Raw genomic sequence first — 124,763 nt, forward strand, 5'->3', positions numbered from 1 at the left:
GCCTCCCCAATCTCCCTGCCCCTGGACTCTCTCCACAGCTCACGCCGCCTTCTCGCACACCTTTCATTTGAAACATTCATTTATCTCCTGTCTGTCTCCCCCGCCAGGACGTCTGGGCTGCGTCTGCTCACAAGTGTCCCCACCGCCCCGTGCACACCGCCCGGCCGGCCACTCACTTTGCAGGGCTCCCGCAAGGCGAAAATGTTCCGAAGGCAAAAAGTGTCCTTCAAGGTGCTAAAATGTAAGGCTTTTCTCTGTCTTCCGGCGTCTCTCTCTGTCTCCACCTGCCGTGGTTTTTTTTTCCATTTGCTATGCCATGTCACTTCAATAAGGAAAAATCGGACATCGGAACCACCAGCAGGAACGTTACCATTTCTGTTGTGCGATGCAGATTTTACTCTTTTTTTTTTAATTTTTTTTAACGTTTATTTATTTTTGAGACAGAGAGAGACAGAGCATGAACGGGGGAGGGGCAGAGAGAGAGGGAGACACAGAATCCGAAACAGGCTCCGGGCTCTGAGCCGTCAGCCCAGAGCCCGACGCGGGGCTCGAACTCACGGACCGCGAGATCGTGACCTGAGCCGAAGTCGATGCTTAACCGACGGAGCCCCCCAGGCGCCCCGCGATGCCGATTTTCAATGCAAAGAAACAGAAGAGTGTGTCATTCGTCCGTACGGAGTCACCGAATTTGCACCCATTATAGCTTGTGGCTGGTGCGCCCCTCCCTGTGCTGTTCCTACCAGAACGGGCGAGACGCTGTGCAAAACCAACTGAGCTGTTTTCATTTCACTGTGGACAGCGTGGACGTGTGAACATTCCGCCAACACTGTAGAAGCGGGCAGGTGCGTGTGGAGAAGCAGGGAGTAGAGGGCGGGCAACCTGGGCCTCTGTCCCGCTCCCGTGTCCCAACGGGCTCTGCTGACGAACACAAGTTCCAAGATCAAATTAGCCAAGAATTTCAAGATGGTGACGGCAGAGTCCTGGGCAACTGCACAGGTCGCAGGCTGGAGAGCCCCGGTACACAGCAGGCGCTCAATAAATGCTCGCTCCGTGAGTGAGTCATCTGAGGAAGTTGGAGATCAGCAAGTCCCAGGGGATCAAAGTGCTATGACGGTGTCCTAGGCCCAAGGTAGGAGCAGGGCTGAGGGGCGTTTAGGGGCAGGCAGTCCTCTGTGGTGGCTGAACAGTGGCCCCAAAGACATTCATCCCCGATCCCAGGACCTGTGAAATGTCCCCTCGTGCAGCAGAGGGGAGCTTGTCAAGGCCCCTGAGGCGGGGGTGACTCTGGGTGCCCGGGGGGCCCGGCGTCCTCACGAGAGGGAGGCAGAGAGCCGGGCGGCCCCCGGGCTGCTGGCCCTGAGGACGAGGAGGGGACTTCGGAGCCCAGAGCCGTCAGAGAACCAACGTGTGTGGCTTAAGCAGCTAAGCCAGAGGACAGTCCCGCACCCGAAACCTGCACGGCCTGGAGGAGAGGAGCCTGTCTCGTCCTCCCGAACCACGGGCTCCTGCACACCGATCCTTCGGATAACGCACTAGCTGCTACGCCCAGGCCTGGCGCGAGCCCTCTGCTCAGATGGGGAAACTGAGGCGAAAGACAAGCAGGGCTTGGTGGAGGTCCGCGTGACGGTGCGGCCGAGCGGAGGACCCACCTCGCCAAGCCTCGGGGGCACACACGCATTTTCTCAGGGGGCTATTCTTTCCCGGGGGCCCTGACGGGGTCAGCCGGCATGGAAAGTCTGGTGGCTCCTCTAAAAGGCAGGTATAGTCGCCACGCGAGCCAGTGGTTCGGCTCCCGGGCATCGGTGCCCAAGGATCGAACACAGGGACGCGGGCAGAATGCTGTGCTCGCTTGTTCACAGCCCCACCGGCCGGGGGGTGGGGGGGGGCCGTGTCCAGCCTCGGACAGATGGACAAACACGGCGTGTTCTGGGATCGGGTCAAGGGGACACAAACGCACTGAAAAGCACCGGATTGTTCGCTTTCGTGGTCAGCTTTGCATCCCGCCCACGTCGCCTCACTTTTTGCATGCAGCCGCCGGGGGGGATGTGGCCGCCAGGGCGGAGGGCGTTCTCAGGGCCGGTCACCCGTGGGAGAGCCGAGTGGGGCCGGGCGGAAGGCAGGGGGTGCTCCGTCTCCTCCTTCCAGAGCCTTCTCCCTAACAGGGGCTCCTGCGTCTCAGCCCCACCCGGTGCCCAGAGGCGCCCTTGCTTCTGCGGACGCCGGGTGACTGGGGACATGTGAGGACTTAGGGGAGCCAGCATTTGAACAAGGGTAAGCACCTGCTCCAGAGGCCTGGGTGAGCAGGCCTGGGGGGGCGGGGGGGCTTCCCGGTCCAGACGTCAAGGCAGCCCCACTGCTCCAGGACCGGCCAGCACACCTGGGGGGCCCCTGGGCTGAGTCCGTTTCTCACGGGAGGGGAGGCAGATGTCCCACTCTGGAGGGGCCGCCTGTGTCCAGCCCCAGCCTCGGGCCTGGGGGAGGAGAGGATTCAGGTCCCACGGCCTAGACAGTGGGTGAGGCGGGGCCGGAGCGCCCCAAGTTTGCGCCGATGGAGGTGAACGCGGGATTCACGGGCCTGGCGGCAAAGGGGATGAGCCCTCGTCATCAGGGAGGGACGAGAGGCACTCAGGACAGGCCGGGAGGGGCCCTGACTCAGGACGATGAGGGGCACTGAGGAGGGGTGTGGGTGGCAGGGCAGGGGGGGACCCCTGGGGGACAGGCAGGAGGCGGGAGACGCGGACTGGGGGGGACGATGTCACGTAGGGGAAGAGACGTAGGGGCGTCTCCTGCCCATGCCCACCCAGACTTCTGCCCAGACGTCTGAGGCGGTGGCGGGGTGTGGGGGTGGGGGGTGCTGTTTCTGAGAAGGAAGGAATCCCTCAGGGTCTCGGGCTTTCTGAGAACTGTTTCCACCTCTTCTCAGAACTGCCTCCCCCAGGTCTGTCTCCAGGCCCCGGCCTGACATATACCAAACCCCCAAGGGCTCTGGGGAGGGGGTGAGTCCCCTGCCCCTCGGGGGTGCAAGCAGCATGGCGGGGGGAGGGGCGCCCGGCTGCGGGAGAAGCTGTGCTCAGAATGGGCGAGGGAATGTTCCCGGCTCAGGGAGACGCGTGCCAGTCTGCCGTGGCCGTCTCACAGTGGGGGAAACTGAGGCTCAAAAGCGGGAGACCACTGCAGGCCATTCACGTGGGTTTGGAGAGGCTCGGATGCCATCGAGGGGAGGGGCAGCGCTGCTCCCCGACCCCCAGGCAAAGCCGGCATTTCTCCCAGCCCCTGCCAGGTGCTGTTATTGCTGTCGTTGTTTGCCTGGTACTCAACCGGACCCAGATGGGGAAACTGAGGCCCGGAGAGGGAGACCGTGCTCTCAGGAGGATTCGCACCCTGCCCGCACAGCCGCCATCAGTGACTTCTTTTCCCGGCTGGTCTGTATGAAGGCCCACTGCACAGGTGAGTAAACCGAGGCCAGCCCGGGTGGGGAGCCAGCCCCCGCCACCCCGGGCGGCATGTTTGATGCGGGGCCGGAACACTTTGCTTTGAGGCCTGGCTGAGCTGCCCGCCGCCCTCAGACCCCATGCAGCTGAGAGGCTGGGCCTGAAGTATGTTTATGAAAAATAATTCCCAACAGCCGGGAACCACCGCGATCGGGGCTCAGGCGGTCGTGACAGGCAGGGCAGGGACAGACCACCTGTGCCTCCCGCTCCGGCCGCTTCTCCCTACCTCGTGGTGCCCCTTGTTTTCCGCCTGGATCTCCTCCTTCCTTCCCTCCCACCCCTGGCAGCCTCCCAAAGGCACCAGGAGAGCTTTTTCCAAAGGAAAACTATGTGCTTGCCTCTTCCACACCCGTGGGGGCCCCCGTGTTCCCTCCCTTCTCGGTAAAGCCCAGTCCCTGCCCCGACCCCTTACCTTTCCACCTGATCTTTGAAAGCTGTTTCAGTTTATGTGTTTATTTTCAGAGAGACAGAGAGAGCGAGCAGGGGAGCGGCAGAGGTCGAGAGAGAGAGAGAATCCCAAGCAGGCTCTGAGCTGTCAGCACAGAGCCTGTGTGGGGCTCAAACTCACGAACCGTGAGATCATGACCTGAGCCGAGATCAACAGTCAGACGCTTAACCGACCGAGCCGCCCAGGCGCCCCTCTGCCCAGTCTCTGGAGCTCTCCCAGTCCCCAGCCCCACCAAACAAGCCTCTTTGCTGTGCCTGCCTCAGGACCTTTGCACATGTCTTCCTGTCACTTAGCCAGCTCCTTCTCCTCCTTGAAAGCCCTCTCCTTGGTGGGGGGGGGGGGTTCTCCCTGCCTCCCAAGCAGAGCCTCCAAAGCCCCCTTTGGGGTCCTCTGCCCAGCCCTGCTCCCCTCCCTCGGGCCCCATTTTGGCCCCACGAGCCCAGAGGCAGTCTGTGTCCAGTTCTATCTGCCACTGGCCTCTGGGTAGAGGTGTCCCTGTGGGGGAGTATTTGCTACTTAAGCCCTGGCCCTCAAAGAGGGGAGACCTTGTCTGATGGTCGCCTTGGCCCAGGCCATGCCCCCACACAGACCACGCCCCCGATCCTGTGAGCTGACATCAGCACCCTGTTTAGTCACGCTCCCCCAAGGCCACTGTGGACCCTCCTTTCCTCTCGGTTCCGGAATCCTTCCAAGTTTCAGGCCTTTCTGGGGCCTCTGCGTACCTTCCCCACTCTTCGTCCCTTCCTGGTGGCATCGCTTTGCCCTTGGCCACGCCTCCCCGTCAGCCCTTCTTCCTCCAGGTCTCAGCCCATGTCCCCACCTCCAAGAAGCCCTCCCTGAACCCTCCGCTTTTCTAATCAGACATTCATTGGGTTGTCTCTACCACAGAAAGAGGTCACTCCCATGTGGTCACTGCCTTGCTCCCAGCACCCAGCCCAGGGGTCAGCGCCCAGGGGGTATTCTTGGTATATCTGTGTAGACACGCCCGAATGCCAGGTCTCGGTCCCACTCACAGTGCTCGTGGAGACCCCTGCCCGGCCCCCTGGGGATCTGCTAGATGAGGTTTGTCCAGAGGGATGGCCCATGAGCTGCCCGCACCCGGGACCCCACCCCCCGCCCAACCTTTTCCAGCCTACTGACTCATAAAGACTTGGGGGACCTCTTCCCTGAGAGAGTTTGGGGCGCAGGACCTTCTGGAGGATTCCCGGCCTCTCCCGGCCTCCTCCTCCTCCAGATACAGCAGGCGCATAATCTATGCCACAGCTGTCCAGCCGCCAAATCCCAGCCCTCGGAGACAGAGGTGCCTCAGGACGTGGCTGACCTAGGTTCTGGGCTAGGCTCAAAGCCCAGGCTCTCGTGACCGCTCCCATCAGGGAAAGGACAAAGAAGCCGCGGAGGCTCGCCCCATTTCACAGATGTGGAAACTGAGGCTCAGAGAGGGGCTGCGGCGCAGCCAGATCTCGGGCCCCCAGGCCTGCTTGGAGAAGATAACGTTGTGAGCCGTTATCAGGCGGAGCGACCTGACCGGGTTCCTGGTCATCAGCTGCCCATCGATCGGGCGCTCCGGCCTCCGTGGCCGGCCACGCTTAATTTATGTGGGACCCGAGAACACTAATGAAGTCTGCTTAAGAGGAGGTTAGCTTCAACGCCCTGGGCCCGCCTCCCGCAGCACCGCAGGGCTCGCTACCCGGCGGGCATCAGGGAGACCCCGGCCCGGCCCGGGACCGAACCGCCACCGTCCTCTGGCCGCCGCCCCCGACTCCCACCAGCTTCGACAACCCCCAGCTGCGAGGCGCGGGAGGCCCTCGCTCGGTGCACAGACTGAGGCCCACAACGCCGGTTCCGGCCTCGGCGTGACGTCACATCTGAGAGGGGGACAAAGGCTGGTACACAGCAGGTGGTCGGCCAGTGGAGTTATAAATCTGGAGGCCAAATTAGGGGCTCGAGACGTTCTGCTCGAGACGTTCTGTGGCTCCCCTGTGCCCTCCCCAAGGAGCGTGGAGCCTTACCAGGCCCTGGAACACCGGCCCGAGCCCCGCCTGCTCCTGCCACAGCGGGATCTCTGGGGGCGCCTCTCCGTACCTCCGGGCCTTTGCACGTGCTGACCCCGCCGCCAGGAACTCCCTGCCCTCTTCTTAGCAAACGCCCCCTCTGTCTTCCCTCAGGCTCCTCCTCCCTGCGGCCCTCCCCGCCCAGGCCAGACCCTCAGCCCTTCTCTGACTCTCCCCCCCTCACCCCACCCTGACCCCACAGGGCTGGGAATGCCCATGTGCATCTCTGCCTCTGCCCTGCCTGGAGTCAGCAGCTGGGGCTCCACACGGGCCCGTGGCCAGAGCGATGCCCCTGGGTGTATAGGTGGGCGATTGAACAACCAGCATAAGCCTCACAACAACCCCATAGGGGGGTATTATTATTGCTGCTTCGCTGTTATCAGTGCCTGCCAGGTAAGCCTGCTAACTTTTGGGCCTCAGTTTCCTCATCTGTACAACAGGCACTGCAGTGGGAGGCTGGACCAGAGCCTCGATGAGAGGCTGCAGCCGGGTGGGCAGAGAGAGCTGCTGGTCGGCCTCCCCGGACCCCTCGCACGTGCCCTTTGAGGGGGTGAGCTGAGGCTCCCCAGAGTCAAGACTCCTGGTCCCAGGGCAGGGCCCCAGATCGGCCTGCAGGGCCGGGGGACAGGTGGAGGGAACTGTGTGCGCTGAAGCCCCAGGATCTGACACTGTGGGCAGTGGGAGCCCTGGCAGGTTGTAGAGCAGGAGAGGGCCCTGGTAGATGAAAGTGTTAGCAATGGCCTGCGTGGGGAAAGACGAAGATCATGAATCCCAACTCGGTGTCTGAATCCGGGCCTCGACATTGGCTAGCCGTGTAACCTGTCATCCACCTACCCGCCCATGCCTCAGTGTCCCCTTCTGTGCAAAGGGGACGATGATGGTCCGGTGATTGTGTTGGTGGCTGCGGGTACCAAGAGGAAGGTTTCAGTCGTCCTTGTACGACGGTGGCCGCAGCCACAGTCACCCGTCGTAGCCACAGCCTCGGGCCCGCCGGCCGATCAAGTCCTCAAGCCTCGCGAAGGAAAGCGAGTGCTGCCCCCTCCCCTGGTGCCAGAGGGGCCCCAGATCCCTCAGGAGAGAAGTGTCCTCCCCCCTCCAGAGTCCGTGTTTACCTCCAGGGGAGAATAAAGAAACAAACTCCAAAGTTCATAGTACCCTGAGCTCCCGAAATCCTGAAATTCCCAAATCCTCCTACCTGGGGATTCTGACATCCGGGAATCCCGGGGACCCGGAATCTGGGCCTCTTTGCGTCCTGCTTCCCACCCTCACTTCTGTGTTTGCCAGTAAGTGTCTGATTTCTACATGCATTTCATAATTTTTTTTATGTTTATTTACTTTGGGAGAGAGCGAGAGAGATCGCGAGCAGGGGAGGGGCAGAGAGAGAGACAGAGACAGAGAGAGAGAGAGAGAGAGAGAGAGAGAGAGAATCCTAAGCAGGCTCCACACTGCCCGCCACGGGGTTCGACGTCACGAGAGATCACGATCTGAGCTGAGATCAAGAGTCGGACGCTTCACCCGCTTCGCCACCAGACGCCCCTACGTGTATTTGTTACGCGGCAGAATCCGAGGAAGGACGCGGAACCCCTCACGATGCGTATCTCCTGTTCGGGGACCTCAGACACTGCAGTCATGGCGTCTCGGTGCGGGGTCCCCGCAGGCCGACCCCAAGACCAGGCTCGCTCGGTGAGGCGGGTTGTCCTCAAAGTGAGGGGCTGTGAGGGACCCACCGCACAGTGGTCACTGCCACGGGCAAAGGACTGGCGCTCAGCCGTCAGGTCACGGGGGCCCTCCCGGCCGGTGCCTCCAGAAGCAGACTCGGAAGGGCCCCTCCCCCGGGTGTGCCAGGAACCGTTAGCAGTGCGGTGAAATTACCGGGGCCCCCCAAGTGCCTGCTGCGGGGGAGGGGGCGTTTGCTGAGTGTCACCCACACGCTGGGACGGTGTCCTTTCCCTCCCCGAGGCGAGGCTGGTGGGGAAAGCAGATGACAAAGAGGTTTTCAACAAATAACTCGCCAAGACAAGTGGTGATAGAGACGTGATGGGGGCCCCTGGGACGCAGGGTGGGGGTCAGGGAGGTCAGCAGAGGCAGAGGCCTTCCGGTTTCTCCGCCTGGGGAGACACAGGCAGCTCTTGAGCAGAGGAAGGATGTGATGGCTTTTGTTCTGAAATGTCCCCCTGGACACATCCCCCAGCAGGCGGGGCGGGGGCACTGGGCACAGCAGGGGTTAAGAAAAAGCATTTTAGGTGGTGGCCCCCCGAGCTGGGATCCGCCTTCAGGGCAGCAGGGCGGGGGTCCGCGGCCCATCCTCACGGGCTGCCCAGGCGCCTCGAGGACGCTCATCTTCTGGTCTGGCCTCCGTCTCCCTTTTGGCCCAGGAGGGTGTCGGCATAACCCTGACCTCCTCCTGGGACGTTTCACCCTCAGCTGGCTCCCCGCGCCCAGCTTGGGGTGGGGGGTGGCCTGGAGACCCCCAGACCCGGGTCTGAGCCCCCTCCCTGCAGCCAAGGCCCGCCACCCACCGGCCTCCCCTCTCGGGCAACATCTTCATTACGGAGCCGAGTTGTTTAAATAAATGAATTAATATTGACGAAACATCAGTGACCTAATAAATGATTAGTTAAGGCGCACATACATCATGCCGCGGGGATGCCGGGAGCCCTTAATTACTGCTTCGGAGGGGCCAGCAGGGCCATGGCCACTGGCCGGAACCCCTTCCCGGCCGCCCGGCTTCCCCCCTGGAGCTCAGGGTCTGGGTGGGAAGGCAGACCCCGCCTATCTCTCCCTGTCTCTCTATCTCTGCCCTAGCTCAGGCTCTGCCTGGCCCCTGCCTCCCCCCTGCCCCCACTGTCGCTTCCCCCCCAGCACCCAGAGGGCCTGGTCAAAGCATGGTTCCTTCCTCATCCCCCCTCCCTGCGGCTCCCCAGTGCTCCCCAGACAAAGACCTAAGCCCTCACCACAGCCCAGCAGACCCCAGAGGCCCAAGCCTCAGCGCTGCCTCCTTCCTTCCACATTCTGCCTCCTGCCCCGGACCTTGGCCCCTGCTATTCCCTTTGCCAAGAACTCTGTCTCCCCTCTGGCGTAGACAAAGCCTTGTCTGTGCCTCAGTTTCCCTAGCAGGACGTGAGGGGGAGAACAGCCTGGAGGATTTGGCAGAAGGGAGAGGAGACGCCAGACACTGTGAGGCTCACCTGTGCCCCTAGGGAGGCCCCTCATGGGACACAAACTCTGCAGCAGGCCTGATGGCATCAGGCGCCCCCCCAAAGGAGGCCCTTGGTGGAGGCACCTGGTGAGACCCTTGTGGGGGAAGGGGGGAGGGGCACCTGGAGAGGTGGGGGGGGAGGGGGTACTTGGAGAGGCCCTAGGGGGAGGGGGAGGGGCACCTGGAGAGGCCTAGGGGGGGAGGGGGGACAACTGGAGAAGCCCTTGGGGGGGAAGGGGGTACCTGGAGAGGCCCTGGGGGGGAGGGGGCACCTGGAGAGGTCCTGGGGGGGAGGGGCACCTGGAGAGGCCCTTGTGGGGGGCACCTGGAGAGGCCCTGGGGGGGAGGGGGCACCTGGAGAGGCCCTGGGTGGGGAGGGGCACCTGGAGAGGCCCTTGTGGGGGGAGGGGCACCTGGAGAGGCGGGGGGGGGGGGGAGGGGGGAGGGGGAGGGGTACTTGGAGAGGCCCTAGGGGGGAGGGGGAGGGGCACCTGGAGAGGCCCTTGGGGGGGGGCACCTGGAGAGGTCCTTGGGGGGGAGGGGGCACCTGGAGAGGCGGGGGGTGGGGGGGGAGGGAGGGGGCACCTAGAGAGGCCCAGGGGGAGGGGGCACCTGGAGAGGCCCTTGGTGGGGAGGGGGCACCTGGAGAGGCGGGGGGGGGGGGAGGGAGGGGGCACCTGGAGAGGCCCTTGGGCGGGAGGGGGCACCTGGAGAGGCGGGGGGGGGGGTGGTGGTGGGGGGAGAGGGAGGGGGCACCTGGAGAGGCCCAGGGGGAGGGGGCACCTGGAGAGGCCCTGGGGGGGGCACCTGGAGAGGCGGGGGGGGGGGGTGGGGGGAGAGGGAGGGGGCACCTGGAGAGGCCCAGGGGGAGGGGGCACCTGGAGAGGCCCTTGTGGGGGGCACCTGGAGAGGCCCTGGGGGGGAGGGGGCACCTGGAGAGGCCCTGGGGGGGGCACCTGGAGAGGCCCTTGGGGGGGAGGGGGCACCTGGAGAGGCCCCGGCTAATGGCTCCTGAGTGGGACTTGGGAGGGGCCGAGGTGGAGCTGAGAAGTGGGAGAGGCAGGGCCCTCCGCTGTGGCAGCACAAAAGAGGGGCAGAGGGCAGAGAGAGAGGAAGACAGCCTGACGGAGGGGGAGCCCCACCCGGGCCGGTGCGGAGGCAGGGGGCGCTCTGAGCCGGCATGGCTGGGCCCCCTCCCCCCTCCTCTGGTCCTCCCCCAAGGCCTGGGAGCCCTGGGCAGGGCCTTGCTCTGCATCTATTAAGCTCCTGCTGTGTGTAGGACCTTTCTGGCTGTCAGGTCTGGAACCCCCTGTAGCAGGGCAGGAGCCTGCTCCCCTCCCTGGACCTCCCGCTGCTGAGACTCCTCCTCCCTGCCCCCTCCCCCAGTGGTCAGGCCCCTTCAGGGTCTGGTAGGAGGCTCACGGTGAAGTGAGCCAGGTAGGAGGCTCCCGGTTGTACTGTGTGGTTGTGGCCCAAGCCTGGCTAATCGTCACCATCTGCCTGCAAGTTCCTCCTGGCTTTTCCTTGAAGCTCTGGGAGGCCCTCAGGCCCCTCCGTGACTCTGTGCCTCAGTTTCCCCACATTCAGAGCCTTCAAAACCCATGATCACGCCTCTTTCCTCAGAGGCAGCCCGACAATCAGACACAGCTGGCTCAGGCTTGGAATTTCATCTCCTGGGTTCCAGGAACAAGTGTGTCCACCTTCCTGAGTCTCTGTCCCCCATCTGTAGACCAGGGACCTCGGGGCCATTGCGGGGACGCAGTGGGTCACTGGGGCATACGGCCCACTCAGTACATGCTGGGAACGACTGACCTACAGAGGTTTTTAGGCAGATGAGGCTGGGATCGTGATCAAAAGCCAAAGCTAAACAGCTGCGATTTAAACCACTGTTACCGTTATTGCTAAGTACGGTTGTGGAGTCGATCAGCAAACGTTCGCCGTGGGAGCATTTGGAACTGGGCCTGTGAGAGCCTGGCAGGGGTGAGTGTGGGCGGAGGCCGGGGCTTACAGCTCACGGCGGGTCCCCCCGCCAGCGTCTGCGCCTCTGGTGAGTGGAGCTTTCTCCTGATGCTTGGACACCTGGTGCAGTGGCCGCCCCCAGCCCCACACCCAGAAGACGGTCAGTTCCTCTCCACTCATCCCCTTCCCATTCGCAGCCTCTTCAGTCCACACTGGGGGTCGATGTGCCTTCAGTCCTGCCCGCCCCCGGGGGGCCAGCCCCCTCCCGGAGTGCAGGTGCAGAAAGGGGTAGGGACGGTGGTCCGGCTGGCCCCCCAAAACGTCGCTCTCCACATGACCTCACCAGAGAAGTCCCCCGGGGAGCGAGCAGGGGCATGCGTGTTCTGGCTCAGCTTCTCTGGCCCGGCCTCAGTTTCCCCGTCTCTATAATGGAATCATAGCCCCCCCCCCAAAAAAAAAAAATTGCGGAGCGCAGAGGCTCCACGGGACCGCAGGGAACATTCCTGAGCCGTATTACTGTTTAATGATAATAATGGAGCGGATTACGTGTTTCTATGTAGCGACTCTTGGTTTCGTGCGCCCCGCACACACCTGGCATACAGGAGGCACTCCATAAGTGCGGCGGGGTACGCGAGGGCCCCCCCCCCCCCCCGGGCTACAGGGGACCCCTCTCGCGCCTCGGCGGCCGAACTCGCAGACCCGGCACCGCCTAGCCACGCCCCCTCCCGGGGGAGCACGGGCACCGGGCCCCCCGCGCCCTGCGGGGAGCCGTTTACAAGAAGCCTCGCGCTTCCCCCTCGCGGCCCCCGCCAGGCTGCCGTTCCCAGCCGGATAATCTAATCGCGTTTCCAAGGCTGCGATCGATAACCCCGAGGCGGCGCCAAAACGAGGCTCTTAAAGGGCCAGCAGCCCCGCCCCGTTGGCGGGGAGGGGCCAGCGTCCCGCGGAGCCTGCGGCGGGGGGGGGGGGGGGGGGGGGGGGAGCCTCTGGGGAAAGACCGTCTCCCCGCGTCCGCGAAGCGCGCGGCGGCCCCCACCTCCAGACTGTGTGGCCCGGAGCCAGCAGCCTGACCTCTCCGGCTGGGGGGGCGGGGGGGGGGGGGAGGCTCCTCTGGAAAGGGGGACCCCAGAAGGCCCACCCGCTGCAAACCTCCTCCACATCTGCACCCCCTCCCCCTTGTCCGGATGGGGAAACTGCGGTTCAGAAAGGGGAGCTAGCAGATGAGGTATCTTCTGCACGCCGGTGCCCCCTCTCCCACCAGCGTCTCCACTCAGCCCCCCAAGGTCCCCAGAGGGCCCCCTTGGCCCTGCCTCCCCTCCCCTTTCAAGCCCAGGCTACCTGTCCCAGGATCTATACAAACATACTTAGCAATCGATGTCCCTGCAGGGCCCAGCCGATCGACCTGAGGTGGGGGGCCCTGTGGCCCCCACATGGCCCAGCTGCCCCGCTGAGCTGTCCCCACGGCTGTGGAGAACCCGGGAGAAAGCCACGTCCTCCTGGCGTGTTTGGGGGACCTTCCCCTGCCCGCCCGCCTGTCTGCCTCCCCGCTTCTGAAAGGGAGAAGCTTAAAGGCCCCTAACAGCTTCCTGCCTTGCGAGAACAGTGAGCCTCTCACCACTGGAAAGGTGGACTCTTCCAGAGGCCATGATGGAGGACTGTTCCAGAAGCAGTAACGATGGAATATGCTAGAAGCAGTAATGGTGGACTGCTCAGAGGCAGTGATGGCAGAACCTTCTGGGACAGTGAGGGCAGCCGGCTCAGGGGGTGGGATGTGAACCTGCTTGCCCCGCGTGCTGTGTCCGCAGCCCCGGTTTCCAGCCTCCGCCCTGACCGGTTCCTGGCGGGGTGGTCTTGTTACCAGCTGTAAACTGGGGTGAGGACTGGGCCTTGCTCTCGCCTGGCGGGGGGCCATGCCCCACACACCCCGAGGGCTCCGAGGAACCGGCCTGGACCCCGCATAGAGGCTGTAAGCCAGAGAGCCCCTGCCTTGGGGAAACGGACGCCCTGGGAGGGTCATAACTTCAGGGCCTGCCCAGGGCTCGCTTGACCTCTGACCCTGCTGACCCCACCGCCACTCTGCCTGAGTGACCCCTGTGCTAACCCCACGGCGTTCCCCCCACCCAGACACCCACGCCTGACCCCACTTCCTCGTCACCTTCCGGGTCCAGGGTTGGGGCCTCCGGGGTGAGAGGAGATTGATCGAATGGCTGACCCTGTGGCCACCGTTGCCAAGGAGATGGCCCACGGGGGGCTGGAGGGGTGGCCAGGGCCAGGGGGTGACAGAGGGACAGAGCGAGGGAGGAGAGGAAGAGAAGGGACAGAGGGAGCGAGGGAAGGAGAGACAGACAGAGGGAAGGACAGAGAGAGGGAGGGACAGGCTTCACATCAGAGCCTCTTAAGCGTTAACAGCCACGAGGGTGGGGTCTGGGAACCAGCATTCACCCATCCTTGGAAGTCACCTTTAATGAACCATTGTCTGCAGACGTGGCCTGGGAGCCCAGTTACAGCAGCCACCACCCCACCACGGAGCTCACCCAGCAGGTCTGTGAGCCGGGGGGAAGCCGATGCCCTGCCCGCCTAGCGTTCACACCCGGGGGGGGGGGGGGGGGGGCAGGGAACGCGTCCTAGGTGAAGGGTCAATACCACAGGACCCTGCAGTATGAATAGGAGTTCGTGGGGTAGAGAGGGAATGGTAAGGAGGGAGGAGGCCCCTCCCACGCCAGAGGAGTGGAGAGGCAGGTGGGCTATGAGAGAGGGGTTCCCCCCCGGGTTCCCCCCCCCCCCCCCCCCGGCTCAGCAGGCCGTCCGGAACTGGTCCTCTTCCGCTGGGTTGCTGGAGCTGGGCATAGATTCCCCCTAATCATGCCTCTGGGGGCCTCGGAGCGGTTTATTGGGTGCCCAGCGGGCGCAGACACCAGAGGTGCCTTGAGAGCACCGCTCGACACGGGAGGACAGGCGGGTCAGTCGACAAAGGAAAGAAAGGCGGTGGGGCAGAGGATCAAGTGCCGGCCAGCGCTAACCAGAGGGGACGCCGAGCTGGGACACGCACCTACGTGAACGTGCATAAAATGCCAGAACCTGCGGACAGACACGTTTGCCGGCACGCGCGCATGCGTGGATGCGCTGGGCCGCACACGAAGCCGCGCACCTGTGACTGTGCCCTGAGGGCAGGTAAGCGGATGAGCCGCGAACGAACACAAGCGGGCCTCGCACGTGCGGACACGCAAATGTGCACGCACGTGCACGGGAGCGCCAGGGCGCGCGTCCTCGGTCACTCACGCGGAGCACGGGCACGCGCGGGGGGGGGGGGCGGGGCCTGGCTGCCGCGGGCGGCGGGCGCCCCCTGGTGGGCTTGGGCCGCGGTGCGGGCCGTGCTGCGCGTCCCGCCGGGCTGCGCGCGCGCCTGGCGGTCAGGTGAGGACGGGGCCGCAGGGTCGGCCCCCGTTTCCTTCCTCGCCGTCGAAGCCCCTCTGTCGCGCCCGTGGGAGTCCAGCCCTCGAGGTAGTCTCTCCGTCTCCCCCGGGGCTTCCCAGGGGTCCCCGAGAGCCGTGTGGGCTCCGCGGAAGACCCGCGGCCTCCCACTAGGTGGCAGCACGAGCCCAAGGGCGCACCTCAGGCCTTAGCCCTCCTCCCGGAGCCCCTCCGCGGCCCAGCAGCCTTGCGGCCACTGGGAGGACCCCGTGTGACCCAGAGCACAGGCCTGGCCGGTCAAGTTTCCCGGCTTCACGGTGGGGACGTGTAGGTGACTGGACTGGACCCATGCGTGGTGGCACGAGGGCCTCTCCGGAGAGACGATGTTGGAAAAGGAAAAGCACGGCAGGTGACGGAACAGCATGTGCAAAGGCCCAGAGGTGGGCAACCAGTGGGAGCTGAAAGGCACCCCCGGGGCTGAGCTGAGAGCCCGCCAGGGCCAGATGTAGGGTGCAGCTCTCTGCTGGAGCTGCAGAGAGGCCTTGGATGCTAGCGCCGTCAGAGGCTGCGGCAGAATCCAAAGGTTTAAGACAGATTCTGACCCTAAGCTTTCCCAGTACGGGGTGCTTAGGACGCAGCCACCCGCGGAAAATTTCAGAATCCCGTTCCCCTGGCTGCTGCCGAGGCTGATGCCCGATTTCAAGAGCAGAAGACACCGTGACTCCTGAAGGGTGGGGTCCTTGTGACTCCAGGGCAGCGGTGTCACTGACCAGCAGGGAGCCTATCCCTGGGAGCCCACAGCCCGCAGGCTGAGTGAGGGACCTGTCCTCACCCCCTGCACAGTTCCAGAGTTTCTGCACCTTTAAAATACTGCGGCAAAATTAGCTGCTCTGCCGTCGTTAATATGCAAAAATGCAAATCAGAGAGTGATTAAGCCGCAGGCCCCAGGATATTTCTGCAGTGATGGATTCTGTTGTCAGGGAGGTTTGGAGGTTCGGCGGGATGGCTGTGCCGGCAGGGTTGGGGAGATGTAGATGTGGATCATGGATCGTCCTGGTGGGGGGCTGCCCAGCTCTCTGCTTCTCCCCAGTGCTCTCTGCCGCAGGCCCTGCCCACCGCCTTCCCTGTGGCCTGGCGGGGGGGGGGGGGGGCGGGGGGGGCCCTTAACTGGGGAGCAAGTACACAGGGTCAGCAAGTCAGCTCACCGTGTGGCCTGGAGTCAGGGACCCAGAGGCCTGGCTGAGGATGGCCCTGGGCCTCAGGGCCTTTGCACTAGCCGTGAGCCCACCAAGACCACTGCCAGCCTCCACAGCCCCTCCCTGAGACCCTCTCTGGCCACTTGTTCTGACCCCCAGGACAGCTTTGGATGCCTCGTCATCGTCTCTCCCCTAGGCTGGCTGCGAGCCCTGAGGGGCCAGGGCCTTCAGCCTGCGGTCCCCTCCCCCCGCCTCCCCGCCAGCACCCACGTCCAGCACATCCAGTCCCAGGTGCCACAAACATTCTACAGATGGTGAACTGAGCCTCACAATGGGGAGACTTGCTCAGGGTCCCCCAGCCCATGAGGAGTGTCTCCCAGGCTCCCCATGTGGGGAAGACTAGGGACCATGATGGGGAGTCCAGAGGCAGGGACGGGTCCTGTCCACTCACAAAGGCAGGTGGAGGTGAAGGGCCCAGCCTTCAGCCCTGATGGCTGGGGGTGAGGGGACAAGGGTAGGAAAGGGGAGATAGACAGAGATGGAGAGATAGAGGCAGGCAGAGAGAGAGAGGCAGGAGAGGGAGAGAGACAGGGACAGAGACACCCAGAGACAAAGACACAGAAAGAGAGTCACAGAGACAGAGAGACAGAGACCGCCCCAGCACCAGGCCCCTCCCAGCCGAGGACAGAGCTGGCCCAGGGCCAGCCGCCAGCTGCTGCCTCCCCTCCTTCCCTCCCCACTCCCTCCTGCACATGGCAGCCTTCAGGCCACTCCGGTGGGCCCCACCAGCTGTCCCGGGACCCCACCACCCCCCCAGCCAGGCACCACTCTCTATCTGACCTCAGGCCGTCCCTCTGAGCCCCAGGTCCCCCACCTGTGAAATGAGGGCCACCGCGTCCTCCCCATGCATTGAGTGCCTGCTGTCTGCCAGGCCCAGGCCGGGCCCGGGGCCCGTCCCAATGGAACTGGAGGTGGGGGGCGCTGAACGAGCAAATCAGAGAGTTGTGGGTATCGCCACATGCAAGGAGACGAGGCAGTAACCCCGCATAACAGGCTGGAGGCTGAGGGAGGCGGGTGCTCTTGGCAGGGGACCAGCTGTGCAAAGGCCCTGAGGTGGGAATGAGACGCGAGGCCCCAGGAGCCGCGGTGAGAAGCGCTGGAGGGAGACCAGGCCTAGGGCACATAGTAGGTGCCTGGCCTCTACTCGCTTCCCTCCCTGGATCCTTCTCTCCCCTCCGGGCCGCCCAGGCCCCAGCACGGGCTGGGCTGTGTGCTCGGCTCTGGGCCCCGGGTGTTGCTCGCACAGCCGGACCACAGGCCAGGGGGATTAGGAGCTGGTGGGTGAGTTTCTTGCTCTTCATGACCACTTTGCAGACCTCGTAAACATGAGGCACAGAGAGGTCATGGGCCAGCCTGGCACCTGGAGTTCTGTCCTGCCCCGGGGCCGGCTGGGGGTGGGAGGAAATGGACACGGGCGGGGGAGGGAAGACCAGGCCCTGAGAACCCAAGAGCTGGGGACCTACGGGGCTCAGAGGCGGGGACTCGACGCCTCTCCGCCCTCGGTACAAACGGGGAAACTGAGACCAGTGGCCTTCACAGGAGAGGATCCATGACCCCACATGACCCAGTTCCTCCTGGGCAGTGCTAGGGGCTGTCCCTGCCCTGAGTGAAGGGGCTGCCCCTCTATGCTCCCCCAGCACCTGCCGGGGACCGGGAGGCTCCCCCTCGACCTCGGTGTGTGGTGCACAGACGAATCCCCTCTAACTGGCAAGAACCCGGGGTTCTGTGGGGGCGTGGCCTCGCTGGACTCTGCAACGCCCGCCCCCTGTGCTCTGCTCCTTCTGGGATCCCTCGGGGGGGGGGGGGGGCAGGGGGGACCCTCCCTGGAGCACCAGGGTTTTCCCCCAGAGGACCCCAGGGCAGCCGGAGGCCCGTCCCCTTCAATTTTTTTTTTTTTTTTCAACGTTTTTTATTTTTGGGACAGAGAGAGACAGAGCATGAACGGGGGAGGGGCAGAGAGAGAGGGAGACACAGAATCGGAAACAGGCTCCAGGCTCCGAGCCATCAGCCCAGAGCCTGACGCGGGGCTCGAACTCCCGGACCGCGAGATCGTGACCTGGCTGAAGTCGGACGCTTAACCGACTGCGCCACCCAGGCGCCCCTAGGCCCGTCCCCTTCAGGGAGCACCCAGAGGGCACTGTCACTGAGGGGGTTGGGGACACCCCCGGCAGAAACCCACCCCCATCCCGTGGCTCTGCAGGACTTGAGCCGCGAGGCAGAAAACTGAGCTTTCCTTTCATTTAAAAAATACCAACACACACATACCCAGAAAATAATGTCCAACTTCTCAGCTAATTCCACTTCTTAAATATAAATATAAAGTAAGAACTGAAAGTCCCCCCCCCTACGCCCAGAGTAACCGCTGAGCCCTGGGGCATTTCCTCCTGCACTTTTTCGATACATGCTTTTTTCCTTTACAAAATCTCTACCCCCAAAATGGTGCCGTGGGTCTCAAACTTGCATTTCATCCGAGCCGTCCACCTGAGACCTCTTGCTTGCTCAGGATATGCGTGCAGACCCCATGGGCCGTAAGGCAAGGGCGACATTCCCGGTAACGTTGTGGTCTCCTCCTGTGTCCTCTCTTCCTGGTCGTTTCCAAGTGTTTCCAAGCGTTCGCCGTCACAAACCACAATTCTAATGCACATCCCTGCTTGTGTTCTCATTGTTACCAGATTTATCAGCGTTAGGACTGAAATTGGAGGGGGAGTTCAAAGGGATGTAGAGTTTCTTTTTTTTTTTTTAATTTTTTCTTTTAATGTTTATTTATTTCTGAGACAGAGAGAGAGCATGAGTCAGGGAGGGGCAGAAAGAGAGGGAGACACAGAATCAGAAGCAGGCTCCGGGCTCTGAGCCGTCGGCACAGAGCCTGACGCAGGGCTCGAACCCACGGACCGTGAGATCGTGACCTGGGCCGAAGTCGGACGCTCAACCGACTGAGCCACCCAGGCGCCCTTAGAGTTTCTTTATTGAAATACGCAGCCCCCACACTTGGCTTCATCACTAGTGGACGTGACCAATCGTCTACCACTTTGCCAGTTGTAAAGACAGTAGGCGTTTTCTTGTTTGAGTATCTGTTTGCATTTCTTTCAACATGAGTGACTTTAAGCTTCTTTTTTGCTGTCCCTTAATTGCCATTTGTATTTCTTCTTGCCTGAACTATTGTTCATTTCTTTGCCTGGCTTTCTGTATGGTTGTTTTGTGGTTTTTTTTTTTTTATTGATTTGTAGGAACTCTTTGTATAGGAAGGCTATGAATCCCTCTGTTACAGTGTTACAAATGTTTTTCTCCCCAGCTGTCTCACCGCATCTAACCTCAGCTGCGTGTCTGTTTGATTCAGAAGCATGTAGTTTTTATAGAGCCAGATTTGAAGATTTTTCTTTTTACAGATCTTGGCTCTGTACCTTTCCCACCCCTCAAGAGGGCAAGGAGGTGGGACGGGTACACGAGGCCTGCCAGTTTGGAGACTCTTCCAATCCTAGGAGTACAGAGAGTTCAGGTGAGTCCAAGCACCTGTCGCCCACAGATCCCGCCTCACACACTCCCTGCTGGCCATTTGAAAACTCCTGTCTACACGAGGGCAAGTAGGAGCCAGGCCTGGGCCCAGATGCCTGGGAACCCACAGAGGGGTGGTCATCACCTCCAAGAGGAAGAACCAGGGCCTGCCTCCCTCCCTGGGCCTCTTGGGACCTATTTGTGCAACCTTTTACATTTTCTTTGCAAACATGCAGTCAGGCCAATGTCAAGCCCCGGCCAGGAGGGAGCGCGTGTGGTTTAATTCAGCTTTGGGGGGGCCTCAGTGTCCTCTTCTGCACGATGGGGCCAATCACAGCCCCCCGCTCTTTGGGTACAGGAGATGCTGGGCATAACAAACTAGGGCACGGTGCCAGATACAAAGCCAGCACCCTGGTGACTCCACTGGCCTGCCCCTCCCGTAGAACAGGAGTAGACACCCACCTGGGACCCTCCCTTGGGCAGTCCTGGGCACTGAACCCTTCATGTGGCTTTGGTCAAATGAGCACATCCCTCTGTGCCTCGGTTTCCCCACCTGCAAAGAGGGTGTTCTAGTGGCCACCACTGCCAGGGCCGAAGTGAGATGCAGTGTGGTGTGCACAGGGAAAGGGAGGTGTGAGTAGCTATTAGGGCCTGGAGGTGACCTCCCCGAGCCCTGATTTTCGGAAGGGGAAACCAAGGCCTGGGGAGGGCAGCCTCTGGCAGAGCCAGAATCTGAACCCAGATCTGCTGGCAAGCTGGGCCCAGTGGCTTCTGCTCCTCCCCTCCCCTGGACACCGTCGCCCAGGCCCCAAACCTGGCCTTAAGAACCAGGAGCCCCCCACACCACGCTGCCTCTGTCTTCACGGCCGCCCTCCAGACCCACGAGCACCCATTGTGCGCCATACCTCATGGAGTAAGAAAGCCTCGCGCCCCGCCCTTGGGGGACCCTAATCCAGTGATCACTGGATTCAGTGATTACTCCACAGAGGAGTAACCGTAACCGGGAACTGCAAAAACTCCTCCGAGAGGAGTGGGGCCTGGTTTGCTCTGGGAGGCTTCCTGGAGGCGGCGGCACCCAGGCTGAGAGCTGAAGGACGAGGAAGAGCTAGCCGGGCACAATGAGAGGAGCAGACGGCCAGGACGAGCTGTTTGGGGAGCCGCATGGGGGCTGGTGAGGCTGTGAGGTGGGGGGGTGGGCTGAGCCAGGTAAGGGAAGAGTCCATGTGGGGCCCCGGCTCCAGACAGGGTGGCCAGTACGGGGCGGGGGGGTGCTAACCGCCAAGGGCTCCCCGTGGCCCTCAGCACACACCCAGGAAGCAGCATGCAGTCCCCACACCAGCTCCAGAATTACCCAGCAGCGCCTTCTTCCTGGTCACCCTCAGCAGCCTGGGCCTTTGAGGGCCAGCTCCCCCGTGTGAGCCCCGAGAGAGACCACGCTGCCCTCCTGGCTTCTTCCCAGAAGCGCCGGGTGAAACCCAAGCTCCTTGGAGTGGTGCGGTGCTGGCAGCAGGGAATGCCCTCCCCGCATTTCTGGAAGACGCCAGGAAGCACGTGGAACAGCTTGGCGGGGCAGGGGAACCCGGTGTGTGAGCCTTGCCAGCCTCGGGCTGGGGCCTGAGCCTCAGTTTCCCCAGCTGAGCCATGGGCTTGTGTGCGTCGCCTCATCTGTGAAGCTCAGGGGACCTGGAGAACGCCAGGAGAAGAAGCTTGCCCTTCGCGTGCCGGGGAGAGACAGGAGGGCCCCCTCTCTGCCAGGGGCAGGGGTGAGTGGGGCCGCCCCGTGGGTGGGTGCGTGGGCAGGTGGCGGGAATCCGGCCGGCTCCCTGTCCCCTGCCCACGCCCTGGTCCCCGGGAACTAGGACAAACAATGCCCATGGGGGCCGCCGAGGAGGCACCCCGTGTTTACACAGGCCACCCCGGAATGTGGCAGGACAGGCCCTGGGGGCCCCTGAGTCAGGAGCCGTAGGCACCAGGCCAGGAGGGGGGAAGGGCCGCCCTCGGCAGGTAGCAAGGCTCTCGGAGGTGGCTGGGGCCCAGGGGAAAGAGGCTCGGTGTGGTTGGGTCTGGTCCGCAGCGGGGGCCCCACCAGGGCTCGGGGTTCAGTCCGGGGCTGGGGCTCAGCCCTGATGCATTCACCCGCTCACCTGCTGCCCCTGGTGCACAGCCCTCCGGCCGGGCGCTGGCTCCATCCCATGGGGCCTGGGCACGGACGGCACGTGAACTTCCCATGCCCCAGTCATTCCTGCCACCAGCGCCGAGATGTCCCTGCTCGGAGGGTGGCCCCGCACCCAGCGCCGATGGGTGGCTGTGTCCTCACCCCCACGCCGTCAAGAGCCCCCCCCCCCCCGTCTGCTGCTCATTACCCCCACAGGCCAGCCCTTCTCTCCCCCTGATGTCTGTCTCCACCCCTCCCCTCTTGAACCGCCCGCCACAGGGCAGCCATAGGGACCACATCTCTCTTCTGCTCAAATCCCTGCCATGGCTCTCTAGTGCCCTCACCGTTAAGGCCCGACCCCTCTCTGGCCTTGGCTCCTTTGCTTTCCATTTCTCTGGGCTTAGGTCCTGTGGGCCTCGAGGGCTCCTCACAGACATGACACACGGCCCCATCTCCCAGCCTCTGCCCCTACAGTTCCCCCACTGACTCTTCTCATCCTTCTGGTCACACCCAAGTGTCACTGCCCCGGGGACACACCCCAGGGAGGTCAGGGGCCTGTGGGGCACATAAAGAACCCCTTCTGGATATTTACCGATACCTGGCGATGGGAGGCATGAGGCTGGGGGGCTGGCCGCTCTCAGCCGGTTCCCAGCTCCCCTGGCCCCCTGGCTCCCCAAGAGGGGCTGGGCAGGTCACTGGGTCCCCTCCCTTCCTTGACCTTACAGCTTCCAGAGCCAGATTAGTTGTGCCTGGGGAGGGGCTAGAGCTATATCCCCGCCCCCCCCCCCTTTACATCCAGCATAGCCAGCAGCTCCTTCCTCCTGCCTACCTCCAGGGAGGTATATCCAGGGAGACCCCCAGCCCCAGGCCCAACCATCAGGCCCTATGGAAGCCAACCTCCCTCCCAAAGCCAGGGAGAATGCACGAAGGAAGGAAGGAAGGAACCCTGACCCAGGTCCCCGGGGGAGGGGCGTCAGGGCGAGCATGTGGACGTGCCCGGGTCAGGACCCTCTGTAGGGGCCTGAATGGACGAAGAAGCCCCCAGCCTCTGTGGCCGTCATCACCCCTGTGTGAGTGTGCGCTGGGGATGGTGACTGGGCCGGGGGTCTGGCTTAAGTGACAGTGCCCCTCCATCCTGCCAGGGCTTCTGAACAGCAGGGAGGAGTGGTGGCAGGGGGTGGGGGTGGGGTCTGCTCACACCCCAGGAGAAGGTACCCACTTTGGAGACAAATGAAAACACATGTCGGGAGGATGCCCCCAAAGTCCTAAAGTCAATTACATTCTCTGTGGACAACCGTGGCTTGTATGCCTTCTGAGTCTCTTCCGGAAGTCTCCACCACCATGCCTATGTTCTGTCCCTTATCCCCCCACTCGCTGGTGACAATCTGTTCTTGACATTAGTTTTGCCAACCAGAAATAGGGTTCTCTCCCTCAGTGTGGGGTCCCCGGCCTGGGGTGTGGCTTGGGTGGAAGGAGGAAGCAGGTGGGGAGGCAGGGCTCCGGCTCCAGCCTGCCCAGGCCCAGCAGGCGAGCACCCAGAGGAGAACAAAGGCCACAGGCAGGCAGGCAGGGGTGGGCGGGCTGTGGGCTGGCCTCAAGGGGCCCCTGGCACCAGCCACCCGCTGCCTGTCCTCATGCCAAGGCCTTGCAGGGCTCACCCAGGCCTCGGGGCTGGGCAGAGGTGGCAGCGTGGGGGGGCCCCCGTGGACTGCTCCACCCAGTGACTCAGCCCATGCTGGGCCTCCCCAGGGAGGACAATGGTGGCTTGTGGGTGCCGGGAGGGCCTCCTGGCAGGTGTGAGCCCCAGGGTGGACCGGGCCCCAGGGAGGAGCTTTCTAAGCCTTGCTATCCTCATCTGTACAATGGGCTTAATCTCGCAGGCATGAGCACCTGACAGCCAAACATATGGATGAAAAGAGCCACATTTGGAACCAAAGGAGGACCTCTGATGGCCCATCTTGCCTCGGAGGGCAGGTGCTGGGCAGGGCACAGGCACCACTGTGGCCCAATGCCCAGCACCAAGAAAGGCACCCAGTTGGTGCTCGATAATTGCATGGTCCACGAATGGATCTTACCCCCCACCTGCAGTGAGTGTGTTGAAGGCCACTCCAGGAACCTTAACCCCAACGCTAAGGGTTAGACCCTGAGCATTCTTGGGGAAGGGGGAACTGATGTACCCTGAGCGAGCCTGGTCCTCAAGAAACTCCCCGGGCTAGGGGGATGCCGGAGTAGGAACAGACTCATGGGGTCAGAGTCGGGCCACACGGAACAGCTGGGGACTGAGGGGGCCACTACCCTGCCACAGACGCGGGCCCGCCAGTAGGGAGAGGCTGAGGGATGCGGGCACAAGCTGTGGGCACCGACTCTGTACCCATCGCTGTGCCTTCCATTTTCCTGAGGGGGAAACTGAGGCCCAGAGAGGGTCAAGAATTTGTGCAAGGTCACAGTGAGGCGGGAAGGAATGAGGAATTCGAACCCAGACCCCAAGACCCACACCTCCCTCTCCAGGCGTGCGGCACAGGGAGCTTCTCTGAGCTAGAAAGGATCAGGGTGCCGGTCAGCCTACTTGGGGTGCAGCGTGAGGGGCCTGTGCCTTTACTAGGAGGCCCCTGAGCCCTCCACTCACTCCTCACCCTGGACCCCCTCTTTTCTTCCTGGGCCGGGAGCAGCACTGAACTGTGGTGATTTGGGGTTTCCAGGTGTGAGTGGAAAAACATGCCAGACAGAGGGCAGGGCAAGGACAACTGGGCCTGCCCACAGGTGAAAAGGAGTCTGGCAGCTTCCAAACCAGCAAAGAGGCCCCTGGTGGCGAGAGCCCAGTGGGCCAGGAGGATGATGGCTTCTTCCCAGGCCTGGAAGGGAATGTGGCTTTCTGGGGACCCAGGAAGTCACCAGAGCTTGTCATATTTTCATTTATAATTTTATCATCCCCTTTCCGAAGGGTCTGTGGTCCTCAAAAGCTGAATTGCCCCTGGAGGCGGGAAGAGTTTCAGACCCCAGAAGAGACACAGCCCGCTGAGAACCAAAAGGCTTGCGTCCAGATTCCGTTTCACAGATGAGCAAACTTGAGAATCAGGTAGGCCAAAGCAACCAGCAAGTCAGAGGCACGCACAGTGCGGGTTCCCTGTGGGCCTCTCTGACACTGAAACAGAGCTGGCTTCCATTGCTCTACCAACAAAATGGGTCCAAATCCTGTCCTCCGGCCATGGATGCCCGCTCTCAACAGCCAGCACCAGGGGCCAGCCCTAAGAACTGAGACACGACACAGCCCAAGGGGCCGCGCGGGCGGCAAAGCAAACCTGACAAATAAAACCCCAACCCCCCCCCCCCCCCCCCACCGGTTCTCTAGGCCTAACGCTCCGAGAGTCCCACCTCCTTCTTCGCTAGACGCCGCGGAGGCGGGACAGGGGGCGGGGCAGCCCCAGAAATGGCCGACGAGCCCGCCAATCACGGCTTCGCGCCCTCCGATTGGCCACTGCTGCCGTGTCTTCTCTTTCCATCTCACGGTCCCCGCCCACTTGCGTCACGGGTGTGTTCCATCCTGCGTGCGCCTCCGCGCTGGAAGATAGTCCCGGCCCCCTCCCCGAGCCTTCTGCTGGAGGCCCGGCCGGGCGCCCCTGCTCCTAGAGCCCGGGCCTCACGAGCCCCCGCCGCTGCCGCGGGCGCGCTGGAAGGCGAGCCGCGGAGACCGGCGCGGGCCGAGCGGGCGGTGGCGGCGGAGGGATCCGCAGCGACGCCGGGAAGGGCGCGGGGCGGGGCGAGGGCGGGGCCTGGCGGGGGCGGGGCAGCGCGCGGGGCGGGGGGCGGAACATGTCTCCCGCCGCAGGAAGATGAGGCAGCGGTGGCGGCCGCGAGCGTAGCGGGCCGGACCGAGCCCAGCGACGCGGGCGGCGGGCACCGCGAGCTCCTCACACGCCGCCCCCGCCAGCGTCCCGGCCGCGCACGGGCCCCTCGGGGCGGGCCGCGGGGAGGGCCGGGCCACGCGCGCCGCTGCCGCCGCCCACGCGCGACCCTCGGGGGCCCGGCGCGACGCCCCTTTGTCCGGGGGGGGCCGTTCATGCCGCCGCCCCCCGCGCACTGCGGGCCGGGCAGCGCCGAGCAGGTGAGCACGCCGGGACTGCGGGCCCCTTGGCTTTGTGCGAAGTTGGTCGCCCCCCCCCCCCCCCCCGGCCCCCGCCGCCCCCCCCCCCAGCCGCCGCCGCGGGCCCGGGGAAGTTGGGGCGGGGGCGCCGTCCGGGAGTTCGCCCCCGCCGCGCCGCGGGCCGGGCGTCATTGTTCTCCAACTTTCGGCGGCGCGCCCCCCGCCCGCCGGGCCGCACTTGGCGAAAGTTTGCGGCGCGGCGCGGCGGGCGGGGCCGCGGCGGGGCCCCCTCTGCCGGCGCCGGAGTTGGTGGGGGGCGGGGGGGCGGCCTTTTGTCTGGCGGGGAAGGTGCGGCGGCGCGGCCCGCGGGCGCAGGTTGAGGGCCGGGCCGGGCCGGGCGGGGGGGGCGGGGGCCGCGAACATCTGCTCCGCGTTAGCGCGGCCCGGGGCGGCGGCGGCGGCGGCCCGGCTTCAAAGGCCCCCGGGCCGCGCGCCTGCACCGGCCGCGGCGGGGGGGGGTGGGGGCGGGGCGCGGCGGGCGGGGCGCGCGGGCGCGGGGGCCTCCCCCTGGGGCCGGCGGCCGGGCCCTCTGCGCCCCGAGCCCGTTTCCAGCCCCCCGAGGTCCGGCGACACCCCACAAGTTTCCAGTGCCCCCCCCTCCCCCGGGTCGGCCCTGAAATCGGTTTCAACCACCCCACAAAAAAGTGCGGTTTCGTACTCCTCAACAAAGTCAGTTTCACACGCCCTGCGAGAGAGGGAGGACTTGGGGGAGGGGGTGCGCCGGGGCGGCCGTTTCACACCTCGCCCCTGGTTGGCAAACAAAGCGGGGGTTCCTCCGCTCCTGGAGTTGGGTCTCCCTCGACCTTGGAACCCCCTCTCCCCCGCAGCCTCCGTGGTTTCCGTGGGGCCGCCCCCAGCCTGGGACCTCGGCACCGAAGCCGGAGGGGCCCCGCGCTCTGTCCGCGGGACGACGGAGACGTATTCCGTTCTCTTCTCTGGGGGGGATGGGGCCAGGCAGGTGACTCTCCACCCCCGTTGTAGAACGGAGGCCCCTGGGACCGTGCGGGGGAAACCCTGGTTTGGGGGACCCCCTCTCCACCTCCCTCCAGCGGGAGGCAAGGGATGTTTTCAAAGTTGCTTAAAAATAATTCCCGGATACGTCGTGACAATAAAACAACCTAGGATTGTTTTTTTTTTTTTTCTCTTTTTTTGAGTTCTGATGTTTTTCTGTGTGGGGGTAGGAAGTTAAGGGTGGAGGGAAGCTTTGTAGGTAGGTCTCTACACAGGGCACCCCACCAAACTCCCTTGCCTTTTTTTTTGTTCGAGAGTTCTTTTTGCTTTTGAGTTTGGGGTAACCTGGTTTTCAGCACGCTGTGACAGCTGCTTGTTGGGGGGGGGTCACAAAATTTCCCCTGGGATGCAGCCTGGGCCCCCCTCCCCCTTCCCTGGCGGGTGTGGGAGAGAGGCGGTGGGGAAGCCTGTTGGGGGGGGGTTGGAAAGGAGAGATGTGGGGAGAGGGGCGGGTTCTGGCCTACTGGGGAAGGGACCACTCCCACCCTGCATCCAGTTTAAAATTTGCAATCTGATTCCCTGGTGGTCTTGGAGGGAGTTTAGGGAGTGTGTGTTTGCAGGTTCCCGACCCCCACCCCCACCATCCTTCAGACTCCCTGAGGGCTCTGGGGAGAGGTCTCCAGGGGCCCAAACCCAGTCCTGCCTGCCCTGCCCCCACCCCCAGGGTCGTGAAGGGGCTCCTTCTGGGAAGACCCAAGCCCTCGGGGCCTTTAGAGGAAGGGCTTTTTAAATAGCTCCCCCATTCCCCATCTGTCTGCCTCTTGTTTTGGTCACTCAGACCTCTTCTTTTTCTCTGTTTTTCTGTGCGTCTGTCTCCTCTGCTCTTGTAGGGCCGTCTCTAGGGCCGAGGTGCCCATCCTGCCCCCTGAGCCCACCATTGCCACTGGAGAATGAACCAGCCACAGAGGATGGCACCCGTGGGCACGGACAAGGAGCTCAGTGATCTCCTGGACTTCAGCATGGTAAGCCAGGGCCCTGCCTTCCTGGGTGCCTCCTCTGCCTCAGTGTGGGTCTGTGCACCCAGGGTTCCTGGGAAAGAAGCTTCCGCCAGAAGTACCCCAGCAGTCAAGAGCCGAGCCTCAAAGTTGGTTGGGCGGAGGGGTCTGGCAGGGGGCTGGTTGGGGGAATTGGGGTGCATTGGTTGTGGGTAAGCAGCGGCCTTGGTCTTCTGATCTGGAAAATGGGTGTGATCAGGGTTATTTATTCCAGCGTGGACTCAAAAAGAAAAAGGTGCCTAGCACCAGGTGACGGGTGTGGGGGCCCTTTCGAGTGAGGCAGGGACACGGGTGTTGGAGGTCTAAGACCTCGGTTATTCATCCGCGTGGCGGCTCGTGCGATGGTCGGGAGGGGAGCAGCGGGCAGGCAGTCAGAGATCTGGAGAGTGTGGGCGTCCCAGGGTAGCAGGAGCTGCTGCTGTCACTGCTGTCCTGGCTGTCACAGGGAGGCAGGCCCGGGTGGCAGTCTCCCTCATGCTTCCCGGAATGCCTGTGTCCTGCCTGGCTGGACGGAGTTTCCCAGGGGTGCTGGCTTCCCGACGTCACACAGCTCAGCAGGGCCCGGTGAGGCTGGGAGCCAGAGCTCCCTCGGTGACTGGAGCCGGGGCGCCTCGTGAAGGACCAGGGGGCTCCGTTTGCCCATCTGTGCAGTGGGCCACCTGTCCCAAGTGTCGGGGTGGCCAGCGTTTTCTTCAGAAACTCCGCACCGTGCGTGTGCGCACACGATTCGTCTGTCCTGCTCCCGCACCTCCCAGGCAAGCGCGAGACTGATTTGAAACGTTGGGGGAGGGTGCTTTCAGTGTGAATTTACTCCTCTGCCAGTACGAGGCCCCGGCCACTGAGGCCTGTCGAAAACAAAAGTCCCCAAACCGAAACGACACCAGCCATCCTGTGGAAAAACACAGCCCACGGGACAGAGGGGCTACAGCTCCGGAAGGGCCGTACTGGTATTTTTGAGCCATTTTTAAGCCCCGTTTTATTTTTGCTTTCCCGGCTGAGTAACCTAGAGTGTGGTTCAGTTTTTTTCTTTTTTCTTTTTTTTTTTTTTTGTTAAACTGACAAGTCACAGACTATTGGGCTGGAACAGACTGGGGTGGGGGTGGGCATGGGTTCAGACCTGGCCCCTTCGCCTCATCTGTCCAGGAGCCCTGAGCCCCTGGTTCCCCTGCCCCTTGTGCTTGGTGGGTCCAAACATCTCGCGCGCACGTGTTTCCAGCTCACAACCCATTTCGCAGGTGAGGAAATTGAGACTGAGGGTTAAGGTGTTCTGTGCCAACCCTGGAGGGACCTGGGAGCTGGATTTCCATGCACCGTCCGTGCTGTTGCAGGGAGGGAGGCCTGGCCGGAGCACGGAGGCTGCTCCCCGGCTCATCTCCCACCTCCCCTTCTGTCCATCTGGAGCTGCCCCCTCCCGCCTGCCTCCGAGAAACTGAGTTGATTTACATTTTTTAAAATAGCCGGGTTTAGACTGGAAGAGAAGACTTCCGAGGGGAACGCTCGCCGGGGCCGGGTCACGGGAAGTGGTGGGAGGGGCGGCCGTCAGAACGGGAGGAAGGAAGGTGGGAGCCATGGTGTTCCAGCGGGCGCCCCCCGAGCAGGCCGATGAGGGGCCGGGGCCGTGCCGTGGGCATCGCTCGTCCGGTGACGCGGCTCGGTGACGCCGCAGGGAGGTAGCACTGGCAGAGGCCCCCGTGCGCCCACGGTGCCCTCGTGTGATGGGGTTTCCGCCTCCCACGTGCTCAGGGCCCTGAGTCCATCTCACGGAAGAGAAGGCAGGCTGCAGGGTACGAGGGGCCTTGTCAGGGCTGAATGGGTCCAGTGCCCCGGTGGCAAGTGCCACATCCGCGGAGCCCCCGGTACCCTAGAGGACAGACCAGACACTTGGCGTGGGGCCCCCGTTCTCCCAGGGGCTGGGTGACTTCCGGTCCTGGCTCAGGCCAACCCATCTCTCCTTGCAGGCCTCAGTTTACCCAGTGGAACAGGGCCTTTTCCGGGAGAACAGGGCCCTGGGGAGGCTGGGCCAGTTGAATGAGCACAGCCACGCCCCCAGGAGGGGGCGCAGACCCACTGAGAACCTGCTTCCCGCCAGGCTCCACGCCTCCCTTGAGGCTCTGCTCCTGAGCCTGCCGGGGCCAGGTGAGCACGTGGCCTCCGTTTCCCTCCTGTAGAATGGGGCGTGGGGACAGGACCCCACTTACCGGGGCCCTCCCCAGGCTTGCTGTGCTGGCCTGAGAGTCCTGCCCGCAGGCCCCCTGCCCTGACCCCCTGGTGGGTGGGGTGGGGTGGGGTGGGAGGTGGGAGCATCAGCAGGTCCCCGATGAGCCCCTGGCCCTGATTCCGCCCACTCGTAATCACTCGGGCCCTAGGTGGAATCTAGAGAACCTAGACTCGGTGCAGGGATGGGACAGGTTTTGTTTTTGTGTGGCAAAGGGGTTTGTTGATGTTGGGTTTTCCTGGCTCATCTTGCTAAGCTGTTTAATCTCCAGGGACTTAAGGCCGATCGGGTAAACGGGGTGGGGGTGGGGTAGGGGCCGGAGGCGCTAGGGAGAACCGCTCAGTCACCTGTGGGGGGGGGGGTGCTGCAGCCTTTCCCACATCCCTCCAGCTTCCTGTCCTTTTGGGCCTCAGTTTCTCTTGATGCCTAGGCTGGTGATGAGGGCCCCGGGTAGCCACTGAGTGCAGAATCTGGCATGTGGGGGACACTTGGCCCAGGCCGCCCTCCTCCCGCCCAGTGGCTGGGCTGCGTGCTGCTCAGGGTCAGGGGCACACGGGAGGTGCTTCCGGCCTCGGGGAAGGCCTGAGCTCCCCTGCGCCTCGCTGCCCCCACGCTCGTGGAGTGTGAATGATCCGGCTCCTTCAGGAGGAAACCTAAGGAAAACTTGGTGTCGTTTCTAAGGGCAGATAAGTGCGGAGATCGGTGACGCCGGCCCCAAAACAAACTGCATAGACAGCAGAGGTTTGGGGTTTGTTTTTCTGGTGGTGTTTTTTTTTTTTTGTTTTTTTTTTTAACAGTCATCTTTTAAGTAAACTCCCAACCCCGAATCGAGGCGTGTGCTCCCCCAGCCGGGCGCCCTGACAGCTTTGAAACCCTACCAGATCTCCATCACTGGCACGGGCTGTGCCTTCGGGCTTTGCTGGAAGGGCCTTTTCTGCGTGCAGTGTGGGCCTTCTGCCTTCTCTCCCCTGGGGTCTCCCGTGGACGGCCCAGCCCCCACACTCACTTCTCTCTCTCTCCCCACAGATGTTCCCGTTGCCGGGGGCCAACGGCAAGGGCCGGCCCACCCCCCTGGCTGGTGCCCAGTTTGGAGGCTCAGGTAGGACTCCGCTGCCTCGGGGCGGCACAGGGCGGGGGTGCGGGACCAGAGCCACTCTCAGACTCGGAACCTGAGGAGGAGGTGTTTGGGGGCGGGCCGCTGGGGGTGGGGGGCCTGTGTTACAGTGGGGCACACGTGAGGTGAGGACTGGAGCCTCCCAGGTCCCCGTGGCCTCAGTGGGCCTTGGGTCTCCAGTTGAAGGGGGAAACTGAGGTCCAGAAGATACGAGACACGGAATCTAGGTTTTGTAAATCTTGCTCACCTTGTGAGTCCAGAGAAAGGCCCAGCTTCTGGCTGTTTTTTTTCCAAGCTCGTGTTACGAGTCTCTCGTATACAGGATCTGACACTGGGGTGACCAGCCATCCTGCTGAGGACCCAGGGGTGTTCCGGGATTGGGGATTTTGAGTATTCAAACTAGGTCTTTGGCAAACCTGGATGAATTGGTTACCCTCCCCGGGCACTGAAGGCCCCTGACGTGGTTGCGGGGAGGGACAGACGGTTCTTTTCTGCTCAAGGAACACACAGGAGGGGTTAGGGAGGAGACTGTCTCGAAGCCAAGGTGGTCGGGGACAGTCTCTAAGGAGGTGATGTTTGAGCGGAGACCAAAGGGTTCAAGGCAGAGGGTACAGCTCTTGCAAAGGTCCTGGGGCAGGATCTGGGTTGACGTGTTAGAGGAAGAGAGAAGGGGCTGGTGCAGGTTGTTCAGGGCCTTTGGGGTCTCCGGGAGGACTTGGGCTTTTGCCCAGGAGGTGGGAGCCATGGAGGGCTCTGGGCAGAGAGTGATGCCTTGTGCACGTTGAGGAGTCTACCCTGTTTGGTGGGATTTGGGGGAGTCCCAAGAGGGAGATGAGAGGACTTGGGCAACTTGGCCATCTTTCTGGGGTCTCAGGATCGGGATTGTGTCTTTCTGTGACTCTGGGATTTGGAATAGAAGATTCTTTCTTGGAGTCGTCCGTGAATTCCATCGGGGCATCCCGTGTGCTTTGGCTGGAGGAGGGGGTTTTCAAGGGTGGTTTGTGCTCAGCCTCCCCCCCACCCCCCCCAACGAAGGGAGGGACATCGTGCTGTGTCCTCCCATCCCCCGCCAGTGCTGGCCTTCCCCTCTGCCTGAGGAAGTGGCTGCAGGGCTGGACAGAGTCCTCTCTGGGATACGGAAGTCCCCACAGGCCATCCCGCCCCCCTCCCCCTAGAAACCTCTCCCGGGAGCCGGCGTGCTACCCTTTCTCTGCTGGGGGCACACGGTCAGGCCCTGGGGGCCTCCTGGGAGGAGATGCACGGCACAGACACGTGCCTTCGTCCTTCCCCTCCCCCAGGCCGCTGCCCCCGCTGCCTTTTCTCTTCAGTGTCTCCTTGGACAGCAGCCCTGAGTCCCCGAAGCCGAGGGCCACCTCCAGGCTGGCCTGCCCTCTGGCCCTCCCCCGACCACTTTGGACGGGGATGGTCTTGCCCCGTCTCCCCCCGCCCCCTGCCCTGGATGGGTGTCGTGTGGTTGTTCCGGCCCGAGCCCTCGCTTCAGCGGGCACCAGGGCGTGGGACGGGGAGCCCCAAGACCCGAGCTTCAGGGCCGCTCCTCACTGCCGCCCCAGGCACAGGACGTGCTGTGTCACCTGTGGTGGGCGGCATGACTGAGCCTCAGTTTTCTCATCTGTTAAAGGACATCTGCCTGTGGCCAGATGATTCAGTGAGCTTGTGGGCGTGAGTGCTTTGTAAACAGGGATGGGGGTGTGTCTTGGGACCCTCTGGGCCCAGGACCGGCGGGGGGACCGGGGAGCCGGAGGACCAGGGGCCGGCCCCCACCGAGGCTTCTCCCTGCTGGCGCTGGAGGCCCGGGAGAGGGGCGGGTCCCCCTCTGTCGGGAGCGGGGGGGCCCGGGTGTGTGCTTACAGGGGCTGCCAGCGGCTGGTGGCGCGCCGGCCCCGTACCCCTTCCGGTCCTGCCGCCTCGTCCTGGTGTGGCAGCGGTCCGTGGTGCCGGCCTGGTGGGAGGCTTGTGAACGTGGCTCAGGTCGAAGCTGAGTGGTTGAGGAGTCCGGCGGCAGCCGTGTTTGGGGGTCCGTCCGCGCAGTCTTTGTTTCGGAAAAAAGAGGGAAGTGGAAACAGCCTACCGGAGGTGGAATTTTCTGGTTAGGATCCGGGTGGGAAAACGCCGAAAGGGCGAATACTTGTGTTGGCCCCCTTGCGGGAAGGGCTGGGGCGAGAGCTCTCTGGCGCCAGAAACCGGGGGCCCGGCCGCGCGGGGCGTCAGGAAGTGCTTGCTGCCTGCCGGGCAGGGGACAGCTCGTTCCCGCGTGGCTTCCCTGGCTTGCTGCTTTGCGCACTTGGGGACAGAACACGCGCTCAGGGTAGGTCTCCGGCACTCGGGACAGACGCTGCGCACCAGGTCCCGGTGAGGGCTGCGCCAGCACTGGCTGCCGAAGGTGTCCCTGGTGAGCTCCCGGCGAGAACGTCCGTCCGGGGCCCTGTGCTCAGCCGGCACTGTCCTCAAAGCTCTCCGGCCTGGTAGGCGACCAGGAATCTGCCGTTTCAGTGGGCGTTTACGTGATTAAAGACGGTTGGCTGGCCGACTTCTCAAAAGTGTGTTGCCCGTGAGTTCTTACTTGATGAATCTTCCGTTACTGTCTTGAGCCCTTTCGGGAATCCATCACCTGTTTTGAAGTCCTCGTCGATGGACAGGAACTTGCGAAGACCTGTCCCGGAGGTCGAGGGCAGCCCTCTCCCCCCCCGCGGCGACCTCGTCCGTGGTGCGGGAGCTGACCTCGGTACCGTGCGGAGTCGTCCGGTCTCCTGTGCTGTGCACGCGCGCGTCTGCACAGGTGTGCGTGGGGGTCCTGTGCGCCTCACCCCACGTGTGGCCCGTTGACCCACCGCCTGTCCCCACTGCACTGGCGACGCCTGACTTACCATCATCCGGCTCACGGTTTTGTCACGTTGAGAACGTCGCGTACGCGAAACCGTACGGCACGGAACCTTCTGAGAGTGGCTTTTTTTTTTTGGCCGAGCGGGATTCCCCGGAGACCTGTCCAAGTTGCCGGCTGCATCACTTCCTTCTGTGTTGTTGCCCGACCAGCGGGACGCCGGCAGCGGTGACGCGTGTTGATGACGACAGCCTGCGGTGGTTTTTGCGAACTACGCTCCGGGCGCAAAGCCTGGACCCTGTGCGAGTCCTCACAGGGAAGCTGAAACTCCAAGGGTATTAACCGTCCCGAGAAACCACCCGGCGCGGCAGCTTCCTTTAGCCCTGCCCTGTGCTGCTCTTGGGATTTGCCAGAGTTCTTTATGTAGGAAGGACGTCGGTCTTTTGTGACCGGGGCTGCAGCTTTTTTCTTAATTATGGCTCGCTAACGGTGGAGAGTTTTAGCGTGTCTCGGTGTTCTACGGCTATTTTTACGTGGTCGGATCTTGTTCGTTTACGGGGTCCTACCCTGGGTGCCACTTCTGAAAAATCCTTAGATGACGCGGTCCAGTCAGCAGTGCAGACGTGAGGGTCGGGGAGGCGCCTGCTCCTTGCTGGGTCAGGCAGAGGAGTGTGTGGGAACGCCGGGGGAGGGCAGGAACGCTTCTGGCCGTCCTGGGTGGAGCACACACGCGAAAGTGGGCGGTTAGTGATCTAGCTTCCCAGCCGTGTGCACGCGTGGGCTCACCTTTGGGACTGCTCGTGACAACCCCCCCCCCCCCCCCCAGCCCTGGGCCACTGATGGAGAGGCTGGCAGAGGGCACATAAGAGCTTCCGGCTAGTTCCGAGGAGGGCCTGTCCTTGGTAGAAGCACGTGCCCTCGAAAGGCCGGGCCCGGGACAGCCGGACCACACGCCCTTTGTGAAGGTTGACCACATACCGGTCACAGTGCAAAGTCTGACGAACGAGAAGGACAGACTGGAACACAGACCGTGTTCTGTGGTAACAGGGCAGTGAAACGAGGAGACAAAAGGCCGGGAAGTGGAAACGGTCTGGCCGCGTGGAGAGGCCGAAATTCCTTCGAACCTACCTGTTGGGTTAAAGCCGGCGCTCAAACCCGCAGGTGGGGTGGACTCGCGGGCGCGGCCACAGTCGTGCTCGGGGGAAGGATCACTCGCCAGGACAGATCAAGCGGAGAGAAGCGTGTGGTGTGTCAGAGGGAGACTCGGGCCCAGGACGCCTCAGGGTGGTTGGAAGGGCGCGTCCTCGGGTGCGGGCGGGCGGGCGGGGCAGCCGTGAACGGTCTGTGGCCGCCCGGTGCTCCCGGGGTGCTCCGGTCCCCCCTCAGCTGTGCCTCCGCAGACTCTCGGGAATAGTCCCTTGGCGCCCACTCCCACCCCACCCTGTGAGACTCAGGGAGACTCTGGGAGGAGCTGTCTCCACAGCACTGTTTCCCGGGTTCCTTCCCCGTCCGTGTAGGTTTTTTGTGTTGACCCTTAGGGCTTTAAGAATAAACCTTGGAGGTTCGCCCGGGGGGGGGGGGGGGAGCTCAGTCGGTCGAGCGTCCGACTTCAGCTCAGGTCACGATCTCACGGTCTGTGAGTTCGAGCCCCGCATCGGGCTCTGGGCTGACGGCTCGGAGCCTGGAGCCCGCTTCCGATTCTGTGTCTCCCTCTCTCTCTGCCCCTGTCTCGCTCGTACACGCGTGCTCTCTCAAGTATAAAGTAAATAAAATATTAAAAGAAGAAAATAAACCTTGGGAGCTGAAGCATGGAGCGGTTGGTTCTTGTATACTTTTGTTTTCCCGCCCCTGCTCCTCCGGTGAGGGTCAGCGAGGTGTCGGAGAGGTTTCCGTGTTGTTTGCTTCTACTGGGTCGACACCCCTTCATGATTTGCAGTTTTGCCTGGGTTTGGTTTTCTGGGTGCAGTGGGGCCATCCCCCGGCGCCTGCCGTCGGCTTGTCAGTGGGGCCAGGTCTGATGCAGGCTGTGGCTCTGAGATAGATCTTCCCGTGTGCGCACGGGTGTGTGTGTGTTTATCAGTCTCAGGGCATTTCCTTCTGGTCACACGTGGCCATCTGTGAGTGTGGTCAGGGCGCCGTGGTCCGGCCCTCGGCGGTCCTCCTCTGCCATGTCCTGGCACTGTCCTCGGCCCTTTTTCTCCCCTGGGACGTTCCTCACTTTGCCCATGTCCCCAAGGTACGTGGGGCCCGTGCCTGGACCCGGCTCGGGAACAGTCTCCGATGGGTGGGACCGCGGGCGCTGGGGAACCACCCTCCGCCCTCTTTGCCTTGGATGCTTTCTCGAGCCACGTTTGGTCCCGCAGCGATGGGCCTGTTGAGGTTGCGTCCCTGCCTCCTGTCAACTGTGGCGTTTTCTCAGGAGAAGATCTCACTTCGGACATGTTCGAAGGTGGCTGACGCATTAGCCTTCCAGGAGCTGCGTGGCCGCGGGTCGTGGTGTGTGGGGAGGCGGGCCACATCTTGGTTCCCAGCCTGCTTGGTCTTCCTTCTCGTTCTTCGTCCTCGGTTAAGCTGCCTCCTCTCTCGTCGTGTTCCCTTTCTTCGGACTTGGTTCTGCTGTCAGACTGCTCTTCTCCCCCCGACTTCCTCCCCTCCCCCGCTCGCTGTGTGTGTGCGTGTGCGCGTTCGTTCCGCTGGCCACCGAAATGCATGTCTCGTTACTCTTTAGACCCACTTGTCGTTTGTCTGGAAGAGGTGGTCATGGCGTCAGGCCCCCGTGGAGACCTCTGGCTTCCAGGCAGGGAGCGGGTGTTCGTGCCACGACCGCCTAATGCGAGGTTGCCGGGTGTGGCCGGAGCCTCCCGTTCTTGCCACGGCGGCTGCTCTGTCGTCCTGCTTCGCGGCCTAGAGGTGTGGCGCGCAGCCCGATCGCGGTTTCCACGCGTTGCGCGTCCAGGACCAGGCACGGCGCCGGCTTCTCCGGCGTCCGTGGGTCGGGCCCGTGTGTGTGCTGGCCGCCGCGAGGCACGGCCCGTGGAACTCCCTCTGTGGGGTTTTCGTGGGCGATCCGGCCCATCCTCCAGGAAGGCGCCTTGGAGCCAGGCTTCCCCACGCGCGTCCCAACCCCCCCGGGTGGCTCTGCCCGGCGCGTCCCCTCTGTGCTCCGCGGGTCCTCCTGCCCTGGTGCTCTCTCCTTGCCGTGCTCCTGGGGGGCGTGTGCCTTCTGGAATTGGCTCTGGGAGGTCGCGCCGTCTGCGGCCCCGCGGGTGGCTGTTCCAGGGTTTATCATGTAATACCGCGGCAAAGCTCCCATTCCCAGCGGGGAAACCGGACGCCCTGTCCTGTGGGGCTGCCCGGCCGTCGGGGCGCTGACCCTGCCGCTTGGGCTCTTCATGCCCCCGCTTCCCCACCCGCGAGGCCGGGAGGCAGCCGCTGCCTTCGAGCGGGTTCGCCTGGCTGACGGCCGCCCGCGCCCATGTCTCTGGGGCCGCCCTGGCCCGTCTTCTGCGCTCAGGACCGCGTGTGCGGTGCTCGTCCCCGTCCCGTTTGGGGTCGTCCGCGAGCCCTCGGGGTCCGGGCCCAGGAATGCTTGGTCGGCTGCGCCTTGGAGTCCGGTGTCGCGGAAGGCCAGCTCTGTGGGCGTGGGTCTCCCGCCACGTCCCTCCGTGCGTGGTCCCCGAGCCCCGTCTCTCCTGCCCTCCCGCGGCGTCCTTCCCGCCGCTGCCGCTGCCGCTTTGCGGGCTTTCTGTCTCCCTGAAACCTCGTCTGCACGAGCCGCGCCAGCTCCGGCCTTCCCTTGAGGGTGCCTCGTGGCTGGTGCTGACGTTGCGGATCTTCCGGAATCTTGGTCTTTCTTCCGTGTTCCACGCGTGTCTCTGTTTTGTCTCCGTTTCCCGCACGGAGGCCCCAGGTTAGGGAGGTTCTCCCGTCCCCACACTCGGATGCACCTTGGGTCCCCCTTGAGCCTGAAGCAGGACGAGGGTTCTTCCGTTAGGAGTCGGTCACGGGTCTGAAATCCACGGGGGGCCCAGTTTCTGCAGTTGGGGCCCCGCTTTCCTGCCCCCACTCGGGGCACCTGCCCCCAGCCGCTCAGAACCTGGTGCCTCTGGTCGGAACGTCAGTGCCTGGGGTGTGCACGCTGCTGGGCTCTCCTGCTGCTGCTGTTTTCCACGCCGTGTCTCCTCCTTTCCAGAACAGAGGGGGGTGGGGGGCGTTAGGTGGCCTCCGGTCGTGGCCAGCCCTGGAGACCTTACTGAAATGTGAAACCATGCAGCCCAGAAAACCAAGCGTTCCTGCAAATGAACAGGGCAAAGGATGAAGCAGAGGGCCGGGAACGCGGAGGCTAAGTGAGCCTGGGTTCAGGGCTCGGCCCGCTGCGCCCCTCGCAGCTTTCCTCCAGCTCCAGGATGACACAGGAATTGAAGGGTTAGCCCCCAAAATCCCAGGAAGAGAGGCCTCCCCTGGCTCGTGGGAGTGCATGGCCCCAGTCTCCAAATCCAAATTGGTGTCGGTTTTGCCCCCACACGAGCCCCTCGGTGCTGCCCGACGAGCCCCCGGCTTGGGAAGATTTTGATGGTGAGACAGAAGGGCCCAAGGGGGGCTGACGGGCCCAGCATGCACCGGCCGCCTGGGGAGCTGGAGAGGGCGAATTTCCCGAGCGTCTGCCAAGTGGTGGTTCTTAAGGCGTCTTTTTTTTTTTTTAGGTTCATTTAATCTGAGAGCGAGCGCAAGCAGGGGAGGGGCAGAGAGAGAGAGGGAGAAAGAGAATCCCAAGCAGGCTCTGTGCTGACATCGCAGAGCCCGACACGGGGCTCAAACTCAGGAACCATGAGATCGTGATCTGAGCCCAAGTTGGATGCCTGACTGACTGAGCCCCCCGGGCACCTGAGCTGGGCTGACGACCACCTGGGTCTTGCCTGCCCCACGCCCCAACCTCGCGCCCGGTCCCGACATCTGTGGGTCAGGCTTCTTTGTACAGAGTAACCAGCTTCAGGAATCTTCCTTCCTGCTGGGGTTGGCTGAGCTTCTCCATAAAGGGCCAGCAGCTAATCTGTTCTGTCTTTGCAGGAACAAACAGGCGTGGTCACGTGTCAGTAAAACTTTATTTACCAAAAGCAGGCGGAAGGGGTTTGTGGGGGTCCCTGGGTTGCAGGATGCCACCCCAGTTTCTGGGGAATCCAGCACATGCCATGGGCCACTGGGTCCCAACCAGCGTTGCCGCCCCGTGTCGCCAGGTGGGGACCAGGGTCTGCCAAGGGCCCACCACGCTCCGCCCCCCCCCCCCAGCACTTCCGGTCCCCTGTCCTCAGAGCAGCCCAGGCAGGTTAAGTGGCACTTCAGGCCCGAGACGTGGCCCTGGCGGGGCACCCCTATCCTCAGCTCTGTCCCATCCCGCTCCTGCTCTAGTCTGAGGCAGCCTCTTGGCCCCGTGCAGCCTAAAAGAAAAAAGGCATAAAAAAAATTGCAGTCTGACAGCAGTGTTTTATTCTGTTAGTAACGTTTTAATTAGAACACGAACGAGCGGTGTTATGAATATTCATGATGATTATTAAAGTGTATGATTAATCACGTGCAGTGGGGGAGGGAGGGGCCGTCCCCGTTTTTGTCACCTTTAGAAGAGGGGAGGCCAGCGGCCCATGAGGGGTTTTTCCAGAAAGGACAGAACAACACCCATTACCTCTGCCGGGAGCTCATGGGCTCTGTGGGTGCACGTCCCTGGGCAACAGGTCCTGGGGTGCCCCTCAGGCTGCCGGGCTTCGCGGGGGCTGGGCTGTGGGTGCCGAGGCTGTTTCCTCCGACGTGGTCTGCTGTGGTCTCAGATGTGGCCTCCCTGCTCACTGTTGTGGGGTCTGCTGCCTCCAGGGGCACGTTGTGGATGCCCCGGCGGGTGAGGGCTGCTCCAGAAGGGGTGGGTGACAGGCAAGTGAGTGCAGAAGGAAACTGAGGCTCGGGCTGCTGGCACTTTGCCCAAGGTCGCCCTGCCTCACCGGCCGCTCTGTTCCCAGAGCCCAGGTAGGGGTCCGGGACCTCAGGTACAGACCCTCAAACCTGGTGGCAAACGCTGAATAGACCCCCGGACCGCGGGAGCCCCTGTGGGTGTGCCCCCACCCCCAGCCCAGCTAAGGCAGCCCCCCACTGCAATCACGTTGGAATTTTTTGATTAGAAAATAAAACGTATGTGGGCTATATGCATATTCATCAGGCTGAGGGATTAATATGCATAATTATGCAAATCCAACAGCAATTAAACACCAGCTTGGGGAGAGATGATTAACACAAAGGCACCGCAATAGGATGAAATTTGAAAGGAGTTTCTGGTAAAGACGAGCACGGGAGGGTGGGTGGGCTGGCGGAAGGATCTGGGCTGGGGTTCCTGCAGCCTCCCCCAGAGTCCAGCTGTGTCGGGTCCCGGGGCCATTGAGGTGGTTCTCCTGGCTGAGACTTAGGGCCTGGGCACAAACCTCCACCCCGTCACCCTCCAGCCTGACTCGGGTCCTGCGGAGTAGGGTCTGTTCATACTCCTCCTGTTTACAGAGGAGGGAGACTGAGGCACGTGGAAAGAGTGGTCCTGGGGCCAGTCTGGTGGCCCCCAGACTTCTCTGCATGTGTGTGTCAGGCAGTGAGCTTTAGAGCCCCGGTCCTTAAGGGTCTGTGCCTACTGGGTGGTGCCCGGGAGTGTTAGGGGAGATAAGGGTCCCGCCCCGCCCCACCCCACCGCTACAGACCCAGGTCCTCTGTCTCTCTGGCTAACCCCCCTGCGCCGTCGGCCTCGGGGGTCCACCGGGCTGGCAACAGCCCCTCGTCTCTGCCCGGACCTAACCGGGGCTCCGCTCCACCCTTAAGGGGCTGCCGGCCTGTGTCTGGAAGGCATTCGGTGGTGGCTGTGCTGTTGTTCCCAGCGAGGAACGGCCCCCCTCCTGAATTGTCAGTGGTGGGAAGGGAGAGACTCCTGCTCGCCTGAGATCAGAGGTTATCTGTCACTCTTCACCCGTTCACTGATGTCCTCGTGAACCTTTCTTCAGGGTCAGGAGGGACTAGGCCTGATGCTGTGGCCCCGGTCCCTTGGGGTCAGGGCTGGGCCAGAGGGAGAAAGTAGGGGCTGGAGGGAGGAGGCTCTGAGAGTGAGGGCCCTGCCCGGGGCGGGCATGGTGGCTGGGGCCTTGATGGACGGGCAGGAGTTTGCCAGCAGAGCTAGCAGGTGGAATTAGTGTGGACTGTGGGTCTGAGGGCGCTAGTTGCCAGGACGTCCGGGGCGCTTCCCACCAGTGGCAGTTGTTTCGTTTTCAACTTTTTAATTTATTTTTGGGACAGAGAGAGACATAGCATGAACGGGGAAGGGTCAGAGAGAGAGGGAGACACAGAATCGGAAACGAGCTCCAGGCTCTGGGCCATCAGCCCAGCCCAGAGCCTGACGCGGGGCTCGAACTCACGGACCGCGAGATCGTGACCTGGCTGAAGTCGGACGCTTAACCAACTGCGCCACCCAGGCGCCCCGGCAGTTGTTTCGTTTTTAAGAGAAAGCACACGCACGTGCACACAGGTGCAGTAGAGGGGCAGAGAGAGAGAGAGAGAGAGAGAGAGAGAGAATCCCAAGCAGGCTCCGTGCTCGGCTCAGGGCCCGACGCCGGGTTTGATCCCGGGACCGTAAGGTCACGACCTGAGCCAAAATCCAGATTTGGACGCTCGACCAACCGAGCCAGCCAGGCGTCCCGTTAGCAGTTTAAATAGCGGCAGAGCTGGGATCGGTAGGGCCAGATGGGCTTCAGCCCGGGCTGGCTCAGGAAGGGCCCAGAAGCCCTGCCGAGTCGGGCGAGGGCTTGTCCCTGAGGCGGTGGGGACCGAAGCCACGTTTAGAGTTGAGCGGCGGCGACGGTGACCCTGACTCTCTCCTCTTGCCCTGCAGGTCTCGAGGACCGACCCAGCTCGGGCTCCTGGGGCACCGGCGACCAGAACAGCTCCTCCTTTGACCCCAGCCGGGTAAGGAACCCCTGTGGGGCCTGAGGCCTGGCTTTCTCCTCCCCAGAGTGGGGAGTATATGGGAAACTGAGGCTCACGGGGAAGTCACGTGCCAACCTGGTCTCCTGTGGCTTTGGGGTCAGACACGTGGGTTCAAGTCCCAAGTCAGGCACCCACTCGCCGCCTGCTCCCCCTCACGCCCGCGTGTCTCTCCACAGGCCTACGGCGAAGGCACGCACTTCCCTGAGCCCCACGACAGCCTCTCTCCGTCCACATTCCTGGGGCCTGGGCTCACGGGTGAGTGTGCCACACGGTCCCCTCCCCCCGTGCTCGAGTGTGGCCCCCGGGTGTGGCCAGCACACTCCAGGCACCGTGCTGCAGGGGGCTCTCCTGGAGCAGAGGACACAGGTGGTTATGGGGTGCCCGCGGGAGAATGGGCTCGGGGGTCCTGGCAACTCACGGAGGTGGGCCCTCCCCGCTGGGACCCGGGGCGGTACTGTCCCCTCGGTGTCCCGACCGTGGGACTGGGATGCTCACAGAAGCCCTCCGTACTGGCCCCTGGGACCCCCGGGGCCTGGGTGGACGGGTGGCCGTGCACGTCCCCACGACAGGGTGCGCGGCGCCTGTGGGGGGAGTGGGGGGCGGCGTCCGAGGACGTGCTGTGCGGCGGGAGTCCGCCCGTTTCCCAGACCGGGAGGGTGGAGGCTGGCCCAGCACGTGGCCTCGGGTGGCCTGTGCACCTGCCGGGACCCCGGTTCCCTTCTGCCTGTTCCTTCCTCCCGCTTCTTCCTGACGTGGGCAGTTTCCCACGGCCAGGCCTGGTCACCAGGGCCCAGAGCCCAGCTGTGTCCCAGGCCCGGCACGTGGCACCCAGGCCGCCCCGGGCTTCACGCTGTCGCCGTCAGCCTGGTCCGGCTCCGCAGTGAGGCCGCGGTCCTCCCACCCTGATGTGCGGGCCCAGCGCACAGCTTTAGGTCCCTTCTCTGGGCCCACGGGGCTCGTGGCCACACCTCTCCAGCCTCGTCCTGCCTCCCAGGCAGCCCCTGTTTGGCGCCTGCTGTACGCAGGGCCCGCACCCCAACCCGCTTCTGTTGCAGGGGAGTTGAGAGTCTGGGAGGGAAGCCGCCTTCCTGGGCCAAGCCCAGAGCCGTGGCCTTGTTGCCCTGCTGACCCCGGGGGCACGGAAGCCGGGGCACCACCGTTTACTCCCGGGACCGGGACAGACCCCCCTCTGGCCTGTTGGGTCTTGGGGAGGTGGGACTGGGGACACAGCCCGTGGGGCATCCCCCCAGCGGCACCTGCTCCAGGAGCTGGGCTGAAATTGTAGTTCTGTATAAAGGAACTGGGCAACGTTCTCCTGTAGCTTGAGAGGAAATCCAGTAGTCGGCTGAGCACTTGAATTCCTCACTCACGTCAAGGCAGGTTATGGTCTCCACTCAGTCGTCACCAGCGCCCAGCTTCAGCCTGAATCAGCTTTAAGGGGCTCGGGTCCTGATCAGCCTGGGCCTCTGCCTCCGCGAGGCCAGGTCAGTAGTAGGTCCAGGCCTCCGTTGACATTGGTACCGTTGGGCAGGCTGCGTCCCCACAGGTCCGGGCCTTGCCTGCCCACACAGGGGCCGCCACACGCTCTTCAGGAGCTTGGGTGGAGCCCAGGGCCCTGGTGCTGAACCTCGCGGGTGCACGGGACCCCGGCCTGTCCCCTGGGAGCCCAGCACTCTGTGGAGTGGATGCCTCGGGACCGTGAATGGAGAGAACGGAGGCCAAGTGCAGATCCCTGCCATCCCCCCTCGGGGGCAGCACATGCGGGGGCCCCCAGCGGTTCGCCAAATCCTCTGCAGGTCATCTTGGGACAGCGTCTGTCCAGACCTCTGCTTGTCCCCGAGCCTGACGGGGGGACCAGGGTTCCTCCAAACCCCTCTTGGTGTTGCGCACTGATCCAGTGACTGCTGTGTGCAGGCACATGCCTGGCGGTGGGTCAGCCGTTGGGACACGCCGTCCCCGGGGTCAGCTCCGAGTGAGTCTTTTCTCTTCCAGGCAAGGGCAGCGAGCGGAGCGCATACACTGCCTTCGGGAGAGATGCGGGTGTTGGCGGCCTGAGTCAGGTGAGGTCTGGGGCCAGGTCCCCTCTGCTGGGTCCGCTGCTGTGGAGAGTGGAGCAGGGGGCTCCCGTCACATGTCTGCCCCACCGCCTCCCCCCCCCCCCCCCCCCCCGGGGCTGTGACTGTAAACAGACACATCACGGACCTCTTCTCCTCTGCAAGAGGTTCCCTGGTTGAGCCGAAAGCCGGTCGGCTGCAGTACAGCCAGACCCCGGGAGGCCGGCAGGCTGGGTGTGGACCGGGCGAGGGGGTGCTGGGGAGGCCGCAGCCCCTGTCCCGTGGCTCCCCGACCTGGGGTAATTAGTCTATAGGGCAACAATGGTTTCGGGGGTCACCGTGCACGGCTGGAGGGTCTGAGAGACACGTGCCACCCCCAGGTCGCGGGCGGGGACGCTGAGGTCGGCCTGCAACCCGCCCCCCACGCCCCCCTGCCTCTCAGGCTGGCCCTGGGTCTCCCACAGCCTCCCAGGGAGCCCCCGGCACAGGTGAAAGCCCCACCACGCTGACCTAGCTGAGAGGCAGGGCGGCAGTGACCAGCCCCCGTGTCCCAGTGTGGCCCCCGGCCTGGGACTCCTCCAGCTCGGTGCGGCCGGGCCTTGTCCCGGTTGGTGCCGCCTGTCCACGTGCCGTGTGCCCTCAGGGTGCAGCTGTTGAGGGCCAGCCGGCTGCTGGGCCCCGTGCGCTGTGGGCGCAGCCACGGTGCCCGCCGTATAGACAGGAGCTGCGGAACCTGAGGCTTGAACCCTGGTCGTTTCTGCCCTTGAGGAAAAGAAGTGTGTTTCAAATTAACACACGCAATGGGGCGCCTGGGTGGCGCAGTCGGTTAAGCGTCCGACTTCAGCCAGGTCACGATCTCGCGGTCTGTGAGTTCGAGCCCCGCGTCAGGCTCTGGGCTGATGGCTCGGAGCCTGGAGCCTGTTTCCAATTCTGTGTGTCTCCCTCTCTCTCTGCCCCTTCCCCGTTCATGCTCTGTCTCTCTCTGTCCCAAAAATAAATAAAAAACGTTGAAAAAAAAATTAAAAAAAAAAAATCAAATTAACACACGCAAAACGAAGCCGGGTACCTTTAAAAAAACAAAAAACCCGCAGAGTGAAGCCACCAGGTTTCTCTGACGCCTCAACGCCCGGCGTCCTGGAAGGGCCGCGGTTTGCTGGCGGCTTTTCTTTCTCCCTCTTGGGAAAGAGCCTGAGGCTTACGGTCGCTCACGTCTCAGATCAGACAAACGGGACCGGTGTCAGGAGGGGACCGTGCCGAGCAGGGCAGGAAGGGGCTCCGCTGAGGGCCGCCGGCACCCCTCGGGCGGCTCCGAGCAGCGGGGCCAGATGCCGGCCCGGCGCCCCACGATGACCTCTCCCTCTCGTTCCCCCCAGGCTGGCTTCCTGCCCAGCGAGCTGGCCCTCAGCAGCCCAGGGCCACTGTCCCCTTCGGGCACCAAGGGCGGCTCCCAGTATTACTCCTACGCCGGCCACCCTCGGCGGAGAGCCGCGGAGAGCGGACTGGGTGAGTGGGGACCCCGCCGCCCCCGCTGCTGGCAGGGCCTGGCTGGAGGGACGGGTGGTAGTGGGGAAGGAGCGGGTGCGTTCGGGCCCCGCGTTGGGAGCGTCTGCCCGGGCGTGCCTCGTGCAGGGTCTCCTCCTGGTCCTTCGGCGCTCGGCTCTGGGCCGGCAGCCCCGTGACCCGCCCGGTGCGGGTTTTCCCTACCGCCACATCGTGGCCTTGTCACGCTTGGGGACACCGGCCCGCACCGCGGCACCGTGCTTGGGGACGCTTTAAATGGCGGCAGGACCCACGAGACCCAAAGATGCAAGACTCCGGGCACTCGGTCGGCCATGAGGAGGACCCCGGTTTCCAGAAGCAGGGCACGGCCCGGTTCCTCCTCGGCTGGGCCACGTGTGTTGGTGGCTCACGCTGTCCCTGTGGTTTGCGTGCCCGAGTGGCCGCATGAGCCCTGCACGTAGAGATTTTGGGTCCCTGAGTTGGGCAGTAGGCGAGTTTGCAAGGGCGGCAGCCCGGACGGTGGCAGGGAGGGACGGAGCAGAGACCTGGGCACGTGGGGGGGGCAGGAGGCGCCCTGAGGACCCCCGATTCCCCTTGCTTCTGACAGACACACAGCCCAAGAAGGTCCGGAAGGTGCCGCCAGGTCTCCCGTCTTCGGTGAGTCGCGGGGTCCCACGTGCCACGTTCCCGGGCTCGGGGTCGTGCCTCTGGGGGTCCACCGCATGTCAGTGGTGGGGGGGGGGCGGTGGCGGGCGGCCCCCAGGCTGGAGGTCGTAGCTATGACAGCTGGTATGCAGGAATCCAGGACATTGTTTCTCGGGTCTAGCTTGGATTGCTCCTGTAAGAGCCACGTGGCGCTTGTGGGCAGGGCACCTTGGGTTGAGTGTGATGGGGTCTTGGGGGCACCCTGGGGGCCCAGTTCAGAGAGTCCCCGCCCTGCCGCCTGGCGATTGACAGGGGGCCACGCTCTGGCAACGGACTCCCTGGAAGAAATGGCAATCTGCTGGGGTGTCTGGCTCCTGCACCGGCCTCCGGGAGCCCCTGGGCCCCCTAGGCTGGGCACAGCCCCCGTAGGCCGACGCAGGTTGCACCAGACCCCGGGATCAGGATCACAGGGTTGGCGCTCTGGTCTGCAGCTGGGAGGTGTGGGTCAGGCTCCTTTGAGACCTCAACCCCCGCTTTCCCCATCTGAGCCCCCGCCCTGGTTTCCTGGGACATCAGAGCCGAGAGCCCCCTGAGCCTGACTCGGCCCGGCCCGCCCCACCGGCACTGACCCCACTTCCGCTCCAGGGCCAGGGTGGGCGTTCCCAGCCGACCCGGGGCTTTCCTGCCAGCCTGGCCTCTGCCTCAGGCAGTGTCCCTCCGACGTCAGCACGACCCTAGGGCTTCTTTGCCTTCTTGGCGCTCGGGAACCAAGGGCCGGGTGTTAGTCCAGGGCCCCGCCTCCGAGGCCCCCACGTCTTCTGTGATCAGGGCTGTGGCCTTGGGGGGCTCCGGTGCAGGGGGCTGAGGAAGAAGGAAGGGCTGGGGGCATCGCAGCCAGACTCTGCTCTGATGGACCGGGAGCATCTGCCGGACGGAGGAGGAGGTGGGGGGGGGGGGGGAGCGTTCTCGGCAGGGGGTCCCGTCTTCAGAGACCTCGGGTGCCAGAGCCTGGAACTTGGGGTGGGGGTGGGGGGGAAGGAACTAGGGGAGTAAGGGCGCCACCAGAGCCTCCAGTGCTGGGGAAGGTCAGCTGCACAGAGGGGTGGGGTGTCCTCCTCCCCCCACCCCGACCCCCCCCACCTGACTGCACCCGCCCGCCCACAGGTGTACCCATCCAGCTCAGGTGACGACTACAGCAGGGACACCGCCGCCTACCCACCCGCCAAGACCCCCGGCGGCACCTACCCTACCCCCTTCTACACGGCAGGTATGTGGGGGCTCACCTGAGGGGGCCGGGGCTGGGCCCCCCCCCCCCCCCCCCCCCGCCTCACCGTCTGCCCCCCCCCCCTTCAGATGGCAGCCTGCAGCCTTCGGCCGAGCTCTGGAATCCTCCGGGCCAGGCGGGCTTCGGGCCCGTGCTGGGCGGGGGCTTCGGCGGCCTGCAGCCACACGAGCGCATGGTGAGTACGGTCTGGGTGGTGGGGGGCTGGGGGGGAGGGGCGCCCCGCCTGACCCCGCCTGACCCCGCCTGACCCGCCCCCAGGGCTACCAGCTGCACGGAGCGGAGGTGAACGGACGGCTGCCAGCGGTGCCCACCTTCTCCTTGGCCCCCGCAGCCGCCTACGGCAGCGCCCCCAGCCACACGCCCCCCGTCAGCGGGGCCGACGGCCTCCTGGGTACGGCCTCGTCCTGCCGCCTCCCTCTCCCAGTCCCGCCCTCCGTGTCCCGCAACGCCCTCCGTGTCTGGCAACGGCTTCTGGAAGGGCGGGTCCCGCTTTGCTTTGCGTCAGAGTCTCCGTGGAGGCGGGTGGCGGGACGCCAGGCCAGAACCCAGACCCAGGCCGGGCTGCCCCGTGCCGGGCGAGGGCGCCTATGTCGGGCACGGAAGGACCAAGCGCACGGGGGCTCCCCGTCAGCCGGGCGTGGGGCCAGCTGGGTGCCGGGGCCGCCGCGTCCCTGACTTAGGGCTTCGCCTCTCCACCCCCAGGCTCCCGCGGGACGTCGGCCGGCAGCTCTGGGGACGCCCTCGGGAAGGCATTGGCCTCGGTGAGGCGTGGGACGGGGTGGCGGGCGAGGCGGGGCCGGCGAGCCCGGAGCCCGAGCCTGCCCCTGACCACGCGGCGGGTGGCCCCATCTCTCCTCCCTGTCGCAGATCTACTCCCCGGATCACTCGAGCAATAACTTCTCTTCCAGCCCCTCGACCCCCGTGGGCTCCCCTCAGGGCCTGGCAGGTCTGTGTGCGGTGCTGGGGAGGGGAGGGGGGCTGCATCCGGTACCCCGGCCCTGGCTGGGCCACCTGCCCCAGAGCGCGTGTTCCCGTGGGCATCCCAGAGAGGCTGTCTCTCTGGGACCGAGAGGTGATCTCTGAGCCAGTCCGCGCTGTGTGAGCCGTGAGGGGCAGATGGGATCTCGCAGGGCCAGGGCACGGGGTCCACCCGCCAGAGTGGCAGGCGGGGACCCCCAGCTGGACTCTGGGTCACGCACGTGTCGGTGTTCGTCCACCTCCTGCACGATAGTTAGGCACCAGTCGCGCGACCTTCTGCTTGACCCTGCCGAGGGGGGGATGGGTCCTCCTGTTCCCAGGAAGACATACCCGGGCATCAGCTCGTTGTGAAGTCTTGGGGAGGCCGGGTGGTTTTGTTAGAAACCCCGCAGGCCCTCACCTGTGCGGCAGGGAGCCCCAGGGTCCCTCGCCTCACCTCGGCCCGTGCAGGGGCCCGGGGTCAACCACTGCCCTGCTCTGGCTTCTGAGACTCCTGCCACGTGTGCCGCCAGGCTGCCTTCCTCGTGGGAGGCGGGGTGTGGGTCTCGGAGACGGTGGGTTCCCGGGAGCCCCGCCTGGCCTCCCCGCCGGAGCTAAATTCCCAACTTGGCTCTTAGACCAGCCTTGCGGGCATCGGTGTCCCCGGGTGGCCGGCCCGGGCGTGACCGTCCCCTTGGCCGCCTCCCCACCCGGTCTCTCCCTCCGGCTCCCATCCGGCTGGTTACGTACCCAGCCACGGGTGCCCCCGTTGACGCACCACCCACCCCTTCCAGGGACGTCTCAGTGGACCCGAACAGGAGCCCCCGGTGCCTTATCGCCCAGCTACGATGGGGGTCGTCACAGCCTGGTGAGCCTCCTGCCCCAGCCTTCCGGGGGGGGGGGGGGGGGGGGCATGGTCCTCGTGGGTGTGACATTGGTAGGGATACCTGTTCCTGGGATAGAGGGGTCGCCTGTGAGGGCAGCTCAGCGTGTCTTCTGGTGATCGGCTTCTGTGACTTCAAAACCATGTCCCGGGAGGGCCGTTCGGTCTCCCGTGACCAGCGGAATTTATAGGACAGATGCCCCGGTGATGGTGAACTCGTGGGGCGGGAGGAACAAAGCTGGTGGACCGTGGTGGTGGCCTCCCGGCCGGCGGAGTAGGAACCCCTACTCCGTGCAGGGTCCCCGCGTCTGGGCCCTTCACCAGCTCCCCCCGCACCCCCTTCCAGAACAAGGTAGAGGACCGCCTGGACGAGGCCATCCACGTGCTGCGCAGTCACGCGGTGGGCACGGCAGCTGATGGTCACGGGCTGCTGCCTGGCCATGGGGCCCTGGCCTCCGGCTTCCCCGGCCCCGTCTTGCCCCTGGGTGGGCGACACGCCAGCCTGGTGAGTGCTGTCTGAGGGCGGGCTGAGGGGGACGGGGGTGGGGGGGCAAGGTGGGCCGGCCGACTGACCAGCCCTCTCCCCTGCCTGCAGGTGGGAGGCGGCCACTCGGAAGACACGCCCACAGGCGGCAACCTCACGCACAGCCACGTAGCCCTCCCCAGCCAGCCCGGCCCCCTCCCCGATCTCTCTCGGCCACCAGACTCCTACAGTGGTAAGCCTCCGCGTCCCGGCTGGGACGGTGGAAGGGGGTGGCCGGTGCCTTGGGGTCAGCTGTGCCCTGACGTCCTGTGCGAGGCCCGGTCAGCGGGTGGTGTGCCCCTGAATGGGGTTCGTCTTCTGGAAAACAGTGGCAGAGGAGCTGAGAGCCGCCAGGCTAGGGCTGGGCCAGGGGTCTGCTCTCTGCCAGGCCCCGGGGTGGGGCCCCCACCATACACAGCATCCCCCACACCTTGTACTGGGAGGCCCTTCAGGAGGCCAGCCAGGTCAGCCTGTCTGTTCCTTCCTGCGGGGAGGTGGAGCCTGATGTCCTCACATTCGCTTGTTGGGGGCTCCCGGCACGTGCACATACACATTCAGCGTCAGCTGTGCGCCTGGGGCTCTTCTCGGCGCCGGGGGGGGGGGGGGAGGGGGGGTAAACTGAGAATTAAACAAAAAAGCCTGTTCCTGCGGGGGTGACACTGGAGTGGGGAAGATCAACAGTGGACTCGATGCAAAAGGAAAGGGGCAAAAGTGGGGAGGAAGGGGTGCGAGATTGTGACGTTTGAGCCGAGATAGGCAGGAGCAAAAGCTGACAGGTACTTGAGTGAGGGTGTGCAAAGGCCCTGGGGCTGGATGATGGTGTGTTGAAGAGATAGGAGCCCTGTGTTGAGTGATGGGAAGAAAGGGGAGGGCGGGCAAGGAGAGGGTGAGGTCAGGGAGGGGACCAGGCAAGTCTTGGGGTCTTGGGGTCTTGGGGGAGGACTGGGCTTTAACCCTGAGGCACCAGGAGAGCCCTAGAGGGCTGTGGGCAGGGCAGGAACCTGCCAGACTGCGGTGCTCACGGGTGCCCTCTGGTGGCAGCAAGGAGAACAGACCCGTGTGGCACCTGAAGTCCAGGGTGGAGGGGACTGTGCTGGGCCTGGAAGGGGGGGGGGGGGGGGGCGTGGGGTGGCGAGTTCTGGGTATTCGGAAGGCACAGAGGCCACAGGATTTCAGATGCGGGGTTGGTGGTGGGATTCAGGTCTGGAGTTCAGGGTGGGGTCCAGGCCTCCTCAGCGTTTGGTGGAGTTCAGGGCTGGGCGTGGGGGGTGGGGCAACTGTACCACAGGTTCCTGAGATGAGGACCCCAAGCTGGACAACGTGGGGTCAGGGTCGTGGCTGGCGGCTGTGGGGTGTGAACTTTGCAGGGAAAGGACCAAGGAGGTGACTGCCTTGAGCGCGGCTGGAGGGAGGCCCGTGGCCAGTAGGCATCGTTCCCGCTGTGGCCGGAGGCCTCCCGGGGGGGGGGGGGCAACGGCCTCCCGGGGGGGGGGGGCAACGCCCCCCCCACGTGCCATGCTGACGCTGGCTCCACTGTGGTGGGGGAAACCGAGGCCCAGACAGGGGCCGGCCTGCTGGGCAGTGCACACATCACATCCCCACCTTGTGGAAAATGCCACATCACACAGTAACAGGATGTGGGTAACGATGGTGCCACCTGCTGTCTGGAGCCCCCAGGAGGCGGCCACGCAGCCCACCTTAGGGCAGCTTCTCTCTCTTTTTTTTTGGTTTATCCCTTTTTGAGAGAGCGTGAGTGGGGGAGGGGCAGAGAGAGGGAGACACCGAATCCGAAGCAGCTCCAGGCTCCGAGCTGCCGGCACAGAGCCCGACGTGGGGCTCAAACTCACAAACTGTGAGATCGTGACCTGAGCCGAAGTCGACGCCTAACCGACTGAGCCCCCCCAGGCGCCCCCTCTGCATGTCTTGATTTTTATAACTCTATGCCGAGGGTCTCAGGGGACACTGGATGGTATCTGGGACATGTGTGGTCATCACAACTGGGGAGCTCCTAGCATTGAGTTGGGGGGGGGGGCAGGGATGCTGCTTGACCCCTCACAGTGCCTAGGATGCCCCGATGTCCGTGGTGTGTTGGGGGGATTCCATGAGCTGAATCTTGTATCCCCGAGTCCTCCCCTCCCCCCCCCACCTGGCCCTGCCCTCCCAGTTCACCTGTTGCAGAGCTCCAAGTTCAAGATTGCTGTGTGCCTTTAAACCCTGTGTGTGTGTGTGCTTTTTTTTTTAATTTGTTGATTTTGTGGGGGAGGGTCAGAGAGAGGGAGAGAGGATCCCAAGCAGGCTCCAGGCTCCAGGCTGTCAGCACAGAGCCTGACACGGGGCTCAATCGCATGAACCAAGAGATCATAACCCGAGCTGAAGTCGGACGCTTAACCGACTGAGACACCCAGGCACCCCAAAGCCTAGATTTCATCGTCCGGTGTTGGGCTTTGTGAAATTGGCACCCTGCTGGCATGATGCACTGGCTGGGAGGGCCACCTTGCTGCTGGTGGCTGAGGATGGGCCCTGGCGCTATTGTAGACCATTACATTGTTTCGCACTCTGTTGTTGTGAGGTGCTTTCTGCCACATTCCGAAGCTTGTGCCCAAGAGTTTCTTGAGTGTGATTCCAGGTTGTGGGGATCGGGGGTTGCATGTACCCTTCCGATAATGCCAGATTATTTCCCAAACTGGCCCTGCCAACTTCCCTCCCACGGGCAGTCCTTGCAAGTTGTTAGGTCCTGCCGAGTCCGCCGATTTAATGGCTTATCGGATCCTGATTTGCATTTTCTCAGTTCCGTGGTGTGGTGCCATGGCCACTTCCTTGTATATGAATTGCCCACTAGGAACCCTCCTTGTTTTACTGTTGAGCCGCTGGTCCTTTTATTGGTTTGTAGGAGCTCTTTACATATTATGGAGACCAAGCCTTCACCGATTTATATGTGACAAGTATTGCTTGTGGCATATTTTCTTATTTTTTTGGTATGGTATCCTGGTAATCAGAAATTCTCAATAGGTAGAGTTGAGTTTAGCAATTTCTTTCTTCGTTCGAGAATAGCTCTTTTAGTATTTCAGGAACTAGTTCCCCCACCTCTAAGTCATAGCAAAGTCTCCACGCATTTTCTTCTAAAGGTTGTCGAGTATCTCCTCTCCCTCCAGACCTTGGTCTGTCTGGAACTGATGACTGGGGCCTGAGGGAGGGACCTGATTCTGGGTGTGTGTTTTGTTTTTTTGTTATTGCTGTTCCATTGGGTTTTGTCGGGGGGAGTTTTGGGTTTTTGGTTTTTCTTGTTGTTGTTTTGCAAACAAAGGCCTGGCTCTCCCAGGAGAGCTCACCACAGCTCACAAGGGGCAGAAGGGATCGGTCAAGTGGCCCTGCAGGTGCCCCGGACCCTAACCCCAGGCCTGTCTTAGGACTCGGGCGCGCCAGTGCCGTCTCGGGTACCGGTGAGATCAAACGGGAGGAGAAGGAGGACGAGGAGGACGCCTCAGTGGCTGACAACTCGGAAGAGGAGAAGAAGGAGTTGAAGCCCCCCCGGACTCGGACCAGGTGCCAGCCCTCCCTCGGCCCCCGCCCCGCCCCGCAGGACGCACGCACGCACGCACACGCGCACACGCACACGCACACGGCGCCACACCGCGAGGCCGTCGGCGGGCCCCCGCCTGCCCCCCCGCCTCACTGTCTCCCTCTGGCCCCCGGGCCCCCCCCCCTCCCCCCCCGTAGCCCGGACGAGGACGAGGACGACCTTCTCCCCCCAGAGCAGAAGGCTGAGCGGGAGAAGGAGCGCCGGGTGGCCAATAACGCTCGGGAGCGGCTGCGGGTCCGAGACATCAATGAGGCTTTTAAGGAGCTGGGGCGCATGTGCCAGCTGCACCTCAACAGTGAGAAGCCCCAGACCAAACTGCTCATCCTGCACCAGGCCGTGTCGGTCATCCTGAACCTGGAGCAGCAGGTGCGAGGTCAGTGGGGGCGCCGCTCCCCTCCCCCGCCGCTGCTGCCCTCGCTCTCCCCCCACTTCCTGGAGCCGGCCTCCCCTGCTGTGACTGTCCCTCTCCTGCAGCCACCGTCCTGCCCTGCTGTGACCTCCCCCTGCAGCCACCGTCCTGCCTTGCTGTGACTCCCCCCCCCCCCCCCCAGTCGCTGTCCCCCCTATTGACCAGGGCTGCCTAGCCTGGCTCCGCGGTCCCCTGTGGCACAGGAGGACCGTCTTCGGACCCCTAGCCCTGCAGGCCCGGACACTGCAGCTTTGACTTGCGTCCCTGGAGCCCGGGGATCCCCGCCCACCCCAGCCCTTCCCCCTCTTGGGAAGCCTGTAGCTCTCTGGCTGAGGCCCCTGTGCCCCAGGGCAAAGGTCACTGTCACTCCCAGCAGACACATTCTGGGGCCATGTCAGCCCGTCAGACCCCATCTACAGGTGGGGGTCCCCGCACCCCGTTTCCCAGGGCTTTGTGTGTGGATCCAGAAAGACCCCCGTGGGACTTGGCTCCTCATCTCAGCTGCTTCCTTAACGCGCCCTCCTGTTCCCGCGCGCCCGTTAACCCTTTCTTTCCTGCAGTGCTGTCGCTTGGACCGGAGCTGGGGCCCTAGCCCACCCGGCCTGCTGTCCCCTCAGCTCTGAGGTTTCCGTGTTTCCATGGTGGTGTGGGCACCCCACCCCCCCCCCCCCGCCGTGTTCCCCGCGCCAGCTCTCTGCTCTCTGCCTCTCCCCCCCCCCCCCCCCCCGTCTCCGCCCACCCGACCCTTTGCTTCCACGGCAGCCCCTCCTTACCTCGCACTTGCTGCCCAAGCCCCGGATGGCAGGGCTGCGACCTTGGGGTCTTTCCTCCCCCCAAAGCCCCCCAGTCGGGACTTGAGGGAAGAAAGGAGACCAAGGGGTGCGCCAGCCTCAGGCCTGTCAGTTTGGTCTGCGCGCTTGTCCTGGGCTCCGGGGGCCGCCGCCACCCGCCGCCACCCGGCAGGATCCGCTCAGGCCCAGGGCAGGTGGGCGGGGGCACGGCAGCAGCGCCCCAGCACAGGAGCAGGACAGGGCAGCAGGGAGCTGCTCAGATGCAGGTGCCTGGGCTGCTCCTCCGCGTCTTGGGCGCACACCACAGCCGGGCCCTCGCCGTGTCTGTATCATGTTCCGCGGGCCCAAGCGCGGCACTGTCCCAAGTGCAATTTGCCCCCACCCTACTGACAAGGGCACGGAGTGAAGTCCCTTGGGCAGAACCGCATGGCTACACAGTTTGTAGGGCTTGAGCCAGGGTTTGGACCCAGCAGGCAGGTGTCTGATCTCCAGAGTCACGTGTGAGTGCGGCCCGGTCCACAGCAGGTGCTCGGGAACTCGGAGCCACTGCTTGGTCAGGTGGGGCTGTTCGCGGTAGTGGGGAGAGCAGAAGGCCCAGGGAGCCCACCCTCCCGGCCCAGAGTCGGGGCCTGTGGACAGGGTGCCTGTGGCCATGCCACATCCAGCTGTTGGTGTGGCCAGAGTCCGGTGTGGGCAGAAGGCGGGGGTCAGGCCTTTGCCTGCTGAGCCAGAGTCTTCTCTGCCTCTCCCACCCACGCTGGTCCGGTCAGCTCAGGCCTAGCACTCCTAGCCTGCTCTGGCCAGGGAAGATCATTCCGGGATCCTCCTGGCCCGGGTCTCCTCCCCTGCCTTCCTGGCCAGTCCTTGGGCATGTGGAATGGGCAGAGGGCAAGGGATGCCCTCCTGCACCCCACAGATCCCCAGATGGGGACCCCAGGCCCTACCTCCCCTCTCTGGGAACAGTCACACGTGGGTCTCCTTTGCAAGGAACCACACACACACACACGCACACACAGCCTTGCCGACAGCCGGCCCCAAGGGTGGGCACAGAGACAGGCACACGCCCAGGGTCTCTGCTCCAGGAGTGTGTGCCCTGTGCACACAAATGAGCACGTTCCTGTGGGCGTGAGCACGCACGTGCTCACATACACACACAAGCACGCACGCGCACACACATCAGCAGGTGCCTGCCTGCACGCCCCGCACGTTAACTAACAGAGGCCCCGGTGCTGTGACCCAGCAGTACGGAGGAGGTGCTGTCCCTGGAGGAGAAAGACCTGAGGGACCGGGAGAGGCGCATGGCCAATAACGCGCGGGAGCGGGTGCGCGTGCGCGACATTAACGAGGCCTTCCGGGAGCTGGGGCGCATGTGCCAGATGCACCTCAAGTCGGACAAGGCGCAGACCAAGCTGCTCATCCTGCAGCAGGCCGTGCAGGTCATTCTGGGCCTGGAGCAGCAGGTGCGAGGTAGGCTCCCGGCCGGGCGGCCCCGCCCCCGCCCCGCCCCGCCCCCCGCCCCCTCCTCCAGCGCTCGCTCGCTCGCTCGCTCGCTCTCGCTCTCTCGGGAGGGGACGCGCTCCCACGTTGTTCTCCCTCCCCCAGAGCGTAACCTGAACCCCAAAGCGGCCTGCTTGAAGCGCAGAGAAGAGGAGAAGGTGTCGGGCGTGGTCGGAGACCCCCAGATGGTGCTTTCGGCGGCCCACCCGGGCCTGAGTGAGCCCCACAACCCCGGCGGGCACATGTGAGAGGGGCGCCGCGCGGGACAGAGTGCGGGACAGAGCGGGACGAGTGACCGGCCCACGCCCCGTGCGCGCCTGTGGTCGGCATTGAGCCGGCACCGCCCCGGGGGGGAGGGGGCAGGGGTGGGGGCGCCCCTCCCCGGCCTTGAGCCCCCCACCCCCGGGTCTCACGGCCTTGACACCTGGGGACTTACCTGACGGATCCTGAAACTGCAGCCCAGGCCCGGCCCAAAGGGGCAGTTTTGTTTTGTTTTTTATTTGTAAAGAAAACCAGAAAGTGAGCAAGATATACACTTTGTCAGAAGAGACAAAAAATGCCTTAAGTCTAAAACGCAGGGGAGTCCGAACCTGCCGCTCGCCGGACGCGGAAGCTGCACAGACCGGCCGGTTCTGGACGAGCCGGCGAACGTGCCTACGCCTAACCCTTGTCTTAAGGAAAACAAAGGACGTTAGTTAGGAGATTTTTTTTTTTTAATGTATTAGGAAATTAGCAACAAGGATGCCTTTGATCTTTTTTTTTTTAAGCTTTTTTGCATATGTTTTGTAAGCAACAAATTTTTTGTATAAAAGTCATGTCTCTTGCTATTTCTGCTGCTGATTCTAGAGCTGAGCGTTGCATTTCACGATCAACAGATTATTAAAAGTGTATTGAAAAGACCACTGTAAACCTGAGGTCCCCCCCCCCCCCCCAAACCCCGGGAGCTGTCGGGCACAAAGTGTCTCCCAGCTGCTGCTCTCCCAGATGGTGTTTAAGAGTCTAGGTGGTTCCCTTGGTTTGGTGAGACTGTGAAGTGGTGGGCGGGCCTCTCCCCTCCCTCTGGAAGGGGGATGGTGTCTGCAGGGAGGCAGTGATCCTCCCATGAGGACTGCCTAGGAGCCCCTGAAAGCAGCTTGGTCCCCAGGCGCTTCCCCATGGCCTGCTGGCCCCCGTGTCCCTCCCCGGGACCCCACAAGCTGCTCTCCCGGTCTGCAGGCCTCCCCGACTTAGATTTTGTTGGGACCAGTGTTCTGGGCACAGGGACCATACCGCTGAGCCCGGTGCTACAAGGGCCTCCTGAGACTCGGTCCTCGGTTCCTTTGACCTGGGGACCTGGCCTGCATACCACTCAGGGCCGGCACAGAAGTCCTCACCCACCAGGTGACTGTCCCCAGACCCCAGAAAGCACTCAGGCTTTGTACCTGCTCACCTATAAGACCAGGAGGGTGGGGCCCCTTCGGCCCTTGGTGGCCCTATCCCAGGCCCAGGTCCCAGGTTTCCCTGAGTCCCCACTCTGGTCTCATGTGTCACCCAGCAGACCAGCTCCTCCCAGCTTGCCCAGGACCGTCCGGGGCTTATAGTGAAAGCCCTTGTCCTTGGAGTCGCTGCAGCCCCAGGGAAGCCAGGACCATTGGCCCCTCCGTCTGGTCTCTGGGCGCAGATCAGCCACACGGGTCGTATGGACCCCAGGGTTCACCGCAGCACACCAGCCTGACGCACTCCCGGAGCCCTGGGACTCCCCGAGGCTAAGGAGCTGGGCGCCCGCAAGGGAAGCACCAGGCAGGACCTCCAGAGCTACCTCCCATCCTGAGGTTGCCTGGGGCCTCCCGCTGGGTGGTTCCCCACCCAAGACTGATGGAGACTGGCCAGGGGTCAGTGAGGAGCCGTGGGCTCGGGAGGGACTCTCCGTGCTGACACCCCCAGCCTGTGCGGGTCTCGTGTGTCTTTCGGGGAACCTGCCTCAGTCCCCCTCCTACTCCGCTTCTGGTGTCACAGGCGGGGGTTCCAGGAGCCTCTGCCCCACCCCCCCACTACCTGACTTTGTATTCCGTGTAAGCAGCCTTGGGGGAGGGGAGACCCACGATTCTGGGGAAGTGTGCTGAGTGCCTCAAGGTAACTGGTTTTCAACAACAACAACAAAAAAGCTCTTTAAGAAAAATGATTTTATCTAGATGTCACCACGGCTGGCTGGATACCTTGGGATGTTTTTAAGCAATCCTCCCTGAAGTTGACCTGGAGAGCTGTCCTGTACATAACAGCACTGTAGCAATAAATGACATTTTATGACAACACTGGCTGCCCCCAAGGCTCTCAGCTGCTGCGCTTACAGACCAACAGGGGAGGGTCCCATGGCAGGTGGCCACGCTGGGGGTCTGGGGACAGAGGCTGCGGCCCTGGGCGTGCGAGCCTCCGGGGGCAGCCGTGACAGACACACACACACACACACACACACACACACACACGCGGATGTGGCCTAAACCTTGAAGAATTTATTCTCGTTCTGGAAGCGAAGTCCCAGGACAAGGTGCTGAGGGGCTGCCTGCCCTCCCTCTCGTCCAGCCTCTGGTGGTCCAGGTGGCCCTCAGCTTGTGGCCACATCACTCCCTCCATCTTCTAGTGGCTTCTCTCTCTCCGCACATGTCTGCGTCCAAATTCCCCTCTTACAAGGAAAGCCACAGAATGACAGGAAAGGTGCTCAGCATGATGGTTCCGGAACCAAAGCTCAGGTCAGGTGGGAAACCTGCACTTGTAACAAGGGCTCCTGGGGGTCTGGGCCTGGGCCTGGCTCACCGGGGCAAAAGCCACTCCCTGAGATACTGCCTATTAATTTTTAAAATAATGTAATATACCAAAGCCCACTGGATTATGCACATTGTGTAAGTTGGACGGTGTATGAATTGTACAAAAAAGGTGTTTAAAAACAGATGATAAAGGGGGCGTCTGAGTGGCTCAGGTCATGATCTCACGGTTCGTGAGTTTGAGCCCCGCGTCGGGCTCTGTGCTGACAGCTCGGAGCCTGGAACTGCTTCGGATTCTGTGTCTCCCTCTCTCTCTGCCCCTCCTCCTGCTCATGCTCTGTGTCTCTGTCTCTTCTCTCTCTCAAAAATAAACATTAAAAACAATGAAGTGTTCCGTGAGGCACCCCCCCCCCACCCCAGGACCAGCTTCGTGGGCGTCACCCCCCCACCCCAGGGCCAGTTCCATGGACATCACTCCCCTACCCCAGGACCATCTCGTGGGCATTCTGGGAGGAGCACTGCCTGACCCGCTGGAAGGAACTGCAGAGGCAGGGAGCAGCCACAGGAGACTCAGTGCCACGGATGTGCCACGACCTAGCAGCGGCAGTGGTGTCCCGAGAACAGTCGCGGCGTGCAGGTCACTGTGCTCTTGTCGTGTGCCTTCGCCCCGGCCCCAGACAGCCCCAGGCCTTCCCGGCTCTTGGGAGGCCGCACTCGGCCCGGGCCTGACCAGAACCCCCAGCAGTCCTGCTGCCCCCTCCCCCACCCCGGCCAGGGCAGAACAGCACGTGCCAGACCAAGACAGGGACAGCCCCTCCCCGCTAGTTGTCCTCGGAGACCACCCCACGCCACGGTGTGACGCCAACAGCTCTTTAAGAGATGCCCACGTCCAACCCCGGAGCCTGAGATCGTGGCCTTGTTTGGAAAAAGGGCTGTTGCAGATGTAATTAAGGATCTTGGGGCAGGATGGGCCTCCACCAGTGACAAGCATCCTCGTAAGAGAGAAGAGAAGCTGCGAGCCAGGGGCACCTGGAGCCCCCAGGGGCTGGAAGAGGCGGACGGAGGCAGCCCCGTGACACCACCCCGGAAACCCTGTCTGTCGTCTCGAGCCACCCAGTGTGACCACGGCAAACAGCGTGGGTGTCCTTTTTAAAGCAGCAAAATACCCACATCCAGCAGGAACTCACACGTCTCTGGCAGGAGCCTCAACAGGTGTGACTGCTTCGGAAAAATCCGCTGTCGTGGCCCCGGTGCTAAGGTCATGTTGCACATCAGTTACGCCTACCCGTGCCTCCCGGCCCGGACGTGACTGTTCATCAGCCGCATCTGGAACTGCCCAAACCGGGAGCAACCCAAATGCCCTTGACCAGGTGAGTGGGTGAACACAGGTCCACCCTTCCACGGAACACGACCAGGGGTAGAAGGAACGTGCCAGTGACAGACACGGTAAGCTGGCGCACTCGGAAGTCACCGTGTCGCACGGGGGAAGGCAGGCACCAAGGAGAACATACTGCATAGAAAAGTCTAGAAGATGCAGGTGAACTGACAGAAGGGTGGTTGCTGGGGCTGGGAGGGGTGGGAGAGGGTCCAGAAGGGCGGGAGGAAGGCTCGAGGGCACCTTGACCGCCACGGTGCTTCCGTGCGCACGCACAGGTCCAATATCACGTTGTATGTTTTCAGGACGTGCGTTTTTGTAGGTCAAGTATATCTCATTAAGCGGTAAAGATTTTTAAATGAAAAAAAAAATCCATCAACGGGGAAACAGATACACGCGTCCACCACACACATGAGGACACGTCCCTCGGCCACAGCAGGAGTGAGGCACCCACCCCCGCTGCCCCGCGGACAGAGCCCCGAACACACGACACTCAGGGAGGGAACCAGACACGAGACACCACACGGGGTGAAACTCAGTTTATGTGAAATATCCACAACGTGCTCATCCACGGACAGGAAGGGGGCTCGTGGCGGCCGGGGGCTGGGGGGGGCGGGGGTGGCAGCTGATGGGGACGGAACGGAGCTTCTTCTGGACGCGATGAAATCTGTCTGCAACTAGACAGAGGGAGTGGTTGCCCAACTTTGTCAACGCACTCAATGCCACCAAAATAATTCAGTTTAAAATGGTTAACTGTATGTGGGGCGCCTGGGTGGCTCAGTCGGTTGAGCCTCCGACTTAGGCTCAGGTCATGATCTCATGGTTCGTGGGTTCGAGCCCCGTGTCGGGCTCTGTGCTGACAGCTCAGAGCCCGGAGCCTGTTTCAGATTCCCTGTCTCCCTCTCTCTGCCCCTGACCCACTCGCATTCTGTCTCTGTCTCTCTCAAAAATAAACATTAAAAAATAATAATAATAATAATAATAATAATAATAAAAATAAAACGGTTAACTGTATGAATGCCACAGCAATAAAAACGAGAAAAGGAGTCCCGTTTCCCCCAAGGGCCAGACAGAACTACCACAGGGAGTCCTGGAGGCCCCGGCAGAGGACCAGCAGGATGTGAGAAAGGAGAGGACTTTTTGCTTATCTACCACCTCTTGGGCTCTCAGAATCCTGGCTATTCCCTTTTGGGGGTCCTCCCCGCCCCAGCTTCCGCTCACATCCTCTGAGGAGTGTCTGCCTCGGCTCCATTTCCACAGCAGGCCAAAGACAACAGGCCTCAGAACGTTTCCTGCAATGACTGGGGAAGAAGACCTGTCTTCCTTCAAGGGCTGCTGGAACGTTAACCCAGAGTTTCCACACGCCACTGCTCAGAGAGAGCTCACCAAAGAGCAGGGACAGCTCTCAGAAGAGCTGAGACATGGAGAAAGAGAGATCCGTAATGATAGTGCCAGACTCCTGGATCTAGCCGTGCCTGAAGCCATCCAACATGCCATAAAACTTCCTTCTTTTCTCTTACACTGGTTTTTGGTTTGTATCACTTGAAAGAAAAACATTCTGCCTTATGAGCTGAAGTGCATTAGGCAGAAGGAGCAATGAGGCAAGGCTTCAGGAACTGCTGGACCCAGGACCTGCAGCCCTCAGGCCCCTATGCCCATCTCTACTCACTTTTTCAGGCAGCGTTATTCTGTGTCTCTCTCAACAACCTGCGTGACGGCCTCTATATCCGGTTTAAGTTTCCACCAACCGACAGATCCCCTGCGATCCCAAGCTCAAAACCCCAGAGCAACTGTAAAGACGAGAAACGACGTCCAATCCAGGAACAACGAGCACCTGCGGAGCCCCGACCGTGGTCTCTACACGTCATTGCCGGGACCCACCCGCAGTCTGCAGCCAGGGCCGGGTCGGGACCTGCAGCCCCCATGGGAACTGCCGTCTTGCAGGAAACCGGGGAGCGGCCGCCCGGAGCGGGGCAAGGCGGGGCTCCGGTCCTTACCTCCTGCATTCGGTGCCGGGGCCGCAGAGGCAGTGACTGGAGCGGGCGAGCCCAGGCGGGCCCGGGGGACCCACCGGTCCCGGCGGGCCGTCCGCGAACAGAACGGACGCTTGCGGCTCCAGGAGCCGGGCCGCCCTCCGCCGCCAGGGCGAGGTCGACGTGCGAGAAGCTGCCCACCGGCCTCCGAACGGCAGGCAGCTCCGGTGCGCGCACTGTGGCTGCGGAGGCGCGGCCATGTGGCCTACGTCCCGCCGACCGTTCCAGGCGTGGCTTCAAGCGGCACCCTTCCCTCTGTGCGACCCCGGGCAAGTCCCCTTCCCCGCGGGGCCCGTCTCCTTAATTGGGAACGAAGTTCTGGCTGGCAGCAAAGACACAGAATCACCAGCCAAATGTTGCCAGCGGCTGCGCTGCTGGGGGCCACTCCGACCGCGGGCGCGGAGACCGCACCCTCCTCCCGGCCCTGCCCACTCTCTGCCGCTTCCGTAACGACTTCCGACTCTCCCCGGAAGTGGCTGCAAATGTCTTCCGGGTCCGCGCGCGCAGCAACCGGGGGCACCGGGCGTAGCGCCTTCGACTCACCCGGGGCGGGGCCTTCCGGTGCGCCTGCGCGCTGCGGCGGCCGCGCTTGCGCAGGACGACGGGGAGGCAGCCGGGGTCACCCTGAGCTGCGCACCGCGCCGCGATGCTGAGCAGGTTCCTGGGCCCGCGCTACCGCGAGCTGGCCAGAAACTGGTGAGCATGTGCCCCCGGGCCCCGTCGTCTCCAACCGGGACCCCTTCTGGAGCCGGGTCCCAGATGGGACAGGCGCAGAGCGGCGGAGCGGCAGGCTCCTGACCTCCGCCTGGGCGCACACGGCCGCCGGGTCTCTGCAGCACCCCCGGGTCGGGCGCCCGCGGGCACACCAGGGACACGGGGCGGGTGGCGCACACCCTCCCTAGAGGGAAGGCTCCTGGGACATCACTAACCCTCCCGGCCGTGGGGCGGCGGCAGGAAAAGTTGAGCCCAGAGCCTGTGCCCACATCAGCAATAACCCGTGAGCCCGCCGAGGCGCCAGGTGGGGGGCGTGGGCCGCACTCGGGGTCGTCACTGGCGAGGTGGGGGGCCTTCCAGCCCTCATCCCCACCGTCCCAGGCGCGCGGCTGACCACGATCCGGCCAGGTGAGGACGGACCTGGAATAGCTACATAGCTAGTGGCTCTGCGGAGCGGGCAGCTTCAAACTACCAGCATGTATCCTGTCCCAGTCTGTGTGGGTCAAGGATGCGGGCACCCCTGGGCTGGAGCCACCACACAGTCTCAGGAGGCTGCAGTCTCGTCCAAAGACTCTGCTCGGGGGTCTTCCCAGGCTCGAGTGTGTGATTGCTGGAGGGGCGCCTTCAGTTCTCTGCCATGTGGGCTCCTCTGTAGGGCAGCTCAGGTGGCCGCTGGGTTCCCCAAAGAGAGCAGGAGCAAGCCAGAGCGCCTGTGCTGGAAGCTTGTGTTCATAAGGTCACCCCTGAGAGCCTCGCTCATTACAGACCAGACACTGGGTCCTGCCCAGGCGCTGAGGGGGGAGGTACACCAGGCATGAACATCAGGAGGGACTGTGGGAGCCACTGTGGACTCCCACAAATCACAGGACATAGTTAGGAGTGGGCATGGTGGGTCAGAGCTAGACTCAGCTCGGTGCCCTGGATCTGCACCATGTGGCCGAGTATCCTTGGGGTAGTGACCTGCTCTTCCTGTGCTGTGTGCTCCGCGTCTGTAAGACCAAGACCCTGATACTCACTTCAGTCCTATGGCCATCATGAGTCAACTGTAAACCTCATAGTTGGTGCCTGCATGCAGACATTAGCTATTGTGACGGGTGGTTATGAGCTTGGGGTTTTAAGTTTTTTTAAGCAAATCCCCCCCCCCCCAAAAAAAAAAAACCTTAAGAAGATCCCAGGGTAAAAGCAGATGGGAGTGAAGGCCACTCAGGCTCTTCTGCTGTGTGCCCACCCCGTGGAGCTGTCAGAGGGTCTGCACACACCGGGCAGGGCCTGGGGGGTGGTGGGCGCTGAATCAGTGGCAGCTGGGGACGGGGAGAGACCCAGAAATACAGCTGGGAGGGAGATTCCCGGGCAGGACCTGACCCCCGCTGTCCTCTGGCAGGATTCCCACAGCAGGCATGTGGGGCGCCGTGGGCACCGTGGGGCTGGTGTGGGCCACAGACTGGCGGCTCATTCTGGACTGGGTGCCCTACATCAACGGCAAGTTTAAGAAGGACGATTAGTGAGACTGACCCTCCTCGGATCCCTGTGGTGAGTTTTGGCAGCCGTCAGCAGGTGAACCCTGCGGTTCCCGCGTGGCAGAGGGGGCTTCCGTGGGGCTGCTTCTCCATACCCCCAGAGCTGGGGTGGCAGGTCCGGGAGGCTCACCTGCACCCTTGGCCCTGGAGAATCCTGAATCCTGCCCGAGGGTGGAGCTCTGGGCTGGGCCCTGCATGCACCTCCTGCCCGCCAACGCAGAACTGCCAACCAGCACCCCTGGGCGTGGGACTGGGGAAGGGGCAGTGCCCCCCGCACGGCCAGCCCGGGGGCTGACTGCGCATCCCACACCATGCCGCCCCGGTCGGCCCAGCCCCGGGCGTGATGGAGGGATACCCCATTTTACAAGCGGGGCAGGGGGGAGCTGACCCACAGCTGCTGGCCTGCCTGTGTGCCAGTCTGCAGTCCGCATGACAGGCTGCAGCGCCTCCTACGTCCCCATCTTCCAGAAGGGCCCTGGGCCTGCGGCAGCCAAGCGGCATCACCGGATTTGATTTTGTTCTTTTTTTTTTTTTTTTTTTTTTTAACGTTTATTTATTTTTGAGACAGAAAGAGACAAAGCATGAACGGGGGAGGGTCAGAGAGAGGGAGACACAGAATCCGAAACAGGCTCCAGGCTCTGAGCCGTCAGCCCAGAGCCCGACGCGGGGCTCGAACTCACGGACCGTGAGATCGTGACCTGAACTGAAGTCGGCCGCTTAACCGACTGAGCCACCCAGGCGCCCCCGGATTTGATTTTGGAGCCCGACAGTGGTGTCTGTCCCTCATCACCACTCAGCGCCTCCTTTCCTACAAGAGCAGGAGCCGGGGGCTCACCCTGCCGTCTCCCCTCCAGGTGTCTGCGGTGCTGCCCCCTCCCACGTGAGGTCCTGTGGTGCCTGGAACAGCCCAGCGTGACTCAGGACTCTGTTTCTGACAACAGCTTTCATGTTTGAATGCACACAGCATTAAACCGTGCTCTGAAACCCGCCCCCCACCCGACGTGGTCATGCTGGCGACTTGGTAACCTTCACTGCAGCCCTGGTGGCTTGAGTGACCGACCCCTGGGGTCCTTTCAGTTCCAAAATTTTGCAAATTAGAAATTTCTCAATGGCTGGCAGAAGTTGGTTACTTAAGATGCTTAATGGGTAATACCTGTAAAGCGTACCTATCGCTACCTTAAGAAATTTCCCCACAACTTGGTGTAAAACAGCAAACATCTATTACCCCTGGGTTTCTGTGGGCAAGAATTTAGGAGTAACTTAGTCGGGTGGTCCTGGCTCCGGATGGCTCAGGAGGAAGCAGTTAAGGCATCCGAGGCTGGACCGGGGCGGGAGGAGCTGCTCGCGTGGGTGCCCTCCTGTAGGGGCCTTGGGGGCCACTTTTCATCTCTGCAGGTGGACACCATGGGTCTTTAGTGACCTTTCCCCAGAAGTGTCTCCATCATCACCTCGTCCACACCTGTCAGAAGCACGAGCCCACATCCAATCCTCACTCCAAGGAGAACTTGGGAAGACTCTCAGACCTTGCAGACATGTTAACCCATCACATGAAGGTCACAAAAATGAGCAGGTACAGAAGGACCTGTGGCACACAGTCCGTTCTCTCCCTCCTGCCCAGTTCTGGAAAATTCTAGAAACAGTGTGCACATACGTGCACATTTGTGAACACAGCTGTTCTGTTAGTCTGCCCTTACAAAACACCAGACTGGGTGGCTCTAGCAACAGGATAAAAATGTTCTCCATTCTGGGGGCTGGAAGTTGAGATCCAGGTTCTGGCAGGGCTTGTTTCTAGGAAGTTCCTGCTTCCCGAGTTGCAGACTGCCAGCTGCCTACTTGCTATGTCCTCATGTGGCCTTTCCTCAGTGCACCTGTGCAGGGAGGGAGGGACAGCAAGTCTCTGAGGACGCAAACCCTATCTGGACGGGGCCTGACCCTTCTGACCTTGCTTTCCCCGCATCACACACCCTGGGGCCCGTCTCCAGCAGCCACACTCGGGACTAGAGCTTTAGCACAGAATCGACGTGGCGGAGGACACGTTCGGAACCGCTGCACGTTCCAACTCAAGTACTGGTGTTTGTGATCCCCTCTTCTGCACATCATTTTTTTAGCCAAGGCCCTTTTCCTGGGGCCCGTAGCACCGCAGACAATGTCTGCGGCTGTGAGATGGGTGCCTAGTACCAACACTTAACTGGTCTGTTAAATCCTGTCGATGCCGTCATAACAACACCTGTGTCACAATGTCACTGCACACGTATAAATAATGTCTGTCGCTTAAACACAAGTGAACAGCTCTGAGATAAGTGAGTTGCTAAGTTTTTCTGCTTCTGCTTTTTTAACAATTCCCAACTGACGCAGGGGCTGGATAGTCCACAGCCCCAGGCCTGTGCTGAGTCGGAGCATGACCTGAAGCAGAAAGAAACTTGTGCCCCTATTCCCACAATTTTGTGTGTTTTGTAATGTTTAATGGTTTTAATGAAAATTAGCTGAGTTTGCTTCCATGAAAGCCAGAGAAGTCGAATTCTAACTCAGACTCTGTTATAAATACAATATTTAAACAAATTACTGTGAGTTTTAATACAGCTTTTCAGGGACACCCAGGTGGTTCAGTCTGTTAAGCGTCTGGCTTTGGCTCAGGCTCATGAGTTTGAGCCCCACATCTGGCTCTCTGCTGTCAGCGATCCCCCGTCTCCCTCTTTCTGTCCCTCCCCTGCTTGCACAAGCTCACTCGCTCTCAAAAATAAGTATTTTTTTAAAATACAACTTTTTGGTATTTTTTAAAACTTGACTTAGAGAGCAAGCAGGGGAGGGACAGAGAGAAAATCCCAAGCTGGCCCCATGCTGTCACTACAGAGCCCTTTGCGGGGCTCAAACTCCCGAACCCCAAGATCATAACCTGAGCTGGAATCGGGTCGGCCGCTTGACCGGCTGAGCCCCCCAGGCACCCGTACAACTTTTCAGTGTTTTAATGCTTTCCCAACCACTTTAAGCCCTGAGGGGGGCGGAGTCACAACTCTTTCATTTTGTCTTGGGCTCCAAAATGGCTCAGCACAGCGCTATTCAATCCTTTATCTAAAAATTTGACGTTTTGGAGAAATAACAAAAATTTGACATCTTGGAGATGCCCGGCTGGCTCAGTTGGTAGAGCTTGTGACTCTTCATCTCAGGGTCATGAGTCTGAGCCCCACATTGGCTGTAGAGATCACTTATAAATAAATACAAGTTGGCATTTCGTGTGTCACGGGTTTTTGCATTCATCTTAACTGGTTACAGTAGTTACGGCAGACTTGAGGTCTTTGGCACAGCTTTCCATGCCACACCCCTGCTGAGTGCCAGGCAGGCCTCCTACCAGCTCAGGGACTGCGGGCTGGGAACATCCGTGCTGGCATCGATTGGGTGGTGTGAGGGATGCTGTTCAACGCTCCGTGGTGACCAGGACGGCCCCCCAGTCACCCAGCCCCAGTGTTCACAGTACTGAAGGGAGAGGCCTGCCTCCTCACATGTCAGCTGGTTTGGTTTCTGTTTCTTACCTTGTGTAGATGGGCAGGAGAGGGTGTCTGCTCGGGGCCTGCGCCAGCCAGCCAGCCCAGGAAAGGGAGCTCGTTTCCAAAGAGCAAAGTTCCAGCAAGCCAGGAGGGGAGCACCACTGCCCGTCCCCCTTCCTAGGGCTCCCAGCCTCTCCTCTCTGCTGGCACCCCCGTCATGTCCACCCTCCCTGTAAATTCCGTGCCTGCTCACAAAGGCCCTGGACCAGCCCTTCAGGGGGCAATCCCAGGGGCTTGGGCCCCACGATGTTCACAGGCCCCGTGTCTATGCTCTGGAGACAGCCTGGGCTTGAGGGGGTCAAATTCCCTGAGAAGCAAGCGAGGGCTGACAGGCTGGATGCCCGAGGAGAAGGGTGGAGGGGCGCTACCTAGGGAGCATTTTTGACTTTCTTTATTGTGGCGGTGTTTTGGTTTTTTTGTTCTGTTTATAAGTAGGCTCCACACCCAATGTAGGGCTAACTCAACCCTGAGATCAAGAGCCACATGCCCCACTGACTGAGCCAGCCGGGCAGCGCCCCTCAATGGTGGTTCTTAAGGTCAAATCTTATGACCCCACGGTACACATCCATCAATACTGTACTATCAAAACCCAGAAAATAACATTAGCAAGGATGTGGCAAAATAGGGAGCCTTCATGCATCACTGGCAGGAATGTGAAGTGGGGCAGGTGCCGTGGAAAGCAGTTGGACAGTTCTAAGAATAACCTAGAATTACAATGTAACCCAGCAATCCCACTTCTGGATATGCACCCCAAAACTAGAAACCAGGGCCTGGGAGCGGTACCAGGGGCCTCTGACACAAGAACGTTCATACCTTTTCCTTTATGTGCCTTCACGTGGGTTCACTGACTGCAATAACCACCCATACCTTTGTTTAACTAGTTCTTAAATAAAATCGTACAAGCGAGAAAAAGACCCGCAGTAGTTAACGAGTATTGCCCTCCACAAAGGCCAGGGTCCTGACGTCCTGGGTCCTGGCCTGAACTCTCCAGCCAGGAACCAGTGCCCAAACCAGCTTTGCACGGTGACCGCTCAGCGTGCCAGCCTGACCGCTTTGCCCTTTTACCTGTGAGACCGCAGAAGGAGGCGTAAGGAACTGTCAGAAGCTGCACTTAACCTCAAAACATGAAGTAAACGAGTTACTCCTGCCCTCCACGCGGTGGTCTGGGGCTGCCCGACGAGGACCTGGCTCCGACCCGAGCGTCATCACAGGGCTCCAGGGCAGTGAAGACCCCGACCCTCCGCCGTCCTCGGCCGAGCAGGCCCCACCCCCCGCCCTGCTCCTCTCTCACACAGGGACCGGACGCCAGGTCAGGCCCGTCGGGAGACTCAGCCTTCCCCCGGGACTGGTCACAGCCCTGTCCACTCGTTCAAGCGTCTTTCCTTCAACACCCGCCCTGGGCCAGCCACAGGAGGGGCTGAGAGGGGGAATCCACCGGGTCTCTCGCCGCGGCCAGGAAGGGCTTGGGGGGAGGGGTCAAAAGTGGAGGCGAGAGATTCCGTAGGAAGGTCCCAGACCCGGGGACGGAAGGCCTCCGTACTAAAGGTGGAGCCGGGAGAGGGGGGCTGACTCCTCGATTCGGAGGCGTTAGAAAGGCGGTGGGAGCGATTTGAGGCGTGGAGGGCGGCGGCCACCGACGGTGCCCGGAGGCTGGGAGACCAGGGGGACGGTGGGACGGATGGAGGGCCGACACTGGAGCGGGTAACCCGGGATTCGAGCGGGGACCTGGGGGCACGGGACGTGAGGCAGAACCCAGGACGGGACAGCGCGCGGGCGCGGGGCGGTCCGGCAGCCGGCCGGTCGTGGGGCCGAGGGCGCAGGCGCGGGGCGGGGCGGGGCGGGCGGACCGCGCGCCGCCGCCGGCCCCACCCCTGGCCGCGCGCTGATTGGGGCCGCCGCCGTGGGGCGGGGCCGGCGGCCGCGGGGTGGGACCCGCGCGGCGCCTGCGCAGCACGGGGCCCCGCGCGGGCGGGTGGGCGGAGCGGGCCCCCCGAGCGGGGGCTGGCGAGCGCGGGGAGGGGGCCGAGAGGGCGGCAAAGCCGGCGCGTGCCCGGCTGGGGGCGGAGGGCGGGGGCCCGCGGGCCGGAACAGCCGCGGCAAGTGGCGGCGGCGGCGGCAGCGGAGGCAGCTGAGGCGGCGGCGGCGAGCGGGGGTCCGGGCGGCGGCGGCGGCGGCGGCGGCGGCGGCGGCGGGCCGAGGAGCCGGGCGCGATGGAGCGGAAGAGGTGGGAGTGCCCGGCGCTCCCGCAGGGCTGGGAGAGGGAAGAAGTGCCCAGAAGGTCGGGGCTGTCGGCCGGCCACAGGGATGTCTTTTACTATAGGTGAATGAACGTGCCGGCCGGGCAGGGCCCCAACGGGCGCCTCCCAGCGGCCTCTGCGGCGGCCTGGGCGCCTCGACCCGGGCTGCGGCCTGGGCCCGCGCGTGCGTCGTGCGTGCGTGCGTGCGTGCCGGCGCGCGGCGGCCCCAGTCCAGTGCGCGTGCGTGCCCCCCCTTCCCGCGGCCGCGTGGAGCGCGGGTCGGCGCCGGGCGGGCGGTGGCCTTTGTTCCCGCGGCCGCAGCAGGCCCGCTGGCGGGGCGAGGGGCGCCCGGCGCGGGCCAGACGCTGCTGGGAGGCGGGGGTGGGGGCTGGGCTCTCCCTCGGATCGGCGGGGCGCGCGCAGCCCGAGGCGGGGACGCTCTGGGGGGCCGGGGCCCTTCCCGGGGTGGCGGGGGCCCTCCCCGGGGCCGCGTGTTTGAAAGGGCCGCCCCTCCGCCATCCACGGGCCCCCTCCGAGACCGCCGCTCCCGTGAGTCGTGGCCCCTCCAGTCTCAAAGACAGGAGGCGCGAGACTTCGTGAGCACCCCTCCCCCAGATTGCAAGGAGGGGCTGCCGTTGGCCGGGGAGAGATGGCGAGGAAGGTTCTCGGCGGAATAAAGAATTAGTGGGCGGCTGGCAGCCCAGCCCCAGACAGTTGGCCACCTGCTGTTTTCCTTCTCCCTCGTTTTTTCTCTCCGATTGGTGGAAGATGCTTTTGTTTCTGAGCCAGCTTTGATGGCTGTCTCCCCCTGGCTTCAGGATCCTGGGTGGGCACGTTCAGGTCTCTAACAAAGTAAAGAGGGACACCCGCCACGTGTCGAAGGCGGGCCGGTGCTGGGGGTCGTGCCACTGGTCAAGGGCCCAGAAACTGCCCGGGTGATGCCTAGAGGGGCGGGAGTGCTGTGCTGTCCACCCTGCACTTGAGTCCCTCGTGGGCCTTTGCCAGCCCCGTTTGGGAAGGAGTGAGGGAAGTGAGCAGGGAAGGAATGGCAGCTCGTCCAGTACCCACTCAGGTTCTGGGTTCCAAAAAGAGCAGGGACCCTGTGACTTCCAGCGTTGACCTCGTGGAGCCACAAGCAGCGTCTCTTGGGGACATGTCCACTGCTGCGGTCTGCGACGTCACTCTCTTTCTGACTGTTTAGAAAGCCTGAATCTTTGCGGTTCTGTCCTGCTGGGTTAGTGAGGAGGTCTCAGTTTGGGAACCACCTGCTTGGTTTAATTCCAAGCATGCTTGTGTGTCGGCTTTTCTTTTTAGGTGTAAAGGCCGAAGAAGCGGGTCTCTCTAGCTCTAGTCCTTTGTTAATTTAACAGACACCCTCTGCAGCACCTGCTGGGTCCTGGCCATTCAGTCAGATGGGAGTGAGACCTTCTTCCCCTGGGTGACAGCATCAGCTGGCACCCTGTTACTCCCGTAGTTACAGGTGGTGGCCTACACTGAGAAGTCCAGGGGTCTGTGAGGACCAGTAATGGGGTGCTGGGTTGAGGCTGGGGCAGCTCAGCGAGGGCCTCCCTGAAGAGGTGACACGGAGCTGAGCACTGACAGTGGAGCTGGGAGGAGCTCTCCAGGCAGAGGGCATCCTGTGCAGAGGACCTGGGAGGCTGAGCCGAGGTCAGCATGGCCGGAAACTTGAGAATAACATTGCTCTGCCTCTGTCCCCACCTGTGTGTGGGCCTCTTTGGGCCTCGGCCAAATGGGACCTTACTCTGAGGCCCTAGACCTGAGCTTGGGGTTCTGGCAGTGGGGAAAAGCTCCAAACGGGCCGGACAGATAACCCAGAGGCGGGCCTGAGGGGAGGAAGAAGGCGTAGGGTCCAACGCCATCCCCAAGTCATTGGTCTGGATGACCCACCAGGCAGGTGGGTGTCACCTTCCCTCCCGATGGGTAGGAGGTTTGTGGGGGGATGTGATCGGGAACCCGTGATGTTTTGTGGAACATGTGTCTGTGGCCTCTTCACCTGTTGGGGCTCCCGCTCAACCAGGCAACCAGGCAAGAGCACGGATGGACTTTTCGAATTCTCTTAATGCAGAGGGAAGGCAGAACATAAGGGCTTTGAGTCAGGCCTGGATTGGGATCCAAGCCTTGTCCCTAGGAACCGGCGGGTCTTGATTTCCTTGTCCAGAGAGTGGAGGAAGCGAGTGCGTGCTTTGCCAGATTGTCACACAGGAGAGGCGGGGTGACCTCACACCACTCCCATCGTTGTAGCTCGAAGACCGGGCTCTGCTGAGATTGGGGGGTAGGCGGCGGGAGCATCAGGCCGCAGCCGCGTCTCCTCTGTATCGTGAAAATAAGCTCACCGCGTGACAGTTTTGCCCAGGCAGGAAACTGAGGGTTTGTGGGATGTTAGTACCCTGTCCTCAGGGCTCATTCTTTGGAGGAGTGTAGAGTAGAGAGGAATCCACCAGAAGATCTCATTGCTCAGGAAGAGCAGAAGGTGCTTAGCACATCGCCTCCCCCCCCCCCCCCCCCCCACTTCCTTGGGCAGCAGGGTGAGGTTGGCTGTAAGCAGGTGTACTTTGCTGTCAGGGCCTCACGGGTGTCAGTGCCCACTCTCTGGTCCAGGCGACCCTCACAGCAGCCCTTTCTACAGACGAGAAGGGGGGCTGCCTTTTGGGCCTGCGTCCATCTCCTCTGGCCTGAGGCTCTGGGCTCGGTGCTGGCTGGTGTCCCCACAGCCAGCCACGTGACAGGGGCCAGCCCGCAGCCCTCCGTCCCCACTCCGTCCCCATGCTTGTAGCCCCTGGTCTGTGCTCTTTTATTCCTATGTGTGCAGTTTTGTTAAATCCAGGGTTGTTAGGGGTGTGTGTGTGTGTGTTTTTCTCAATAAAATATCAGGGACGTCTTGCTCTGTTAATACAGATATCTAGAACCTTTGTTAAAAGTTGGGACATAATCCACATTCTCTCTGATCCATCCTTTAAAAGTGTCCTATTCGGTGGTTTTCAGTACATTCACAAAGTTGTGCAGCCATCACCACTACATAGTTCTAGAACATTCCATTACCCAAAATGAGGCCTATGCCTGTTAGCTTTGCCCCCCCCCCCCCCATGCCTCCCCCAGCCTCTGGGATCTACTAACACTTTTTGTCTGTTCTTTTGTTTTTTCTTAAACACCTTTTTTGAGATTAGGATCTACACCTCATAGATCACCCATTTAAAATGCGCGGCTGAATAGTTTTCACACACGGGTACGGCGACCTGCACAGTCGGTTTTAGAGCATTGTCCAAGAGAGCCCCAGACCCCCCAGCCACCAGTGCCCAATGGCGCCACTTCTAAGCAGCCACTTCTCTGTGCCCTGTGTCTAGTTCCTGTTCTTGTGTAGCAAGCACAGGTGACTGGAGGCCCAGAGATGCTGGCGAGTGTTTCGCGGGGTCCCCTCCTCCCTCTGTGCGGCTGTATTTGACCCAGGTTCCTTCCCACGGCCCTGGGCACCATAGGCTCTGGTCGCATCCACCAGCACAGCGTCCTAGAAAAGAAAACCTTCCCGGAGAGTCCCCAGCAGCCTTGGGACCCCGGGCCGCCAGGAGCTCTCCGTGCTGGGCGCCTGGGCCTGGCACACGTGGCCAGGCCCAGGGGAACAGCACGGTCTGCAGCCTCAGCCCTGCCTGTGCGGAGCTCCTGGCGGGGGTTCCCAGAGCGCAGCTGGCCACACGCGGGGGTCCTGGCGTCGTAGGAGGGGCTTCCTTCTGGCCGTACCAGGTCCCACGACCCTCCATTGTCCCTAGCAGAGTGGCGGGGGCGGGGAGCAGACAGGCAGTTGCTTGAATTAGGGGCTCATCCCAGAGCCTCTTCAGGGGAGATGAACAAAATAAACCGTCACCGATCTCAGACTGATGAGCCGTAACGGAGAGTGACTGCTCATCGCATTGGCAGCAATGACGTGCTTGGAAAGGCACCAGGCCTGCTGGGTACCACACGAGTGCTGCTTCTGGCAGCCTGAGGGAGAGGCGAGCCGCAGACCGCACAGCTTACCTGCTTAAAGTGTGCAAGCCGATAGATTGTGGTATATCACAGTCATGCGGCCATCACCACGGCCAACTTTAAAAGGTTCCATTGCCCCCAAGAGGAGCCCTGGCCCTCACGAGCCCCCTTCCCGCCCGTGGATGAGCCCGTTCTGGACGCTTCACGCACGCGGGCTCACATCCCGCGTGGCCTCTTGTGTCTGGTTCCCTCCCTGAGCGTCGTGCGTTCGGGGCACCGGGTGTGGGCGCCTCGCTCCTGCCGGCGGCCGAGGGACGTTACTGTGCACACTGGACACATGATGTCTGTTCATCGACGGAGAGTTGGGCTATTTTCCCTTCATGCCTGCTACGAACCCCGCTGCTCCGAACACCTCCGGGTGGCGGTTTTGGGTGGACGTGTATTTGCCCGGCCTGAGGTAGATGTTGAGCGTGGGGCTGCCGTCCGGTCGTTGGAGGAGCCGCCTGACTTGTCCACAGTGGCCACGCCAGTCGGCGATCCCAGCTGTCGTCCCTAACGCCTCCGGGCCCCATGTGGGTCCTTTGTAGCTCCTTGGCACTGCAGCCCTGTGCTCCGTGTCCGTAGCTTCCCAGACAGGCAGGTGGCCCCCGGTCCGTCCACAAAGTGAGCAAGGGCGCAGAGCTTCACGGCCGGGGCTTCGTGGCACCTGGTCTTCTGGTTTCCTGACGGGTCCCACCCCCAGGACACCCCAGTCCCCGATGTGGTACCCACAAGAAGGAGACTGTTAGAGCACCCGCTATCCCGGGTTCTTTTCTCCAGAACATGGCCTAATTCTGCTTCCGGGAGTTCTGGAACGGCAGCCGGGCTCCCAGGGCTGGGCCCCGGCCTTGTCCCGTCGGTGCGTTCCTCCCGCGGTGCCGGCGTCTGCCGGGGGCCCTGGCCGAGAGGCGGCGCTGGGGGCAGGGGTCGGCCCAGCGCGCCTGCCCGCCGCTGACCCCCTCTCTGCCCGCAGCCCCAGTGGGAAGAAGTTCCGGAGCAAGCCGCAGCTGGCCCGCTACCTGGGCGGCTCCATGGACCTGAGCACCTTTGACTTCCGGACAGGCAAGCTGCTGCTGAACAAGGCGAGCCGGAGCCGGCAGAGGGTCCGCTACGACTCCTCCAGCCAGGTCAAGGTGAGCGCCCGGCCTCGGGCTCGCCATTCAGAGCCACTGTTGGGGGCACCTGGCTGGCTCAGTCGGTGGAGCGTGGGAGTCCAGGTCTCAGGGTCATGAGTCTGAGCCCCCCGTTGGGCTTAGGGTTTACTGAAGAGCCTAATTTAAGAAACGACGTTAAAGAAATCAACGCTTTTGGTGGGGAGAGAGCGGTTTCCACTCGTCCTGAATCGCGCTAAAGTCCTATCTGTTGAGGGAAATTTGGAAGCCACGGAAAAGGAGAAAGAAGGGAAGGTGTCGTCTGCACTCTGTCCCTGGGAGAGGCCACGGGCCCGCTGCCCCTGGCTATCTCTGGCATGTCTGTCACAGTCTGTCGCCCAGCAGCGGGACCAGAAAGCAGCACATGTTCGGCCGGCGCCCGGTGACACTGTGTGTCCTCCAGTCTCCGATAGATGCCTGGTCGGGGCGGGGGCGGGGGGGGGGGGGCGAATGAGCTGCGGTCCTGGCTACAGGACAGTGCCAGCCAGGGTGCCCTCTGGGCCACGCCCCACGGACAGGACAGGTGCACGGCCGGTAGGCAGGGTCTGGGCCAGATCTGTGGACGCCACGGGGTATGCTGGTGACCGAGAGACACGGGCTCTGCTCCCCGAGGCCCCCGGACGAGCCCTCGCTGAGGCCCCCGGGGCTGCGGTGTCAGCTTGTGTGTCTCTGCAGGGCAAGCCCGACCTCAACACAGCCCTCCCCGTCAGGCAGACGGCTTCCATTTTCAAGCAGCCGGTGACCAAGATCACCAACCACCCCAGCAACAAAGTGAAGAGTGACCCCCAGAAGGCCGTGGAGCAGCCTCGACAGGTGAGCCCACGGGCCCGGCCTCCTGCCCCCACACTTCCCGGGCCACCCTGTGGCAGCCTAGCTTGCGTCCTGTGGGGGCACACGTGCCGCCTTATAACCTGCTTTCTAAAAACCATGATCACCTGTGCTTTTGTGCGTGTTTACAAACACCCGTACGTAGCTGACGTGCAGCCTGGGCGGGAGCAGGAGGCTGTGGGAGCCGCTCACGGGGCCCCCCGTCTTCACCGCCCTCGGTGGCATTTGGATTGTAGCCAACTAAGTAACCACTCAGAGACCTGTCCTCTGCCTCCTGCTTTGGAGCACGCCTCTCAGTGCACTGTCCCCAGAGTCCCCGGTGCCGTCTGTGGGCGCAAGCTCCACACACCTTCAGGGGCTGCTGGGTCCGTCCCCTGCCTGTCGATGGTGCCCGGTCTTGGTGGGTTGACCGGGTCCATCCCCCTGCGCCCAGGGCCTCTGATGGGCCTCACAGCTCAGCTCTGGGTGGACGTTGCACTTCTGAACGTCAGTGTGAGAGGGGCATTGCCCCGCTGGGGTTGGGCCATCTTTTGGGAACCATAGACTGCCAATGCCGACGGCAAGTCTTGCTTCCCGGGTTGGGGCTTCTCCGGCCCCGGGAGGACCAGGCAGAGGCCAGCAGCACCCTCGTTCCCAAGCGAGGCACTCTGGCAGGTGTGGGGGTCAGAGGTCACGCCGGGACTGCCACCCTCCACGAGGATGCGCCCCAGCTCTCCCCCGGGTCACAGCTGCCTGTTGTGGGGGCACAGCTGGCCGTCCGCCGGCCTCACGTCTGTTTGTCCGGTGGCAGCTCTTCTGGGAGAAGAAGCTGAGTGGCCTGAACGCCTTCGACATCGCCGAGGAGCTTGTGAAAACCATGGACCTCCCCAAAGGCCTGCAGGGTAATCCCAAGAGAGGGGTGGGGCTGGGCAGGGTGGGGGGGTGGAGGGGTGGGACGAGGGTTGTCCTGCGGGGCGGTCCCTAAGAGGCCCGGATGTGTGTGATTTTGCTCGCGCGTCGTCAAAACACAAGCACGTCGTAACCACGAGTCACAGCCTCTGCTGCTGTCACGAGAGGGATCATGTGCCTGTGATGGGAGACTCGGGAGCGAAACCAGAGGCTGAGGGAGAGCGGCCTCGGGTGCCCGGTGCTGAGCGCCCTCCTGCCCCCTGGTAGGCGTGGGACCCGGCTGCACGGACGAGACCCTGCTATCGGCCATCGCCAGCGCCCTGCACACCAGCACCATGCCCATCACTGGGCAGCTCTCGGCCGCCGTGGAGAAGAACCCCGGGGTGTGGCTGAACACGGCCCAGCCTCTCTGCAAGGCCTTCATGGTGACCGACGAGGACATCAGGTACCGGCCTGTGCGCGCCCCCGTCCGGTTCCTGCCTGTGGCCGGCGTGGCCCCCATGTGTGAGAGCTCTGGTCTCCCCACGGCCCCGCTGTTCCGCCGGCGCTCTTTGGGGGTCGAAGTGGATGTGGTCACCGCGAGGGCGCGGGTGTGGAAAGCACCCACGGGAGCTTTTCCGCGAGTCTTCAATCGAGGGCAGACCAGAGGCGGCCTGCGGAAGGAACGGGAAGCATCCTTGCCGTTTGGGAATGTTCTTGGGAAGAGAAAGTGGCTCTTCCCCCGGGTGGACACGCTCACAGTGTGGCCTGCCCGTCTCGGGCACGTGAGGCCTTCGGGGTGCCTGCCGGGGTGGGGGGGGGTGGGGCGCAGAGAGTGCCGTGAGCCCCAGACACGTCCCGGGGCCTGGGATGTTGGCTGGACCGGGGGCTGGGGCGCCTCGGGAGGGTTTCCCAGCCGAGCTGGTGTCCAGGTGCAGGCGGGCTCGTGGCGGGAGGCATCCGTCTGCTGGAACCATCTGGGCAGGCGTCCCGGCGAGATGTTTGAGCCGGCAGCGTGGAACGTGTGTCCTCTCGAACCGAGGTGTGAACACACAGCCGAGGTCAGAGCAGGTAGGGGCTCTCTGTGGGCCCCACACAGAGAAGGGGCCGGAACCGCGGCGGAGCGGCCTGTGGGCGGGCGCCCTGCCGCAGGACCGAGCCGAGCCCCAGGCCCCGCGGGGTGACGCTGGGGAATAGCCCGCGGCCCCGCAGAGGAGTGCGCTGCCAGGGAGTTGGAGTTAGAAGGGAGGAACGCGACCGTCCGGAAAGGCTGGATGGGTGTTTACGGCTGAGCAGAACTTCTAGACCTGGGAGAAGCTCAGTCCCGAGGGAGGGTCAGGCAGTGGACTCGGTCGTGTCTGGAGAGGGGACGAGCGGCCGGCAGCGTGGTGCGGCATGGGCCGGGGCCAGCGTCTGCCAGGCCCGGGGACGGACGCGTGCCGGGTCACATTCGGGCGAGGGAGGGGAGGCGGGCCTTCTCACAGTCTGGGCTGACGGCTTTCTAGGCTGTGGTAGCAGAAGCCGAAAGACCGAGAACGCCGTTCTCCACCTAGAACTGTGCACCTGCAAAACTCCCATCAGCCACGGGGCGAGTGACACTCTGGCCGGGTGCGGTGACCCGACACCGTTGTCTGCTTTTTCTTTGCAAACCCCACTCAAGCGACGGTTCGGGGACTCCGTGCGCCCGTGCGCCGGACCCCAGGGGGAAGCAGACAGGCGGTGACCCATTGGCGGGGCCTGCTGGGAGGGGCAGAGGCAGATGGGGGCGGGGGGAGGGGCGGGGGGACGCGTCTGGGGACTTGAGCCCCCAGCCCCGGGGTCGCCCAGGCGGAGATGGACCGTAGGACACGGAAGCTGAGCCGGAGGGCGGCTCGCTCTGCGAAGGTCGCCGCCAGGATGCGGGACAGAGGGCCCCGGAGGTGACCTGCCCACGTACGCCTGCCCGCGCTCTCCTCCTGGCCTCGCGCCGTCTTCCCGGAGGCGGGGACGTGCCGCAGCCAGCGCAGCCCCTGTGTCCCCAGGAAGCAGGAAGAGCTGGTACAGCAGGTGCGCAAGCGGCTGGAGGAGGCGCTGATGGCCGACATGTTGGCGCACGTGGAGGAGCTGGCCCGGGACGGCGAGGCCCCGCTGGACAAGACGGGCGCCGACGAGGACGAGGACGAGGACGATGAGGACGACGAGGAGGAGCCCGACCAGGACCAGGAAACGGAGCACGTGTAGAGCAGGTCGCTGGCCAGGCGGGTCCCGGTCCACAGCTCGCGTGCGGGCAGGGCCCGCAGGGGTGAGGGACGTGCCCCACGCAGGGCGGCGGCCGTGCCGGCGTCCCCGGAGGGCAGCTCCCCGCCAGGGCGCCGATGGCGCCCTCTCCCTGTCCTTGCGGAGGCCCTGCCCGTGGGGAGCCGCCTGCCGACCCGCCGTCTCCACGCTTGGACCGGGCTCTGTGGCCGGGCCCGGCCCGGGAGGAAGGGGGCCCCTCCTAGGTCTTCCCAGGCGTGTCCCCTCCCCGGGGTCCCCGGGGGCACGGCTGGAGGACCGCCCCTGCCCGGCGGGCTGCCGCGCTTGCTCCTCTCCAGAGGACGTGAGACCCGAAGTGCCAGCCGCTCCCGGGCCCTGCCCGCGGGAGGCCCCCGCTTGGAGCCGTCGCTGTCATTCCACGGTGGACTCGGGGCCGGCCTCGTCCCCACAGCTGCCTCACACAGGACAGCTGCCCCCAGGCGGCCTGCGAGGGTGCTCGAGGGGCCAGAGAAACGTTTTTTGGAACGGTCTTGGTCCCCGATCCCTGCACGAGGGATGATGGTCCAGGGCCAGCACACCGGCCTTTCCGGAAAGGGGTGCGGGATGGCTCCCCAGCCATGATGGCCCGGAGTTCATCTGGAGGCAGTGGGGCCACCCAGACATTTTCCTTCAGTAAACCCGGGACACGGATGAGGCGGGACGTCCGCGTAACGGCTCGAGCCTTGTGTTGGCCGCACGTGGACGTGAACTGTGGACACCTGCCCTGCCGGAGGCTCAGCCACCGCAGAAAGAAACTGCTCACGGCCAACTGCCTCCCTGTCTCCTCCCTCCCCCGTGCAGCAGGGACAGTGACTCCCGGCTCTCAGGGCCAAAGCTCTCCCGAGTTCCCATCCTGGGGCGTGTTTTCCCGCCCAGCATCCCTGAGCGCCCGGTGCCCCGAGCAGCAGCCTCCGGGGAGCCCTGGACACAGGGCGTCAGAATTGTGGTCCTTAATCCCCGTCCCCTCCAACCCTGAGTGCCTTGGGTGAGGGGAGCCACCCTGGCCCTGCCCGGCCCTGCCCCACAGCCTGAGACTGTTGGGAAGGCCCCGGGTCGCTGCCCCGTGCGGCTGTCACCCTGGCTGATGCAGGGGGTGGGGGAGGTGGGAGCCACCTGCGCCTCCGAGGATGTCAGACCGGCAGCATCTCTCAAGCCCAGTCAAAGCACAAACCCTCGAGACCCACCCACGGGGTGCCCCGCATGGGCTGTGGTGCCGATGCCGGCCAGGGTGGGGGTGGGTGAGGGGAAGGCCCCTCCGCGAGGCCACAAGCCATCCTGCCCTTCCCGGGGGGCCACGGCCACTGAGAGGGAGCTACGTCCGGGGCTGGCCCCTGTGCGGGCCTGAGTGCGGGGGCCCGGGAGGCACCCTGTCGGTGGGCAACCGTTGAATAAAGCCATCTCGGTGAGTGTGGTTTGCAGCCTTGGTTTAATTCTGAATACCTAGGGCCTTTGTGTCCAGGGAGGGTGGGCCCCCCGCCTGGGCCTTCAGCGCTGGCTCTTGTGTTTGTTGCCTTATCACGGGCTGGAGACGGGACGGGGGGGGGGGGGGGGGGGGGGGGGGGCGTTGCTGGGGAATCCGAGGACCCCTGTGGCCTTTCCCAGGGAGGGCGGAGTCCCCCCAGGCCTCAGAAGCTCCTCCCACTTTTGGTGAAAGAGCCAGTCTGGTGAAGCCTTCCTGAGGGCTGAGCACCTGCCGAGAGGAGTCCCTGTGACTGCCTCAGAGCCCCCAGGTCCCCTGCTGCCGGGACCGGAGAAAGCCCAAGTCTCAGGCGTGGGGGTCTGTGCCGGGAGCTCAGGTAGGGGGCGCCCTGGCCGGCTCCCAAGGGGACTGGGGACTGGGGCCCTGCATGATAAGGCCCCTGCCAGCCCCGGTGCCCGGCCAGCCCTGCCCTGCATCTACGGGCAGCAGACGGTCTGCCCTGCCTGGGGTAGCAGGGAGGCAGCTGCCCGGATCCCCTGCTGGGTCTTCCGTGCCCGTGTTGCAGCTGGAGCCTGGGCCCGGAGCCCCTCCGCTCCACACTCCTGCAACATGGGGCTTCTGTCTCTCCCGCCCACACCCTGCTGTGTCCACGTGCATACACTCTGCTCTGCAGTCAGTCCTGCCCTCCTGGAAGAGCCCAGCTCCCGGAAGGGAAACCGGCACAGGGTAGCACCTTGCCAGGGGGCGCCAGCTGGAAAGACATCCAGCCTGGTGGAGAACTTGCGTCTCCCCGACCCCAGGCCCAGAGAGTCCCTGAGTGGCCACTGACCTCGGGACCTCAGGAGCGAGAACGGTGTCCAGGGTGCCTGCCCAAGGGCCCATCCACAAATGAATGGGTACAGAAGACGTGTCCGTCCACACAGTGGACTGGGACAGTGGCGCGAGGGTGAAATGCTACCTGCCCCACAGTAGGGCCTCCACACAGCCCCGAGCCCATCCTGACCTTGAGCTGGGGCTCTTTGCAAGCCTGAGGGCCCCTCCTGAATTCTTTCCTGTCCCCAGAGAGACTTGTGGTGCAAGGACTGAGGAGGGCGATCCCGGGCCACAAGTCACAGGATGCGTCCGGCTCCAAACTCTCCCAGTGCCACCTGTCGGGTGCCATCAGCTCAGGGATATCCACACTGCAGACCGGAACCACCCCCGTGTCTCCACCGGGTGCCCAGCTGTCCCCAGTCCGGGGCAGGCATAGAACTTCCTGAACCGCGAGAGCCTCCCAGGGCCACTGTGACGGATCGCCACACGCTGATTCCCTGACAGTCCTGGAGCCATAAGTCCTAACACCCAGGCATGGGCAGGGCCGGGGCCCCAGGGAGCCCCATCTCCCCACTTTGCCAGCTTCCAGAGGCGCCGCATCCTTGGCCCGTGGCCTCTCCGTCGTCACAGCCAGCAGCGCGGATCCATCCGTCTCTCTGCCTCCGACCTCACTACCCTGAAGTAAGATCCCTGGTCTTTTCGGGAAGCCTGCAGCGCGGCGTGGCCTGGCCCCTGTGCCTTGGCCATCTCACCTTTCTGTCCAAGCTCACTCCTGCCGCCCGGTCTTTGTGTGTGCGGGTCCCTCAGGGAGGCCGGCAGTGGCCGCACAAGGCCTGGAGCTGGTCGAGCTCAGGACCCACGGAGTTTGAGGAGGAAGGGAGCCTCGGGTGACCTCAGGCAGTGACTCCTAACAAAACAAGTTGGGATTTTATTAGTCAAGTGGTGGCAGGACTGGGGCAGAGGGACCAGCTCGCTCAGATTTCTGGAATGGTCCAGTCCAGCCACATATGGCAGTTCAGTTCAAACTGGCTACAACTAATTAAACAGCCCCTTCCTTACACACGGGGCTGGTGGCTACTGAACTGGACAGAGCAGACGGAGAACGTTCTGTCATCTGGAAATTTCTTTTTTTTTTTAATTTTTTTTTTTTTCAACGTTTTTTATTTTATTTTTGGGACAGAGAGAGACAGAGCATGAACGGGGGAGGGGCAGAGAGAGAGGGAGACACAGAATCGGAAACAGGCTCCAGGCTCCGAGCCATCAGCCCAGAGCCTGACGCGGGGCTCGAACTCACGGACCGTGAGATCGTGACCTGGCTGAAGTCGGACGCTTAACCGGCTGCGCCACCCAGGCGCCCCATCATCTGGAAATTTCTAACACACATTCTATAACAGAGACTCTTAGGTGCGTCTGGGTAGCTCAGTTGGTTTGGGCGTCTGACTTTTTTTTTTTTTTTTTTTTTTAATATTTATTTATTTGAGAGAGAACAAGGGCAGGGGAGAGGAGCAGAGAGAGGATCCCAAGCAGGCTCCATACTGTCACCGCAGAGCCCAACGTGGGGATCAATCTCACAAACCACGAGATCATGACCTGAGCTGAAACCAAGAATCGGCCACTTAACTGACTGAGCCCCCCAGGCGCCCCTGAAGTGCCTGACTCTTGATCTCAGCTCAGGTCTTGATTTCAGGGTCGTGATCTGAGCCCCGCCTTGGGCATGAAGCCTACTTTAAAAAAAAAAAAAAAAAAAAAAAGTCTAGAACAGGGGCTCTTTGCTTTTGCCAGGGGGCTGCCCAGACCCCCATCCCCAGTAAGACTGGGCAACTCTTGGTCGAGACTCAAGGCACTCAAAAAATGGAAATAACCCAAGGGTCTATCAACAAATAAATGGATGCAGAAAACATGTCCATGCACGCACACGTCCCTCGGCCGCAAGCTGCCCACGCCGGCTGCCCCGCGGACAACCCTGAACACGACGCTCGGGGAGGGAACCAGCCACAAGAGGCCACGGTGGGTTTGGTTTTTTTTCCAAACGTGATGTTAATTTTGCGTCAACTTGCCGAGGCCAAGGGATGCCCAGGTAGCTGGGACACGTTAGTTCTGGGTGCCTCCACGCACGTGTCTGGAAGGGATGAGAATTCGATCCGGCAGGCGGCGTGGAGGGATCTCGCTCATCAACGTGGGCCTCGCTCAGTCCACCAGGGGCCCAAATGGAACAAAACGGTGTCGCCTTCTCCTCCTGAGCTGAGACGGCCGTCTTGCGCAGCGCACGCGGGCACCAGGCCCCCAGACTCCGGCCGGGTCACGACCCTCCCAGGGCTCCCGCTTGTGGACGGTGGGCCGTGGGCCTCTTGGCCTCCATAACCACGTGAGCCAGTCCCCTTGTCTCCCCTTAGAGATGTCTCCGTGGGCCCCACTGCTTCCGTTCGCCCGGAGAGCCCTTAACACGGCCAGAGCGGGACTCGCTTAAGTGAAAGGTCAGGAGAGGGCAATCCGTAGAGACAGAAAGTGGATTCACGGGTGCCAGGGGCTTGGGGGTTCGGGGGCGGGGGGTGCTGCTAGTGGGGACAGGGTGTCTTGTTTGGGTAATGATAATGTTCTGAAGTTGACAGCGGTGATAATTGCACAAGTCCTTGATCTTCCTAGAAGCCACTGAACTGTCTACTTTAAAAGGGCAAACTTCGGGGCGCCTGGGTGGCTCAGTCGGTTGAACGTCCGACTTCGGCTCAGGTCATGGTCTGGAGGTTCGCGGGGTCGAGCCCCATGTCAGGCTCTGTGCTGACAGCCCGGAGCCTGGAACCTCCTGTGGATTCCGTGTCTCCCTCTCTCTCTCCTGCTCGCAGCCTGTCTGTTTCTCTCTCTCTCTAAGATAGATAGATAGATAAATAAATAAATAAATAAACAAACATTTAAAAAATATTTTTTAATAAATAGCAGGACAAACTTTGATGCACATGAATTATCTCAGTTTTAACAATAAAAAGATTTCAGGGTCTCAGGAACCTGAAGTGTATGCAGAGAGATGAGATCCCAGCCAGTTTGCAGGGAGACCGCGGGCGCCTACACGGCCATCGGGGAGGGGAGAGCCGGAGGCCTGCAGGGGACACGAAGCTGCTGGGCCAGGAATCTTGAAAAACAAACAAAAAAGACAAAAATGAACTTCGGCTGAGGGCAAGAAACTTGCTACAGGAGACAGCACAAAGCAAGCCCGTTATTGACGTGGTGCTCCGGAAGAGACTGGTCCACGGGGGCTGGACGGCAGTGGGGCGGGAGGGGACTCTCTGGGCTGCGGGTCTGGGCAGGCGGAGTTCATCAACCTGGCGGTAAAAACGGGTGTGTTTTCTGAAACTAATATAACACTGTATGTTAACTGCCTGGAACAAAAATAAAAACTTAAAAAAAAAAAAACGTGCTTCGTGGCACGTAAATTCCGTCTCAAACAACACTTGATCCACAAACGTTACCTTAAGTCCCAAATCGCCGGCCGTGAGCACACATTATCATGATAAGGGAGAAGGCTGAAAATACAAACTCCAGGGAAGGCCAGTTTTGTGGTTTTATATTCTTTGGCAATGTTCTTTTTTTTCCTTGACTGTTTCTTCTTTCAAAATGTGCCCACGGAGGAGGGCAGCCCTGGAAGGGGAGCACAGCGGGAGGAGCACACACCCGGGCTCCCCCGCCAAGCCACTCAAGCCCGGTGAAGGGTCCCGGGAGCCGGTGTAATAGGGTCTCTATCACAGCATTTCCCAAGCACATTTTAAGAACTGTTAAAAAAAAAAAAAAAAAAAAAAAAAAAAAAAAAAAAAAGCATATAGTTAAAAATGCAGAGGTCAATGTCCCTAAAATCCTCTTGATGGAAAGTAGCCATGCCCGGTCCTGTGCTCCCCAGAGGAGAACCTCTTCCAATGGTTATGCCGATTTCTTTTGGCATTTTCCTCCATGCTGTGTTTTATCCTTCTCGGTCCCCCAAACTCCCACCCCGTCTCAGCCCCGTCCCCATCAGCAGTCACCCCCCAGTCCCCGGCCCTCACGAGCCCCGCTCCTGTCCGTGGATGAGCCTATTCTGGACGTTTCACACACGTGGACTCACACCCCGTGTGGCCTCTCGTGTCTGGTTCCCTCGCTGAGCGTCGTGTGTTCGGGGTCCGTCCGGGGCGCAGCGGGTGTGGGCCCCAACCCACCGTGGGGGATTTGGATGCTGTTTTCATTTCCAGACCTCTCCAAAGGAATCTCTCAAAGGATAGTTTCTTTTTTCTTTTTAAATTTTTTTTAATGTTTATTTATTTTTGAGAGAGAGAGAGAGAGCGTGAATAGGGAAGGGACAGAGAGAGAGGGAGACACAGAATCGGAAGCAAGCTCCAGGCTCCGAGCTGTCGGCACAGAGTCTGACGCGGGGCTCGAACTCACGAACTGAGAGATCATAACCTGAGCCGAAGTCGGATGCTTAACCGACTGAGCCACCCAGGCACCCCTCAAAGGATAGTTTCTAAACTTAAAAATAGGGGCTTAGTTGGTTAAGTATCCAACTCTTGGTTTCGGCTCAGGTCATGATCTCACAGTTGGTGAGTTCGAGCCCCGCCTGGGGCTCTGCGCTGACAGTGCAGAACCTGCTTGGGATCCCCCCCCCCCTCTCTGCCTCTCCCCTGCTCATGTTCTCTCTCTCTCTCTCAAATAAACTTTAAAAAAAAGTAAACTTAAAACAATATATATATATACATGTATATATATACATATATATATACATATATATATATTTGGGGGGCACCTGGGTGACTCAGTCGGTAAAGGGACTTCAGCTTGGGTCATGGTCTCATGGTTTGTGTGTTCAAGCCCCGCATCAGGCTCTGTGCTGACAGCACAGAGCCTGTTTGGGATTGCCTCTCTCCCTCTCTCTCTGCCCCTCCCTGCACCCCACCCCACCCCCCCCGCCGCCGGCTCTCTCTAAATAAATAAATAAATAAATACACTTTTAAAAATATTTTTTTTTATTATGGAAAGTTTTGAAATACACCGAATAGACAAATGAAACCCACGTGCCGGCACCAGCCTCAGGAAGGATGCTCGGGGCCCCCGCTGCCCCCCAGAACCGCCCCCTCCGCTGCCACATGGTTCCATTCCAACACCCCACCGGAGGCACTTCAGCTCAGCTCGGCACAGAGTCCAGGGAATTCTGCAACGACCCTCACGAGCCCACCGCCTACAGCGACCACACACGGGTCGGTACGGAAGGGTGAGCGCTTCTCACGCGGGGTGACCGTGCACCCAGGGGACCTGTCTGCAGACATTCTCGGTCATCCTGCCTGGGGGGGGTTCTGTGGGGTGCACTGTGTGCCCCCAAAGGGTTCGTCCATGCTGCGATCCCTGAACCTGTGAACGGGATGCTACTTGGAAGCAGGTGTAATGAATTAAGATGCGGTCACACTGGAGTGGGTGGCCCCGAATCCAATGGCCGCTGACTGTCCTCATGAGAGACGTGGACACAGAGGCACAAGGAGAAGCCACGGGAGTACGGAGGCCGACTGCGGTGAGGCGGCCACGGCCACGGCACGCTGAGGCCTGCCAGCCACAGTCCCGCCATACCTTGACCTGGGATTCCTAGGCCCCGGGACTGGGAGAGAATAAACTGGTGTTTGAAGCCACCTAGTTTGCGGTAATTTGCTAAGTGAGACCAAAGGAAACTAACCGGGGGGGGGGGGGGGGGGCAGTGGCTCCTGGAATCAAGTAGCAGAGGCCAGGGCTGCGGCTGGACATAGCACAGTGCCCGGGACAGCACCCCCCAGAGAAGGCCCCGCCCTGGACGTCAGCAGCACAGGGCGGAAAGCCTGTCCCAGGGTTTACCAGCAACCTTTCACCCATGGCATCATCCACGTCTGCCCCTCCCTCCCTCTGTCCTATTCCTGCTGTGTCTCAAGCCACATTGCGGACACCGCCTTCTGCCTCCCAAATGCTGCAGCGTGCACGCTGCCCGGAGGTCAGCGGCTTACAGTTCTAGAAGGATTTCTAAGGCGCATCACCACAGGGCCGTGGCTGAGCACCCATGCCGACACCAGACAGGGCAGCGTTTACGCGTCCTGATGGTATGCTGATTCGAAGACTCTAGAGTCCCCGCTCCCTCCGTTCTTCTGACTCCGAATCCGTTTGCCGGAAGGTCCTCCTTTTCAAATTGGCAGCTCTCTTTGCTCCCAGTGGCCGCCTCCCCACAGCCCAGTGGCTTGGTTCGGTGATCCCCCAGTCCCACTTCCCGGAGCGCCTCCGTGGCTTTCTCTCCTGCTCGCTTCCCTTCCCGTGGTAGTGCCTGTGACTTCATTAACTTCCTCCCTCGTTCTGCTGGAGTGCATCTTGCTAAGCTGATCTGTGCGGACTCGGCTGGCATGAAACCTCTTGATTCTTCCTCCCAAACCTTCGGGTTTGCCACCACTTTCCCCAGGAACCTAGGCCTTCTTTTTCCGGGTTATTTATAATATGGCCTGGAAGCATTTAGGAGTCCCAGGACCCTTGACAAGTCTTCCGAGGACAAGCTGCGGGGTCTCGGCTATCCAGAGACTCTGGCCCCACCGTCCCCTTCCATTATTTCTTGGACAGCTCCCTCCACTTCCCCTCTGCTCTCTCTGGAATCCCTGGCTTATTCCTGTTCTCCCCCTCCGCTCCAGTTCCCAATTCTTTTTGCCTGACTTTCTAGATTTCTCCAACTTGAGTCTTCCAACTAACTTCCTGCTGAAGTTTTAATGCCAGCTACTGTGCTAACTCCCAAGCCCTCTCTTGTTCTCTGTCCTCGTCACCTTCCCGTTGGCTGGATGCCTGCCTGTGTGAGCAGAGCCTGCACACACCCCCTACCCCCAGGTACACTGGTGTCTCCAGGTGGCAGCCAGGAGCTGGGGGCGGCTTCCCCCAGGCCACTCTGTAGCTGTTTCTCCCCCATCATTAGATGCTGCCTCCCTTCCCAAGTCCCCCAGAGGGAAGGACAGGACATGTGAATGGGGCCTAGGAGCAGAAACTGGAAAGCAGAGAGGCAGGGAAGAGACGGCCATCTTGGGCACACAAGTGCCTAGCCCAGGACGTGAGCCACCCTGCACCCAGCTTGTCTGAAGCCCTCTCTGCAGGGACTGATGGGGCCGGGAGGTGCGTTAAGGAACGTGTGTGTTGGTGCATAACCTCCAGAAGTGCGCCCCGGAGCAGGCCACGCTGTGGCCTGTTCTCCACCTGTCGCTACCAAATGAGTCTCCTTTCGCCCACTATTATTGTCCCTGCCCCCAGCTGAAACATGTCTGACTTCTCCCCACCCCTCCAGCAGGCCAAAAGGACAGGCTACCTCCTTCCACCCTGGCTGGGGCCCCAGGAAGGGGGACCAGCATGTGCCAAGGCCTGGCCCCGAGAAAAGGCATTGATGATGAGTGCTGGCGACGGAGGGGTAGGGGGACCTGAGGCTGGCCCAGTGGGCCAGCACAGGTCATGTGGGTGGGTGGCTATAGCCAGTGGACACTTTTGTGGGAGTGATAGGGACAAGGCCTGTGGCTGGGAGACCAGGAGGGTGTTTGTGGGAGTGATAGGGACAAGGCCTGTGGCTGGGAGACCAGGAGGGTGAGCGGGAGTGCCAATCTGCCCATCTGCAGGTCCCTCCAGGCCCCCCCACCCCCCACCCCCCCACCCCCCCACTGCTAGGGGGACTTGGTCCCATGGGGAGGGCACTGGACATAAGTTATCACAAGTGATTAAATACTCATGAGTGTTCAAGTGCACAAAAGAGAAGTCTGGGACCCTGAGAGAGACACTTAGGCTGGATGTGAACCTGGGGGTCAGGAAAAAAGACATTTTAGGGTGGGGAAGGTTCCAGGCGTGGGCACCCAGGCAGCAGTGTCAGGGGCGCCTGTCAGGGAAGTCTGAGGTGTGGGGAGAATTGACAGGGGGTGGAGGAGGCTGTGGCTCAGGCCCTGCATGGGGTAGGGTGGGGGGTACCCCGGTCAGGGGGGAGAGCCGGGGGCAGGCAAAAGGGGCCAGCCGCTCCCTCTCCCACCTCGGGAACCTGTGTCCTCCGCCAGAGGAGGTTCCACAGCCAGGCAGGAGCCCAGGCCGGGTCCGCTCGGAGGCTGCCCCCAGCTCATTTAGCGTGAGAAACCGCACGGGGAGACGCCGGAGGGCTCCTTCCCGCACCCGAGGGGCCGCTACAGGAAGGGCCGCGGGCGCACGATGGCTTTGGGGGTGGGCGCACCGGGCTGCTCTCGGGAGCCCGCGGGCCAGGGCGCCCCCAGTCGGGAAACACCGCCACCCACCTGGCGGAGGTGCGGGCTCTGGCAGCACCCCCCCGCCGGGGCACCCCCGGAGGTCGGGAGGGGAATTGGGGGAAGGGCGGGTGCGTGCGCGGGGAGGGGGGCAGCGGGCGCGTGCGAGGCCTGGGCAGCGAGAGGAGCCGCGCGCGCAGGGGGCCGCGGCCCGCGGGCACCTACCTGCGCCCGCGCCCGCGCCCGCGCCCGCCACGTGACCGCGCCCCGCCCGGCGCGCGCGTGCGCCTTGCCGGCGCCCCATTGTTGGCCGCGCGCGCGTCACGGGGCGGGGCGGCGGCGGCCGGAGGAGGGCGGCGGGCGGGCGGGCGGGAGGGAAGCAGCGTCCGCGCCGCCGCCGCCGCCGCCGCCCGCGCCGCCGCCGCCGCCGCCGCCGCCGAGCCCCCGCCGCCGAGCAGCAAGCAGAGTCGCGCCGCCCCGCCGCCCGCGGCCCGAGCAGCCCCGCGCCGCCGCCCCGCCCGCCGCGCCCGCCCCGCCGCTGGATGCCGGGGGCCGGCGGCCCAGCTCTCAGAGGCGGAGCGCGGCGGCGGCGCGGGCGGCGGCGGCGGCGGCGCGGGCGGCCGGCGGCCGAGAGGCAGGGGCGCGGGCCCGAGCGCTAGCGCCGCCATGCCCGGCTCCACGGGCCAGCCCGACGGCGGCGGCGGCGACCCCAGCCCGCGCCCGCCCCCCCCGCCCCCGCCGCCCCCGCCGCCGCCGCCCCCTGCCCGAGGGCGCCGAGGAGGCCGCGCCCGACGACGCGGCCGCTGCCGCCGCCGCGCTGCGCCTGGCGCTGGACCAGCTCTCGGGGCTGGGGCTGGGGGGCGCGGGCGGCCCGGACGACGAGGGGGCGGCCGCGGGCGGCGGGGACGGCGGGGCGGCGGCGGCGGGCGGCGCGGACGGCGGGGCGGCGGCCGAGCCCGCGCCCCCCGACGGGCCCGAGGCGGGCGCACCCGCGGTGGCCGAGGCGGTGGCGCCGGGCTCGCTGCCGCTGCTGGAGCCCGACGTGAGCCCGCCGCCGCCCCGGCCGTCGCCGCCCGACGTGTTCGCTGGCTTCGCGCCGCACCCCGCGGCCCTCGGCCCCTCGACGCTGCTGGCCGAGCAGATGAACGTGATCGGCAGCCGCAAGAAGAGCGTGAACATGACCGAGTGCGTGCCCGTGCCCAGTTCCGAGCACGTCGCCGAGATCGTGGGTCGCCAGGGTGAGTGGCCGCCGTCTGGGGCGCCGCGCCCAGCTTCCCGGGGTCCCCGCGCCGCTCGCCCTGGGGAGGGGGCCGCCCCAGCCCAGCCCTGCCCGCGGCGGGACGCCAGACCCTGGCCACGCCCCGCGAGTGGGCTCCGGGCCTCAGTGGCCGCCTGTGCGCCTTTGTCCTGCCGTGGGCCGCGCGAGAAAGTTGGGCGCAGCCCGCGCTCCTCCTCTCTGCGCTCCGGCCGCCGCTGCCTTTGTCTGGACGCCCCCAGCCGGGTCAAGGTCCTCCGTGCAGCACCTCTGCCCAGGTCCTGGGTCGCCAGCGGTGGCATCCGAGGACCAGGAGGCTGGGCTGGGCGGTGGGCGCTCCACACCCAAAGCAGGCATGGGGCGGGGCTCGCTGGGGCTTGAGGGGGGCTTGGGGGCGGGGCGGGGGGGGTGCTCAGGCAGGGTCGAGACAGAAGTTGGGCGTACAAAGAGGGTATACATCTCCACTTGCCAGCCTGGGGGCCCTGCTGGGGGTGTGGGGCCGGAGGACAGGATGAGGATCCCCACCCCACTGTCAGCCCCAAGTCGGGGATTTGGGGACATGCTTAAGGACCAGCTGTAAAAGCCCTCCTGGGGTCCAGCCTCGTAGCCCTCCCCTGGCAGGCCGTGGCAGCAGACCCCGGGGTGTGGGGGTCCTGGTAACAGCATTGTCAGAGAGTCCCTGTGGCCGCCCCATTGTTCTCTTTGTTAGAGAGCCAGTCTGAGATTTGCAGGGTGACATCAGGCCGGCGGCCGCTCATTGGCCCTGGAGCTGCGGGCGGGCGGGAGGATGGTGGGCAGTGCTCCTCCGGACACACGCCCACCCACCCTTTCAGCCGGCAGCCCCCAGCCCCAGCTCTCTCCTGCCTGCACCTCTCTGTGCCCCGCTCCCGGCTTGGAGGCCAGGTTCTAGAACGTGGGGTGGGGTCTGGGCGGGGTTTGAGATGGTGCTGCAGGACAGGCTGGCCTTGGAGCGGGGGGGGGGGGGGGGGGGGGGGGGGGGGGGCTTGAATCGCACGGTGACTTGTCACCTTGCCACCAGGGGCAGAGGGACCACAGGGGCGCCCCCGACACGCTGCCCTCTGGGAGTTCCGGGTGGGAGGGGTGGTTTGCCCAGTTAGTCCTCCTGCTTTGCGTGCAGATGTCGTGCCTGGGTGAGGGCCCAGGAGTTGGGGGTAGGGGAGGGGACAGGCGGGTCTCGGAGCCAGCACAGCAGGACTCCAGCCTGACGCTTCCCACCGCCACCCTATTGCAGTCCCTTCCCAGCCCCGGTCCCCCACACCTGTCCTGGGAGGTATAACCAGACCTTGCCCTGTGCTGGGGGCTGGGGGGTGGGGCAGACGTGGGAACCCAGCCCCGGGGGCTGTTGTCCAAAATCAGTAGGCTGATCTGCTGGCTGGTTGGGGGGACACGACCCCAGAGCACGAGGGCATGTTCCCCGTGAACGCGCGTGTCCTGGCACCCGGGGGGTCCTTCCGGACAGGCCGAGCCCACACCAGTGTTCTTGGGAGTCAAGCAGAGAGCGCCCCGACCTATGCCTTTGGTCGTAGAGGACCAAGCTGCCACCCGACCTCCTGGGTGGTGTTTTGGCACCCGTTTATTGGGTGTCCGTTTGGGGTCTTGCTGGTGGCAGACAGGAAGGCAGGCTGTCGGGGTGCAGACTGGGCCGGCCCCGTGACCCGAGGCGGGTGGGATCTCTTCTCTGGGGTTGGGGGACAGCACCTCCCTCGGGGGATTTGTGAGGGTTCCCAAGCTAGAGAGCGCTTTTGGTGCTTAAGTTTATGTGTTTATCTTGAGAGAGGGAGAGAGAAAGAGCGCGCGCGGGCCAACCTGAGCAGGGCAGGGGTTGAGAGGGAGAGAGAACCCCAAGCAGGCTCTGCCCTGTCAGCACAGAGCTCCGTGCCGGCCTTACACTCACGAGCCATGAGATCATAACCCGAGCGGAAATCAAGAGTCGGACGCTAAACCGCTAAACCGACAGAGCCCGCCTGGCGCCCCTCAAGCCGGAGGGCTGTAAGCGTGGCCCCAGGCTGGCGTGTGGTACGTCCCGTAAGCGGGACGCGGGGTATCCGGTGGGGAAGCGTGACCTCGGGACTGGTTGGCACCTTGAATCTCTTGGCTCTAGGACCAGTTGTGGCTGCCGTCTTCTCCGGCCCAGCTGCCAAGCACAGCCTGGAAGACTGTGCCCCAGTCCTGCCCCCCCCCCTCCGCTCCCCCATCTGCCCGCCACCTTGTGGGTTCCTGGACACGAAGCCTGCCCCTTCCTACTGTTCAGGCCCTCACCAGCGCAGGCCCTGAACTCAAGACCCGGGCCCAGGACCACTCACTCCATCCCCTAGTGGCCAGGCCAGCATCGCACAGACCTGGGGTCGACCCTTCCCCCAGCCCTCACCTGAGCTGTGTTTTCAATCTTAGAGTGGGTTCCCTCACCCTCCGGGGACAGGGTAAGCGACCACAGACGCCGAGAGTTCGCTCTCCTCCCTCAGGTTGCAGCGCCTACAAGGTGCCTGCCTGGGGGCCTCGGCCTGCCCCGCCCCACTGAGCCTCAAGAGATCCCCCAGAGAAGGTTCCCTGTAGCTGCGGGTCACGGGGGACAGACACGGGCCAAGGCCGGGTCGGCAGGGCTGGGATTTGAACCTTAGTCCCTTGGGCTCGGTCTGCGCCGCAGGGAACAGAGGTGGGGCCCAGGAGAGGACTTTACCTTCCACGGCTCCAGGGTTGGGGGGACACGACCCCATTTTACAGGCAGGAAAAGCGAGACTCCACAAAGAGTCAGGGTGGTCTCCCTCCAGCCTGTCACCAAAGGTCACCTGGGGGGCTGGTGCCCACTTGCCCCAGGTATGACCTTGGGCCCGGTCCTCCTCAGAGCCTCCGGCTAGCTTGCACCCTTGCTGGGCGTGTCCCTGTGGGGCTGGGCTGGGCTGGGCTGGGTCAAAGTCGTGGGCAGCTGCCTGGAGGTCTGGGTCAGGAAGGAGTGAGTGATACCAGAGACGAGCTGGTGCTCAGCCACACCGGGTCCCTCTGTCTCTGCTGCCGTCAGGCTGGGGTCCGCGCTCTCTGGCTGGCCTCTCTCAGTGCGGGGAAGCCTGCTTTGCCCACTGCTCTCCTGCACCAAACCCCCCCCCCCCCCCAGCCCGGCCCCAGCGCTGCGGGCCTCGGTGCTCTTACTGGCAGTTGGGGGCGCTGTGGGGCTGTGCTGGGGCCCAGGCCCCCCTGTTTCTGTGTGTCCGCTGTGGGGCGCAGAAAGAAGGGGGTCCCCTGGCTCTGGGTTGGGGGTTCCTGGTGTTGGTGAGCGTAGACCTGGCCTGCCGTGCCCGCGTCGCCCGCACGGGCCAGCTCCCCCCGCCCACCAAACAGACCGCCCCACGGTGACGCGGCCTCCCCCCACAGGACTGCAGCCCATTTGGGCCCTGCCTTGGGGACAGCACTGCACTGGTCATTGTGAGGATGTGTCCCAGCCCTGTCCTGCTTCCGAACTCTGCCCCCACGGTTCCCTCTGCCGGGCACCCTGGGAGTCCTCCCCTGGTTCGGGTCCTCCTTGCAGGGGCCAGCCTGTCTGTGGTCTCTGTGTGGGGTCCCTGGGGCAGCACACGGGTGGCCAGGACCCCAGAATGAGGTCACATGAGGGTTGGGACCTGGCTCTGCACGGGGACCCTCGGCAACCCCATACGAGGGCGGGGGCCCAACTGCAGCGAGGTGGGGGGTGCTGGGGCGGGGCAGAGACAGCCTCAGGGCAGTCACCCCCTTTCCCCGGGCGCACCTGCCCGAGGTGGCTTCCTGGCGGCAGGGCCCGGGAATCTGCATTTCAGCCCGGGACCAGCCGTAAGTGGTGGCCCCCAGGGTTCCCCCCAAGCAGGAGGCTTGGTCCCTGCCATCACCCACTCTGGCCTCACTGGCCTGTACCCACCAGGGCGGGAAGGTAGCTGGTTCACGCTAGGGGCCTCGGTTTCCCAGACCTGGCGGCCCCACCTCCCCTTCAAACTCTGTCATTTCTTGGGGTCTCGGCGAGGGTGGGGCTTGGCTCAAATGGTGTCACCGTGGAAATGCATCTCCTCTTGGCCACTGGAGGCTCCGTCCAGGGCCACCTTTTGGGGGGGGGGGCAGGATGGGTGCCAGTTCTGTGTGAGGGGAACCAGGCTGCTTCCCTGCGCAGGGGGCGCCCCCCCACCCCGGTTTCCTCTCCCACCCTGGCTCCGGTGACCCCCCACCCCTTCTCCTGGCCTTGTTCCCTGTCCTCTGCACAGGCCTGCTGGCCGTGCACAGCAGGTGACGGCTGGGCACCTGCCTGGGGGCATCTGCCAGTCCGTGGCCCTTGTGGCCCCAGACCCATGAGGCTGGGTCAGTTTGTGCCCTTCTCTTACCCGTGAGGAAACAGACACGGGACGGTCCTTTGAGCGGCCCCTGTGACCCCCGTGCGCTGATCCTCACAGGCCACCAGCAGGGGGAGCTCAGGAAGTAGGCTGAGAAGTGCGTGCTGGGACCCTGGTGCCGTCAGTATGGGCTTCCTGGAGGAAGGGGTGCTGGGCAGTGACTGGATGCAGAGAAGGGGGTGCAGGCAGGCAGCACTGAGGACACTGTTAAGGAGGGTAAAGACCGTGTGGGGGCAGGGAGGCCAGGGCGGGCGGAGCTCCCGGAGAGGGTCTGGACTGACACGTATGGTTTGAAAGCTTACCCACCAGCCACCACGTGGGGAGGGGACCATCTGGACAGACGTGGAGACGGGTCTGGGTCAGGGTGGGTTTTGGAGGGATGCCAGTGAGGCAGTGAGCCACTGAGGGAGGACACGGGGGTGGGGGCTCGGGACCCAGGGGATAGGCCACGCCCCAACTTCCACCCTCGCCTGGAGGTTTCCGACCCCATTCGCTTGGCTGTGCTTTTGCTCAAAGCTCTGGACGGGCCTGCTGTCCTTGGGCTCAGGGTGGGGCTGCCCCTGGGACAACCCTGCCACCTCCCAGGGTTCCCTCACGCCGAGCAGTCCCCCCGTCTGGTGCATCTTGGATTCCTTCCAGGGCAGGTGCACTGGTCCCCCAGCTCTGTAAGCTTCTACCTGAGAAGTCGGCAACAGTGTTATCCCTCACCGGGGCGCCCTCTGTATTGAAACAGTATCCCCGTGTCCCTCTTGCCGCCCAGAGCCGGGGGGGGGGGGGGGGAGTGTCACCCAGACTCAGGATGTCTCAGAAGGCCCCCCAGAGAGGAGGTGGGGGTGTCAGACGCCTGGACAGGCACCCCGTCACAGCCCGGGCCTCTCAGCCCATGCTGCACGCCGATACTCCGGTGCCCCCCACGGTGTCAGGACCCCGCCCGGCCTGCGACAGCGCAGTGCTGTGTCCGTGAGCATCATCCCCTCGGAGGCTGGGACCACAGGACCTTCGGGTGGAGTGGGGGTGCAAGAGACTGAGTGAGACCTGGGCTCCCTGTGGGCTGGAGTGGGGGAGGGGGGTCAGCTGGCCAGGAGAAAATCCCAGGCGTTGATGGGGACTCCGTGTCGGGGGTCTGCATTAGCGTCCCGGGACTGACAGAACAGACTGGGTGGCTCGAAACAATAGAAACGAATCCCCCCACGGAGCGCGGGCATACGAATGCAAGGTGTTGGCTGGGCCACGCTCCCTCCAGGAGGAGGGGGATCGTCTCCCGAACTTGCTCACCGAGCTTCTGGTGGTGGCCGCCAGTCCCCTGCGCCCCGGGCCTGTGGCTGCCTCGTCCCAATCGCTGTCTTTGTGTCCCTCTTATAAGGACACCTGTCACTGGGTTCAGGGCTAACCCCATTCCCGTGCGACCTCCTGTTAACTAATTACGCCTGCAAAGACCTTTCCAAATACAGTCAGTCCTGTTCACACGGACCGGGTAGACGTGAATTTGGGGGGCACCATTCAACCCGCAGTGGGGTCCTCCTTGCCTTCTAGCCAAAGCCGCCGCCACCTTCCAGCCTGGGACCAGAGGGGAAACCGAGATGCGTGTCTGAGGATAAAGGCCAGGGTGGAGAGGGCAGTGGGGTGGGGGCTCCCAGCCCTCCCCCCAGCCCCCACCGCGCCGGCCGGCCCCGCAGCTGCTCCTCCGAGGGCTGCCCTGGGGAGGGGCCCCCCATCCTTAACTGTCTCTCCCCACCGCCACCCCCAGGGTGCAAGATCAAGGCTCTGCGGGCCAAGACAAACACCTACATCAAGACGCCGGTGCGCGGGGAGGAGCCCGTCTTCATCGTGACCGGCCGCAAGGAGGATGTGGAGATGGCCAAACGCGAGATCCTGTCGGCCGCCGAGCACTTCTCCGTGATCCGCGCCACGCGCAGCAAGGCGGGCGGGCTGCCGGGCGCCGCGCAGGGCCCGCCGCACCTGCCGGGACAGACCACCATCCAGGTGCGCGTGCCCTACCGCGTGGTGGGGCTGGTGGTGGGGCCCAAGGGCGCCACCATCAAGCGCATCCAGCAGCGGACGCACACCTACATCGTGACGCCGGGGCGGGACAAGGAGCCCGTGTTCGCCGTGACGGGCATGCCCGAGAACGTGGACCGGGCGCGCGAGGAGATCGAGGCGCACATCACGCTGCGCACGGGCGCCTTCACGGACGCGGGCCCCGACAGCGACTTCCATGCCAACGGCACCGACGTGTGTCTGGACCTGCTCGGGACGGCCGCCGGCCTCTGGGCCAAGGCCCCCAACCCGGGGCGGCGGCCCCCGGCGCCCACGGCTGGTCTCCGCGGCGACGCGGCCCTGGGCGCGCCGGGGGGCCCCGAGGCCTTCTATGCGGGGGGCCGCGGGGGGCCGCCGGTGCCCGAGGCGGGCCCCGCCAGCCCCTACGGCGGCGCCGGCGGCGCCGGTGGCGGTGGCGGCGGAGGAGGCGGCGGCGGCGGCTCGGGCAACGGGGGCTTCTCCTTCGGCGGCGACGGCCCGGGGGCCCCCTCGGGGCCGCCCGCCCCCGAGGACCGTGACTTCGGCTTCGACTTCCTGGCGCTGGACCTGACCGTGCCCGCCGCGGCCACCATCTGGGCCCCCTTCGAGCGGGCCGCGCCGCTGCCCAACTTCAGCGGCTGCTCGGCCGTCAACGGGGCCCCCGCGCCCCCCGCGCCGGGCGCCCGGCGCAGCAGCGGGACCGGCTCGCCGCGCCACTCGCCCACGCTGCCCGAGCCCGCGGCCCTGGGCCTGGAGCTCCCGCTGGCCCGCCGCGGCGGCGCCGCGGACCCGGTGGGCGCCCTGGGCTGGCGGCCGGCGCCGGGCTCGCTGCCGGCCTTCCCCGCCGCCACCTCGTTGCCCGGCGGCGCCGCGGCCGCGGCGTGTCCCCCCCTGGACTCCAGCCCCTCCGAGGGCGGCCGCAAGCCCCCGGCCGCCGCCGCCCCGGCCCTGGCGCGCGAGTGCGTGGTGTGCGCCGAGGGCGAGGTGATGGCCGCGCTGGTGCCCTGCGGTCACAACCTCTTCTGCATGGACTGCGCCGTCCGCATCTGCGGCAAGAGCGAGCCCGAGTGCCCCGCCTGCCGCACGCCCGCCACCCAGGCCATTCATATCTTTTCCTAGCGGCCCGGGGCAGGGGTGGGGGGCGGCGGGCGCGGGGGCGGCGGGGGCGGCGCGGCCAGCGTTCACAGACGAGCTTTAACTCGGTCCCAGGCGTGGAGACGGCCGCCCGACGGCACCACAGTTCTTAACCAATAAACAGTATTGAGTCGACAGGTTAAAATAAACCAGAGAGAAAAGGTCTGCCTGCACTTTCTATTTAAGACTCCCCGGCCCCCAGGGTGATCTTTTTACGAAGATTAAAAATATATAGATATATATATATACACACACACACACACACACACCCGATTTTTACAACTTCCGGTTGTCCTTTGGGACTTGGCGGATTTCAGACGGGACCTGCTGGCCTGGGAGGCGGTCTCAGCCTCCGCAGAGGCCCCTAGGAGGAGAATGCGACGTTTTTACTCCCTGTGGGGGGCTCACCAGTTATCCTTTTGTACGTCAGCGGGGGACAGGCTGGAAGGGTGGGGGGGGGGGGTGGGGAGGGTCCCAACCAGAAATTTCTAACTTTGTGTTTTTAATTATTAATACCCTTCTGCTGTGGTTTCTGTTGTCAGTTTTTACATTTTTTTAAATTGTGTTTTTTTTAAAACTTTTACTTTTTACCTCTTGTGTATATGTAGGGAATTTATAGGGAAATATGTACTTTATGGAATAAATTTTAAGAACTAAAATATATTTTATTTTAAATAAAGTAACGGACCTTTCATCTTACACAGCTAAATTACTGATTATATATTTGCTGAGCTGACTTAAGGGTTCAGAAAATTGTATCAAGAGTTTTATTTTTTGACTTTAAAGCCTTCTTAATAAAGCCCTTTTGCTACCTGTGAGCCCTTGGCGTGGTGTGGGGCAGGTGGGCGTGGGAGGGAGGGTTGGGGGACGACGGGGTGCTCAGATCCGGCCCCTTCGCCCCCTAATCTTCCAGAAGCCGGGCCCCGTGTCTGCTTCCAGACGGGAGCATTGGGTCTGCGGAGAAGGTGGTCCAGCCAGGTCCCGTTTCCTGAGGTTCAGGGCCCCCACGTTCCAGGGGGCAGCTGACCATGGGACCAGCTTTGGCTGCTGTGGAGGGAGGGGTGCCAGGCTCTGGGGGGAGGGGGTGCGGGGGGGTCTCCCGGCCCATTTTGCAGAAGGAGAGACAGGTTGGGAGCCCCACTCGCAGCATGGGTTCTAACACCTCCCAGCCCCAAAGGATGTCTGAGTTGTAGCTGCACATGCCATCCCTCACCCTCCAGGTCTAGTGGGGAGCAAGGGGGCCACTAGATGACTGACTTTGGCCCGGAGTCGGGACTGTGGGACCACGGGTTGGACCATCTGCAGTCAGCGGGTGCCACCAGAGTTCCCAAGGAGAGGAAGAATGCTCGGGAGTGGAGCGGAGGGTGGGGTAGGAGGCATGGGACGCGGTGACAGGGAGGGCCCGGGACTGCTCTGGAGACGAGCTTGGGAGCCAGGGGCCCACGGGCTGCTGGCTTCAGTGGGCGGTGAGGAGGGGCCTGCAGAACAGAGCCTGCTAGGAAAGCCAGGAAGGCGTGGTGGAGCCACCTGGAGGGCTTCCAGGAGGAGGCGGGGGGCTCCGGAAGACAGGTGGGGCAACAGGAGGGGCAGATGGATGGGGAACCCCGTGGGCAGGTCCCCAGGGAGTGGTGGCCGCGTCAGCCCCTCCAGCTGACCAGCGGCACCTTGGGCTGCAGGGCCCGGGGTGGGTCTCGAACAGCCACACACACCTGGGGCTCCGGTTCACTCTGCCTGGAGTTTCCCCCACGTGTGAAACGGGTTCTCCACGCTCTCGGCTCTGGTGAGGATCGCCGGAACCTGCGAATGGACCGTATTTGGATAAAGGATCTTTGCAGATATAATTGAGGCTCCCCCTGAGTTAAGGCGGACCCCAAGTCTCATGACGAGCATCCTTATAAAGGACATGCATACAGGGGCCCCTGGGCCGCTCGGTCGGTTAAGCGCCCGACTCCTGATCTCAGCTCAGGTCATGGTCTCACGGTTGGTGAGTTCGAGCCCCGCATCGGGCTCTGCGCTGACAGTGCGGAGCCTGCTTGGGATTCTGTCTCTCCCTCTCTCTCTCTCAAAATAAATAACGTTTAAAAAAAAGACACACCCACAGAGGGGGGGATTTGAGACCTGGCCCCACAGAGAGAAGCCATGTGAAGTTGAGCCAGGGACGCCTGGGGCCCCAGAGGCTGGAAGAGAGGCACAGAGGACCTTCCCTAGAGCCTCCGGAAGGAGCCAACCGTGAGGAGCAAATGCCTCTCACTCGCTTTGTGGCAATGTTACAGCAGCCACGGAAAACAGTACGGGTGGGTGGGCGACACGTGACGTGGGGTCTGACCCTCAGTTCAGCGGTGGGGTTGAACACGGCTGCAGTGGCCCCAGGTGACCTGGGGTGAAGTCAGGCCGTGGCCATCCCGCCGGAGGCTATGGGGACAGTGGGAGGTAAGAGTGTGGAGACCAGTCCCCCTGGCATTTTGGACACAAGAAGAAAGCAGCCCCTCGAGGGCTGAGGGGTCAAGGGAAAGACGGGACATCAAGGGGGTCGAAAGTAAGTCCTTGGAAAGGGGGTGGGGGCTGGAGCCCAAGCAAGCGGTTTCTGAAAGATGTAATAGGGGCGGGCCTGATCTGAGCTCTTGCTGTTCTAGAACTTACCAGAAAGTTCACTCGCTCTCTACTGCGGGGATGTGAAGCTGATGATCAGGATGCCAGAGCTCCTGGGGCCCCCGGGGAAAGCTGAGACCCCAGGTGGATTCTTGAGCTTGCCATTTGAGGCCCTGGATCCAGCTGTGCCTGAAGGCAGTCCATCCCGACCTCTTAGTTATGAGTGCCAGTAAGCTCTCCTGCTTTGCTTGAGCCATTGTGAGCTGGAGTAACTCAAACTCATAACCACCTACAGGGGCTCTATTCCTGGCCAGAGGGCTGGGGAGCATTTCCTGGGGTCAGGGATGCTCAGCAAAAGTGCAGCTTCTTCACATCTAGGCACACTCTGGGCAGCCAAAGACTGAGACAAGTTTTCGTCGCCCTCTGGGTTCACGGGCTCAGCACATCAATGTGACTCTCACCCAGTATCTGCTGAGAAGGCCTTCATTCCGTGTCTCATCAGATTTCAGGGAGGTGCTGAAGTGTAACCCCATGGTTCTCCCATCTGCAAAGTGGGTTCACTGCGGGAACGGTAAGTCACCTGCATGACCACGTGTTCCCTTGAGAGTTCCCTGGGACAGGAGGGATATATCACCTCATGCCCACCAGTGTAGGGAAAGAATCTCTAAAGACAGACAGACCACCTTCCTGCTTCACGACCCTGGGCATGTTATCTCCCTGACCTCAGTTTTCTTATCTGTAAAATGGGGGCTTAATCGGGGCTTAATCTCCTGTAGGTTAATGCAAAGCCTGGCACATGTTACATGCTGGCTTGTAGTAGTTCCCGCCCTCCATCTGTGCCCTCAGAGAAAACATTCTGGAGGGGATCAATGCGGACACAACCCCTCTGGGGCCGGGAAAACTCCAACCAACCACACAGAAGAATAAACAATGCCTGGAACCTGGAAGGTGCTTAGTATTTGTTAGATGGATGGAGAGATGGATGGATGAGTAAATAGACAGGTGGAGGGTGAGTGAATGAATGCATGGATGACGGATAGTGAGTGATGGATGGTGGGTGGAGGGATGGAGGGATGGAGGGATGGAGGGATGGTGGGTGGAGGGATGGAGGGATGGGGGATGGAGGGATGGTGGATGGAGGGATGGAGGGATGGAGGGATGGAGGGATGGAGGGATGGTGGGTGGAGGGATGGAAGGATGGAGGAATGGAGTGATGGAGGGATGGTGGGTGGAGAGATGGAGGGATGGAGGGATGGTGGGTGGAGGGATGGAGGGATGGGGGATGGAGGGATGGAGGGATGGTGGGTGGAGGGATGGAGGGATGGTGGGTGGAGGGATGGAGGGATGGTGGGTGGAGGGATGGTGGGTGGAGGGATGGAGGGATGGTGGGTGGAGGGATGGTGGGTGGAGGGATGGAGGGATGGTGGGTGGAGGGATGGAGGGATGGAGGGATGGTGGGTGGAGGGATGGAAGGATGGATGGATGGAGGGATGGAGGGATGGTGGGATGGTGGGTGGAGGGATGGTGGGTGGAGGGATGGAGGGATGGTGGGTGGAGGGATGGAGGGATGGAGGGATGGAGGGTGGAGGGATGGTGGGTGGAGGGATGGAGGGATGGTGGGTGGAGGGATGGAGGGATGGAGGGATGGTGGGTGGAGGGATGGAAGGATGGATGGATGGAGGGATGGAGGGATGGTGGGATGGTGGGTGGAGGATGGAGGGATGGTGGATGGAGGGATGGAGGGATGGTGGGTGGAGGGATGGTGGATGGATGGATGGATGGATGGAGGGATGGAAGGATGGTGGATGGATGGATGGAGGGATGGAGGGATGGTGGATGGAGGGAAGGAGGGATGGTGGGTGGAGGATGGAGGGATGGTGGATGGAGGGATGGAGGGATGGTGAATGGAGGGATGGAGGGATGGTGAATGGAGGGATGGAGGGATGGAGGGATGGTCGATGGAGGGATGGTGGATGGAGGGATGGAGCGATGGTGGATGGAGGGATGGTGGATGGAGGGATGGAGGGATGGAGGGATAGAGGGATGGTGGGTGGAGGGATGGAGGGATGGAGGGATGGTGGGTGGAGAGATGGAAGGATGGGTGGATGGAGGATCGAGAGATGGGGGATGGAGGGATGGAGGGATGGAGGGATGATGGGTGGAGAGATGGAGGGATGGATGGATGGAGGGATCGAGGGATGGGGGATGGAGGGATGGAGGGATGGTGGGTGGAGGGATGGAGGGGTGGTGGGTGGAGGGATGGAGGGATGGAGGGATGGTGGGTGGAGGGATGGAGGGATGGATGGATGGAGGGATCGAGGGATGGGGGATGGAGGGATGGAGGGATGGAGGGATGGTGGGTGGAGGGATGGAGGGATGGATGGATGGAGGGATCGAGGGATGGGGGATGGAGGGATGGAGGGATGGAGGGATGGTCGGTGGAGGGATGGAGGGATGGATGTATGGAGGGATCGAGGGATGTGGGATGGAGGGATGGAGGGATGGAGGGATGGTGGGTGGAGGGATGGAGGGATGGATGGATGGAGGGATCGAGGGATGGGGGATGGAGGGATGGAGGGATGGTGGGTGGATGGATGGAGGGATGGGGGATGGTGGATGGAGGGATGGAGGGATGGTGGGTGGAGGGATGGAGGGATGGTGGGTGGAGGGTGGAGGGGTGGTGGGTGGAGGGATGGAGGGATGGAGGGATGGATGGATGGAGGGATCGAGGGATGGGGGATGGAGGGATGGAGGGATGGTGGGTGGATGGATGGAGGGATGGGGGATGGTGGATGGAGGGATGGAGGGATGGTGGGTGGAGGGATGGAGGGATGGTGGGTGGAGGGTGGAGGGGTGGTGGGTGGAGGGATGGAGGGATGGAGGGATGGTGGGTGGAGGGATGGAGGGATGGAAGGATGTTGGATGGAGGGATGGAGGGATGGTGGATGGGTAAGTCAGAACTTCAGAAGAAGAGAGATGAAATCTGCCTCAGGAATAAGGGGAAGGCTAGATATAGGGGTTGATTGGTACTGGGGAGACAGTGTGGCAAAGGCTTGGAGGTGATGGGATCACAGGGCAGGTTCAGGGAACAAAGAGTAGTCAGAGGGACGGGTTACAATACCGGGAGACAAGGTTGAAATGCTTAACTGGACCATGGCCTTGGGACTCCTTTAGTCTCATCCATCCCAGTCAGGCCTTCCATGGCAGTCCCCTTTTTTGTCTCCCTCACCCCTGGACCTTAGCCTTTACAAGGGGAAAGTCACACCAGCCTATGCTGGAATTCAGTGGCCAATAGAATTTAAATATAAACGTGGGGGCGCCTGGGTGGTTCAGTCGGTTGAACATCCGACTTAGGCTCGGGTCATGATGTCGCGGCTCCTGAGTTCAAGCCCTGCCATCAGGTTCTCTGTTGTCAGCATAGAGTCCCCCCCCCCCCCCCGCCTCTCCCTAGCTTGCACTCTGTCTTACAAATAAATATTAAAAATTTTTAAATAAATGTAAATGTAAACAGCCACATATGACTGATGGCTCCTATACCGAACAGGATCACTCTAGAATGTTCCAGTCCAGCATTGTCCAACAGAACTTTCTGCGATGATGGGAATGTTCTAGATCTGAGCTCTCCATTACAAGAGCCGCCAGCCAGCCACACCGAGTGACTGAGCATCTGAAAGGTGACTTGTGCCATGAAGAAATGGAACTTTTAGTTTTGCGTTAATTAAATTTAAATGGCCACAAACAAGGAAGCATCAGGGAAGGTACTATGCTATGCAGACTTTGAAATACTTTTCAAGCAGGGAAGCAGGAGGGAAGGCCAGAGGGCCTAGAAACTGGGATAACTGTGTGGAGGCCCCAAAACAAGGGTCACAGAGGAGGCGGCATGTCACCTACATGGCAGAGGGGACTGTGCAGGAGGCAGCAAGCCCCGGCCCCTGAGGCGGAGGTGACCCTGGGTGCCTGGGGCACCCAGCGTCCTCACGAGAGGGAGGCCTCACGAGAGGCCGCGTTGCTGGCCGTGGGGGTGAGGAGGGCCCGCGGGCCCAGGATGCAGCGCCTCTGGAAGCCGGAAAAGTGGGGGAAACGGGACTCCTTGGGGCCCCGGGGGAACCAGCCCTGCCCTCGCCTGGGTGTTAGGACCTGTGAGCCCAGCGCTGTTGGAGAACCAGCGTGAGTGGTTTAAGCGGGCAGGTTTGGGGGGGCTTTGTGCAGCTGCGGTAAAGTTTCCCCAAACCCTTGGAAACACGGCTGACCCTGTGGCCCGCACAGTGAAAATACAAAATGAGCCCAGACACCGTGTGGTCTGGGAAGGTAAGGATGTGTTCAAACAGCCCACAAGGATGGGGGTGTGTCCAAGGGACACAGGAGCCACCGCAGGAAAAGAGCTCCCGGTGACCAGAGCTGGAGCGATCACTCTGGAAGATACAGGACGCCCAGTTAACCTGAATCATTTCATTTTAATATTTCAGATTTTGCGCTGGTTACTGACCTGAAATTCAGTTTGAACAGGATGTCGTGTGTTTGTATTTGCTGTATTTGGCAAGGGGCGGGGGGGGGGGGCGATGGAGAGACAGAAATGCATCGATTTACAAAGGCGTGTGCCCGGGAGCTCCGTCTTGGGGCTCCTGAATTCTGCCTGGCAGGTAAAGGTGGGGCCACGGGTGGGGTGGTTAATATGGACCAGAACTAAGTGCACAGGTCATTGATATATCTTGAGGCCTGTTTCTCGCCATAGCCCGGAGCGGGTGTGCTCTGGGGCAGAACCGGGGTGAAGCCGAAAGCCCCCAAGCACCTGTGCCCCCGCGGGCCCCCTGCGCCTTCCTCAGGACAGGCCCCACCCACGACCGGACTGGGCCAGAGCAGCCCGTGCTCTGTCGCCACCGTGCGGCCCGAACGGCACATGACGCCTCAACGGCCGCGGGGACCGGCGTTGTGCTTGAATTGTGTAAAGTGGAGACTAGGGTCTCTTCGCCCCCGGGGGGTTGTGGGCTCCCTCAGGCCACAAACGGACCCACCTTTTCCACCTTTCACCACTGACCCGTCCCTGGGCCAGCAGCTCAGCCCTGGCACACAGGGGGCACTCCCTAAATGTTTGTTGATTGAGTAAATGACAGGACCCCAAAGAACTGAGTTTTTCCTTTACTCACACCAGATCTGGCCTTGGCCAAGGGTGACACAGGACAACTTGAACTCTCTCTCCATGAGAATTTTGCCACTGTCCCCAGTAGCAGGAAGGACTCCAGTTCATTGGCTGTTTCTTAAATGTTTATTTTTGAGAGAGAGCGAGCGCACGGGGAGGGGCAGACAGAGGGAGACACAGAATCCCAAGCAGGCTCCAGGCTCGGAGCTCCAAGCTGTCAGCACAGAGCCCGACGCGGGGCCCGAACCCACAAACTGTGAGATCATGACCTGAGCCGAAGTCAGATGTTTAAACGACTGAGCCGCGCAGGTGCCCCACGAGACGAGGAGGCAGAACGAGGTCCCATGGTGAAGGACACAGGGGCCGGGTCCCAGGACAAGTTCTGAAAGCCAAGCAATAAATGTCGTCTGACTGTAAAAATACATCTGATTACTCTCCCATCTGCGCAGAGAGGTTGAGATTTGCCGGTGGAGAAAATCTCACCTATTTACATGTATTAATTGGGAGCTGAAAACCATTTTCAACCACCTCGGGCAGGAGATGACGGCCGATGTCAATCCTAATCAATCCTACGGACAGCATGGAACCTCGAACACAGTTTTGGTTCTGAGCACGTGTTGGAAATCGTCTTGGGGATACACCCAGGGGTGGGCTTCCTGGGCCATACGGTAATCCTGTGTTTAACTTACGGAGGAACCAGCAGCGGGCTTTTTGTGATTGAAGCCTTTACTGAGGCCACTGCAGATTCGCCTGCGGTTGTGAGAAATGCCGCTGAGAAACTCCCTTGTGCACTTGGCCCGGTTCTCCCTGATGGTCACATTTTCCAAATCGATACTCAGTATCTCCACCCGGATATTGTCGTTGATACAATCACCTCCCTTATTTCAATTCACTTGTTTTCATTTTACTCGCACTCACCTGTGTGGTATGGCATCGCCCACAAGTTCACCAGCTGGGGAAATCCGTGCGTCCACCCCGCAAGTGTCCCCCCTTCCCACCCACGCCCACCCGTAACCCTGGCAACCACTCATCTGTCCCCATTCCTAAGATGTCGCTTCATAAACGTTGTATCAGGAGGCTCTTGTTCTCCGTGACCAGTCTGCGATGGTATGTTCTCACTCGCAGGCTCTCGGGAGTCACCAGGATTTTAAAACTTCCCCGTTTGGCAGGGGGGCAGGTGGACATGCCTCCAGCCACACTTTTCTCCCAGCAGTTACATATCGAGGTCACCCGCGTGCCTCAGTTTCCTCGTCTGGTAAGTGGGGGAGAGAACCCCCGACCCCAAGCCGAGTTACGTGGATTAGAGCAGGCGGGGCACGCGAGGCCGGCGTCCGGGACCTGGCCCCTGCGAAGCCATATGACGTCACACGCGGTTGCCACAGCAGCAGCCAATCACATCTGCCCGGCTGCGCGGGGGGGGGGGGGGGGCGGCCCCGCCCCGCCTGCTGCTGATTGGAGGAGGCGTCGCATCGCGCGCTCCCACAGACCAATGGGAACGTGGTCCAGAGGGAGGGCGCGGGGGAAGCCAAGTTCCCTGCATCCTTCGGAGCATCCATTCTCTCGGTGGCTTCCTCTTAACAAAATAAAAAAGAAAGAAAGGAAGGCCCGGCCTGGCACGGATTCGCTGCCTCTTCTCGAAGCTCCGACCCTTGCAAGCGCCCACCAAAGGGAGGCTAATGATTTTATTTCTTGAGGTGCCCTGTTACCCTGTCTGAAGAAGACTCCAGAAACTCGCAGCGTGGGAGCCTGGGGCGGGGGGGGGGGGGCTCCCTGCCCCTCCTGCAGTTCGCACCTTCCGGCTGAGAGCTGGTCTGGGAGGTCACCCAGATACTGTGTCGTGTGGGCCGGCTGCTCGCTGAGCCGGCGCCGCTGTGGGGCCGCAGACGGGCGCGGGCAGGCACTGAGGGCAGGGCACTGTGCAAGACGGACAGCTACGTGCTGAGGGTGCTGGGTCCCGGGCTGGGTCCAATGCGTGTTTCGCTACCGCTGAGTGGTACCAAGTCAGCACAAAGCCGAGTGACCTGAAGCAGCGAAATACACTTGTCTTTTTCCTTCATCATTTCTGGAGTTCGGGAAGTGGGAAGAGGTCCAGATGCGTGGTTCTGGCTCGGGGTCTCTCACGAGGTTCTGGTCACAGGCGGGCTGGGCTGCCCGGTCCGAGGGGCTCAGCTGGGGCCCGAGGACCCGCTCCCAGGCGGCCGGCCGGGGCTGCTGGTGAGAGGCTCGGGCCTCTGCACGGCGCTGTCTGAGCACCATCAGGTCACAGGGGTGAGGGTGCGGAGCCAGCGACCCCAGAGAGGGCCAGGCAGACACCTGCATCTTTTGTGACCCCAGGGTGTGGATAGCAAGACACTGGGGCTGCTGAGTGTCACCCCCAGACGAGGGGGCCACCCCCAGAAGACCGTCTGTTGACCGGAAACACACCAAGGCGAAGCAACATGACCAGGGAAGGTCGGCATCCCCTCCCCTCCTCGCGGACCCCTCTCGCTCCTTCCAGGTGATCTGGCTGGGGGCGGGGCAGCCACGTAGCCCAGGCCTGGCCAGTAGGCTTCAACCTGGGACTTCTGCCTGCATTGATGGGAGAGTCTGGCTGACACATTTCCCCCACTTGGCCTCAGAGCCTGCTAACGAGCGAAGTCAAAACAGAAGGTAGCACAAGAGACGGAGAAAGGGAGCGAGAGGCAGAAGGAGTCCTTGGCCTGTGTCCGACTCCCGACCATTTCGGCACTGGAAGCCGGTCCTTTGTGTGAGGAGGGGTTTCTGTCATGTGTAACACGAAGCCACCCACAGGTGAATGGCACCATCACAATGTGCCCACCACGCACGGCACGTCCCTCGGCCGCGAGCAGGAGCGAGGCGCCCACCCCTGCCGCCCCGCGGGCGGACCCCGAGCACTCGACGCTCAGGGAGGGAACCCGACACCAGAGGCCACACGGGATGTGAGTCCACGTGTGTGAACGTCCACAACAGGCTCATCCACGGACGGGAAGGGGGGCTCGTGGGGGCCGGGGGCTGGGAGAGGTGGCTGCTAATGGGGGTGGAGTTTCCTCTTGTGCTCATGGAATGTTCTGGAACTAGATGGAAGTGGTGGTTGCATAACATTATGAATGCATCAACGCCACTGAGTTCTACACTTCAAGTTTATTATTTATTTTATTTTAAGAGAGAGAAACAGAGAGAATCCCAAGCAGGCTCCCCACTGTCAGCACAAAGCCCGGCCACATGGGGCTTGATCTCAAGAACCACGAGATCGCGACCTGAGCTGAAGTCTAGAGTCAGACAGCCGACTGAGCCACGCGGGTGGCCCTGAGTTATGCACTTTAAAATGGTTAACGGGCTGGGGAAAAAATACAAAAAATAAAATAAATAAAATGGTTAATGGGTGGGTCAGTCGGTTGAGCGCCCGACTTCAGCTCAGGCCATGATCTCACGGTGTGAGGGTTCGAGCCCCGCGTCGGACTCTGGGCTGACGGCTCCGAGCCTGGAGCCTGCTTCCGATTCTGTGTCTCCCTCTCTCTCAGCCCCTCCCCTGCTCACACACACACTGTCTCAAAAATAAACATGAAAAAATTTTTAAAAATGGTTAATTGCATGTTATGTAAATTTCATGTCCATACTACTACTAATAGGGCAAAAACCGCAGGATGTATATATCCAGTGTTTTCTGTCTCCCTTCTGCCCGTTCCTCTCCCACCCACAGCCCCTTCCTCCCAGGTTCTCCCAGGGCTCTTCAGCTCCCGCCCCTCTTGTGCACGAGAGTTTCTCCTCCCACCTCAGGCCGCGCCAAGGCATGCGGCCTCCCCGACCTCCCTCGGCCCGAAGAGCCAGCTTTCCCTCCTCCCTCCCTTGCACTGGCAGCGGGCGGGAGGCGGCCCTTCACACGCAGGCGCAGAAATGCATCCAGGCACATGGTCGAGGGAAAAGGCAAGGGCGCATCGATGGTTTCCTTCTTCGCTGGGGAAACCTGAGTGCCGGTGCCCCCGCGACCTCCCCAGGAAGGCGGCCGCTCCGCCAGTTTGCAACTTGTCACAAGTAGATGGCATCCACGTTACACTTTTGGAATCGACAGTAAGTGGCTCAGCAGGGACAGCTTGCAGGGTGCCCGGGGGCCGCTCTGGTCCCAAGGGCGCCCGCAGCACAGGGGGTCCTGAGCGGGGCTGCAATCTGCCTGGGAGGCACCCCCGAACCCCCTGTCCTCTCTCCTGACGGGTATGACATGACGTGGGCGCCAGCCGAGGGACAATGACAGCGATGGCGGTGGGCAGGGTGCTGCATGGGCACGGGAAGCCACCCCTCCCCCACAATGTTGCTTTTCATCTCCACTGTTTGCTTCCCTGACTCCAATAAAATTAAGCATCAGGCCTGTGAGTACTTCAGTTTCTCTACAGCAGGGTCTCTCCCCGGCACTGGGGACTTAGGGGCATCCGGGTACCCTGGGGACGGAGCCGCACCCTGGCCCCACCCCCTTGGTGTAGGACCGCCCCCACCCATCCCCCTCCCACGTGACAGCTGACGACCCCACACCCCCTGGGGGCAGGACCGCCCCCACCAAGGACTCTCTAAAGGCTGAGGGCATTTTAAAAAACGATATGGGGCGCCTGGGTGGCTCAGTGGGTTAAGTGTCTGACTTCGGCTCAGGTCATGACCTCACGGTTTGTGGGTTCAAGCCCCATGTGGGGCTCCGTGCTGACAGCTCGGAGCCTGGAGCCTGCTTTGGATTTCGTGTCCCCCTCTCTCTCTGCCCCTGCCCTGCTCGCACTCTCTCAAAAATAAATAAAAACTTTAAAAAAACAAAAAAAGTCTCCCAGCAGTCGGCATCAGGGAGCAGCCGGCCTCCCCAAGCCTCCAGTCTCAAAATCTCAGCTGTCCCTGGGCTGTTTGCTGACCGGCCGGTCCTTTCTGGAATTCGTGTCTCTGCGAGAATAGGCTGCGTGTAGCTCCCAGTCGTCGGCCAGCCCTGGGAGCACATGTCCCCTGGCTGTCACAAGACGCCTTCCCTGCAGAGCACAGGCCACCGACTTCCCTGCCCGGCCACTGAGCAAAGGTCACACGCTTCAGCTCTGGGGTCACGGCACAGCCGCTCTGGTGTGAGTTTCTGTGTTGGCGGAGATCTGTGCCAGGAAGAGGAGTGAGCTCAGGGCAGGCTGATCTAAATGTCCCCTCCGCTTACAGGCCACGAGGCGTCTAACGCCACCGGAGAGGTGGACGGCAGGCTAGGGAGTCAAGTCTTCTTTTTTTTTTTTTTTTTTTTTTTAATTTTTTTTTTCAACGTTTTTTAATTTATTTTTGGGACAGAGAGAGACAGAGCATGAACGGGGGAGGGGCAGAGAGAGAGGGAGACACAGAATCAGAAACAGGCTCCAGGCTCTGAGCCATCAGCCCAGAGCCTGACGCGGGGCTCGAACTCACGGACCGCGAGATCGTGACCTGGTTGAAGTCGGACGCTTAACCGACTGCGCCACCCAGGCGCCCCAAGTCTTCTTTAATGAAAAAAAGGACAAAGCCGCCCAAAAGTCTGGGCTGAACAGTCATGACACAAAGCAAGCCCCCCGCGCCCCCCACCGCCATGCTGTCCCCAGGGACACCCCTCTGGGGAACCAGAGCCTGAACGGAGCCGGGGCCCCGGCACTAGACGCTCTGCAGCATGTGAAGGGCGTGGAGAAGGCGCTGCCGGGTGGCCGGGGCGCAGCTGGGGCTCCGCAGGGCACCCAGGGGGTGCGCGGTGCTGCGCTGGCCGCGTTCCCGGACCGTGAGCCGCAGCTCCCGGCCCTGGCCGCTCAGGACCAGGTGAGCCTGGTCTCCGAGGCAGCTCACCTGCCAAGGGGAGAGGAACGAGGTCAGGAGAGAGGGCCCCCCGGGCCTACCCCCTGCCCTGGCATGAATAGGGCAGGTGGAAGGAGGCTGAGAGCCTCCTGCCTGGGTCTCCGCGGCCGCCCCCCACCCCCCCCCCCCTCCAGGAGCTCAGGGAGCAAGCCCGGGGGCCCTGCTGCACCGACGGGACAACAAGACTCAGACGGGGACTCCCCTTCCCACGGCCACCCAGTGAGACCCCCGCTCTTAAGCCCGTGACCCGGGTGAACTGGCCTCCCCAGCTGCGGCCCCGCCTGGGTCAGTGCGAGTGTGCTAGCCCCACTCTAGTCTGAACAGGCAGGGAGGGGTTCCTGGAAAATAAAATCATAATTTTTACAAATAACAAGGAAAGCAGGGGTGCGTGGGGGGCTCAGTCAGTTGAGCGTCCAACTTCGGCTCAGGTCACGATCCCGCGGTTCGCGGGTTCGAGCCCTGTGTCGGGCTCTGTGCGGACAGCTCGGAGCCTGGAGCTGCTTCGGATTCTGTCTCCCTCTCTCTCTCTGCCCCTCCCCTGCTCATGCTCTGTCCGTCAAAAATATAATAAAACCCTAAAAAATTAAAAAAAATAATAACAACGAAAGCACTGCCCGGGCCGTCGGACTGGGGGCTGGCTAGGATGTGTCAGACTGACGTCACCGTGACCGCTCGGGAAAGCCTCAGTCTAGAAATGACTTTCCGGGGAGATGACGTTCTGGCAGCTGCGAACGTCACCCGTGGAGATGACCCCGAATCACGCTGCCCCGGCACGGACACACGTGTTCGGTTTCGCGGTGTTTGTAGAGGTCAACATGCCCCGCTGCCCCCCGCCGCGCCCCCAACAGTGCCTGACGGCCCAGGGGCCCCGGGGCTGCCCCGCGGAGGCCACCGAGGACGAGGGCCACCCTGCACACTCACCTGCAGTGTCCCGTCGCTGAAAAGCAGCAGCAAAGCCCGGTCCGACACGAGGAAGCGCAGCAGGCAGTGGCCGGGGGCCGCCGGGGGGGTGGGCACGGGCCGGCCCTCCTCCTGCGGACAGACCCAGCCTTGCGGGCCTTGCGGGGCTGGCCGTGTCCCCAGCGGCCTGGCCCCGCCCCGTCTGGCCCTTACCTCCCGCCGCCACCGCTGCATGTGTCGGGCCAAGAGCCGGAGGACGGCCAGCTTGGCGCCCAGCGGGCTGGGCGCGTCCCTCGGGGCGAACGTGTCCAGCTTCCCCCGCGCGGACGCGTAGCAGACCCGGCTGGAGAGGGGGTACAGGGCGGTGCTGGCTGCCACAGCCTCGATCCTGGGCACCCGACGCCCGAGGACACCTTCCCACCAGCCACACCCCCTGGGATGGGGATCTGGAGACCAGCTCCTCACGGCCCCTCTAGGCACACCTGCAGCCCTGGCCGCTCGCCGGAGCCGTGGACCCAGCTCGTCCCCGCTGAGATCCTGGCCCGCCCCCAAACCCACCCCTCTGCCACCTTCCCATCCTGCCTCAGGGCTGCTCCCGCCTTCCTGCCCTCCCCTCCCACCCCCCCCACCCCGCCACGGCCTGTCCCTACCTGACCAGTCCAACTGTCTCCCTGCTGAGTCTATGTCACTCCTGCCGTGAAGGTCATGTCAAACGTGACCTGTTCTAACCACGGCTTGAAGGTCACTGACTTCACAGCCTCCCTGTCCCCCCCATCTCACTTTTCCTCAAACCCACTGCGCTGGGACCCATGTCAGGAGCTTGGCACATGCTGTTCCCCGTGCCTCAATGCTGTTCCTGACAGGCTCCTTCCCATCTTTCAGGTCTCTCCTGAATGTCACTTCTTCAGAAAGCCCCTCCACAACCAGGTTGTAGAGGGTCACCTCCACCCCCACCCCCTGCAAAGTGGTCAGGCGGGAAGGGCTTACAGATGCGCAGAGCAGGCCCTATTTTAATACATACTTGCAGAATGATTAAGGAAAGGTGGGGGGGGGGGCCACAGGAGCCCCAAAACTTACTCCCCCGGGGGGCGCAGGGCCATGTGCGTGCCGTCCCGAAGCAGGACACCGCTGCCCCCATCCGACAGCTGATAGCCGAAGCCATACTTGCTGGAATAATCCACCCACGCGGGGGCCCAGAGGACCGGCTGCTGCCCTCCCGGGGGGTCCTGTGGGGCTGGGTGCAAAGAAGGGAGCTGAGCAAGGGGGTCTCAGCAGGGCCTGGTGGGGGAGCGGGGGAGGCGCGGGACACGTAGAGGAAAGTGCAGGGCGGGGGAGGACGGGGCTGGGGCACACGGACACTACAGGCTTTCCTTTATTTCATTAAAAACAAAAAATTGTGTGGGGCGCCTGGGTGGCGCAGTCGGTTGAGCGTCCGACTTCAGCCAGGTCACGATCTCGCGGTCTGTGAGTTCGAGCCCCGCGTCAGGCTCTGGGCTGATGGCTCGGAGCCTGGAGCCTGTTTCCGATTCTGTGTCTCCCTCTCTCTCTGCCCCTCCCCCACTCATGCTCTGTCTCTCTCTGTCCCAGAAATAAAAAAAAAAAAAAAAAAAAAAATTGTGTTAAACTCAAACTGCTCAGTGGCTTATGGAATCCTGGATGGGATCCTAGGAGAAAAAAGGCATTAGTGAGAACACGGGAAATCCAGCGGCCCCGGGAAGCCGGCTGAGCCGCACTGGGCGTTCTCCGGGCTGCCTTCGCTGAAAATCTCAAATCATCTTCCACTGTTTACTGAAGACATTTGAACACGAGTTGGCTCCACCGATGGAAAAGCCTGAAAGTCTAGGGTCCTTCTGTGCTACAGCCGCGAGGAGGAGGGCAAGGAAGAGGGCGTGAGACCAAAGACTAAGCAGAACCCACAGGATCCTACGGGAAAGAAAAAGCTCCGAGGACAGTGACCAAGGAGGGGCAGGACGCGGTGGGTGCTGGTGGGGGTCGAGGTGGGGAGTGCACGGGGTGGGCATCACTGTGCTCTGAAGCCTCTCTCAGCTCGGTCCCCGCAGCAGAGCCCCAGAAATACCGGCAGGACCCTGGACAGAACAAGGCGCTTGTCTTTGGATGTGAAGAGGCAGGTGGCCCGGGTGAGTCTGCTGGGCTCCTACCTGGGAGGCTGGGATCCAGGCAGAGCAGCAAGTTCCTGATGGCCGCCTCTACCTCCTGCCTCTGGCTCCCCTTGGGTCCTGGGGAGACAGATCTATGTGGGGCAGCGTGGAGGGAGGACAGGCCTGGCCCCCCACCACGAGGGCCCCTCCCACCAGCCCCGCCCCCAACTCTCAAATCTGGATAAATCTTATTTTCAGAATGTTCAGAATGATTCTGAGCATCGTTCCCATTTTACAGGTGGGAAAGGTGAGGCCAAGAGAGGGGCCGTGACCCTGGCAAGGCCCAGTCACCGCCCCCCACCTCTCTACCCTCACTCCCCACCAGCAGCCCCCGCCTAGGATGGAGTGTCTGCTCACCGGCTGGGTCACTCCGGAGGGTCCCGTGGGTGAGCAGGTAGACGGGGACTGCAGAGCGGGGAGCCTCTCTGTCCAACAGGGAGGCCTGGGGAGGAAGCAGCAGGGGTGAGGGGAGGCCCTGGGCCCCCAGGAGGGCCCTGAGGTGGGGGAGGGCTCCAGCCTCGTGGCTCTGAAGCCCCTCCCCCCGTAAGATTGCGTCCCACACGCCTCCACGTGCGTGCGCGCTGCCCCGAGCCCTCACCTCACCGCCCCACTCCGTGGAGTCACGATCTGAACCACCTCCTCCTGAATCCGAGGCCTCGTTCGGAGTGCAGGGGCCTGGGGGAGCACAAGGAGTTTGGGGGGGCACAGCCCGGCCCCCGTGCAGCAGGGGGGTATCCGCCACCCACATCCGCCTCTGCCACAGATGGGAAGGTGCGGAGGAGTGGAAAGGACCCACGGCCAGGCGGGGGCGGGTGCAGGCGGCCGGGAGCAGGGGAGGCGGGCGGGGGCGGTACTCACAGGGGGGGGGCCGGCACTGGGCCAGCAGCAGCTGGCCCACCTTCCGGACGAGCCTGCGTAGAGGCTGGGGCGTGGTAAAGATGGGTGGGCTGTGGCAGGAGCGGGCCGGCAGCCGGTCCGGGGTGAAGCCCTTTGGAGGCGGGCACCGGGGGTGAGCACCGGGCGCGGGCTGCCTGGCCCCCCGGGCCTCGGCACCCCGCTGGACCCCACGCACCTGTGTGAAGAAGTCATCCCGCAACAGGCGGTCCAGGCTGGGCCGCTCCGCGGGGTCGGGCGCCAGCAGGCGGGCGATGAGGCGGCGCGCGTTGGGGGACAGGTGGGCAGGCTCGGGGTAGCGGCCGGCTCTGATGTTCTGGTACATCTCCGACAGGGGAGCCGCCGTGAAGGGAGGGGCCCCGGTCAGCGCCGTGTACCTGCCCCGGGGGCGGGGGGTAGGGGTGGAGGGTGGGGCAGGGGCCTGGGTGCCCAGGCGTGGCGTGCCCCTACCCACACCCCCCTGCTCCGGACAGGCTTCGCGTCCGCTTTCCCGCACCTGCCCCACACCCGCTCCCACCTGGCCGGGTCCCGTCCACTCGGCTGACGCCAACGTCTGTCTGCACGCCTGCCTGCGCGGGTTCCACTCCCGGTACCTCACGACCGCGGACCTACCCGCATCTGCCCGTGTGCACCGGCACACGCCCGTCCACACCTCCGTGCCGGCTCGAACCCGTGTTCCCTCCCACGTGCCCTATGCACACCCGCCCGGCTCCCACCGGCCCCGCGCCCGCCCATGCCTGTCCACACGTGTCCCAGGCACGCTCACGCCTGCCTGTCCCCATTCACCCTCCCCCCTACATACTCACACCTGTCCTCGCCTGCCCCTGCCCTCTTCCCCAGGCCCGGGGCTCCCCGGGACCCACTCACATGATGCAGCCGAGAGCCCAGATGTCTGACTGGCAGGAGTGTCCACTCCTGGAGATGACCTCCGGGGCCAGGAAGTTTGGGGTCCCGCAGAGCACTCTGGGAGGGGATGACGGCGGGCTCGGGACCGCTGGGGCCCCGCGAGCCAGACCGGCTCCGCCCGCGCCCTCGAGCCCTCCGTGTACCTGTGGCAGCGGCCCCCCGGCCCCACCCTGGCAGCCAGCCCCAGGTCTCCGATCTTTACCACCATGTTCTTGTTCAGGAAGAAGTTACCTGCCGGGGGGGGGGGGGGGGGGGGGGGGCAACGGGGTATGAGGGCTATGAGGGCGGAAGCCCCTCCCCCCCGCGCCCCTCCCCCCACTCACTGGGCTTCAGGTCGCGGTGCACAATGCGCCGCTGGTGCAGGTAGCACAGGCCGCTGACCAGGCCCCGCAGGTAGTAGCGCACCTCGGGCTCCGTCAGGGTCTGCCGCGCCTCCAGAACGTGGGCCAGTGACTGCAGGTGACCGCAGGCAGCAGTGGCATGGAGGATGCACCGGTGGCACAGGTGGGCACAGGTGAGCAAAGGTGGGCACGGGAGGGCACAGGTGGGCACAGGAGGGCACAGGTGAGCACGGGAGGACACAGGTGGGCACGGGTGGGCACAGGTGGGCACAGGTGGGCACAGGAGGGCACAGGTGGGCATAGGTGGGCACAGGTGAGCAAAGGTGGGCACAGGTGGGCATAGGTGAGCACAGGTGGGCACAGGAGGGCACAGGTGAGCACGGGAGGACACAGGTGGGCACAGGTGGGCACGGGTGGGCACAGGTGAGCACAGGTGGGCACAGGAGGGCACAGGTGGGCATAGGTGGGCACAGGTGAGCAAAGGTGGGCACAGGTGGGCACAGGAGGGCATAGGTGAGCATAGGTGAGCACAGGTGGGCACAGGAGGGCACAGGTGGGCACAGGAGGGCACAGGTGAGCACGGGAGGGCACAGGTGGGCACAGGTGGCACAGGTGGGCACAGGTGAGCACAGGAGGACACAGGTGAGCACGGGAGGGCACAGGTGAGCACGGGAGGACACAGGTGGGCACAGGAGGGCATAGGTGAGCACAGGTGGGCATAGGTGAGCACGGGAGGACACAGGTGGGCACAGGTGGGCACAGGTGAGCAAAGGTGGGCATAGGTGAGCACAGGTGGGCATAGGTGGGCACAGGTGGGCACAGGAGGGCACAGGTGAGCACGGGAGGGCACAGGTGAGCACAGGAGGACACAGGTGGGCACGGGAGGGCATAGGTGAGCACAGGTGGGCACAGGAGGGCACAGGTGAGCACGGGAGGACACAGGTGGGCACAGGTGGGCACAGGTGAGCACAGGAGGACACAGGTGGGCCCAGGAGGGCATAGGTGAGCACAGGTGGGCACAGGTGAGCAAAGGTGGGCACAGGAGGGCACAGGCAGGCACAGGTGAGCACGGGTGAGCACAGGTGAGCACAGGAGGACACAGGTGAGCACAGGTGGGCACAGGTGAGCACAGGAGGACACAGGTAGGCACAGGTGAGCACAGGTGAGCACAGGAGGGCACAGGTGAGCAAAGGTGTGCACAGGTAGGCACAGGTGAGCACAGGGGGGCACAGGATAGACACAGGCGGGCACAGGTGTGCTCAGGGGGGCTGGATCGAGTTAAGGTGGTCCTACATGGCCACAGATGAAGAGATGGGCCAGATGAATAAACGGGCACAGTGGACACGAGTGAGTCCTGGTGTGCAGAAGTGAGTCACCCGAGCCCCGGTGGGCACCGGTGCATAATGGACGAGCACAGACGCGTCTGGTGCAGACACAGCAGAGGCAGGTAAGTACAGAGACACACAGGTGGGCGAGGGGAGCACCACAAACATGGGGGGGGGCGGGGCGCGGTGCAGGCTCCCTCTCCACCCGCCCCGGGGCACCTGGCGGCTGCAGTACTCCAGCATCATGTACACATGATCGCGGTCAGCAAAGTGTCCGTGGAAGGCTACAATGTTTCGGTGTCGCAGGAGGCTGTGCAGGGCGATCTCACGTTCCACCTGCAGGCGTGGCCCCACCTGACCCCTAGTACTCGGGCCCAGGGGCGTACGCCCTCACCCCCAAGGGCAGGAACCTGTCTGGCGCCCCCCCCCCCCCCCCCCCCCCGCGAGGGAAGGTCTGGGCCTACCTTCCCCAGGGTGCGGAGCCGCCCGGCCCCGCCCCCACCACGAGGCACCACCTTGAGGGCAAACACCGCACTGGTGGACATGTCCATCAGCTTGTAGCAGCGGCTGAAGGCACCCTGCAGCGGAGAGGTGCTCGGCTCAGCCGCCAAGTGTGCGCAGGTGTGCGGACAGGTGACCAGGCCTCTTCACGTGCACAGACACACAGACAACAGGAGACGCACGGACACGCAGCTCACACCCTCAGACCCGCACAGGCAACCCCCCGAGCATGCAGGAAAGCGCAGGGACGCGTCCCCAGACGTATCCAGATCTGGAAACACCCAGCCAGCGGACGGACCACAATATAGCATATGGACACACGCAGACGCGGAAGCACATTCAGACGCGCGCCTGGAGACAACACGACAGAGTTCTTGCAGAGGCACGGAGCCCGGTAACACTCGAGCGCTCACCCGCAGCCCCGGACAGACGGCCGACCTACGGGCACCGCACAGGACGCCAAAGAGCGGTTCCCGCCACAGCGCACGCGGTGTAGGGGCTACGCCACAGACGCGGCCGCGCAACCCGCGCAAGCCCAACGCCAGACCCCAAACTCGCGCGGACACACGACACACGCGGAAGGAAAACCCGGGGGCTCGCCGGGGCTCGCGATCGCGCGCGCACACTCCTCCCCGCCCCGCCGGGACCCCCGCGCGGCCCCGGACCCTCGCCGCGCACTCGTGGTGCCGGGGGGGGGGGGCGGGGGGGGGGGCCCGCACCTTGCCGATCAGCTTTCCGCGCCTGTAGACGCGCCCGGAGTTCGGGTCGCGCAGGAAGACGGAGACCGGCGGGCGGCAACTGTGCCGCCGCCGCGGCCCGGGTTCCATCCCGCCGGGAGCCTGGCGGGCGCTCGGCGCGGGCACTGGCGCAGCCTCAGCGGGACCACCGCGCTGCTGCTCCCGGGGCTGCGCGCCGCTGGGGCGCGTCTTATTGGCTGAGGGGGCGGGGAGGGGGCGTGGCCCGACGCTCGGGGCGTGGCCAGGCGCGGGCGGGGGCAGGTGTGCGCGGTGAGCCGGGGTGGGGGGGGGGTGGGGGGGGTGGGAGGGGGCGGGGGCGCACGGGGACACCGGGCTGGAGGGAGTTTCGGGGATGAGACAGGAGCTCGCGCCCGGCGCGACAGCCCTGCGCCAATCCGGTGCGATCAGCCGGCTCGCTGCTGTTCCAAGCCTGCGCCTCCCGCCGGGCTGTGAAGTGTTAACGTGCCCATTGCCCTGAGCAGGAAACTGAGGTCAGAGAGATCGTCTCCTCTCGGAGGCCTTTCCAGGGAGAGGCGACTGGAAGCGAGGGCTTGCCCGGGCTCTCGTGGCACTGGGAGCCATAGCAGGATTCAGAGGAGGAGAAAGAAAACCAGTATCTCTGGGGCTGGAGCTGGTTGGAAAGGGAGTGAGGCCTGGGGCAGGGACCCAGGAGGGGCCCCGCTGGGGGTTAGGGGTACCATATATTCAGGGCGCTAGGCAGCGAGGAGGAACAGAATCTGGGGACCCAAGAGCAGACAAGGGTTTGTGACTCCCGGCATGGGCGGCCAAGGGGAGACAGGTGAAAGGGCTAGTGGGCCGTCTGGGACCCTCCTGGGAACCGGCGGGGACATCTCCGAGCCACAGCTCAGACTCAGTTCCAAGCTCTTTCCTTGTGTTCTTTCATATCACTCTTACGTAAGTCCTGGGACACGGGAACCGGCCCTGTTCCCATTTTACAGGTGAGCACACTGAGGCCTGGGGATGTCGTTGCTTTGCTTACACAGCCAGGAAGGGACAGTCCTGGGTTTGAGTCCAGGCGGCCGCCTCTGGATGCCACAGTACTAATCACCAAGTGTTACATAACACAACGAATGGGGAGGGGTTAGCAGGGCTCCCTGTGGCTGGAATCAGGCCTTGGAATTTTCCAGAGACCAGATTTCGGAATGTGGCCCGGTCACGATGCCAGGGACAGGATACACCTTCTGAGTTGTCACATGTCCACCCGGGGTGTCAAGCGGGGATAACGAAGGCACGAGGGACCCTCGGGGGGCCCCAGTGCATAGGACAGAGCAAGACTCGGGTACTTTTGTGGGGGGACCGGCCTCCATGCCAGGCAAGGGTTTCGGGCCACCACCGGGGGGGCCAGGTGGCTGCATCCAGGGAGCCTAAGTTTCCTGCCGATGGGAGCCAAGTGTAGCGTGACAGAAGGTGGGTGGCTGGGGGGCCATGGGCCTGGGCCATCATGTCGCTGTCACCCTGAAATCTGTTCTGTCTCGGTAGCATACCGCCATCTGGGCGTTAATTCAGGTATTTGTTAAGCGCCTACTTGTCAGCCTGCAGAACCCGCCCTGGGCTCCGAATGCCCAAGTCAGACACGCCTGGTCCTCCTAGACTGACCGCCAGGAGATCACCCAGGCTGCACCACGGCGGGGGTGGGGGGTCAGGGGGGCTTCCAGAGGCAAATGTGTGTAAGCCCATCCTCGGGTACAGGCTCTTCTTAGCCCCATATTACAGGTCAGAAAACTGAGACTCAGGAGGGCATACGCAAGCCAGGATGACTGGAGTCCAGAGCCCTGTCCGCACCCCACACCATCCCCCTACGCTCCTGCCCCGGTGGCCCTGGGAGCTCTGAGGGGGCAGGTGGCTGGGCCCTCCGGACCCCCGTCTTCCTGGCTGAGCGTCCACCACGGGGCCGGGGGGTGGGGGCGGCGGGGAGGGAACCTCCCATGCTCCGCCTCGCCTCAGCAGCGACCCTCTCCCCTGCCACTCCGAAATGAAGAGACATTACAATAAAACAAAGCACATAAACGTCCACGCGGCGTAATTCACAGCAGACAAAAGATGGACACACACTGAGTGTCCGCTGGCATGGAACGGATAAACACAGCGCGTCCTTCCACACGCCGGAGTCCCGTCCAGACTCGGAAAGTGAGGGCGTCCTGCCGCCTGCCGCCGTGTGGACGGACCGGAGGACGCTGCGCAGTGACAGGAGCCGGGCACAGAAGGACGCGTCCCGCGTGACCCCCTAGAGGAGTCCCGTCCGCAGAGACAGAGAGTGGATGGCAGGGGGCGGGGAGTCGTGCTTCATGGGGGCAGGGTCTCAGTCTGGGGAGATGGAAGGTTCCGGAGGCGGATGGCGGGGGCGGCTGCGCGACAGTGTGAGTGCGCTCGATGCCACTGTCACTGGAAGGTGGTTGAGACGGTAAGGCCACGCCACGTTCGACCCCCCCCCCCCCCCGCCACGCTCCCACAGAGCGAGGACAGCATCAGGGCCTCCCCAACACCCGGTTTTACAGATGAGCGCACGAGGCAGCTCGCCAGGCAGAGGACTGTGGATTGCAGAGGGGCGGCTGCCCCCCCACGCTGACCCCTGCCCAGGCGCCGGAGACTGAGGTGGTCACGGGCGGGCACCCGGCCTGGCCGCCCCCGCCCGGGAGCCGCCGCGTTCCGGGCCGCAGGCCTGCTTTCCCTCCCGTCTGTTCCTTCGCTGACCTGAGATAACTCCCCGGACTCAGCACATTTCCCGGGAGAAGTGCAGGGACAGCACCGCACAGGGCACCTGCGGTGGGTGGAGGGGGCGGCCGCGGAGACGGCCCCCAGCGGTGAAGCGCCCGAGGGAGGCTCAAGGGACTGGGCACGGGGTGAAACGTGGCACAGTCAGCTCTGGAAGGTGCCCGAGGGGGGGGGGAGGGGAGCGTGAGGCTCGGGTCCCTTCCCGGCCTTTGAAAGGCCGCAGACTCCGTGCCTGTCCTGTGAGCACGCACCCCCCCCCCCCCCCCGCAGTCCCCGGGGACGGCCCGATCTGGGCAGCACGCTGTCGCCGCACTGGCCCGGACCGTGGGGGAGGCGAGACTCGGCCCCCCCACCCCAGGACCCGACTTTGTCCTTGCCTCTCCCAGCCTCATGTGCATCGCTGGCACGGAGCCTGAAGCAAGGGTTTGGTGCAGCGGGTTGGTCCGGAGAGCAGGAGTGAGGAGCTGGGGAGGATGGTGCGGGGCGGGCCCCTGTGGGCCCCTGAGGAACTGGGTAGGACATTCCTCAGGACTATCTACCGGAGAGGAAGACGAGGGAGTATCAACCCCCTGGGCTCCCTGTTGGCCCAAGACCCCATACCAAGCGCATCCCAACCTCAGGGCCTTTGCATACGCCGTGCTTTGTGCTCATGATGCCCCCCAGTCCTGAGTCTTCTCCCAGCAGCTCCTTCTCCTCTGCTAGCAGCTAGGAGGCCACCTCCACCCCGTGATTCCCTCTGTGGTCCTTCACAACTTGAAATCATGCACGTCCTTGCAGGTCTGCTGGTTCCCGTCCCACCAGATTGGACATGTCACACGAAGACACCGGTCTGTGTCTGACCCTGCCGTGTGCCCCATGGGTGCCGACCTGCTGGGTGGCCCCACGCAAGCGCAGACCCTCTCCAGACTGCCCGGGACCCTGCCTGCGGCGGGCGTGCCCTCAGGGTCCTCAGGGGGCGCTGTCCCTGCAGGGGGACACTTTCCCTGCTGTCCTCTCTCCAGCCAGATGCGGCCTCGACCTCTATTCAGGGACATCGGTTGACTCCGGCTGTGAGCAAGGTGCTGTTTGAGCGTCAGAGCCGGCCAGATTTCTAGAGGCGTAATCCGTATTTTATCTGCCCGGGTCTTTTTTTTTTTTTTTTTTTTTTTTTTTTTACCAATTACAAGAAAAATAGCTCATTGTCATGTGGGATCCTGGACAAGATCCTGGAACAGAAAAAGGGAATCAGTTTCAAAAAAGAAAACAACAACAACAACACATAGAGAACTCCACATAAAAGGTGGAGTTTGGTCAGTAGTCATGGCAATTCCTAATATCATCAATCGGTCATAGCAACACTCCAATATCGGTGTCTGAGTTGCGACAAGAGTGCTTGTCTCCTAGGGTTTCTGTAACAAATTACCACACGTTTGGTGGCTTTAAAAAGAATCACACGTTTATCAACCTCATGTTGTGGAGTCAGAAGTCCTAACACCCGGGCGTGGGCAGGGCCGGTTCCCCCCGGAGCCCCAGGGAGCCCCCTCTCCCCCCTTTTCCGGCTTCCAGAGGCCCCGCGTCCTGGGCCCGCGGCCCCTCCTCATCCTCAAGGCCAGCAGCGCGGGGTCCGCCCGGCTCTCTGCCTCCCTCTCGTGATGACACCGGGTCCCCCGGGCACCCAGGGTCACCCCCGCCTCAGGGGCCTTGACAAGGTCCCCTCTGCCGCATGAGGGGACACGTCTGCAGGTTCTGAGGACGAGGACAGGGACCTCTTGGGACGGTGGATTATACCACTGATGAGAAAGGGTAGACAGAAACTCTCACATCTTTGCAACTTTCTATAAATGTAAAATTATTCCAAAATAGAACTTGTCTTTTTAAAAAACCTTTTTAAATGTTTTTATTTATCTTGGAGAGAGGAGGGCGCGAGCAGGGGTGGGGCAGAGAGGCAGAGGGGGACAGAGGGTCCGAAGCGGGCTCCGCGCTGACCGCGGGGCTCGAACCCACGAACCCTGAGATCATGACCTGAGCCGAAGTCGGATGCTCAACCGACTGAGCCCCCCGGGCGCCCCTGAAATAAAAACGCTCTTAAAGAACACAGAATCAGAAGCAGGAACGCAGTCACCCATAACCCTGCCCGGAGATCATCGTGGGCGACAGGCGGGGTTTATTCCTTTCCGCTTCCTGTCAGAGTTTATGTGCCAGGGATATTCTCTTCTGTAAATGGCATCACATCGTGCGTAACTTTCTTGATTTGAGGCGAACACCTTAGACGACAGGCCATGTGTGAGTAACCTCCCCCCCCGCCCCCCCCACCCCATCTCCGCAGGAG

At 62.9% G+C, this 124,763-nt stretch overlaps 5 protein-coding genes and 3 long non-coding RNA genes across 30 annotated transcripts; 4 read left to right on the top strand and 4 right to left on the bottom strand.

Moving 5' to 3' along the window:
- Window positions 1–18,991: 18,991 nt before the first annotated feature.
- LOC131510887 (uncharacterized) lies at window positions 18,992–21,917 on the bottom strand. Of its 2 annotated transcripts, XR_009261227.1 has the most exons (3): window positions 21,807–21,917; window positions 21,452–21,506; window positions 18,992–19,860 (listed from the first exon to the last, which is right to left on the bottom strand). It is a non-coding gene; the product is annotated as an uncharacterized LOC131510887 (long non-coding RNA). The 2 variants fall into 2 exon arrangements; XR_009261226.1 differs by lacking the exon at window positions 21,807–21,917 and having other exon boundaries at window positions 21,452–21,584.
- A 2,602-nt stretch (window positions 21,918–24,519) lies between these two features.
- Window positions 24,520–56,798, top strand: TCF3 (transcription factor 3). 17 transcript variants are annotated; one of them, XM_058728496.1, is made up of 19 exons: window positions 24,520–24,538; window positions 27,445–27,576; window positions 30,851–30,923; window positions 41,681–41,754; window positions 41,952–42,030; window positions 43,768–43,835; window positions 45,203–45,332; window positions 45,937–45,986; window positions 47,139–47,241; window positions 47,328–47,434; window positions 47,518–47,650; window positions 47,962–48,020; window positions 48,127–48,205; window positions 49,011–49,084; window positions 49,446–49,604; window positions 49,695–49,815; window positions 53,030–53,165; window positions 53,340–53,575; window positions 56,005–56,798. In XM_058728496.1, the coding sequence occupies exons 2-19, from the start codon at window positions 27,505–27,507 to the stop codon at window positions 56,145–56,147; spliced, it is 1,896 nt and encodes a 631-aa protein (XP_058584479.1). In that variant the 5' UTR covers window positions 24,520–24,538; window positions 27,445–27,504; the 3' UTR covers window positions 56,148–56,798. The 17 variants fall into 17 exon arrangements, with proteins under 17 accessions (XP_058584479.1, XP_058584492.1, XP_058584493.1 ...); XM_058728509.1 differs by lacking the exons at window positions 24,520–24,538; window positions 56,005–56,798 and adding exons at window positions 25,248–25,564; window positions 55,643–55,764 and having other exon boundaries at window positions 53,380–53,568; XM_058728510.1 differs by lacking the exons at window positions 24,520–24,538; window positions 56,005–56,798 and adding exons at window positions 25,248–25,564; window positions 55,646–55,746 and having other exon boundaries at window positions 53,380–53,568.
- A 3,551-nt stretch (window positions 56,799–60,349) lies between these two features.
- LOC131510884 (uncharacterized) lies at window positions 60,350–62,599 on the bottom strand. The gene is made up of 2 exons (XR_009261223.1): window positions 62,010–62,599; window positions 60,350–61,802 (listed from the first exon to the last, which is right to left on the bottom strand). It is a non-coding gene; the product is annotated as an uncharacterized LOC131510884 (long non-coding RNA).
- Window positions 62,600–62,604: 5 nt separating this feature from the next.
- On the top strand, window positions 62,605–65,265 carry LOC131510881 (cytochrome b-c1 complex subunit 10). Of its 3 annotated transcripts, none has more exons than XR_009261220.1 (4): window positions 62,605–62,741; window positions 64,141–64,293; window positions 64,748–64,779; window positions 65,021–65,265. XR_009261220.1 is itself a non-coding variant. In XM_058728538.1 (3 exons), the coding sequence occupies exons 1-2, from the start codon at window positions 62,692–62,694 to the stop codon at window positions 64,259–64,261; spliced, it is 171 nt and encodes a 56-aa protein (XP_058584521.1). In that variant the 5' UTR covers window positions 62,605–62,691; the 3' UTR covers window positions 64,262–64,289; window positions 65,131–65,265. The 3 variants fall into 3 exon arrangements, 1 of the variants encoding a protein (XP_058584521.1); XR_009261221.1 differs by having other exon boundaries at window positions 64,141–64,289; window positions 64,745–64,779; XM_058728538.1 differs by lacking the exon at window positions 64,748–64,779 and having other exon boundaries at window positions 64,141–64,289; window positions 65,131–65,265.
- A 4,581-nt stretch (window positions 65,266–69,846) lies between these two features.
- MBD3 (methyl-CpG binding domain protein 3) lies at window positions 69,847–80,603 on the top strand. Of its 4 annotated transcripts, none has more exons than XM_058728527.1 (6): window positions 69,847–70,042; window positions 75,046–75,205; window positions 75,899–76,036; window positions 76,842–76,932; window positions 77,207–77,384; window positions 78,940–80,603. In XM_058728527.1, the coding sequence occupies exons 1-6, from the start codon at window positions 70,029–70,031 to the stop codon at window positions 79,136–79,138; spliced, it is 780 nt and encodes a 259-aa protein (XP_058584510.1). In that variant the 5' UTR covers window positions 69,847–70,028; the 3' UTR covers window positions 79,139–80,603. The 4 variants fall into 4 exon arrangements, with proteins under 4 accessions (XP_058584510.1, XP_058584508.1, XP_058584509.1 ...); XM_058728525.1 differs by having other exon boundaries at window positions 69,994–70,138; XM_058728526.1 differs by lacking the exon at window positions 69,847–70,042 and adding an exon at window positions 74,170–74,490.
- A 9,003-nt stretch (window positions 80,604–89,606) lies between these two features.
- On the top strand, window positions 89,607–99,228 carry MEX3D (mex-3 RNA binding family member D). The gene is made up of 2 exons (XM_058723605.1): window positions 89,607–90,876; window positions 97,008–99,228. Exons 1-2 carry the CDS (start codon window positions 89,607–89,609, stop codon window positions 98,393–98,395), a joined length of 2,658 nt encoding a protein of 885 aa, XP_058579588.1. The 3' UTR covers window positions 98,396–99,228.
- A 7,015-nt stretch (window positions 99,229–106,243) lies between these two features.
- On the bottom strand, window positions 106,244–107,141 carry LOC131510888 (uncharacterized). The gene is made up of 2 exons (XR_009261228.1): window positions 106,620–107,141; window positions 106,244–106,518 (listed from the first exon to the last, which is right to left on the bottom strand). It is a non-coding gene; the product is annotated as an uncharacterized LOC131510888 (long non-coding RNA).
- Window positions 107,142–111,691: 4,550 nt separating this feature from the next.
- PLK5 (polo like kinase 5 (inactive)) lies at window positions 111,692–119,883 on the bottom strand. The gene is made up of 15 exons (XM_058728540.1): window positions 119,705–119,883; window positions 118,949–119,062; window positions 118,704–118,820; window positions 117,142–117,271; window positions 116,962–117,049; window positions 116,780–116,875; window positions 116,091–116,289; window positions 115,877–116,006; window positions 115,617–115,693; window positions 115,376–115,460; window positions 115,019–115,096; window positions 113,937–114,093; window positions 113,073–113,202; window positions 112,881–112,991; window positions 111,692–111,950 (listed from the first exon to the last, which is right to left on the bottom strand). Exons 1-15 carry the CDS (start codon window positions 119,810–119,812, stop codon window positions 111,765–111,767), a joined length of 1,806 nt encoding a protein of 601 aa, XP_058584523.1. The 5' UTR covers window positions 119,813–119,883; the 3' UTR covers window positions 111,692–111,764.
- Between the last annotated feature and the right edge of the window lie 4,880 nt (window positions 119,884–124,763).

This window comes from Neofelis nebulosa, chromosome 4 (assembly GCF_028018385.1).
Source record: "Neofelis nebulosa isolate mNeoNeb1 chromosome 4, mNeoNeb1.pri, whole genome shotgun sequence".
Lineage (NCBI taxonomy): Eukaryota > Metazoa > Chordata > Mammalia > Carnivora > Felidae > Neofelis > Neofelis nebulosa.

Coding starts and splice junctions, on each gene's coding strand:
- TCF3 (XM_058728496.1), top strand. CDS start 27,505: ATGAACCAGCCACAGAGGATGGCACCCGTGGGCACGGACAAGGAGCTC. Junction 42,031..43,767: donor CCTGGGGCCTGGGCTCACGG/GTGAGTGTGCCA, acceptor TTTCTCTTCCAG/GCAAGGGCAGCGAGCGGAGC. Junction 45,987..47,138: donor CGCCAGGTCTCCCGTCTTCG/GTGAGTCGCGGG, acceptor GCCCGCCCACAG/GTGTACCCATCCAGCTCAGG.
- LOC131510881 (XM_058728538.1), top strand. CDS start 62,692: ATGCTGAGCAGGTTCCTGGGCCCGCGCTACCGCGAGCTGGCCAGAAAC. Junction 62,742..64,140: donor CGCGAGCTGGCCAGAAACTG/GTGAGCATGTGC, acceptor GTCCTCTGGCAG/GATTCCCACAGCAGGCATGT.
- PLK5 (XM_058728540.1), bottom strand. CDS start 119,812: ATGGAACCCGGGCCGCGGCGGCGGCACAGTTGCCGCCCGCCGGTCTCC. Junction 116,007..116,090: donor GGGATGACTTCTTCACACAG/GTGCGTGGGGTC, acceptor CCGCCTCCAAAG/GGCTTCACCCCGGACCGGCT. Junction 112,992..113,072: donor TGCAGCGGTGGCGGCGGGAG/GTAAGGGCCAGA, acceptor GTCTGTCCGCAG/GAGGAGGGCCGGCCCGTGCC.
- MEX3D (XM_058723605.1), top strand. CDS start 89,607: ATGGCTTTGGGGGTGGGCGCACCGGGCTGCTCTCGGGAGCCCGCGGGC. Junction 90,877..97,007: donor CGAGATCGTGGGTCGCCAGG/GTGAGTGGCCGC, acceptor CGCCACCCCCAG/GGTGCAAGATCAAGGCTCTG.
- MBD3 (XM_058728525.1), top strand. CDS start 70,029: ATGGAGCGGAAGAGGTGGGAGTGCCCGGCGCTCCCGCAGGGCTGGGAG. Junction 76,037..76,841: donor CCGTGGAGCAGCCTCGACAG/GTGAGCCCACGG, acceptor GTCCGGTGGCAG/CTCTTCTGGGAGAAGAAGCT. Junction 76,933..77,206: donor CCTCCCCAAAGGCCTGCAGG/GTAATCCCAAGA, acceptor GCCCCCTGGTAG/GCGTGGGACCCGGCTGCACG.